Raw genomic sequence first — 144179 nt, 5'->3', positions numbered from 1 at the left:
AAAACCATACTATCCTCGCCTGGGACTGGATCATAGCCACATTCATTAAGGGCTTTTCTTATTTCTGCAACAGACTGATACCTGGGCGTACGCTGTGACGCTTGTGCATGTAATTCGGCTAACGTTAAACGCTTGTGTGGCGGCGGGGTTTGAGGAGGACCTCCCCCTGCGGCCCCTAAACTAGAGTCGTCTACTGATGCTCTTCGTCCTGGCAGAGTGGGAAATGGAAATGTAGGCTGGACTTGTATGGCGGGCTGGACCGGGGGTACCGTAACAGGTACTCCGGTGTCTGGAGGAGCGGGAAGTGCCTGATTTACAGGAGCTGGCGGAGCGGGATTTGCATATTCTGGGACTGTGTCGTCCAAATAGGACGAGATGAAAATATCAGCTGCGGTCGGTTTGTGACGTAGCTTGGTCGGAACTAATGGTGGCGGGAAATTACTGGATGCCTCCGGGGTTGCTTTTGGCAAGCCCTCGGCAAGAAGAGGATACATACCCTTAATAAGAGCATGCCTCTGTCTGTCTGACTGTTCGGTTTTAACTCGTTCACCAATCTCGATTAATTCCCTTTCTTGGGCTCGTTCTAAGGATTCTCTACTTAATTCTGACTTTCTGATTTCTTTTTCGGTTCTTTTATGAGATTCTTTGCGCCATAACTCAATGGCATCTTTCTGTGACTGTCTGGCTTTCTTTTTCCATAATGCTTCTTCTACTCTCATGATGCACTCGGCATCCCATGTACCCGATACGGGCCATCTATACTTTTCCTCTAACTGTTTGGTATACTCTACCCATAAATCTAGATACAATATGGCGCTTATGCCATGCTTCTGATACATAAAATGACCTGGACTGTCCCTAGGCGGGACAGGAACTGCTGCTTCTAGCAGACCTTTTCTGGTTTTTAACTGACGCAGTTTTGAAAAGAGTGGCATGACTGAACTATAGTCTGGACACAACACAATACACAAGGAACACGATAATCACTTCGCACTCATACCACGACATTAAAATACATGAATAACATTCAGAATAACAGTTCGAACAGAATACTACCTGGAATACGGGAAAACAGAATACATGAATTTTCTCGAGAAATCAGAACTGACTAGAACAGAAACTAGATGCACTGCTGAAACAGTACGAAACTTACCGGTCTCATACAGAGACACGTCAGGACCCGCATCCACCGAAGTGGACACTTCGTTTGTGGGTCTGTGTACCACCAACCCACGGACCAGAGTCAATTAGATTGACCCTGTCTAGATACTACCCCAGCAACGGTACTCACCGGGCAGCAAGAACGGAAGGCCTCGGACTGGACTGGACTGCTTCGACGCCGGACGGACGAACTTCGGACTTCTGTTACGGGTGGACCTCCGGATACCTCGGACCTTGGACTCTCGGCTTGGGCTCTGGTCGGGACTCGCCGCGTTCCTCCACCGTCTCGTCTGGATGCTGGACCGCCTCCTCCGTCTCCTCCGTGGGCCTGAGGGATACTTGAAGCAGAAATATCTGCCGGTGCGCAGAAGAGTTCCGTCACGACTGCAGAGGGTCAGGGGGTCGGCGTGGCTTCACCGACGCGTGGGGAAAGGGCAAGTCCCTGTTCGGGGCCATTATGTGGTATATAAATAAATAATACCGGATCTAGGTTTGTCTGGACTTAGCAATAACAGATAGCTCAATAAAATAAGAGTCAAGATTCGAGGTAGTAGGAGTTTGCAGGTTTATTACAGCATAAAGGACAGAAACAGGACAACCTGCACGGGAACAGGATGGCAGCGCTGCCGGGGGCAGAATCGGGACAAGGACCAGGAGTAACTTTTTAATAACAGTACATGAGCATATATACATAACGCAAACACATAGCATTACATTGCAATAGGCGTAGCAGTGGGTGGGGTAATAGGCGTGACGCGTAGCAGTCGCGAAAGATAAGGGTGAAAAGAGGTGTAACAGAGGCGTATACATAGACATGTGATGCAAACGTAACAGAATATGTCATGAACGAGGCGGAAACATGGAGGGGGCTACCTAAGGAGCCGGGACCTCTGACCTAATGGTGCGCGCAAACTGGCAATGACGTGTTACTAGGAGAAGCTGGGGGCTACGAACTCTGTGCTAGGAGCAGAGACTGAAGTCTGGAGAGTCAGGGCGACATGTACCTAAGCAGTATCTAGTATCTGATGTTTAGAGAACATGTTGATATGAACTAAGAGTCAGGAGGGGAGAGGCTAACGGACTCTAAGACTGGAGCATGCATTATTCTACATGTAGTGCGTGATGAAGAATATTAAATGACCATTAAATGCAGTATTTCTCTTACATGGAGACGTAAAGGCTAGACAATGACGGAAACTATTGATACAGTTCAGTAGCTTAGGAATGCAGAGAAGGAGGACTGAACTGATAACTGGAATCATAACATACTCTTGGCAGACTCAGAGGCAGAGCCAGGCTGAGCCGGGCACTGCGAGGCAGGAAGTAAGTGAAGGGTCGAGGATACAGGTGGGGGCTGTATCGCTCCTCAGCGAGGCTTCAGGAGACAGGAGCTGAATCTGGTGTCCGGGCCCTTTTGAGGCCTAGAAACGGGAACTTTACAATGGAATAACGTGCACACTGAGAAACGTGGCAACGTAACTTTACATAGGCCTGATATTCGTAGTATTCACGAGAACTGGAAACTGACATACTAGAGGTGGACACAGCTATAATTGCGTCTTTAATCGAACATGGGGAATACATATGCATATTAATCATGCACAGATAACATATGATGGAGGACTCGTAGGGACACAGAACATGGCAACATTTACTTTTCCACATACTTTCGACTTTCAAAACTCGATTCTTAACTTGTGGACTTGAATTCTCGACTAATTTAGTAACAAAAAGATGAGGGTACGACTCACTACTTGTCTTGAGGCCACTGTTTATAATAAAGCATTTCTCGAACCTAGAATAAAAATCACTAGTATCTTCGTCTTGTTTCTGTTTACAGGCTGAGATTGCATCCCAGTCTTCCTTTTTCGTGGCTAATAATCTGGGCAAAACTTGTATTAACAGTTCAGGTAATTCTTTACATTTCTCTCCAAGACCGGTACCTGGTACTCGTATCTTATCTTCAGCTTCTAAAACTGCCCAATCGATCTTTTTCTCTCCCACCTCCCAATCTTTTTCCTTGAGTTTCTCGTATACCACTGCGGGCAACAGGACCTTTAGCATTTTAATAATATCTGGATACGTGTATTCTCCCATACGGAGCATGTCTTTTAATTCTCGGTGGAACCCTGCTGGATCTTTGTCATGACAGGGAATTAGTTTCTTCATCTCTAAGAGTTCCATCTTTGTAATCGGGGTGTAAACAAATACTCTTTGCATTTCACCATCTGCTGTCCTGACTGGGTGTACTTCTCGTAACGGATTCTGTCTGTCTATGTAAAACGGTTTACTTTCCGGAGGTGAGACATGAACAAAATGCGGTTTCAGGAACGTTCTATATTTGTGGCGCTGTTCTAGAATGACACTAATTAAATCGGTACCTAAACCTTTCCATCTATACTGGAGTAACTCGTTCAGGACATCGTGTAACGGACCTGGATCAGAATGTTGACCCTCATACAGAGTAATGAGGTGCTGGATCATATACATACCCACCAGTCGCTGCTTGGCTGGGGGCAGTTTCAGAAACATTTGTGCCACTATTTCGTCTGGAAAAGTGGTAGAATCAGTAGTCCATCGGATTGCTGATCGGACTATTTCTTGTTCATGCATAGTACTTAACTCACTATAACCGATTTGTGATTTCAGAATATGATCGGTAGCTTGAAATACTTGTTCTAGAGAACCTTGTTCTGGTGCTGGATGATGAAAAACTTTCTTGTGTTCTAGGAGTAAATGGCGGTCTGGAAATCTAGATTTTCCTACATACGCTATTCTGGCGGGATTCTCGTCGTCTACCTCTTCAGTAGAAGAGTCATTCTCTTTCTCACTTACTTGTGCTGCTTTACGTTGTTCGTGTAACTTTATTATTTCCTTACGAATTCTCTTGTACATACTCTCTATACTACTGATAGTTCTGTGTTTACCCTCGGCTATATTATCACTCCACCTTGTCAGGATTCTCATTTCGGCCGGATCTTTGGTCGGGTAATCTTGTTCCCTTATTAAACAATTAATCAGAAACTTTAATAGCATGAGCTGGATCTCAGCTTTCCTTTGGGACATGGCTTCGCCAATACTTTCTGGATCATCCCCTGTACGGATGAAACGATATATTCTGTCTAGATCTTCTTTCATATTCGGTAGGGTGTCCAAATACCCGGTCACCCGTCTTACACGGATGGAATATATAACTGTACTATCATCACCTGCGACTGGATCATAGCGGCATTCAGTGAGAGCTCGTCGGATATCTGCAACGGACTTATATTTGGGCGTACGCTGTAACGCACTTTCATGTAACTCGACTAACGTTATTCGTTGATGTGGTGGCGGGGTACCAGGAGGACCTCCTCCTGCGGCCCCTATACTGGAATCGTCGACTGATACTCTTCGTGCTGGCAGAGTGGGAAATTGTAATGTAGGCTGGACCGGGGGTACTGTAGCAGGTACTCCGGTATCTGGAGGAGCAGGAATGGCATGATTTACAGGGACTGGCGGAACAGGATTTGCATATTCTGGGACTGTGTCGTCCAAATAGGACGAAATAAAAATATCAGCTGCGGTCGGTTTGTGACGTAGCTTGGTCGGAACTAATGGTGGCGGAAAATTACTGGATGCCTCCGGGGTTGCTTTTGGCAAGCCCTCGGCAAGAAGAGGATACATACCCTTAATAAGGGCATGCCTCTGTCTGTCTGACTGTTCGGTTTTAACTCGTTCACCTATCTCGATTAATTCCCTTTCGTGGGCTCTTTCTAAGGATTCTCTACTTAATTCTGACTTTCTGATTTCTTTTTCGGTTCTTTTATGAGATTCTTTGCGCCATAACTCGATGGCATCTTTCTGTGACTGTCTGGCTTTCCTTTTCCATAATGCTTCTTCTACTCGCATGATGCACTCGGCATCCCATGTACCCGATACGGGCCATCTATACTTTTCTTCTAACTGTTTGGTATACTCTACCCATAAATCTAGATACAATATGGCACTTATGCCATGCTTCTGATACATAAAATGACCTGGACTGTCCCTAGGCGGGACAGGAACTGCTGCTTCTAACAGACCTTTTCTGGTTTTTAACTGACGTAGTTTCGAAAATAAAGGCATGACTGAACTGTAATCTAGACACAATACAATACACAATGAACACGATAAGTACACCACTTTCATACCACGAAACTGTAATAAAGCGCAATTCAAAACAAAACAGAAGAACGAGGGTGCCATGAACACCGTCAGGTCCAGAGACTCCCTTCCCCGTTATGAACTCCCAGCGTTGATTCGTCCGCCATCTTAGCTGCTCCGAAGTATAGGGGAGTGACGCAGTTTCATTCCGATAATAGTTCTCATCAAAAGTCTCTGGAGTGGGAACACCAGTTAGTCCTTCCATAGTCGGAAACGATCGTAGGCTTAACAATCCATTGGTGGCATCGAACTGGTTCTCATTTTCCAAAACACTGGTCAAAGGCTCCGACACCTCACTCAGTACGGGGTCTACTTCCTCCATCAGAGTGGCCATCTTGGGTATCTCGGTCATTACCGTTTCTTGTAGTGGAGTAGGGCCCGGTCCAATTCGTACCATCTCAGACAAGCGCGCCATCATCGTCTGAATGCGGCCGTCGACATACACATGAATGGACTCAAGGGCTGCCAACACAGTTCGTAGCGACATCAGAGGGGGACAAGCGAATAGGGAACAGTTGACTGCTGAGGGAGACTTATCAGTTGTTCCGATGATATCCCAGGACCGCCACCGCAGGCGGAGATCCCGACCCAGCGAACACCAGCGGGCCCTTTACCGGGTCACCGGGCAGGACCCCCGTCCACAGCCGCAACCGTTGAGCTGTCACCCCTCCTCCGACTTTCACCAAGGTAGCCGAAACGTCATCCACATCAATCCGAAAAAGCGAATATATTTTTTCCCCCACTCCGGTAGACCGGACCCTATCACACCACCACAGCCGATGTTGTTTAACTGAAACCCGGATGGGCCAGTACTCGAGACCCCGGCTTCCGGGCAGATCTAGGCCGCAAACTTCCACTCAACATATCTTCATCAGCCAAACAGGTGGAGAGCTCGGGATAGAACCATTAATCTCACGACAGGATAACACACACGGTGGCTGGGTGCAAGGACAGGATAAATGACAGGATATTCCGGCGGGAGTCAGAGGTCGGCGGAGCCGGGAGCCTACGCGGCCATCTTGGTTGCTAGCGTGGCTCCTCCCCCCAAGGCAAACTCTTGTTAGCGTTTGGGGGCCCCTTTCATTGAAATGTTTCTGAAAGTAACGGAGGCCAAACGTGACGCCGCTCCGGGGCCATTCACCAAGAAAACAAAAGTTATTGGTTTTTTTTTCAATGATGCACTTTTCCTGTCCTTTTGGTTTTCATTCACAGGTTGAACCTTTCACAGCCTGCGCCGAACCTGAAGCACTGAACCACGTACACTTTTATATTCTGTGCAGCTTCTTCCTCCGAGGCATTTCTGCTTCGCCTCGGAGGAAGATGGTGGCCGGAGCGGTGAGTCTGGGGCTAGGGGTTCTCGGACGCGTTTGCGGTTTTGTTTTGCTCCGTTTTCCCCCGGATTTTGCAGAAATGGGTCATGGGTGTGATGCGGGAGCGTGCGGGGCTGAATGAATGGTGCGAGGGACGATGGCAAACACTCAGAATGGAGGTATTGTTAGGGCAAATTCTTATTAGTGTGTGGGGGCCCCTTTCATTGAAATGTTTCTGAAAGTAAAGGAGGCCAAACGTGATGCCGCTCCGGGGCCATTCACCAAGAAAACAAAAGTTATCGTTCTTTATTTCGATGATGCACTTTTCCTGTCCTGTTTGGCTTTCATTCACAGGTTGAACCTTTCACAGCCTGCGCCGAACCTGAAGCACTGAACCACGTACACTTCTACGTTCTGTGCAGCTTTAAACATGGAGCCAAGTAAAATGTTCCTTTTCTGTGCATTTCAAGCGGAGCCGTGAGGTCTCTCTCTCTGCACCTTTCAAGGTCCCTTCGATGCTCCTCGCGCTGGTTTAGCAAACACTGAGGGTCGAATGTGCCCCTCCCCCTCAGGGGCCCCCACTGACCTGGATGCTCCCGGGCTCTGCCTCTGCTGCTCCTCCGAGGGCCCCTCCCAGTGACCCCCGAGGCTCCTAGGGGTCAGTCGGGCCCTCCTCCCCAGGGCCCGGAGTCAGGAGTCCTTCCTTCATTTCCACCAGGATCCAGGCCGTGGAAATGAAAGAGGGGCAAGGGGGGCACTGAAGGCTTCTGGGTAATGCAGCACCGATGTATGAGCAGGACTGGGCCTACCGCATCTCGGCCCCTGTGGCGTGTGTGTGTGCATAGAGTAAAGCACACGGTGTGTCCGTGCTGCGCAGCGAGCCCCAGGGTGCACTCTGTGAACCGTCTGCAGTTTTACGCACAGGATGTAATGTCTGCAGTGTGTCTGTACAGGGTGAGATGTGCACTGTGTGTACTTTGTACCTGTAGTGTGCGAACTGAGAAGTGTGCAAGGATTGCAGGATGTCTAATCTCTGCTGCCTGTGCCGTGTCCAACGCCTTCAGTGTATACATGGTCTGCAGCCTGGGTGTGCAGTGTGTGTGTCTGCAGCCTGGGTGTGCACTGTGTCTGTACAGCTTTTGTGTGCACTGTTTGTCTCCGCAGCCTGGGTGTGCACTGTGTGTGTGTGTGTGGGGCTCTGTGTGTGTGTGGGGCGGGCTCTGTGTGTGTGTGTGTGGGGGGGGGCTCTGTGTGTGTGTGTGTGGGGCTCTGTGTGTGTGTGTGGGAGGGGCTCTCTTTGTGTGGGGGGCTCTGTGTGTGTGTGGGGGGGGCTCTGTGTGTGTGTGGGGGCCTCTGTGTGTGTGTGTGTGGGTGGGGCTCTGTGTGTGTGGGGGGGGGCTCTGTGTGTGTGTGTGTGGGGGGCTCTGTGTGTATGGGGGGCTCTGTGTGTGTGTGAGTCTCTGTGTGTGTGAGTCTGTGTGTGTGTGTGTGTGTGGGTGCAAATGCAATAGGTCTCGCATTTGCGAGAGATTAAACTATCGACATTGTAAATGACAATGCCATTTATTTATCTGTTTTCAAAACCAACACATAAATAAATATTTTGTCATTTACAATGCCAATAGCTGTAACTTTGGCAAAGGCGAGCCAGTTGCATTGTAAATGCTTGTTTAAAGATTGGGATAACAATTGCATCAGGCCAAGATGGAGTGAATCCGTACCTGTTTGAACAATTGAGAACGTTGGTTAACATAGGTGCCCATAGGTCGATCTCAGATTTGTAAATATCTATTGGGACACAGTCTGGGCTGGGTGCTTTTCCTGAGGGGCTTTCCTTAATTGCCCTTATGACCTCCTCACATTCGAATACAATACCCAGAGGAAACACACTAGGTGGATTGTTATCATCATGTGTACCCATTTCATTAGCAATTGCACTTCCGGGATCAACTGGCTTGACTTTGTCGTAGAGGCCTTTAAAATGTGTCACCCAAGTTTCACCTGTGATGGCAAGGTCTATAACATCTGCCTCCTTACTTTGTAAGAACGGGGCATTAACCGCTTTCCAAAAAACTTTATTGTCTTTTCTTTGGGATGCTTCGCGTAATGCCAACCATGCATCCCTTCTTAGTTGTTTTTTCCTGATCATTATAGCGATGTGGTAAGTCTTTCTGGCTTTCCGAATTAATTCAATGGATCTCGGGGAAGCATGTAGGGCCTTTTTCAAAATAGTGAGTGCCTTTGTGCAGCCTTCGTCAAACCAGCTATGGGCTTTATTTGTGCCATGGCGATATTCCTTTGTCAGTAGTTGTTTTGATTCCACTAGGATTTTAATGAAGGAATCATTGACTGTTTGGGGTTCCTCTTTTTGTGAAAGACAAATTGCCATGTGTTCATAAGTATTTTTAACTAGGTTCTGGAGAAAAGCCACTGGCTCCACTTTATCCCATTTGATGGAATATCCATTTCTACTTGCCAGACTTAATGTGGGGTTATATGGGGGTTTGCCATCAGTTTTTGCTCAGTGCCCTTGAGTTTTATACCAAGGGAGATAGGATAGTGATCACTGAGCATGGTGTCAAGTATTTCCCAGGATGATACTAGCCCTGCATGCCTCGAGGATAGGGGGGCAAAATCGATGGTCGAGTTACACCCTCTCCCATTAAAGGTGGGCTGGAACGGTATGATTGGTGTCCATAGTTCATTAGCATATGACAAATTAAAATGGGAGATCAAGTTGTTAAGCATATCCCCTATTTTGGAGTGGGTGAAATGAGTGGGGGTATCCTCCTTATTGTCGCCTAATCCGCAAATACCAGCCGCACCGCGGGGGCATACGGTACAATTGAAGTCACCCACCCAAATCAAAGCCATGTCTCCTACCGCCTGTTCCTCTAGATTAAGTAGGTTGCTCATAAGTTTATTTATGACGTTGTCCAGTAATGGTATTGGGATATTATTGTCAAAGTTTACAATTGTCATGTTTTTTGCATCTCCCCAGATAATAGGTATGATTTGATAGTAATCCGTTGTCATGAAGTTGACTACTTTAACCCTTCCCGCAGTTGAGATGTACGTGCACAACCCCCCTTTATTTCTACCTTGTGAGCTAGCGATGGCCGGTGTATTAACGGTTTGATACCCAATAATGTGTAGCTCATTTGTAGTCCACGTTTCCTGAAGAAAATCTATAATATACTTAGTTGCTATGTCCAGTCATGGGGGGTGGTTACTTTATCTGACAGCCCCGCGACGTTCCAAGATAGAATGTTATAGTTAGATTTTTTCTCTTTGGGGGAACCCTTTCTTCATTCGCTATACTAACACCATCTTTCATGCCCTTGGCAAATACTGGGCCTGTTTCCACCAAGGGGTCGACTAAGTGCCTTTGTACTTCAAATTTATTTGCTGGTTGTGTCTTGTTTGACATGTTGTTAACATCTAAATCTGGCGTGACTTTATCCTTATTATTCATCTCGAAGAATTCTGCATGTTCCCTCAGCTGAAGCCCATTTTGTTCGATCAGCTGCGAATTGATCGTCACCGGGGATTTCCCCCCCTTTCTGTTCTTCCCCTGTCCGTCTAGATCGTCCATGCCTGATAGAGCCTCATAGTGGTTGTGTAAAGGTATGCTCCACCGTGGTGTATATGTGGCTTGTTGTATTCTGCCCTGGCGATGTGTAAAAGTCCTGTCTGTAAGTGATTGTGGGGGGTAAAAAGCCCCCAGTGAGTTGATACTTATAGAGTTATGGTTTATAGGAATGCATCTAGTACTCAGAAGAATGTCACGAATGAGTCTAGGGTCGCTGAAGGTCAGGACGATACAATCTCCGGGAGAGATCTTCTTTTCCCTTCCCACCCACGCTACTCTTCTTGCCATTTTGAAACATTGGAACAGTTCGTTGTTTAGCCCCGTTTGGTTTCCCAGCCAATGTAGGGATTTATTCCTAAGCTCCCTCCAGGTTTCATGCTTCGCTGGTGGTAGTGGAGGTGCATTGGCCAGTACCACCACATATGGGGTGGCGGCTGGAGGTAGGTCTAAACAATCCTTCATGGCCAGGTTGTTGGTGTTAATTAAGTCCTTGAAAATGGGGACAGGGCTACCCTGTCCCCATGCATAATGCAGGGGGACTTGAACTGAATCTGGTGTTCCACCGGAAGCCAGTGGAGGTCTTTTAGAGCCTGAGTTGCAGACGGATGTTTGGGTATGTTCATCAGAAGTCGGGCAGCAGCATTTTGTACAATCTGCAACCTTGTGACTATGTAACGGGCTGAACCAAGATACAGGGCATTCCTGTGATCAAGGCGTGATAGGCCTGTATGATCACTCTTCTGACTGTACATAGTAGAAGTTTAAGAACCACTTCCTAACCCGCCCTGCTGACTCCGCCCACCCCCCTCGTCATCAGCCTATTTAGGCTCCACTCCCTATTCCCTTCAGTGATCGCGAGCAGCCCGGTGGCAGAGGGCTTGCGCGCGTCTGTCACTGTTACTATATTTTTAAATATCTTTGTCTCTCCCTGCTGACTACGAGCAGTGAAATTCAGCCTCTTGCTTCCTGTCCCGCTGACCACGAGCGGTCGACTTTATTTTTTAAACCACTTCCTAACCCGCCCTGCTGACTCCGCCCACCCCCCTCGTCATCAGCCTATTTAGGCTCCACTCCCTATTCCCTTCAGTGATCGCGAGCAGCCCGGTGGCAGAGGGCTTGCGCGCGTCTGTCACTGTTACTATATTTTTAAATACCTTTGTCTCTCCCTGCTGACTACGAGCAGTGAAATTCAGCCTCTTGCTTCCTGTCCCGCTGACCACGAGCGATCGACTTTATTTTTTAAACCACTTCCTAACCGGCCCTGCTGACTCCGCCCACCCCCCTCGTCATCAGCCTACTGAAACGTCCCTCATGCGTCAGCGCAGCGGACGAGCGCAGCGGGCGCGCCGTAGGCGCGCCGGAGTTGCGCCTGAGTTAAGCCCGTCTGCGCCCGTCCGCGGCCGGACGGGCCCAGGGGCCAGGGACGCTGTAGCTGTGATATCTTACACCTCTTTTGCTTTAAAGAGCCTACAATTTCATCCTTACTCCATCTCGCCCGATGTCAAAGCGCGTATTTCCTTACTAGGAATCACAGGGAACACCTCATCCCACTCAGGATCGATTGTGTCTCATATCCCACGTATCCCTTGCGAACCTCACATCCGACTATTATATCTTAACACTCGTTCCCTTGTAAAACACCAAACTGACATCTTCCTCCTACTCTCGGCTGAGAACCCTGATGTCCTTCTACTATCTGAAACTTGGCTCACCGATGACTCCCTTCCGGATATTCTGGCGGCATTACCCCCTGATTATTATCTGTTGAATGCCAATCGTCCTGGGGGCCGAGCCGGTGGTGGGGTGGCAGCAGTTATACGTAAGAACCTAAAAATTATTGCCACCGCCTCCTTGATCCTCCCCGAAGTGGATAACCTGGTCCTTAGCCTAGGAACTGAGGTGGGTGCATTCACTGTTATAATTCTTTATCGCCCCCCTTCCCCCATGCCCTCCTTCCCCTCCTCCTTCACTGAGCAGCTCGCTAATCTTATCACGTCCACCTCTCGTGTCGCCATCTTTGGCGACTTCAACTATTGGTTCCAACACAAAGATGCCGGGCCGCACGCCACTGAGCTTTTTGAGACCCTCTCGAGCCTTAATTTTACTCAACTTATTAAACTCCCCACACATAGCGGTGGCCATATTCTTGACCACATCTGGACTCTTGGGGTGAAGTCTTCTTGCCCGCAGATCACTCCCTGTGTGTGGTCTGACCACTTTCTGATCGATACCACTATCTTAGTCAGCGATAACATCAGAGCCCCCCCTTTAGAGGGTGGTGTGGCCCGCAAGTGGAGGGCTGTTGACTCCTCTGAATTCCTCTCTCATCTGTCTCACTCCTGTCCCTCCCTTCCTAGCGATGCCTGTATCGACGAGCTAGATGGTAATATCTCTGACTGGCTTACGTCTGCCAGTGACATCTTTGCTCCGCTCACCAAGTTCCCCCGCTCACGGCATAGTAACTCCCACAAACGGTTTGACCTCCAACTGAAAACCCAACACCTGGAGCTACGCCAGCTGGAGCGCAAGTGGAGAAGAACCTACTGCTCCACGAGCAGAGACATCTACGTGACTGCTCGTAACAAATACAAAAAAGCCATCGCCTTGGCCAAAACAGCCTATGTTTCTAACAAGATTCTATCTGCCCCTTGCAAATCTAAGGAGATTTTCAGAGTGCTTGAAGAATTTTCTTCTGACCCCAGGACGCTCCCCACCCAGGCCCCTACACAGGAGTCTTGCAATGCCCTTAGTACGTTTTTTTGGGAGAAAATTGTTATGATCAAGGACACTATTCCGGCCACCTTCCCTGGCGCTGACTCCGCCTGCCCCCCTCCTAATGCCCTCTCCCTCACACACTTCCCTTCGCTAGATCCAAAATCTTTGGCCACATTGGCCGCCCGGGTTAAATCCGGCTCTCCGGACGACTGCGGTCCACCCCCCATATTACGGGACATCTGTCTCCGTCTTCCTGACAATATTCTTCCACTGCTGAACTCTTCTCTCTCCTCTGGCTCGGTACCCAACTCTTTCAAGGCAGCCGTCCTGGTGCCTCTATTGAAGAAACCTGGAGCGGACCCCGCGGTTTTGGCGAACTATCGGCCTATCTCCCTCCTGCCCTATTTCGCCAAAATTCTGGAAGCCCACGTCACCGCCTGTCTCTCTCAGTTCATCAAGAGCTCCAACTTCCTCGAAGCCAACCAGGCCGGTTTTAGACCCGGCCTCTCCACGGAGGTAGTAATCCTGGCCTTACTGGATGCTCTTCGAGCCGGCGCCGACAGGGGCACCCCTCAGGCCCTGGTTCTTTTAGATCTGTCGGCCGCTTTCGACACGGTGGATCATAACATCCTTCTCCACCGTGTCGAGCAGGCCGGCATCCAGGGCCTGGCGCTGACCTGGGTCAAATCCTTCCTGACTGGGAGGTCTCAGACTCTTAGCCTGGGTACTTTCAGGGCACCCAGGGAGCGCTCACTCTGCGGGGTCCCTCAGGGCTCTTCCTTATCTCCTCTTCTTTTCAATCTGTACCTTCAACCTCTTCTCTCTTCTCTGAGGCAGTGGGATGTCACCGTATTCAACTACGCTGACGACCTGCAACTCATCTTTCCTCTTGACTCTTCTTCTGCCATTTCTAACTTCCAGGCGGTTATGATCCACATTCTCCAGTGGATGAGCCAGAACCAGCTTAAATTAAACCCCGGGAAGACGGAGCTCCTTCTCCCCGGTAAGAGCTCCACTCACTGGGGCCCGCACTTTTGGCCAGGAGACCTCGGCCCTCCTCCCACCCCTGTGGCCTCAGTAAAGAGTCTCGGGGTCATTATTGACTCCGAGCTATCTTTTAAACCCCAAATAGGGTCGGTGGTCTCTTCCTGCATGTACCAACTGCGCAGGATCAGAAAGGTGGCTTACCTCCTGACGCCCGAAGCCCTGATTCTAGTCATCATGGCCCTTGTCCTCTCCCGCTTGGATTTTTCGAACTCACTCTACCATGGTCTGCCTAAGGCCCTTCTTTCTAGACTTCAGATCGTCCAGAACCAAGCGGCGAGACTGGCCTGCGGGATTCCGAAATGGCAATCCGCCAAACCTCTCCTTACCAAACTTCATTGGCTTCCTATCTCTTCGAGGGCAGCCTTCAAGATCGGCTGCCTCACTTTTAAATCTCTTACCGGTACCTGTCCCGCCTTCTTGAAATCCCTCATCAGTCCTTATTGCCCCTCACGTAATCTTAGATCCTCTACCCTTCACCTTCTGGTCGTTCCTTCATGTAAACTCTGCAGAATTGGTGGCCGGAGATTTGCTCTCCTTGCCCCCATATTCTGGAATTCTCTTCCTTCCTCACTCAAATTTTCTAACTCGCTCATCCAATTCCGTAAATCTTTAAAAACTTGGCTTTTCCCACAATCTGGTTAACTTTCTCTCCTTTCCTCAGTGTCAGACCAGCGCCAGGAAACCCATGGTGACAGAGCGCTTTATAAGCTCCCCTTAACATAACATAACATAACCTTCGTCAATAATCTCAAGATGCTATAGCAGCTGGCAGCAACCTTTTTAACTTGATGGTCCATTGTGAGCTTGGGGCCAGACACGTCCCAAGGCTCTTTATTGTGCTTTTTTGAGTAGGCAACTTGCTCAGACATTCTGGTAAGGGGCTCAGGGCATTGCTACAGAAGGTATTACCCGCAGTATAACTCGGTCTTCTCCTCATTGGGTTAAATTTACATCCAGCCATCCAACTGGCTACTACCTGGAGACGGGAAACAAAGACAGGTGACTGGAGTTTCGGTCGGGGGAAATTGACATGACTAACAGGGTGTCATTGACATTTGAGACCAGTGACAGCAGCAGGTTGTTGGCAAGGTGGAGCGTAAAACAATTAAAAAGGGTGGGGCTCAGGGAGGAGCCCTGAGGAACCCCACAGCTAAGGGGGAGTCTTGCTGAGTAATAGGACTGATCCAAGACCTGGAAAGTTTGGTTCTTCAGAAGGAGGCAAGCAATTCTAGTGCCCGGCCCTTGACACCGGCCTTTGAAATTCTTTGAGTGAGAGTTAGATGGTCCACAGTGTCAAAGGCAGCACTGACATCTAAGAGAATAAGGACTGCAGATTCTCCTTCATCAAGGAGACGTCTCAGTTCCTGGTCCACCACCAACAGAGCTGTTTCAGTGCATTTGAGTTGGATGAAGCTCTTTCTTGGATTCGAAGAAAGGGGAGAGACTTTTATGAACATGTTTTTCTAAGAGTTTGGAGACTACAGGTAACAAGGAGATGGGCCAATATTTACTGAGACTGAGAGGGTGTAGATTAGTTTTTTTTCAAAGTGCCTGACTATTGCATGCTTTCATTGGTGAGGGGCCTGTCCAGAGGAGAGGGAGATGTTGAGTAACTCTGTCAGCATAGGAGCGATGTATTTTGAACCTTGGCGAAGAATATGGAGAGAGGCTGGGACCAAGGGAGAGCCTGATCCTACTGTGTTCAGAAGATCATTTACAAGATTCACTGTGAGACTCGGAAAGGCTGTAAAATCACCCTCTTGTTGATCCAGTGTAAGATTACTACCTACAATGAGCATCAGCCAAGTTAATAGTGTCAGAGAACAAGGACTATATATTCATGGTTTTCTTCTGAAAGAAACAGGCCAGTTCATCACTGTGCTCGACCAAGGCTTCCGGAGTGAGACTAACTGTTGGCGGCTGAGTAATGTCGTTAGGAATCTTAAAAATCTCTTTAGGAGGGTTAGAGGTGTTAGTAATTTTGGAGGAGGAGAAGGAGGCTTGAGATGATTTAATTTGTGTGTGGTATAGCCTGATGGATTTGCTATATTGAGATTTGCAGGACTCACCGTAAGTTCTTCTCTGTCTTCTCTCGAGACGTTTGCATTCCTTCTTCAGGGATATTAAGTGGGTATTAAACCAAGGAGATTTGTGGGCCCTCTGGATATCTTTTTGCCAATTGACTGGTAAAACCCTGTGATTAAGTAATCCACTCACTAAACTGGTGGGTGGCCAGGGCAACATGTTCCGAGAAGTCGGGTTATGATGTTTACATGACATCTAACCAATTACCCAGATTAAGTTTGGGTCAGGACCGATCTAGCCCAAAACTGCACAATTTTCAGTCAATGCCAAGCTGGATTCAAACCAAGGTCCTCAGATCAATAGCTCAGCAACTAGATCACAACTCCTTCCATAGTTTGCGTAGTAGAACTTTAAAAAAAAGCTTCAAACATTTGATTTCACCACTCCTTGTGAATTCTCATGTTCTGTTGATGTTTTAACATAATTAAACACACATAGAAAAACCTAGGTCTTTTTATGAAAGACAGAGAACAAAGGAAACAATACAAATCCTAGCTGTACAGGAATGTTCCTTCTTTAGGACAAATTCTCATTCCCCAGAGGTGGCATAATTCATCAGTGGGAATCTCCTCACACTGGGACATCAAATCCTGGTGCAAGCTACAGCTACATCTCTAAGAGGGAGGAGCTCTCCAAATGTTTTTAGGATGATGGTAGATACCCTATGGTGAGTTAATGGATGGTGAGGCTTGCCAAGAGTGCAGACAATGAAAGGTGAACCAAAACGGACTCCTGGACAGGCGTCCAACTTTATTTGTGCATGCCTGGGACAGGATTAAAAACTGAGAGAGTGTACAGTGTAGGAAAATTGCCCCTGCTTTTGTGTGTCACTAGGTAGACCAACATGTTTCTGCCAGCTCTACCCTCAAAAGAGGTGTATTGGCATTATGCAGGACCTCTATATTGCTTCTGCTCAAAAACATGCTCACAAAAGAAACAGTGCAAATAGAAAATCTCAAGTGGTCCACACAGAGATTCAACAGTGGATTCACTTTAATACAACCTGCAATCGTTGGGGGTTGTGTCTAAACATAAAGGACCCTGGAAGTGGGGCTCGGGTGCACTCTATCATGCAAGAAGGGCCACAGTTCACTGTCCAGCCACAGCTAGGTATGAGGACCTGTGTGTGAACTGTGTGTAAGTGTGTTAGCTAGTGAGAATGAGAACCAGTGATTAAGAGTATGTTTGTGTATGAGTAACAGTGAGTGGGATGAGAATGAGTAAGTGAGAGAATATGAGTTGGAGTGAGTGAGGGGAAAGAGACTAAGGCCCAGATTATCAATACTTTCACACAATGCAGAACAGCACACAAAGGCGTGAGAGAGTGGGAAAGCGCCGTATATAGAAAGATATGGTACTATCCAGCCATCTTCGTATCGCTGGTGTACAATTATGCTGCCAAGTGCCATACAGACACCTTTGTACAGGTGCACAGACATAATATCGACTCCACAATATCGAATGGACAAAATATCGAGTTAAAAATATCGAATATGATAAAATATCGATAACATAAATATCGTTGTGAAAAATATTGATTACAATAATGATAATAAAATATCGAGTACAAAAATATCGAATCAAAAATATCGACATGACAAAATATCGATTAATATTCAAAGTAAAAATATCGATATTATGTTGAAAAAAGGTAAAAAATATAAATAAATTTTAATAGTAATATAAATTGTAGTTAATGTTTAGGAGCGGGATGTTGGGTTAATAGGGGATACGGGTGGGGAGTAATTTAAAATAAATAATTAATTAATATATGTTTGTAAATATTTTTATATTTTAATTAATTGGGAAATAATTAATAATAATTAGTTAATTAATTTCTATACATTTCTATAAAATTTTAATTAGTAAATAATTGGTAATTAAATAATATTAATTAGTTAATTGGAAAATAAATAATATTAATTAGTTAATTAATTAATATAATTGGAAATAAAATTTTAAGTAGTAATTAATTGGTAATTAATTATTATTAATTAGTTAATTGGAAAATGAATATTATTAATTAGTTAATTAATTAATATAATTGTTAATAAAATTTTAAGTAGTCATTAATTGGTAATTAATTATTATTAATTAGTTAATTGGAAATTGAATAATATTATTTAGTTAATTAATTAATATAATTGGTAATAAAATTTTAGGTAGTAATTAATTGGTAATTAATTAGTATTAATTAGTTAATTGGAAGATACATAATATTAATTAGTGAATTAATTATTATAATTTTGTTTAAATTTTGTATTACTAATTAATTGGTAAATATTTAATATTAATTAGTTAATTACATTATTTAGAGTAATTTTTATATATATAATTTTTTTTATAGTTTATTAAATAATTGGGGAAAAATTCATTATTAATTACATGAATATTAATACAGTTAATGTGCTAAAATATTTTCATCGTTGTTATTGGTATAAATTGTACTTAATGTTTAGGAGCGGGATGTTGGGTTAATAGGGGATAAGGGTGGGGAGTAATTTAAAAGAAATAATTAATTATGATATGTTTCTTATAAATTTAAATTATCAATTAATTGGTAACGAATAAATAATATTTTGTTAATTAATTCATATAATTTGGTACATATTTATCTTTAGTAAATAATTAGTAATTAATTAATATTATTTAGTTCATTCAATTATTAATTATAAAAAATTGTAATTTAATAATTTGTTATTATTAAATATTTGTTTGGGAATAAATATTATAAATAATTGCAATCAATTAATTACAGCTATTTTGCTCATATATTAACTTAATATTTATAGTTAATAATTCATTAATAGTTAATTAAACAATATTAATTACATTTGGGTACAGGAGGAATTTTAGTGTTCAGGGTCAGTTTTCTCTCTTTAGGTAAAGGGGTATATTTAAGGTTCAGGGTCAGTTTTCAGTTTTTGGGTAAAAGGGTATTTTTAGGGTTCAGGGTCACTTTTCAGTTTGTGGGTAAAGGGGTATATGTAAGGTTCAGGGTCAGTTTTCAGTTTTTGGGGAAAGGGGTATAATTAATGTTCAGGGTCAGTTTTCAGTTTTTGGGTAAAGGGGTATATTTAAGGTTCTGGGTCAGTTTTCTGTTTTTGGGTAAAGGGGTATTTTTAGGGTTCAGGGTCAGTTTTCAGTTTGTGGGTAAAGGGGTATATTTAAGGTTCAGGGTTAGTTTTCAGTTTTTGGGTAAAGGGGTTTATTTAAGCTTCAGGGTCAGTTTTAAGTTTGTGGGTAAAGGGGTATATTTTTAGGTTCAGGGTCAGTTTTCAGTTTTTGGGTAAAGGGGTATATTTAATGGGTCAGGGTCAGTTTTCAGTTTTTGGGTAAAGGGGTATATTTTTGGGTTCAGGGTCAGTTTTCAGTTCTTGGGTAAAGGGGTATTTTTTGGGTTCAGGGTCAGTTTTCAGTTTTTGGCTAAAGGGGAATTTTTAGGGTTCAGGGTCAGTTTTGTGTTTTTGGATAAAGGGGTATTTTTTGGGGTTCAGGGTCAGTTTTCAGTTTTTGGGTAAAGGAGAATTTTTTGGGTTCAGGGTCAGTTTTCAGTTTTTGGGTAAAGGTTTTTTTTTAGGGTTCTGGGTCAGTTTTCAGTTTTTGGGGAAAGGAGAATTTTTTGGGTTCAGGGTCAGTTTTCTGTTTTTGGGTAAAGGGGTATTTTTAGGGTTCAGGGTCAGTTTCCAGTTCTTGGGTAAAGGAGTATAATTTTGAGTTCATGGACACTTTTTAGTTTTAGGGTAAAGGGGTATTTTTAGGGTTCAGGGTCTGTTTTGTGTATATAAAGTGTGAGAATTTTTTTTATAAATATAACAAATATTAGAAAATTTAGAGTGACAAATAGTTGCTATTTTTTATGCTAATAATAATTTTTTGAACTACTCAGCAAAAAATATACTCAAAATATATGTTTATAATATTTATAAAATATATATAAATATTTGACAAATTTTACACAATAACATTATACTAAAGTAGCTATTCTCGTTTATACATGGTCAGTCTTCAGCACCTTTCCAGATATTATTTTCACTTGAGTAGGAATAGTAAATAATAATTGGTCAGTGTCCAGCAACTTTTCTGATAATACTTTGACTGGAGTAGGAATAGCAATTATTAATTGGTCAGTGTCCAGCACATTTGCATATAAATTTATTTAGTGTGTTATTATATTACAAGACAATGCAAAATGGATGTTTTCACAAAACTTTATTACAATTTTTTTATTTTTTCATGTGTAATACAATACAATCACTATCAAATATAACATAAACATTTTTAGAAATGTTGTATTTGCAGAATAACACATTATGATTTATGTACATGTTTTAATTTGTCACACAAAAATTTTTCACAACATTTTTTATGTCAAAACAAAATCTTATTATCAATCACTTTCTGTTACAAGTATTTATATTGAAATAAATAAAATACCAGTTATTTTTCTGTTTCTTCCATTTATATTTAATAATGTTAATATTATATATTAATATTATTAAATATTTAATTTTAATATTTACATTTGTATAAAGTAACATGACAATTATTATATTTGCTCAAGATATGGAAATACTAATCAAGACATTTTTTACACATATTTCTGACAATGTTGTTTTTAAATTATACATATAAATATATTATGTTGTTAACTTTATAACTGTAAAGGGGAATAATATGTTTAATAATAATATCTGGTATTGGTAAAAGATTATTTATGCAATTATATACTTTTATAATACTTAGACATTATTATATATATTTTTTTAATTAATTAATAAAAATAATAACAAATATATTTATTATTATTATTATTAATTAATTAACTTAAACATGTATCTTTTCTTTTCAGAAATACATACATTCAGAGAAATAAAAATACATTATTTAAGGCCATTATTTATATAGTAAATGGTTATAATTTTTATATTAATAATAATAAATAAGTTATATTATTTATTATTATTAATGATTAACAAAACAATTAATAATGTTTAGTTATAAACAAACACAAATTTTTTCCTATAAATGTACACAAAAATATTTTTTTACATATATTATTTCAAGTGTTACATACTTATTTAATATTATTAATATATATTAATTACTATGTATTAATTAATATTAAATAAATTTATTTTTTTAAAACAGTTTAAATTATAATGAGTCTACTGTATTAATTTGTTACTATAACAATGTGTATGTATTATATTTTTTGTACTATAACATTGTATTTTCTATGATACCTTCTCAAAATTGGTTTAAGGGGACTACTTTTTTACCGCGTAAGGTTATTGCGCTTCATTCAGGACTGGAGAAGCTCGCGGTTGGGTGTTGCTTCGTGTGGAGAGAGGTAAGGTAAATTTTATATACCATTTATGACTGAGTGGTAATGTTTGAGGGTATATTCGAACTGTGTAGTGTTTTTGAGTGTATGTATGAATTGTTTATGTAGCGTTTAGGTGTAATGTCGTCGTTATAGATGCGTTGTGTATGTTTTAGTTCTAGTGTTATTTGAATTGTTAGGAAATGTCTTCTTACATGGTTAATGTTAATTGTGAGTGTATTTACAGATTTTATGGCCTATTTGTGGGTGGGTTTAGTTATGTATGTTTTTTTACAGGTTCCGGTTCCTCGCATGAAAACTACATGGAAGGAAGCGTGTTTCTTTTGGAGATACTAATGTATGACTTATTATGGTTATATTTTTACGTGTATCTCCTATTTTTCGTGTTTGCCAGGAGCGGATTTTAATAATTTTTACCTTTTTTCGGGTTTTTTGAGGGTTTCGTATTGGATTGATACATTGGTATGCGTCAACGTTTTTTTTAAAGTTGTGTGTATATCACTTTAAATACTAAAGTGTCCACACTACTGTTTTCGGGATTTCCTGGAGCGTTTATTTTATTTTTACATTATTTTCGGGTTTTTGATGGTTTCCCATATTGGATTTCTCTTACTTTGTAATGGATTGTATGGATTGTATTTTGCTTCATTACGTCTCTGTCATCTACAAAAATTGTAAGTAATTTTATATTTCTATTTATTGGGTGGGAAATGTCGATCTTTATGTAATGTGTATGTGTGATGTAATTATAAATATTGCATATTTGTTCAGAAATAATGTCCAAAATTTTGATAAGTTTGTAAAGCAAATATGTATTATTTATAATTGTTTAGAAATGTTTATGATTGTTATATGTACCATTATTGTAAGAAGATATTAGTATATTTTGTAGACATTTTTATAGTAGGGTTTTAGCTATTATTGACAGATATTCTAATCCTCTAGTTGTAGGGTATAGTGTGACTTGACTTTGCAGTAGTCGGAACATTTGTTTAGTTTGTTTACTTAGTTTTGGACCAATTTGGGTCAGAGATTGTTCCATTCTTAGTTCTTGATAACTTTGTTCTTTTATCAAAGCTTGTAGTAGGTTATGGAATGTGGGTCTGGTTCTGCTTGTGGTAGCTTGGAAAGCATTATGCCACCCTTCTACACTGTTGTTGGTTTTTGCCTCTTGGTTTAAAGTACTAAGATAGACATTCCACCAAGGGATTTGGAATTTGGGTTGGCGTCGATGTCCAGATCTGTGCAACCTTCCCACCCAAGTATCTTCGAAATAATCCAGTAATGGGGTTAGTTTATCTTCATTCCTCTTGTAATATGTGCTGTCAATTAATAAATTATAGTGTTCCGTTACATCGGTAACAGGAACGTAGGCCAGTGCTATCAATTTTTTAATTTGATAGGCAAAGGTGCTATCTGTTGAGTACAAAATACTTAAAGTTGATTTTTGGAGATGTCTCCATATGCTCTGATTGAAATGATAGTAACAACCCTGGATTGCTGTGTGGGGAAATATTTTCAAAATGCTATTAATCATAGCTAATTCGAAATCAATAATTATTTTTTCTGGAAAATAATTATTGATTTCATTTTTGAGAACATTTAATATTTCTGTGTAAGTGTTTTGCTGTTTGTTTGGTAGCAAACAGTAAATGAAAGGGATGTTATAGTTATGGTATAACCCGTGGATGGAATATAGTTGATAAAAAGGTTTTGGGCATGGTTTAAATGTTCCATCCATCATCCATTGGGGACACTGTTGCAATGTTCTTAAATTTATTTTATTTTTTTTTTTTTTTTTCGGTGCAAGACGTTTATTTAGTACCGTTAAGTATACACAGCATATTGCCACAACCCGGAGGCCGGCTGCTATAGCACATGTCAGTAATCACGAATAAACTTCAGCAAAAAATCAATATTGTGTTGCATGGCTGTATACATAAAAAGAAGGCAGCAGTAACAGTACATGTAAAGGAAGCATATAAATGCGTCTTACTTTTATCGTTGTTTGGTTAACAAAGAGAACAATGAAAACAAACAAAACAACATCGTCATGAGTGTGCGCACCACAAACGAGCAGATGTCGGAGGGGGGGTGGGGGGGGGGGGAACAGCATCCCGCAGCAACTAGGTGGACCATGGGTGGGTAAGGCACACAGGTGAGTTAAGCAACAAGGTCTGTTCAGAGATACGGCAAGGGGGGTAAAGTGCATAGTGCAGTCACAAGGCATACAAAATTGCAGGTAGGTCCAAAGCAGGTCAACACATCGTCTTCATCGCACCTAGAACAACGTTACAGATCACAATTCATCATCACTCGGTACTTCCGTTATCAGGTAGCATTGCAGCGGGGCCCAGATATCAGTCGGCCTGGATGACAGTGGCAGCAACTCCGCATATGTGTGCAGTTGTTCCTGACAGTACACCAGGTCCCGTATCCATTCCTTAAATTTGGGCGCCCTTCCTCTGCCCCATCTACAGGCCACCCTCCGCTTGGCCAGCAACAAGGCTAACGCGACATACTTGCGGTGTGCCGCCTGCAGGGGCATGACCCAACCCAACAGTGCCATCTCAGGAGTCGGCAGCACCGTAGCATTGATCATTGTAGAGAGGGCCTGAAATACCAGATCCCAATACTGCCGTACAGTGGCACAGTCCCAGGCAAGATGTAGAAAGTCAGCTCCAGGGGCTCCACACCTATCACAGTTATCAGTGTCTCGCAACCCAAACCTGTGTAATCGAGCCGGGGTATAATACAATCGGTGCACAAATTTGTAGTGAATAATCCTATACCTGCTGCTGGAGGAGACACGTTCTGTCTGCAGTAAGCTAAATTCCCATTGTTGATCGGTGAGTGGGGCAGGCAGCTCTTGATCCCATTTCGCTTTGGCAGGAAGTGTGGTGAAGTCAGTGTGTGTTCTAACAGATCTGTACAACGTAGACACAAGCTTGCACGGATTCGCAAGTTGCATCATGTGTTGCAGGGGTATGAGGATCGGTGGCTCGCGCGGAAAGTCAGGTGTAAGGGCCTGCAGCCCATGTCGCAGGCGCATGTAGTAAAACACCTCTAGTGAGGTAGGGAGTATGGTACCAAACAAATGATCCCTCGTGCGGAACTCGCCATTATGATATAGATCCCCCCACGTTCGGACATGGATTTTAGACAGTAAACGCTGGAAACCAGTTTCCTGCAGCAGCTGCAATTGTGGGTGATAAGCCAGGGGCATACATGGAGCGTAGAGGAACTGCAGCCCCAGGGAGGCACAAATGCGTAACCAGGCCGTGATAGTGCTAGATAAAGTGTTCGGGGTCTTATCCCTCCCCTCCACAACGGCATACAGAGCTCCCTCGATAGGCGTGGGGTGCGCCAGCCAGTGCTCCGCAGCCAGTTGTGGCATGTATCTCGGCTGTCTTACCCAGAAGTAAGCATAGTGCGCCTGCGCCGCCCTGAAGTACAACTCAAAATCAGGGACACCGAACCCTCCCCGTACATAGGGCCTTGTCAAAATCTCCCATTGGAGCCTAGCTTGCTTTCCACCCCACACCAATTTGAGCATTTCAGACCTCAGTTTCTTAAAGAAGTATTGACCAGGATGGAAGGGTATGTTGAGAAACAGGTAAAGCAGCTGCGGCAGCACGACCATTTTAAGCAAAGAAGCCCTGCCCGCCATTGACAGGGGAAGTGACACCCACCTCGTGACCTGGTCTTCAATCCTACTGATGGCAGTGCCATAGTTCGCTCTCATAAGCGCTTCCCGGTCCCTCTCAATGTGAACTCCAAGGTACTTAAAATCACCCTCAGTCCAAGTGAGCGGATACTCCAATGGGAAGGCCTGTGTGGCCGCCGTGAGTGGGAATATGCACGACTTGGCCCAATTTATCTGCACTCCCGAGAGAGTCCCGAATCTAATGAATTCCCTAAGTATGGGGTGTAGGTTGTCCCGTGGGTGCCGGACATACAGTGTGATATCGTCCGCGTACATGGAGATGAGTATTTGTCGCTGGAAACAGCGCAGCGCGCTATCCTTATAATGTTGCCGCAGTTTGGCAGCAAGGGGCTCCGTGGCGATTGCAAAGAGCAGGGGGGATAGAGGGCACCCCTGCCTCGTACCCCTAGAGATCTCAAATTCAGGGGAAAGCTGCCCATTAACAAGGACTCTGGCCGTGGGTCGTGTGTAGAGCAGTTTGATCCAGGAAACAAATATAGCCGGGAATCCCATGCGGCTCAGTACCCCAACGACGTAATCCCACTCCAGGGAATCAAACGCCTTGGTGGCATCCAAAAAGATGGCCGCCATGGGCAGGTCCTCATGCACAGAGTCGTACACAGAAAAAAAGGTGCGTAGATTGTGGGATGTAGCCCTCCCCGGAACAAAGCCCGCCTGATCCGGAAGGATCAGGTTAGGCAGCAGTAGGCTAATGCGGGTGGCAATGAGCTTTGCGAGAATCTTCACATCACACGTCAACAAAGAGAGGGGTCTATAGGAGTCGCAGTGCGATGCAGATTTCCCGGGCTTGAGTAAAGAAATGATAAGCGCAGTTCTCATTGATGCGGGGAGGTGCCCCACCTCCAGAGCGTCCTCATAGACCTCCCGCAGTACTGGGGCCATGAATTCAATGTATGTCTTGTAGAATTCAATAGGGATGCCATCTAGGCCTGTAGCCTTGCCTGATTGCATACTCATAATCGCCTCTTTCACCTCGTTCAGCTCAAATGGGGCACTCAAAAACGCCTGTTGAGCGTCACTCAGCCAACCAAGCGCGACATCCGCGAGGTAGTCGTCCAACGGCGGGCCCCCCAGTCCCCTAGAGGTGTACAGCTTACTGTAATGGCCCACGAACTCGTTAAGGATTTGCGTGGAGTCGCGGAGCAGCAGCCCCTCGGCCGTTTCTAGCTCTAGTATAGTAGTAGGCGCCCTCGCAAGCCGGACCGTAGCCGCCAACACCTTCCCAGGCCTATCTCCTTCTCCATATTTCCGCGCCACCCAGTATTTATGTCTAAATCTTGCCTCACGTGCAGCCTCCTCGGAATATTCCGTAATCAAATGCCGAATCTCTGCCAGAGTGTCGCTAGTGGGGCGCGCTCGGAGGGTCTCTTCCGCCCGGCCCAGTTTTATTTCCAGCGCCTTTAAACGGTTCAGGATAGCTTTCAGTACCCCCGAGCCCTTCGCAATGCAGAAACCCCTTAGCGTGACCTTGAAGGCCTCCCAGACTGTCTCCACTGCATCCACAGACCCCTTATTTCTCGCAAAAAAATCTAAGCATTCATCGCGCAGCGTCTCTCTAAATTCCTCATCCAACAGCATTGCTGCCTGCATGCGCCACGCGGTAATAGGAGGGCCCAGCTCAGCACCGCGCATGACGACTAGAACCGGGGCATGGTCCGAATAAGTCCGGGGGAGGTGTCTGGCATACGTGACAGTGGCATACATGCGCGTGGACAGAAAAAAATAATCAAGCCTGGCCCAGGACCTGGCCTGCGCCGTAAAATGCGTTCCCTCCCCCTTCGGCCCGCAGTGCGCTCGCCAAGCATCCACTAGGTGATTCTCCTCCAAAATGGCGCGCAGCACCTCCCGCCCTTTCGTGTAGTGATGTGGGGCCGGGTGTGAGCGGTCCAGGGTCGGGTTCACAGTGACATTGAAGTCCCCCCCCCATATTATGTGTTGTGACCCCGCCTCCAGTATAGCAGCCCAGAGTGACTCAGAGTACTGCGGGTCGTCCACATTAGGGCCATAACAACACGCAAGGGTGACCGTCACACGGCCCAATCTGCCCCAAAGCAGGCAATATCTCCCTTGTATATCTGATTTCATGCCAGCCATGGTGAAGGGCGTTGACTTTTTAATCAGGATTGCAGTACCACGGGCATAGGAGGAATACGAGGAGAACACAGTACTCGAGGCCCATCTGCCACCAAAGGCTGGCAACCTGTGGGGTGCAAAGTGCGTCTCCTGCAGAAACGCTATGTGAACATTATGTCTGTCTAAATACCCCAGAACATGGCGTCTCTTCCGATGATCCCCTAGGCCCCGCACATTCCAAGTAAGAACATTCAGACAAGTGTCCCCCATCCCAACATCTTTTCATATAATAGAACAATCCGACTGCACCAACAGTCCACACAGTTAGAATTACGAGCGGCCAGCAGAAACTCCGGCCACCACAGATGGCAGTCCCTTAATCCCCCCCACATAGCAAAGACAGGAGACCAGCCCACCCCAGGACGAGTGGAAGGTCGAAGAGGTAAACGTGCACACGCTTGACTACATGACGAAAACATAAACCCAGTGCAAACCCAGGCATCGAACATTAGAAAACGTAACCGTTGCCATTCAGCAAACAGGCCCCTGAACAGTGCCACCCATGAGGCTTCCCAGTTGTCCCCTCTCGAGTAGCGACACAGAGAGAGAGGAGCCGGTAACCACAGAGTAATAATTCGGGGCCACAGGCCCAGTTCGAGGAAAGCGAAAAACATGGACCAGATCAGCACTAACTGACCCCTTAAAAAACTTCCCCCCTCCCCCACCCACTGAAGCGCCCCCAACTCGCCAGTACCCTGTGCCCACCCCCCTCCCCGATTAAACCCGCAACAACCCAACAGTAAAAGTGCATTAAGCAAGTCCAGTGGGGCACACCCATTCGGGGTTCTAGAGGTGCACCGTCTTCCACCCCCGCCTTTCCTCACCGCAGTTGCCGCCATTCTTACCGTCTTTGTCCGGGCGAGTGAGTCAGCATGGGGGGGGGTGGGGGGCCCGGCACGCTACAGCACCTGCAGCACCACCCAGCCCTACACTCCTGGGGGCCATATCAGGAGCAGTTATCCAAAGAGAAAAAGAAAACATATATCAACGAGTCAGCAATAACGAGGGCGACTAACCCAGTTCATTCCGCACCAGAATCGTGTCCGCCATCAGCCTGCGCAGCTCTTTTGTCCCTTTTCGGCAGGGTTTTGATGTACTCCTCGACCTGTTGCGGGTTCAAGAAAAAATGTTGCGTGCCCTGGTGCGTCACGCGGAGCTTGGCAGGATAAAGCAAAGCATAGTCAACGCTCAGTCCCCTCAGTTTTCGTTTCACGGCCAGAAACTTCCTGCGCTGTTCCTGAACAAGCGGAGTAAAGTCCGGATAAATGGAGAAGGACACTCCCTCAAAGTTTAGGTTTTGATTCGCCCTCGCTGCTTTCAACGCCGCATCACGATCACGATAGTTCAGCAGGCGTGCTATTATGGGCCTCGGTGGAGTGCCAGGTTGAGGTTGAGGTCCAAGGGAACGATGGGCCCGCTCCACTATAAATTGTTTGGAGAGAGCCTCCTCTCCCACAGTGGCCATGAGCAAACGTTCTACATATAACTCCATACGTCCCGTGTTTGTGGATTCCGGAATTCCCGTAATCCGGACGTTGTTCCGCCTGCCCCTCGCTTCCAATTCTTCGTTCTTGGCGGCGATCACCCGTAAAATGTTATCCATGCGGGATAGTCGCGTGGCCTGCGATGTTGTGGCATCTTCCGTTTCGGAAATGCGGCGTTCGGCCTCCGTCAGCCGCTCGTCGTGTACATCTATTCGTTGGACGATGCCATCCATCCGGGCGGAGAGCTGGTCCACCTTGTCCACGACTGTGGCGAAACCCTGCCGCATCTCCTGAAGCATAGTTGCTATCTCCGGGACCAGGGGGGTAACCTCTGCCGCCGGGCTTCTCGGCGGCGCACCATCCCCCGTCTGCTTCGACCCCTTTCTGTGCGCCGCCGGTTCAAATTGCAGCCTGGGCTGCCGGGCATCTGGTTTCCCCATGCCAGGCAAGCAAACAAGCGCACCGCTGTGTCAAGCCTCTCTACTAGGAAGCACACGCGTGGGCAACCTCGGCAGCAGGTCGGTTCCGACGTCTACAGTCCAATATAGGTCGAAGCCTTGCAGTTGTACAACAGGACGTCTTCAGTGCAGTAAGCAAGCTGCCGGGGTAGGGTCCCACTGCGAGGTTGAAGGGCCAGGCCCGCCAGGCGGAGGTGCGCGAGACGTAGTGCGGCCTATTCGCCTCGTGTCCGTCCTGGGCGTTGCGTGCGGCACCACGCCGCTTACAGCGAGGTCTCAGCTCTCGGTCTCTCCCGCTCCAGACTGATCTCGATCTAGCTCCGTCCTCGAAGGTCGTAGGATCTCCAAACTCAGACAGAGTATGCGTTAGATATATCTCAATCCCCCAGACCGTTTTCGGGCGGGTGGGCGCAGTTTTAAAGGATATAAGGAAGGATAAGAATGCCAGGCAGCCGGAGCCACACTAGAGTGCGGCCATTCAGCTCGTGCGCCCTCTAGCGCCCCCTGCAATGTTCTTAAATTACTTGCAGTTGCAAACATTATGATTCTGTTTGTACTGCTTTCATTGTCAAAAAGGATAAATTTGTCTTTATTGTGTGTGATGGACATTTCTGGTGAAATAATAATTTCCTCAAAAGTAGTAGGGTTGGGTGGGGTTGTGGAAGTGCGTCTTTTAGTGTATGCAATTGTGCGTTTTAGGGAGTCAATAGAGGGTAGTTGACCTGAAGCATGGGCTGGGACTTTTAACAGTTCCTCTTTAAGGATTTGTGTTGTTGGTCTATCACTTTGTGTGCTAGCAGTCTTTATACTTTCTAAAGCATCTCTTATTTCAATTTCTGTGACATTGGGGGGATGATTGTGTTCCTTGGTAAATAGCACATTAGTTTCCTCTGTAGTAGCCCTTCCATAACATTTGTTTGAGTAATATTTTGTACATTTCCAGAAAACTTTTCTACCACTTTGTCTTTCCTGACTATAAACATAACCCATATAACATAACAGTAATTTATTTTTTTGTGACATAACAAATTCTGCACCTTCTGTCATTTTGTTTTACTTGTTCTAGGAAAGAGTAGAAAGATACAAAATCAAATAACATATATTTCACTTAGTGGTGCAAACATAATTAATGTTGTATTTATACTTACGTTTACTAAAAGTAGTAATCACTAATGCAGAACTGTATTTTGAAGGACTTTCTTGTATGTATTTCTTTATTTACTGTTGGTATGAAAATATAGAAATGCTAAGTTAATGTTTATACATAACACACGTTTTTCCTAGGAAAAAGCAGTTTTTTAATTGGCTTAGTACTACATTTGATGTGAACATTACATATACTTACTTGTTTAAATAGTTGAGTTGTAGTATTTGGTGGAGTACATCAAGGTAGTAGAGTTTAGATCTGTAGAGAAGATAGAATAAATACATGTCACATATTATATAAATTATTTTGAACCGTTGGGAAATTGGAAATATTTAAAAGTATACTAACTTCTAAATATGTTCTTTTCTTTGCTGTAGGTAGAATAGATGTATGATGTATTCACAATATCTGTAGAGGAAATATAAAATACATAACATGGTGTTAAGAACATAGTTCTTGTTTTTTCTGAAGTTTTAGTTAAATTGATGTATACTTACATTTTTTACACGGGTAGTCTTGTCTTTTGGTATAGTTGATGTTGGATGTTTATATTGGATCTGTAGGGAAGATGTAATATGCAAGATATGTTGTTTAGAAACTAGCATTTTAAATGTTGGTTGTTTACTAACAAAAACATATATACTTACATGTTTAATTAGTGTAGTTCTATACATTTGTAGTGTTGAAATCGGAAAATCGCTGAATATCTGTGAATAAAATGTTTTAAGTAAAGAATGAATCTTGTGAAATAGTGTTTAAAAACAGGTGTTGTTGTAGAACAGAGCATTAATATATACTTACTATCTTATTTTGCAGGGGAAGAAATAGGAGCAGGTATTAGGATTTTGTTTGTAGTAGTTTCTATCAGAAAAGTAGGAGGAGATAAAAATTACATAAGTGGAAGAGTTAGGAGATATAAGTAAAATAGTAGACTACTAATTTAGATTTTTAAATAATGCAATGTAACTTACTTGAATCATTAGCTAGTGAGCTGGATCTTTAAAGATGTTTGTTCAGGAACAAAATCTTCAGAGTGTTGGCATCTTCTTTCTATAGAGTTAGCAGCAGCAAATGGTAGAATGGATTTATCCCTTTTATAGTATGTGTATTTTGTGTGCTTGGATTTGATTGGTTGTAGGATGAAAGGAAGGATTGTATAGGCTAGTTTGAATTTTTTTTAAGTTAATTGGTGTGTTTGTTGATGTGAGAATGGTGGTATGTGGTGCTTTCCGCATTAAAGCAGGTTAGTTGTTAAATAAAATAGATGTGTAAGTATAAAAATATTATGAAAATTTTAGTTACATGTAAAGATTCTTTTTCAAATGATAGAACGAATTTAATATAATGTATAGCAAATGATGATAAATAGTAATGTTATAAAAGTAACAGGTATTATATGTAAAATGTTTTTTGTATAGAGCAATGACTTTTATAGACGAATAATATGGTATTTTAGACATGAAAGGGTACAAAAAATAACTCGATATTTGTTTAGAAACGATATTTTTGTACTCTTTATTTTAGTAGTCGATATTTTTGTAGTGTTAGGTGTAATTTCATGAACAACGATATATTAGTAGTCGATATTTAATAAGACGCTATTTATGTACTCGATATTCTAAGTACTCGATATTTTGTAGTCGATATTTTTGTATTTTGTGTAATAAGTATACAAAGTCGATATTTTTGTAGTCGATAATTATTCAACGATATTATTGCTAGTCGATAATGTGACCGTCGATAATATTTCAGTGATCCCTTTGTACAATAGTGCACAGATGTCTGCTTGAGTCTTAGCATAGCTTCTGTACTGGAAGGGTGCCCTTCCAGCACAAAATACTATGATTTGTCTAACTTTAACACTTTTCCTACTTCGGATGTGTGCTGTACAGTGTAGTACACCTGTAAATTGGGAACATTTATGCAAAATAAAAGCATTTCTATTGTTGTTAGTAGATAGGGTTTTGTGACAACAACCATAGGTGGGTGCATGGGAACGCCCATGTACCACCCATAAAACACTATCTTGACACAGAATAACGCAAAGCAGCTGTTTGCACTGCTTTGATTTACTTTCAGGCAATTTTCCAGTGTAAGACAGGTTTTGCGCTGGAAAGTAAATTAAAAAACACATTTTGTGCAGGTTTGTGCCGCTTTTGAGACGCAACCACAACACAAAATGTTGATTAATCTGGGCCTAAATGTGAGAGGGAGTATGAGTGCAGGAAAGTTTGGAAAAAATGGGGAGAACTCTTGGGGGCTATTACACCCCACCACTTTCAAAGATCACTAGCAGCCACTGACGCTAATCGAGATGTGGCCTAACAGCCTGAGCTACCGACTTTGGAACTGGGGCGTTTGAAACCCATCATCAGCTCAAAATCCAATGATCCTGGGCAAATCACTTAATAACCCCATGTAAAAAAAAAAATCGGATTTTGTGTTATGTAATCTGGTGCTTGTGTAAAGTGACCTGAAGCCTTTGAGTCCCCCATGAAAGATGCTATTTGCAGATAACTCTGGTTCTTGCATTTAAACAACTAAATTTCTTTCTTAGCCTTTTAGCATTTACATAGTGCTTAATGCTCATCACATGGGTAATAAGCACTATACAAATGCAATTCCAAAGCATGACAATTTGCTATATCTGCCTTGTTTGCTTGAAAGCAGAGGAAGATGGCAGCGATTGCTTTTGAAGTGCAGACGCAGTCTCTTAAACAGAGCGTTAATGGGCATGCATTGTCTCTCTTTAAAACAATGGTGATCAGTAAAGCACACTGTCTTGCACAGTTAGAACCCCCACTGTGAGGTCTTTGTGCTGGATGTTGTGATTCATTTGGGACCCCAATCGCCTCATTTAAGGACAATGAAGATGCAAGATAAGCTGAAGGTGTCTGTTGGAGAAAATGTCTGTTCCGATGCTCTCTTCTTCTTCATGTACTTCGCCCAGGCTTTCCCTGGGACAGACACCCACACAGCTGCAGGCCTGCAGCTTGGCTGTGGAACAAGATTTGGGTGCTAAAGCCTTTTTAGCACAAATGGGCGTTGCTCTCCTGATAAAAACTATATCCAAGTTACTTCACAAACACGCACGTGCACTGTGCCTGGAGTGCAGTCTGCAAACCATGTTGGGTTTGGTTTCTGTCACATGCCCAGCGCCCCCTAAAGGATACTCGGAGTTCCCCACATGACTCATCTGTGCCCACCTACCAATGCACAAAGTAGAAGGGACCTATTTGTGATGTATGTGTCTACAGTGCTTGTGGGATTGTTTGCAGTGTGCAAACAGTTGCACGCACCAACAACAGCTGTTATTCGAAATTAACACTTCCTTTGAACCCAGGATTTCTTCTGTGGCCTCAAGGTGACATCATGCAAAGAGAAGAGATGGCACAAGAATGTCTGTGCAATTAAACAAATAAGGCTGCCCATGGGGCATGCAGTGCACCCTCCTAAAAAGGCTGCCCCATAGTGCCGCATTCCGACACACGTATCATCCTGCCAGTCTACAGAACCCCTAGAAGTGTTCCCCTCTTCAAACACGCATCCTGCGTCATGTCCGGTGCCCGGCGGGCTGAGGCCAGGTACTTATACCTGCCCCACATTGTTGCCGCCCTCTTTGTTTCTCCGCTAGCAGTGCTGTCACCCACCGAACCCGTACCTAGCGGCCGGTGGTGTAAATGGCCTCTGTTCTGGGCATATTCATTGTTTATTTGTGTTGCAGGCGGAGTTACAGGGCGATCTGGAGGTAGGTTGGTACATAAGGGTTCCATCTCAGAGAGCACAGCAGGGGTGCTCGAGGCCAAACCCCTAGGAGTATTTACAGCAGGACCCTGGGATGTAAGCGACAGTGCCCCGTTAGTCCCTCGGGCGGTTGCAAGCCTGAGGAACCGGGGGCTTGCCAGGTGACGCCCGCCCCTAGAAAGGAGTGAGTAATAATCCTGGGCTATTGGTCTATGGTAATTAAGGGGAAACTCCCCTATTAAATGGTAGCTTAGGTTAATCATCGCTGCCTGCCCTTGGATCACCCGTAAGTTAACCCACCACATTGGCATATTTCAGTTATGATATAACCCTGCAGCTAATTGTTTTCCACCAAACCGTATCCTTTGTGATTTATTCTGATACTGTGTGTACTACTTGCCATGACCATTTGGCAGGGGAGGGTTGCCGATATCGGCACTATGGTGAGCACACCAAGTTCCACTGTGCAGGGGAAACAGGTCTTGTGTAGTTCAGTTCACTAGCATAGGAGAACGTCCTTGCACTTTTCAACTGCATCCCTCTTTCTTGCACTTTTCAACTGCATTCACTAAATATTTGTGTAGGCAACCTCAGCAATGGCATCTGTGGGATCTGCTCAGGACCTGCTGGCCTTCAAAAGACTTCTCAAGACCTGGCTCTATGATCAGTAGCGGCCCCCCTCACCCCCGCCACCTCCCCACACCCCAGCGCCTTGAGACCCTCACGGGTATGTAGCGCGCTTTAGAAATGCAATGGTTGATTGATTGATTGATTGCCTATAGAGCAATATTCCTAGAAGACTTCCTTCCCTTGCCAAGTTTCCTTCACCAAACAACTGAATCAGCTCCACAAAACTAAGTGGCAGCTGTCGAACAATCACAAAGGCCTATCACTCAGTGCTGCAGAAAGTCGGGCAACCATCCTGGGCCTGATTGCAAGTCAATTGGAGCAAAATTATTGCATGCTTTTTTGCATATTTTAGCCCCACCTGGTTACTACTGTTTAAGTTTTCCCATGGCTGATTTTACTGGGTGTGGAAGAACCAGACCCAATTTCTCCGGCTGGTAAAACCATCAGGAAAAACTGCCTGAGTCTTTGGCTGCAGCAGGACCAAGTCTCATCCTGCTTTTTTTTTAATGAGTAAGAATACAATGCTTCCACCTGTTAGAAAAAATCTTTCCTTTTACTTCCCTACTCCACCCACTGTACAAGGGCGATTATGCCACAAGTAAATTTGCATGCAATTTTACCATGCAGTAAAAACCTCTTCAGTTGCCTGCAAATCGTAATCAGGGCCCCAGAGGTTATACCTTTGGTGGCTCCCTGCATGATGTGTCGCCATCATTGGCAACTCCTGCGCTTAGGTGGAGCAACATCGCCTTACTGCTTTTAAGCAGTATAAATAAAGGAAAAATAAAATAATAATAACTCTATGTTATTATCATTTTATTTTTTTTCTTGTTGCAGCAGCTTTGCAGTGGGGCTGGCGGGGCTGCTTTGCTGATAGAACAGGGGAGGTGAGGAGTGGTTTGCACTCCCTAAATGCTAATCAATGTTCTGATGGATGACTAGGGCTAAGGCCTCCAGTCCTCATCTGAGCACTGAACCACGGCTCAGACAAATCACATTGCTGCATTGTAGCATTGTGATTGGCTTGGGGGAGCCAGGGTGCTTCCTGGGTGCTCTGTTCCTGTTCCGGAGATGAGAGTGGAGAGAGCGGCAAGATGCGGTGAGACGCAGCGATAAGGTATGGTTTTTTTCTTTACCCCCTCTCCTCCCCCCGCTCTCGGCCCTCTCACACCGATCTGTTCCAAGCCCCACTGGTGCCCATAGGGACTTGGAATATCCAGTGCTTAATTTGAGCCGATGGTTTCCAGTGTTCGGCACCGGCTCTTAATTGTCAGCTCTGGTACCTATGACAGTTTGGTGGCGCTGTTTTTATTTTTCCATTCAGAGTGAGGCAGCTGTAGTAGATGTTAGTTGAGAACCCATCTCCCTTTGGATTCCAGTAGGGCAGTTTATCTTCTCCACTTGTTTTAAAGCAGGATTGTTGCCCACCGTTTTGCTAGTTGTATTGTCCTCATTAGGGCTGTTGCCAGTGATCCAGGAGACCATACTCTTTACTCCTCCCTTTGCTTGGACCCACTTCCATAAGGAGCTATTTTCTGAATTACATTTTTCCTTATGTATTGCTTTGAGATAGGCTCTGCTCAGAGTTGTCCTGCCTCTGGGGTGTCTTCTTGTTCTTGACTTTAGCCTTAGTTCTCTTCCCCGGAGGAGTCTTAGTAGATCTGCCACCGACTGTTGAGACCGGCGGGGCGGCTATGATTACTGATGTCTCATCGCTGTGAGATGCCAACTCATCCCACTCCTCTAAAGCATTATCATGTTTTTCTTTCTCATCCTTATTAATTATATCTCTAGTTGCCGTTCCCAAATTATTACTGTCAAGATTGCCACCTCTTAACTCTATTAGGGACTGATTCATCACATCCCCCATATCTGGTGAACTCATTATTGTAGGGGTAACCTGGCTGCCCTCTATAAATATAGCGGCTTCTGCTTCTGCTTCTATATGTATCCCAGTAGTATTTTTAGACACAGTATCGGCACTAGTCTCCAGAATACTATGTATCCCTAATTGTGATACATTTTTAGTCCCACTTTGATTTGACGGTATAGCCTCAAGCAGAATCTCTGATAATTTGTTGCTACTATCCGCCTGACTCATTGAACCGGTTGCGAGCAGCTCAGAAGCTTTCCCTGTCTGAAATAGTCGTAATATGGTCTTACCAACAGCGGAGCCTCCAGTCTTGCTCCCTGCGGCGGTAGTAGCAACAGCAGAAGTAACAGCTTCACTCGCCTCTCCTGTTTCAATGTTAGCGAGGGCACGGCCAGCTCGCGTTCCCTGTGAAAGATTTTTTGGAGGCGCCATATCCCGCTGCAGGGTTGCTGGCGTTGTCAGCGCTGTCAAGGAACCGTATGCAAGCCCGAACCAGTTGCGCGCTGAGCGACAACCAGATAACCAACGCAGCAGCCTGAACGCCAACAGCCCGTGTCTACCTCCAGCAATGCCGGTCACTAACATAGGCTCCCAAGTCCTGAAACGCTGCAGCTCCCGGGTCCAATGTCCAATGTTTCTGATCAAGGTCAGTAAAAGTAAATTTTTTAGTCGGGTGGGTAAATGAACAAATTTCACTCCATCATGCCGCCGCTACTTTTCTCCCGCTCCGAGTAAAACACACTTCAGTATGCAGCCGGGGTAGGAAAGCACTCTCTCCTATGGTGTGCTCCGTGGCGACGTCAGCCCGCGATCTTGCTCCTCCCCCACTGGTGCTGTTTTTTTAACTCAGCGATGAACTCAACAACTATTGTTTATTAAATCAATTAATATTAAGAATGACTGATACCTGCTGCCAAAGCCATTCTTTTAAATTTGGGGTCCTGAAATTGTCAGAATTGTAACACTTGTAGGAATGTGACTTATTAGTTATTTTGTTACTGTAACAGTGGCAATGGGCAGTGCAAGAGGAATTGGCCTGCTGAATAGAATCCTGGCACTGGGAATATTCCCTTTTTGGAAATGAATTATACATGGACATTGGTATTTCACAATTTGTACAACATTCCCAAGGCATTCCATGCTTTAGTGCTGGGAATGAGGACTTACAACCGGAAGTGGTGTGTGCACCAATTGTGGCATGTGGCATGTGCACAAAAAATGGCAATTTTTTCAGTGCTCATTTTGCCTTGCTTTTCTTAGCAAAATTCAAGCAGCAAAACAACTTAATGCCTGATTATAATGTCGGGGTGGACATCGCTGCGGTCTCGAGATCGACCGACCTCTGGTCGGTGGTACCGACACCGCCATTACAATGCCACTGCACATCGTGCGGTCGCATACAACCATTTCTCTATGGGAGCTTGTGCTGTGGCCGTAACCCGGCCGTAGCACAAGCTCCCATGGAGAAATGGGGGATTCTGTTAATCTCTTCACCGTATGATAGGCACCTCAAGGAGCCTGCCACATGGTGCGGGGATTAACATGAGGGGCACCTTGAACCCCAACTGGAGGCCATGGAGAAATGGGGCACTGCTAGGGGCCCCCAATGTCGCTTTCCGACAGGATTTCCATGTCGGAAAGCCCGAAATGGAAACCGACATCAGAATCCTGACGGCTGAAACACCGTCCCTAAGGGATTACGTGCTGGTTCTGACTGGCCAACGGGCTCCTTGCTTCCACCGGAAGTCAGCCGGAATGACCGGTCAGGTTCACTTTCAACCGTCGGCGTTATAATTAGGTGGTCGAAAGTGAAACCAAAGTTGTCTGTCAGGAAACCTCCGGACACAGATCGGAGGCTTTCAGACCAACATTAAAATAGGGCCATAAGTGGTACGTTGTTCCTGCACAATTTATAATTCAGTTTGTACTATAAACACTTGCTTATGGCCAAGTCAAGAATTCTGTAAATCCTCTAAAGCTTGTTGGTAAAACTGGCTCAGACTTTTTTTGCACTGGCAGATACTGATACTGCGGGAGCTGGTATTCCTATCCCCGAGGAGAAAGTCCAGTAGGATTCTGAGGTCCAGTGAGTGCTTTGAGTGGGGAATTACAGCAGGAAAGGGTGTTTGTTCTCTAATTATCTCATCCAGAAGAGACACACAAGGGCAATGGTGACCTAACTGAGGTGCACACACATATTTGTCTACGACTCAACTTGGATCTTATGTTTATCCTTTTTGGTTTGCGCACCATAACACTCCTTTCCGTCTTGAAGTCCATATAATCCATAAAGTAGCACACTCTAGAATTACAATGTGTACCAGGGCGTCCACATAGCAGTGGCCTCAATCCATACTTATACATTTCAAATTATTAAACAGCTTTCAATGCAAATAATAGCTTTTAAACTTCTGCAAACAGAAAAAGTGATTTTTATTATTTTAATAACACTGTGCTTCATTTCAAAATTTGATATAATGCCCTAATACATTTCGGGAAGCCCTTCTTCAGGGGCCATCATTTTACACAAAATCCGACCAAGACAGGGTAGGGAAGGCCACATTCCCCATTCCAGAGGCTCGCCTCATCGCGTTCCAGATGTGCACCATTGTCCCTTCATTTCGATATGATGAATTTGTATAAAATTACATTACCTGAAGAATATATGCTATGTACCCTAGTAAAGTAGGTAGTATACAAGCCTACTCGAATTACTGAGGAGCCCCCAGAGACCTCCACCCAGGCACCCACGCCGCTACCGTTAATGGGTAAGTAAGCCCTAAATGCTCAGGCATTCCCCCTAAAGAGGTTTTTATGCCTCCACCAATAAGGGCTAGAAAGAATCCACAAGAGAAAAAGGACTGGGGGAACTAATGAGAGTACCTCCCATGCAAGGGTTAGACTCGAATGAACAAAGACTCCCACTGTATTGGGGTTCCTGTGCCTATAATGATTGTCTACTACAGGTTCTGCGATCAGGGTCACACAAGTCAGGAGGAGCAATCAGATTTGCCCCATAATTTGTCATAAGTGTTGAAATACCTATTGAAGATAGTTGCCCTGGGGGCTACTGTCGCTACCACTAGTCCAACCTTGGCTACTGCTGAAAAAAAAATATCATCTGCAAAAACTCATGTTCCATCATTAACAGGGACAACAGCAATTCTTAACATAACCAAACCAGTGACTAAGAACCATGGTCAGTTAGAGTAGAGGCTTGGGCCCCTCGTTCAGGGTCACCCTACCACAGTGGCCACCACTGAGCAAGAACATCTAGGGGACAAGGAACTGAGAAAAAAGTTAGGCTAAGCCCCAGTCTATACCAGTTTCTAACTTAGGGCCTAATTACGATGCCGCTCGTCTGACTGGCACCATGGTGGAAGCAGGGCCACTCGACTAGAATTCGACAGTCCCTTCTGCTCGCATTACGATGTGACCACCTTCAAAGTGGTCACTGTGTATATTTTGCATTGCGGCCTGTGCTGCAGGCTGCAGCACACACGGCAATAAAAATATACACATTCAAAACCCCTGCACTATGTGGCAAGCACCATGCGGTGCCTGCCACATGGTGCAGAGATGTTTAGGGGGCACATAGGTGCTCCCAGACCCCATAGCGGAGGGCCAAAGGGACAAAGGGGCACTGCTAGGGGCCCCCATAGTTACTTTTTGCCTGCCTTTTTATGGTGGACGAACCTCCATGACAGGGCAGGCAAAAAGCGACATCCTAATCTCTAGGGCGGTGCCTGAGCAAGCACCACCCTTTTTGCAGGGAATAGGAGTCCGACTGCTGCCCAGATGGGATCCTTGATCCTGTCGGATACAGCGGTCTTTCCCCGCCAGCTGAGCAGCGACCGCCTGCATCCTAATGCGGCGGTCGGACCAAAGAGCTGGATGGCGTTGGGACCACCACTGACGGCCTGACGGTGGCGGTCCCACCACCATCGTAATCAGACTCTTAGTTCTTCCCCATGGGGACCAATTGACGGAAAAGAAGAAATGACGGGAAAAGACACATAAATGTTGTTTTGTAAGGATATTTGATTTGGTCTCTGGGAAGCTGATAGGGGAGAAGAGTAAAAAGCCAAGAAGTGTTCCCAAGTACAATGTACACCCAAGGTTGAAGAAACATTGACCAATTTTGTCAAGAGCCTCACAGTTCTCCATTCCATTCTCCTAGAAAAGAGACCCTTAATAGAGAACCATGTGTAATATGTTAATAAGATTGACAGCACATCGGAGGAATTTCAGGGGGCATGCTGAAAGGAGTTTGACTGAAATACCTGTTGGAAGAGGGCTGCAAACCCAGATCTTTGCTGGAGCCAGACTGATGTCAATTCATGATTAAAAGTTATGAAGCAGTTTTTATTGAAAATGTCAATAAAAAGATTTGGAAAAAATATTATAATGCAGAAAAAAAGAGGCTGAGGAAGGAACCAGTCCTTTTGAACCTCGCAATCAGCAAGTAATAAAAATGCTGCATGCTGAGCATATCACAAGAAAGATTACACCCTGGCTATGGGCACCTCCAAGTTCAAACATAACTTGTCCCTCTGTGGGCTGCCCTCTCACCTCGTGCCCAAACGCTGTAAGAAACCATAAGAAATGGAAGGACATTAGTGAGGGGAGCCCATTAGAGAGTAGGTCACCCTCCTTGGTTTACATAGATTTTATGACCCCATTAAAATTACCATTTGCTATATGGCAAACAGAGAGGCTGCAGTAAGGAAAATCGACAATGAACGGTGCTCAAGGTGGCTAACCTCTGTGTAAGGGCTTTGTATGGTGTCCCCTTGATGACGTCCAAAGAAGGAGCAAGGAAAGTTCAGACATTATTCTGCCAAAATATGGTTTAAAAAATACAGTAAGGCGCAAATATTGTGTCAAAAATATTGTAATGTTAAGAATAATGTGGCTCATACAATAGAAGGCAAAAATATTCTTTTTTAATACTGTTTTTAAATATCATTGTAAATAATCCCATTTTTAGCATTTATCTTGTTGAAATGCATTCGTTTTTGTGGTATATGAGGATATAATTGTAATGTTAAGTATGTTTAATTAGTTTTTGGGTGTATTTTTATTTGGTAATATAATTTAAGGTTTTTTATTTCATGTCAATTTGTGTTGGTGGGTTGTTAGGTTTGTAGTGGACATGGGTTGAACGTTTTTTAATACTTATTTTTCAAAATTAATTATGTAAGTTATTTTTTAATTATTGAACAGATACTTTGAAAAATATAGTAGTACATGTTTTATTTGTTAATTGGTTAGTTTGATCTGTGAACCCCCACTGAATTATTACTGAAAGCTGCCTAAGGGCCTCATTACGAGTTTGGCGGTGCGGGAGCGGGACCGACCCGCTCTCTCACCGCCAAACCATGGTTGAACCGCCTGCCAGATTAGGAGTTTTCTTCTGTCTGGTAGGCGATTTTTTGGGGTGTTTCCACAGCGGTGCCTATGAAATATGCACCGCAATGGGAACATCAAAATCAGGACCCGCACGGCATGGGATGCTGCAATCCATGCTGTGCAGGTACTGGGGTGCATGCACACAGGGGACTACAACATATGCACCGCCATGAAAAGTGTGGAGGTGAGGAAACTCATAATATGCTTGGAGGGGCCGCAGCGGCGGGACCAAGCATATAGTGGTCTCAAGGACGCAGCATCACCGCCAGAGATCTCCCATCCCTGGACATAATAGGGTGGTCGGAAGAACCACTACCACTGTGCCTCCGCGAGTCTGGCGGTCCGTGGACTGCCAGCATCTTAATGAGGCCCTAAGCAATTTCTACGATATGAACTTCAGTGAAATACAGACAAAAGCCTACATCAAACAAATACACAAGTTATGAAATGTTTTAATTAATCCCCAAACAAAAAAATATATGCAAAAAAATCTAAATTTTAATGGGTAGGCTGCAGCTTTTCAAAATGTTGTTTTACTTCTAAAAGGTGACTTTATAAGTTTATATGCTACACTCCAGCAAATCACTTTGCCTTTTTTGCTTCTAACACATGCTCTCATTTTGCTTGTGCATACCTGTGCTTCCATTGAGGCACGCAATCAGCCATGCTAGATTCTGTTTGCTGTACGTATACTGTTCCCACAAGTCAAGATAAGGATACCTACTACATTTTTATCCCCCAGTTTCAAATTATCTCACAATTGCAATTTCTCTTATCTGATTGTTTTAAATTCTTTTAACATATATATTTGTTTTAATTTTAGACGTTTATTGTAACTAATGTTGTAATTTTTTATTTTTATAGTAGTTTTTTTATGTTATTTATTTGTTATTGTATACATGGTTTCACTTTGAATACCTAATGTTTGGAATTATTATTAATTTCATTAGTACTGGTTATTATTTCTGTTTAAATCATAATTTAATCGTGAAGTATGTATTTTTATTTTATATTTGTAAGTTATGCACTTTTACATATATTTTTATAAATCTAATTATGAATAGATTTTAAAATGCATTTTTTTAAGTTAGCCTATGTTTTAAAGTTAATATAGGGAATAATAGTTAAATTCAATATACTTACCTATTTTTTGATGACGATACTGTGGTTTTCTTTATTTTTGTAGTTCATAGTTTGATTTTACATACAAATTATGTAAAGTCAATATGTATCCTCAATATTTATTAAGTCATATCTATGTCACTGATATTTTCGTTGTCTATTTTAGGTCATACAGCCGTCCAGACTAATCCCCAGACTTTCAGCACCCAAGAGTTGCACAGTGAATTACCATTGATCCGTTGCTGTGCTCACTGAAATGTGCATCCCTTGACCAAGCAATAGTCTCTTGGGGAAAAAGGGATTTGCTGCCTAAGGCCGACATGGAGTTTCCATTCATGTTATTACCACTCCACCCTAAGAATTTTTGGCCTTCAGTTTTCACTTTGAAGGGTCCTTATTTTTTTTACAAGAGCTTCGTATAGGTTGTGTTCCTTAATTGTGCAACTTTTTTAGTGTCTGAAGACAGTATTTTAAGCCAATACATTGTCAAAAACAATGCATTTATCATTGAGAATGGAACAGAAATCTGTTCAATAGAATAGCCAGTAGTTTTTAGGTTGAGGCCTGTTGCTAAGATGTGTGTCTTCTGGTGGAAAGAAGTAGAAGAGAGGGACACTGTCATCACTGATCCTATATAATTTACTTCACATGGTCCTGAAGAGAATAGCAGGTCACCGGAGGGTTCAAATTAAAACCCTTTCCCGTGTCATTCTGTGAGTGAAGGAAGCTTTGTACAATCGCTTTGTAAGCCCATAATGGAGCTAGGGGAAGCTTATTTGCACCGTTTGGAGACAGCCGCTTCAATGTTATGCCCCTTTCCCACTTAAAAAAATAGGAGTCTTATACAGATATCATACCCTACCTCTGGACTGGAACTGTTAGACAAGGAATAAACACATGAACTAAAAATACTTCATGTGTGCATTGATCAGGAAGGCACATTGTGGCGGTATAAACTGCCACCCTTTGCTTCATACAAGTCTCTTGAGTTGCTGTATAAAAAAAAGACATTTGGCAAAAGGCAAAAAGAAAATATTTCCACCATGACATCGTGAAAGTATTTTCTTGGCAAGCGTCAGCACTACGGATCTGCATCTGATCCATGGAAATGAATAAGCAGGTTTAAACTCCAACTGTGCCTCCACAACTCAAGGAACAAATAATTTCCCATTTTTGGAAGAATGCTAAAAAGATCAGGTTTGTGGTTGACTGTCTCCAAAAATTGGTTTAGATAGTGCTGCAGATTTATCATCCCCAAGGCTCACTGGTAACTTAGTCCTCAGTGGGGAGTTTCAATGTGTTGCCCAGTGCCTGGTAAGAACTTTGACCACTTCTTCATAAATAACAAATGCAATTGTTAAATCCAGGCAGACTCAACCAAGTCCTGGCACGGTTCCTTTATAGAATGCTAAAGGCCCTTTGCTGCGGAATACCTGATATGCACAATCCATGATGTTTTAATATATCCTTAGAGCCCGACAATTCGGGCTCTACCGGCCATTAAAGCCCCGCTCCAGCATTAAAGGCCTGAGCCACAGGTGAGGGCCTTTAATGGATGTTAGAGCCTGCTACCGAGGGCTCTAAGGCTATCACAACATTCCGTCCCTATAGGGCAAAATGTTCTAATTTGTAAAACAAAGGCCTCATGGACCCCGTGGGGGTTGAAATCCCCTCGGTCTCTGTGAGGCCTTTCTTCACAGCAACAGCTGTGAACAAACGTTGAAATGTTGATGCTCCAGGCTTCTACCAGCCACTAAAAGCCATGAGCACTCCAATGTCTTCAATGGATCACTCAACATTCCAATGTTCTAGTACATACTTCTGGGGTTTCAGGCCCTGCATCCTGGTTTTAACAACATCTACTGGAGTGTTACCAAAGACGCCAGCGGCCCCAGCTCTGATCTCAAATTCAACTTTAACAAAGGGATTCATATCTCTGTGAGGGTCAACAACTGTATTCCAGAGCTGCAAGGATGACATCAGGAAGAAGCAGATGGCCTGGTTGGATCATTGTTTGAGAACAGCAACTGTTACTCCCTAAGTTCCGCAGAGATCTTGTTCTCTTATGATCTCTCGAACTCCATGGAAGAAACCTTGATATTTTGGCGCAAATGAGCACCGAACGTGAATAAATTTCCCCTGACTGCAAATTTAGGAATTGAACCGTAAAGAAGAGAGCTTAGCCCACGGTACAGACCCATCACACCGCGATCCTGAGCAGTCAGCCTCACACAGTGAACAATGCCCCTGTATCGAGAGGGTTTGATCTTTTATCCAGCTGCAACTGTGTTTTCACGTATTCAGTAGCAGAGGTGATGCAGATTACAATGCCTCTGTCAATGCCACCTTCACTCACGATACTTCTGTGGATAATTGATCTTCCAGCAAATTTTTTATTTTATAAATCTAATTACAGGCTTCAAACTGGTCTTGAAAATCTTTTTCCCACCAATACAACCAAGTAACATCAGGTGGTATCATGAAGCTCCAGCTGCGACTATGCCTTCAGACCAGCCAGAATGGCCTTCCCCAGGTGAGTAAGCTTGGGTCACCCACCCCACGCATGAGACTGAGCCGAGGCCAGAGCTAGAGTCCTGCGCAGAGAGGAGGTTCGGGTGCCACAGGGACCCTCGGAAATGCTGAAGAACAGCACAAAGGATGACATGTCTCCCGGTACAGATGGGCAGCATAATCATGAAACTGGAACTGATATTCCCAATTTTTGGGGTAGAAATCCTTGTCAGGTATTGTATTGACCTGCAGCATTTATATAGTGCTTACTATCTCAAAGTGGGGTACTGAAGCGCTTGCCTATATAGGTAACACTCTACACCATGAAGGGAGTGTGATTGGAAGGGTGTTGTCTTTGTTTTAAGCCTATGTGGGAATTGTTTCCATGTCGTGCGTGATGTGATGACCACGAGTTGTGGTTATCGTGTAATGGGACCCAGTGAGTAGCAGTGTGATGGATGATGTAGTAAGGGACAGATGAACAGATTTATAGTTTTCAGGATGCCGATGGCTTTGAACAGCTCTGCAGATCCCATTATAATTACTGCAGTGGGTTATCCAATCTGAGATTTTGTGTATAGTTGTGGTCCTGAGCTGGCATACATGTGTACTGTTGCGCTACACACACTCCTCACTGCCTTAGACACAGCCTGTTATTTCTGGCCAAGTTTATTCTGTGGGCTCTTTTGTTGGTTTTTGTGAGGAAAATGTGCCACTTCGCTAATCTGCCGCCTGGCTAAATAGAGTCACGTGATAAAAGGACCTCTGCCAACAATCCTTCAGACCAAGTGGTGACAAAGCAGCGGGAAACTACAAAGCATGTCCCTAGCCCTCTTGGCACAACGAAAACTGTACATTTGTATGACAAAAGATGATTAGTGCCTGAGAGCTGCTTGAATGGGGCTGATTGACAAAGTGTGAATTGAGTGGCAAACAAGCACACCTCTGTCTCAAGCTGTGTTCTTATGAACTCTCTGGAGTTCTTCTCTCTACACAGGGACCTCTTACTGTGTGAACAAAATAAAATGATTAAATGTAAATCTTGACAAAGCGAATAAAGATGCTGTTAGTTGCGAATGCATGGAAAACACTGTGTCCTGGGGTAGCTCTTATAAAGGTAAAACATTCTTTCAAAAATGTGATACTAATGTTTGTACCAACACCTTTTAGCTACGGTTGTGACCTACTAAAGGCAGAGCTCGGACTTGTATGCCTGTTTACTGAAACAGCCTCCTTACAGGCCACCCAGGGAAAACTGTGCAAAACGTTGCTGCCTGAGGCTGGGATGACATCACAGCTTCAGGCAGCTTCAGCTTTTAGGTCCCGCCTGCAACAGTGCATACGCTGCTTGGACATGCGCTTGTGCTTGTGGCACTGTTGCGTACATCAAGGGGCTTGCATCCAGCCCACTCCTAACCCTGTGGAGGATTTTTTGTCACTCTTATTTAGGTCTTGCCTGCAACAGCACATATGGTGCTTGCACAAGTGATCTCGCTTGTGAAAATATTGTATACATCAAGGGGCTTGCATCAAGCCCATTGCTTACCATGTGGGGGATTCTTTATCACTCTTATTTAGGTCTCGCCTGCAACAGCACACGGGGTGTTTGCACATGTGATCTCCCTTGCAAGACAATTGTGTACAACAAGGGGCTTGTAGTCTGCCACTGCTTACCATTTATTGTCTTCTTTATCACTTTTATTTGGTGCTTTGTAATAGGGCAGCGTGCGCCACAGCGCCACTGTTAGAAGGGGTGATCTCAGAGGGCCAGGTTATGCTCACCCGACCACCCCGTGACCCACCTCTCGCACAAATAATGCCGAGTCTTAACGGAGGTCCTCACCGGGGAGGACTTCGAGTCTAGGATCGTACACACTGAGCTCACACCACACTTACGAACGGACACCACACCGTAGGTTTTCAGTAACAAGTTCTTTATGAACAGTAAAAAGGAATCAGCACTCTTATTTACAAGCGATCGAGGGATCGTAAAGTCTCAGGAATTCAGGAAGGGGGAAGCGGGACAGTCTTAGTCTTTAGGCCAGTACGAAGCGTACTCTGCGCACAGCTCTCAATCCTCGAGCCGGGGGATACGAAGAGGTGATGGTCGTACTGGTTGCTTCACTCACTTCAGGTAGACTCAGGTCGTGTTGGTAGCGTCGATGGTCCAGCCGGACCAGTGTACTCCTCGAGCCGCGACGAGGTCAGCAGGGCTCGATCCGGAGGTCAGTTCTTGAGGAGCCGCGACCACGTCCGCAGGGCTCAGGATATTCCGTGTAGGTCTCTTCAGAGTTCAAGATTGAGCCGCGACGAGGTCAGCAGGGCTACGATGTTCTAGTTCCGTCTTTACAAGGATGAGCCGCGACAGCGTCAGCAGGGCTCCGATGTTCTAGTTCCGTCTTTACGAGGATGAGCCGCGTCAGCGTCAGCAGGGCTCCGATGTTCCAGTTCCGTCTTTGCGAGGATGAGCCGCGACAGCGTCAGCAGGGCTAGAATAGTCCGAAGGTTCAGTTTTCCCCAAGGTTCAGCCGCGATCAGATCAGCAGGGCTTTCTTGTCCAGGATACAACTGCCCGCTAGTTCTCGGGCGGGCCTTGATATAGTCCAGTGGCCCTTTGATGTCCGGATCCTCGCAGGCGGAGGTCTCATGCCTTGTAGGCTGGTTGTTGGAGAGGTCTGTCGGTTGGCCCTTTGATCCCTTTGAAGATGTGTCTGGGAATTCCCAGACGCCCAGCAGGGTCTGGAGCCAGCACTCGGGGAGGCCAGAGGTGTGATCGAAACCGGCCCACAGGGGAAGGCCAGAGGTGTGATAGAAACCAGTCTCTCAGGGGGAGGCCGGAGGTGCAATCAAAACTCCCAGTCTTATCTCACTCGGGGAACCCTTTACCCCCCAGCCGGGACTGGCGCGTCTGGAGCCTAAGTTTCGCTGGGGCCGGGGTCAGGCTAGGCCCAGGGAGTCAGGGACCTTGGGAAGGGAAAATGGCTGCCGGGGGCCCTGTGGGGTGATGCAGGTTCTGGGCGCTCGGAGCCGGGAAGGAGGACGGGGGCATGCGGGGCTGGTCGTTGGTTGGCGGGGTCATGCAGGGTTTGTGGGCGTACATGGACAGGACGAACAAGGGCTTCTGGGTGCAGGGCTAGGCTAACGGGGTGCTGAGGAACGGGGGGAACCACGCCACGAGGCCAGGTCCAACAGCCACTTATTCTAAGGCTGGAGCATGAACCAAGTACTAATTGCTTCTGCTCGAATACTGTCCTACCGCTGATTGAGGTACTATTGATTTTTTTAAGTTTCTTCTTTTGCTTCTTCCCCTTCATACACCCTCAGGGGAGACCTAAAAAGCGCACTGACGTGGCCCGCACTAACTGTGCCATAGGGCTTGTTTTACCCATCCCATTGACCGTTCCGTTCAACCCACCCTCCTGTTGCTCATGTTGACCGTCCCCTCTAACCCCCTTCATGTTGTCCCTGTTGCTTACCCAATGTGGAAAAAAGTGCTATCTATGATGTGGTGACCACGTCCTAGTGCTTTTATTTAACTTTGCAGTCCTAGCTTCTCTTCACCCGTGCCTGTTTGCCTAATGTTAGGCTCAGCACTGCACTTCTCTACCACGTGCACAGTTACTGTCCTAGTAAGACTGTGCTGTCACCCTGTGCACCAGGGCCTGTGTGGCCATAAAAAGCAGCAGAATCCCACCATCTCTGCAGCACAGATAGTAACCCTGTGGTCTGAGCAGTCTTAAGAGGTGCCATTGTGTACCTGGGCAGTGACAGTCTTGCTTCAGTGAGGAAGCAGTGGCATCAAAGGCAGCCGGAAGAGACTTGAAGATCGGGACCCCCCCAGCGTTCCTCTTCCCCTTGACCCTGCCAGTGCACCTTCTTGCCTCTGCTTCCTGGTGTCAGCCTCTGTTAGAGCAAATGCAAGGCAGGATCTGGGTGGGCGGCGGCTATAAATGGTCAGAATACTGGGAGGGAGGGGGTGTGTCAATCATGAATGATTCTGCTGCCCAGCCTTTGTTGCTAGTGCAAAAAAGGGAATTTTGGAAAAAGGACGAACAAATAACAAAATATTTGACAAATAGGTGACTATTAATTCTCCTATTTCGGTGGCCTTAGTCCACTGTTACTATTGTTTATTTAACAAAGCCATCGCTAGAAGTAAAACACGTGATAACAAGTTTTATTTACTGTAATCACCAACCGGTTATTTTTCCATAAGTACTTTGTTTTTCTTTATCAAACTTTTTTCACTATGCACAATTATACATACCTCTATATACAATTATGTACAGTTATATACAAAACCACACCACAGTTTATACACAGAACAATGTACAAGGATTGTCTTGTTCACCCAACAAAAAATACAGTACAATCTAGAAGATACACTAGAAGGTAGTCAGACACAAGTGGTTCTGAAAGAAAATTATACAGAACCTACAATGGGATCATGTCACATGGATACAAATTCCAAAACAAGATAACATAAAGGACTCCTCCAGAATGAAAGTGTTGACGCGGTCGCGTTTCGGCCTTCCAAACAATCTGGCCTCCTTAGGACTGGGTAATAAGATACTCCTATCGCTACTCCAATGGCAACCTACGCCTATGCCTCACAATCTTGATCAAACCTTAACAAACATGTGTCTTCGTAATTTCAAACAAATTCCGGATTTAGGTGAGGGAGGAAAATTAGAAAATCCTCACAGGGCTCATGCTCCTCAATCGCGGGTGAATAATGGCCCTCACGGATCACATCTTTTCTTACTCCATTATCGATGTGTCTCGCATTCCGACCATAAACTGGCGCCATTCAGGTAAGCAAATTACCGTTTAATCTTGTTGCTAGTGCAGCATGCATTGACACGTATTTATTGTCCAACTCAAGGTATCACCAGTCATTTTTTTTTAGAGCAAAACCACCATCTAATGCCGTGGACTCATCCACCCTGAGTACACCACTTATACCACTTAGGATGGAGAGGATTATCTTTAGAAATTAGCAATGTGCATTATGCAGTTGCAGTAAATCAACTTTTATACCGTCATGAGAGGTGCAGGGTTCTACTATTTTTTGTTTTTGATCCCCAGTTACATTGGAGACAGAAAGACTTCTGTTTAAAATATCCTGTGACCAGATTAAAAACATTCATCTTTCTTATTTTTCGTGTGTGTGTTTTCGTGCATGGCCTGTTTTCCCTGCAGTTTTTTGCTTGGAATTAGGGTACATGTAATTTCAGTTCCCACTCATTTTCTTTTGAGCAGTTCATGAACCATATTTAATTTTTCTCTAATCCCTTTAGAGGACTATAACATTCTCCAATACCCCAGTGTGCAGTTTTTTTGGCTTCAATCATATGTGTCAAAGGCTATGTGATTGTGGGGGTTGTATGATGGAACAGCGCATGCCTTTATCATCCAAGCCTTTAAAAGGTGGTTTCTACGATGCACCTACCTATGCAACGAACAAATACCATGCATACCTTTAGGACACTGTGTTGAAATATACGATAATGTATATTTTTACGTTAAAAATGTTTTATATTTATTAAAATTCAGTAAAGTATGTGAAATGAGGCAGAGCAGTAATATTTTACAAAACACATTTTACATTAAAACATTTAAAGATTAATGCCGCAATACAACTAACACCTAAATCATTAACAATCAATCATTGAGTCCATGAAAAATTGAGATCCAATGCAAGCTTCCTTTATAGTAAGTCCAGTCTTTTATTGTTGTATGATGATAATTATTTTTTCTTTTCCATATCATTCAACATCAAATTCTTCAAGAAGATATTCATAAAACGCAAAAACACAAGGTACACTCCACAGCCTTTCAATAAGCAATAATCGCGCCTCGGTTAGACCTCAATGGCTACGATACTGCCACAGTCTAACTATGTCAAGTACTTACCTCGGGGCAGTCAAAATTACTATTCTATCTCCCCTGGATTCTTAGACGACAACCCCCCCCCCTCACTTTTTCCTCATGGGTTCTTACCTGAGGCAGGTGCTGGACATTGACTAAAGGGAAAAATTACTGTTTGGAATCCACCATGTATTTACCTCACAGTGTGTAGTGGACAGAGACTGGGAGGTAAAATTACTATTCTAACTCCGCCTGGTTCTTACCTTAGGGCAGGGGCTGGACAGAGACTGGGGGAGAAATCACTTATTTTACAGTACAATTTACTTACATGTTTTTCTATTCTACAGAACTTATAATATATCCAATAATTTGGCAAGTGTAAGATGTGTCAAGAAAATTTACCAAACAACACGCCCTCTGGAAAAAGAGACAAAAACCTTGCCATGTAAATATCCTGTAAAAAAGCTCAACATAACCAAACCTAACAATTTTCTTTCAACAGGCAACTTACAATACGGCTAAAACATGTCTCCTTTTTTCAGTGATAATAAAATATATTTTTCGTTATAAATTCATTGTCTGAAATAACCACAGACCATTTCCCCTTAACAGATATAAAGCTCACAATAAATTACACCACAGTTTGAAAACGTTCCATTCACAAAAGTTGTTTTCCTTCTAAATATCAGCAAGTGTCTTGTAAATGTGAGCACAGATTTTCTCAGAATACCTGCTGCAGGTTTACGAGGACCAAAAGTTAGCAAAAATCAACACTCATTGGGGTTAGGTATAGGCGAGGCAACAAAGAAGTTTGAGAAAAAAAGTGAGGGCCTCATTTGCAAAAAAGTAGCATAAGGCAGCACAGCAATTCATTTGCTGCAAAACCCTAGGCCAATTTGAAAGGACAGGAATGCATCATATTTACGAGGTACGGTGCATTCCTGTCCTTTCAGCCGGCGCACAATTTGGTACCTAGCGCCAGAGGCGCAACTAGAGCCACATTTCGGGGGGGGCTAAGAAAAAATTTCGGGGGGGGGGGGGCTGAAACTTTAAGCAGTAGGTAGAGTGGCGCTACAGGGGCTCTTAGAAGGGGTGAAACATCAACAAATCCTCTTCAACATGCACATGGTCTTTTAAAGACCTGTGAAGTGCTCGGGTGCGGCTGCGTGTGTGCCCAGGAGCTTTCTGAGCCCGGGCTGCCACACACGGCGGGGGGGGGGGGGGGCTGAAGCCCTCTGATTCCAATGGGTGTTGGGCGCCTGCCTAGTGCCAACGCAGACACCCATGCACCATGTTGCAAGGGTGTCTGCATTATTGGCACCTTCCTGCACAAAAACAATCCATGGACGTGTTTTCCTCATTCTATGTGTGCTGCATGAAGCCCACATTCAAAGAGGGAAAAAACAGGAGAAATTAAAACATGTCCCCTCATTATGCCTGCTCTGGGGAGGTGTAAGGTTTTGGAGCTGCCCCAGGTTCACGTGATTCTGTAAATCTGGGGCAGAATCAAAATCCAACACCCACCGCAATGCCCATGGAACGCCTCTTTGACGCAGAGTAAGGCAAAGCAGTGCTTTGCGCTTCCTTGACTTACTTCATATCTATGAGGCCTTGCGGAGCCGTGCAGGGTGGCTTTACATTGTCTCATAGATATGATTGAGAGGCCTGCGCCACAGTGATGCTTCAGCAGCAAAGTACATCCCCCCTGAGCTGCTACTTATGTTCAACCATACCGAATCTATGATTAACTCTTAGGTAGCTGTGTATTCTTGTTTTGCTTCATACTGTACTGTACCAATACATATAGTGCTTCCTACACCTAGGAGAGGCACTGAAGCGCATGCCTGCATGGGTGGTATGCAACACCGTGCAAGGTGAGTGATTGGAAGGGTGTTCTTTTTGCTTCTTGTTGTCCATGAAATAACAGATAATAAGCATTTGGTCTCACAAATTATTTTCAATTGTTGACTGCAGCTTTTAAGTAATTTCAAGTTTCTGCTACTTTCCTTTTTGAAACGTTTCCACCTCTTGGAAACATACAACCAGCTGCAGTGCAGCCGTGTGCATAAATGGCGTGAGAAAAATTCGCACACTGCGTCTGCGACGTCAATAGAGAAGTCGCTGCCTTCCACGGGCTGCAGATCTGAGGAGCCGCGCGGCGGCGCGCTGTGGGATGAACACCCCCCCACCCCCATTCCAAGAGCACAGGGAGATGATGAAATCTGTTTGCCTGGCTCGCTAATCCCTCTGAGGTACAGAAACACATGATACCCCCATGTGGGTTTCTATTCTGTGGACAACTTTGAAAAAAGCGCTCTGCAGACTGGCTTGCACAGAGGCCAAACACAGAAGGGATGAGTGGAAATGAAGACGCAATTCACGTTTCTACTGCTCTCATGGAAATAGACTGAAGTTCCTCGCCAGCTGCGAGAGATTGCGCAAGTGCCTTTCGATGCACCAGACATGAATAGGAAACAAGCATTTGCAATGCAATAGGTCTCGTATTAGGAAAGTTTGAGCTATTGGTATTGTAAATGACAATTTTTTATTTAGGTTTTGTTTTTGAAAATAGCGAAATTAATAGCTTTGTCATTTACCATGCCAATAGTTATAACTTTCGCAAATGTGACACCTATAGCATTTGTAATGCAATATGTGTTGTATTTACGTGACTTACATGTATTGATATTACAAATAACAATGGTTTTTAATTTTTTTAAATAATTAATACTTAAATAAAAGTCTGATGCCTGATGTTTGTGGATGTCTGACACTTGTGGATGCCTGACGCTTGTGGATGCCTGATGCTTGTGGATGTCTGACGCCTGATGCTTGCGGATGTCTGACGCTTGCGGATGTCTGACGCTTGCGGATGTCTGACGCCTGCGGATGTCTGACGCCTGTGGATGTCTGACGCTTGCGGATGTCTGACGCCTGTGGATGTCTGACGCTTGCGGATGTCTGATGCTTGCGGATGTCTGATGCTTGCGGATGTCCATGGGCGTCCGCAGGGGAGGGCAAGGGGGGCACTTGCCCCCCCCTGGAACACCGGTCCGTCACTATTGACAGCCCCCACAGTGGTGTTTGTCTGCAGGGCCGTCAATTTTAAAAGCGTGAGAAAGCGCTTGCAATGACGGTCCTGCTGATGGGCAAGAGAGAAGGTCCGGGCCTGGCTGCTCCCACAGCTTGAAGCAGAGGCGCACCTAGAGTCAAATTTCGGGGGGGGGGGGCACATTTTTCAAGCTAAGGAAGAGTGGAGCTGCAGCCAGGGGCCCTAGGTAGGGGTGAAAACCATCAAAGCCTCATTAACGCCAGCACCGAATTACACAATTCGCCCAGAGATGCAATGGGTGTGTCTGCCTGTTTTTTGCGAGATCAATTGGAAAGTCCTTCTGTGCACTCGTGATTTATTCATACTCAAGCTATATTCCTTTCTTTTGTTGGTGCTACTACATCCTGGTACCTACTCTTTAGGTGCCCTTTCTATACCCTATCGTGTGTGGTGCAGACACTTCTGTTCCGATGGATGTGTGCACTTTTCAGCGAACATTAAAGTTTCATCAATTTCTTTTCCATGGTAATAATCAGTTTTAATTCATATTTTGGTTTCCATTGTTAACTGTTGTTATACGTTTTTTAATATATCCATTATTTCTAAAATAAAATAAAATAATGGATATATTAAAAAACAGTTAACAATGGAAACCAAAGTATGAATTAAAATATTTTGTTGACAACTGAAAAAGAGTTAAAACTGAACAGAAGTGTCTGCACCACACACGATATGCCTGTTTTTTGCACCATAAGCACTATTATTACAGAAGGGTCTGCAATGAGATGGATTAAAGAGTTTACGCCTTGAGCTCCAAAGGGGCAGTCCCTCATGTTCATTGCAGTATCGAGTGTAGCCCCTGGACCACGGTCTGTACTCACTGTCGCCTGCCATGATTCACGAAGGGAAACCTGTCCCACAGAGACAACTTTTCTTTTCTGAATCATGTACCAACTGCAGCTCAGTGTTGGTATCAGATCAACGGTTTGCGACTGCCATTGCGTTTGAAAACCATTGATATATGTCATTGTAAATTGCAATTTGAAGATAGCACCCTTTCCACTGCCCCTCCAAATTCCAATATGAAGTAAGATGCAGAACCCCTTTTGTCAATCATGAAGGTTATACACAACTCTAAAAAGGGGTTTTGCAGTAGCAACCACTGTGATGCTGCAAATTGTAAGCTTTATGACCACAACATCCTTTTGTATTTGAGGGCCCTAGTTATTTAGATAAAGCAGGATGTGCAGTGAAAGGAATGACGTTACAAATGAGTAGTGCCTTTAATGCTCTGGAAATGCTAGGATCTCCAATCTACCTCTCTACCTCTCTCTCTTTACCTCTCTCTCTATCTCTCTACCTCTCTCTCTACCTCTCTCTCTCTCTACCTCTCTCTCTACGTCTCTCTCTCTACCTCTATCTCTCTCTCGACACCTCTCTACCTCTCGCTATCTCTCTCTCTCTCTCTCTACCTCTCTCTCTCTACCTCTACCTCTCCCTCTACCTCTCTCTCTTTACCTCTCCCCCTCTCTCTCTCTCTACCTCTCTCTCTCCACCTCTCTCTCTCTCTCTCTACCTCTCTACCACTACCTCTCTACCTCTCTCTCTACCTCTCTCTCTTTACCTCTCTCTCTACCTCTCTACCTCCCTCTACCTCTCTCTCTACGTCCCTCTCTCTGTCTCGCTTTACCTCTACCTCTACCTACCTCTCTACACCTCTCTACCTCTTGCTATCTCTCTCTCTCTCTACCTCTGTCTCTCTCTACCTCTCTCTCTCTACCTCTACCTCTCTCTCTCTCTACCTCTCTCTACCTCTCTCTACCTCTCTCTCTACCTCTCTCTCTACCTCTCTCTCTACCTCTCTCTACCTCTCTCTCTCTCTACCTCTCTCTCTACCTCTCTCTCTACCTCTCTACCACTACCTCTCTAGCTCTACCTCTCTCTCTACCTCTCTCTCTCTCTTCCTCTCCCTCTGTACCTCTCCCTCTCTACCTCTCTCTCGCTACCTCTCTCTCTACCTCTCTCTCTCTCCCTCTCTACCTCTCTCTCTACCACTCTCTACCTCTCTACCTCTACCTCTACCTCTACTTCTCTCCCTCTCCCCCTCTACCTCTCTCTCCCTACCTCTACCTCTCTCTCTCTACCTCGCTCTCTCTACCTCTCTCTCTACCTCTAGTACTCTACCTCTCTCTCTACCTCTAGTACTCTACCTCTCTCTCTCTCTCTCTCTACCACTCTCTCTCTCGCTCTACCTGTACGTCTCTCTCTACCTCTCTCTCTCTCTCTACTGCTCTCTCTCTCTCTCTACCTCTCTCTCTACCCCTCTTTCTCTCTCTACCTCTCTACCTCTACCTCTCTCTCTACCTCTCTCTCTCTCTCCCTACCTCTACCTCTACCTCTCTCTCTCTACCTCTCTCTCTACCTCTCTCTACCTCTCACTCTACCCCGCTCTACCCCTCTCTACCCATCCCTACCTCTCTCTCTACCTCTCTCTCTACCTCTCTCTTCCTCTCTCTCTCTCTACCTCTATCTACCTCTCTCTCTACCTCTTTATCTCTTTACCTCTCTCACCCTCTCTACCTCTCCTACTCTCTCTCTACCTCTACCTCTCTACCTCTACCTCTACCTCTCTACCTCTCTCCCTCTACCTCTCTACCTCTCTACCTCTCTACCTCTCTCTCTCCCTCTATCTCTATACCTCTCTCTCTACCTTTACACCTCTACCTCTCTCTACCTCTCTCTCTCTCCCTACCTCTACCTCTACCTCTCTACCTCTCTCTCTCTACCTCTCTCTCTACTTCTCTCTACCTCTGTCTCTCTACCTCTCTACACCTCTCTCTCTCTACCTCTCTCTACCTCTCTACACCTGTCTACCTCTCAACCAGTTGAATTCCGGGAAGCCCAAACCATCAGTATTTCAAATCTGCACATGAAACATGGGTAGGATGAGCCGTGCAGCTCAGAAAGGGATGTTCTTTTTACATCATTTGTATTTAATAGAATTGGGAAGCAGGAGAGCAGTCTCACAGTTGAGATAGGGATTCACATACACTGGTGACAGCTTTTGAATTGGCTTTAAAACCATTCAAAGATGGCTGCAGCATCTACGTGGGATGTGGTGGACTAAGTGGCAGCCGGAGCCATATAGCACTGCTTGTCATTTAAAAAAAAAAACCAGCATTGACATAGCCAATAGGTCTCCCCTTTGGGACCTTATAAGTGTTTAGTTGTCTAGTACAATATCCTTGGTGCAACAACTTCAAGTGTTGCATGGCTAAACACTTATAAGGTCCCAAAGGCGAGACCTATTGGCTATGCCAATGCTTGTTTGTTTTTTCCTCTGTTTCATTGTGGTTGCCAGGTAATCTGCTGTGAAGCCTCACATGATTTTTCTCCCACCCCATGAATTTCTTTGTTTATTTAAGCTCTTTGTCTTATTAGATTTTTTTATTTGTTTATTTAATACTTGTGCTCAATCATGTCGGAGGATGGTGATGAAGTAAAAATGTTGCCCCCCCCTGGAAAAATTTCTACGGACGCCCATGCGGATGTCTGACGCTTGCGGATGTCTGACGCTTGCGGATGTCTGACGCTTGCGGATGTCGCTTGGTGATGTCTGACGCTTGGTGATGTCTGACGCTTGGTGATGTCTGACGCTTGTGGATGTCTGACGCTTGTGGATGTCTGACGCTTGTGGATGTCTGATGCTTGTGGATGTCTGACGCTTGTGGATGTCTGGTGCTTGTGGATGTCTGACGCTTGTGGATGTCTGACGCTTGTGGATGCCGGACGCTTGTGGATGCCGGACGCTTGTGGATGCCGGACGCTTGTGGATGTCTGTTGCTTGTGGATGTCTGTTGCTTGTGGATGTGTGACACTTGTGGATGTCTGACGCTTGTGGATGTCTGACGTTTGTGCATGCCTGACGCTTGTGCATGCCTGATGCCTTTGGATGTCTGATGCTTGTGGATGCCTGACGTTTGTGGATGTCTGATGCCTGATGTTTGTGGATGTCTGTTGCTTGTAGATGTTTGATGCATGTGGATGCTTGATGCTTTTGGATGCCTGACGCTTGTGGATGTCTGATGCTTGTGGATGTCTGATGCTTGTGGATGTCTGTTGCTTGTGGATGCTTGATGCTTTTGGATGCCTGACGCTTGTGCATGCCTGACGCTTGTGGATGTCTGACGCTTGTGGATGTCTGATGCTTGTGGATGTCTGATGCTTGTGGATGTCTGATGCTTGTGGATGTCTGATGCTTGTGGATGTCTGATGTTTGTGGATGCCTGATGTTTGTGGATGTCTGACGCTTGCAGATGTCTGACGCTTGCGGATGTCTGACGCTTGCGGATGTCTGATGCTTGCGGATGTCTGATGCTTGCGGATGTCTGACTCTTGTGGATGTCTGACGCTTGTAGATGTCTGACGCTTGTGGATGTCTGACGCTTGTGGATGTCTGATGCTTGCGGATGTCCGACGCTTGGTGATGTCTGACGCTTGGTGATGTCTGACGCTTGTGGATGTCTGCTGCTTGCGGATGGGCGGATGGGCAGGACACTTGTTGAAAGAAATACAGTGAAAAGCGTGCAATAGAAACACGCCAGTATAATATGAGCTCTCCCTCCACCAATCAGCATAGTTGTCAATCCGTTGACTTTCCGATGAGGGGGGGGGGAGGAGGGGGGTTAGTCATGAGTATAAGAGAGAGAGATCCCTTAAAGCTGAAAGCAAATGGACAGTTTTAAGAGGGAGATAAACGGTTCGAAAAGAGGGTGACCCATTAATGTCTGTGCCTGTGGATGCATTTTGTCAGGATGGTGAATATGTGATGAAAGAAGATGGCAAAGGCACAAAAAAAACGAGCCTAACAGGGGCAGAAAAAACGCGGCCGCGAAATGAAATCCCTTTGAAGTCAAGCTGCTGAATGATAGGGAATCTGAAAGGCCTCTAGGAACCTGTAAAACAAGCTCTTGGCATTGCTGTGGGGAGGGGGAGGAGAAATGCGAGTCACGGCCGCCAGGCCGTGAAGTGTGAAGCAGTGGGCGGGAAAGAAGATCCCTTTGAAGCTGCTGGGCAGAAATGCGAGCTCACGGCCTGGCGGCCGTGAAGTGTGAAGCAGTGGGCGGGGAGGCAGGAGCAAATGGTATGGGGAGCCTTTGAAGAGCAAGCCAGAAACACCAGGGGGGCGGAGAAGCAGATTGCCTAGGAGGCAGGCAGAAGGTTTGGGCTCGTGCATGTGCACATGCACTCGTGGAAAACCTCTTTTTGGTAGACCTTAGTTTAAGTCTTGGTTTCACTGCTATAGACTCGTCCTATTCCATTCCTGCGGAATGGGAATAGGCCGAGACCTAAAAACCTACCTTTGTCTAAAGGGGAGAGTTTTTTAGGAAGATGTTTTGAAACTCTAACCTTGTGTGTCAGAGGTTCCATAAATAGTGATGGTTAGAAATAATAACAATCATTTGTTTTAATAGCGTTTCAATCCACACTTCAACTGCTTCTAAGGGCTATATATAACAGCTGTTGCTATTGGTATTTAGTTTACTGACCTCAGAAGAATGAAAGGAAAGGGGCTAATTAGCATAGGCAATGTGCAATGTTGTTTGTCACTTTGGCACAGAAAGTAATCTCACAACCATATCACACATTTCACTTTAACAGTAAAGGACAGTGGAGTGTCGTGGAGTGTTATGGAACGGTGCACAGTGTTTATGAGTGCCATGCAGTGTTATGGAACAGCGCACAGTAGAGTTGTGTGGCATGGAGAGAAGTGGAGGGTCATGAAATAGTGTGGAGTGTCAAGGAGGGAGTAGTGTGTCATAGAGCACAGTGTTGAGTAATGGCTCACAGGGTGTAGAGTAGAGAGGAGAAGATTGTCATAGAGTGACACAGAATGGAGTCGAGTGTTGTAAAGTTAAGTGGCGTGGAGTGGCATACTGTCATAAAGCGAAGTGGCACAGAGTGTCAGAGAGGAGTGTCATAGAATAGAATAGAGTAAAGTGGCATGAAGTGGCATAAAAGGAGTTGCCTAGAGCATCGTACAGTGGAGTAGTGTCGTAGAATGGCATGGAGTGGCGTGGTATGGTTGTATGACATCACAACGCATGCTTTTACCACGCGTGCCATTACAACGCAGTTTTTACAACGCAAGTCGTTACAACGACTTGCGTTGGGGGGCGCTGGATAGTGGAATAGTTTAATTTTCTATTCCAACTCCAGTCCCCATGGATAGTAGGGAAGGTGTTGGATAGAAAATTAAGCTATTCCCTATCCTACAGCGCCCTCCAGCGCAAGTCGTTGTAATGACTTGCGTTGTAATGGTCGCGTTGTAATGGTAGTGCAGGGTAAGAGTTGCATTGTAAAGGATGTTGCCCGCGGTGTATAGAGTAGAGGAGACGTTAATGGAGTAGAGCATCATAGAGTGGAGTATTATGGAGAGTAGGGTAACAGAGTGGAGTAGAGTGGCCTAGAGTGAAGTAGCGTAAAGTACAGTGGTGCATAGCAAATTGGCATAGAGTGCATTGATGTTTAGTAGACAGCAGTGGTGTGGAGTGGCTTAGAGTGGACTGTTTCAGAGTAGAGTGCATTGGTGCGGAGTGGAGTGGGGCAAAGGTGGAGAGTAGATTAAAGTGTCGTAGAGTGGAGTGGCAGAGTGCATTGTATGGTGGCATGGAGTGGAGTGCTGTAGAGTGCAGTGGTGCAGAGTAGAGTAGAGTGGGCTAGAGTGCATTGGTATGGAGTGGAGTGGTGCAGAATAGAGATGCATAGAGTGGAGTGGTGCAGAGTAGAGTGGGGTAACATGGAATATGAATGGTATGGTAGCGTACTGCCATTACAGACAACACACCTTCATCTTCACAAGCAGCTTTACTGATATAAAAATGTCATCACCCAATGTATTGATTTGAACGTCAGCACAGTTCATTTACAGACATTTAAACTGTGTTGTGTGCTAGAAAAAAAATAACATTGTACAGCCTTCCTTAAGCAGACCCCCAATAGCCAGCATGATTGTCTTATAAATCCTCTCACTTTGAAGTCAGAGAAAGAAAAATAAACAACATCCTCCCTGGAAGACATAGTCTGACATTGACCTATGTCTTTGAATGCACAGCAAATGTGACAAGATAAGAAAAGCATTTAAAGACCAGTTTACAGCAAGTGAGTTTGTGGAAGAATACAGTAAACAAGGTTTGGGGAACGGGAGGGACAAATTCGAGCTGGATAGTCTGAAGCAAATAAAGTGAGCAACTAGAAAGCCAGTACAGTTACAAACCACAGACCCAATGGTGAGCAACGGGTGGGATGCATTCCTAAGTCAGGTTTCTGAATGTCGCAAAGATGTCTTTAGAAAACCAATAAGCTGCGATGTCTGGTGGGCTACACCCTAAAAAGGGTATTCTTCTCAGTCCCATAATGTGTGTAAAGTCATGAAAAATGCTTGTCATCTTCATTTTCACATGCACTATTTATTATTAATAATATGGTTGTCTCAGGTTTTTTTGTTTTGTTTTGTATTTTTAAATTGGTTGTGGCTTGTCATGGTATTTATTTTTACTATTTTTTTTAAAACGTTTAGTATTTATTGAGTTTGGTTTCATTTCCCACCTCCTTTTCTCTGACACAGTGAATGGACCTTGCTGGGGGCTCCTGCCTCCAAGCCTGAGACCTTTGCACAGATTTTATTTACACTTTCAGGAGAGTAGTGAAAATGTTTTGTATTGGCTTATTTTATATAAAGGTGGACTGACAGGATGGTAAATGCATCTGATTCAGCTCTGCCGGCCTTCACAAAGACACTAGCTTTCATACTAGGGGGCATATTTACAAGAATGGATGCATCAGCATCAATGCTTCAAATTTCTTGCGCCTGCCGCAAATGTTATGTTATGTTATTAGGGACTTATAAAGCACACGGCTACTCGATTGAGTGTCCCGGCCCTACAGATACTTGGGGGGGGGGGGGGGGGGGCTAACCAAGCACTAAACTTGCTAATATCACACTATTGTAGGAATAGGCAGGTTTTCAGTAACTTCCTAAAAGGAAGAAGATCCTGCCTCTGTCCAAGTTCCAGGGGGAGGCTGTTTCAGAGTTTCTCTACTTGTACCTGGAAAGAGCGACCTCCAAGTCGCGTATGGAATGATTTGGGGATGCAGGCTAACTGGAGTGCCGCAGACCTCAGAGCACAACGCGGATAATAGAATTGCACTCTCTTCCTGAGGTACGGGGCCCCCAACCCATGAAGAGATTTAAAGGTCAGGACCATGGATTTGAATATAATCCTTTTGCGAATCGGTAGCAAGTGCATGGCTTTCAGGTGAGTAGACATCCGTGTTCTGGGCCAGAGCATAAGAACTGCCCTGGCCGCTGCCTTCTGGGCCACCTGTGGGTATGTCAGCAGGTGTTCAGGGATTCCCAAGTAAAGGCTGTTGACGTAGTCCATCCCAGAAAGAACTAGTGCCTGGACCACAGTCTTTCTATGTGTTACTGTCAGAAGGGGCAGGGATTGCCTAAGCATTTTAAGCACTTCAAAACGTGAGCCCACTACCGCTTGTACTTGGGAATTCATGGATAAATTTCCATCCATCCTCACTCCTAAATTTTTGACAGTCTTGACCGATGCGCTGTGGGAAGACATTGTATAGAGGGAGACCAAAAAGGATAATTTCCGACTTATCAGGATTACACTTAAATTGGTGGAATTGGAACCAAGAGAACACTCCTGAGAGGCAGGTATTTATCACTTCTCCTCTGAAGTCTGACTTCCTGTAACAAGTGAAGAGCAGTTGCATATCGTCCGCATACAATACGATTTTTGCTCCGTGGGCTTCCGCCAGATGTGCCAATGAGGTCATATAAAGGTTAAAAAGTGTGGGACTGAGGATTGAGCCTCCCACTTTAGGGAGGGGATGAGCGCTGCAAAAGGGGGAGACCAAACCGTTTGCTGGCGATTATCCAGAAACGAGGCAAACCAACCGAGTACTGTGCCCCCGCAGCCACACTTCAGAAGTCTTAGCAGAAGCTGATCACGAGGCATGGTACCGAAGACCGCTGATAGGTCTAAGAGAATCAGCACGGCCTTCCCTCCCTGGTCTAAGGTCTCCTTGATGGCCTCTGAAAGCTCTAGAAGCGTGGTTTATGTGCCTAAATTAGATCTGAAGCCGGATAGACTCTGGTGGAATACTTGATTGGATTCAGCATATGTGGTGATAACACCGTTAACGCATTTTTCCAACACCTTCGAGAAAAAAGGGAGCAGGGATATTGGCCTGTAATTTGAGGCCAATTTAGGATCTGCTCTTATTTTTTTTAGAAGGGGGAGTATTTTGGCATTCTTCCACCTATCCGGGACAAGCCCGGTCTCCAAAGATGAATTCCGAATCTGATTTAGCGCAGGGTTGATTACCTCAGCTAATGACACCAGTTTCTTGACCGGGCAGGGGTCGGACGGTGAGCCAGATTTAAGAGCCTTCATAATTTCCAATGAGTTGTCCAAAGATATCTGGGGGAACTACGTAAGTAGCGAACCCCTTGGCTGCGTAGGAGGGGTGAAAAACACTCAAATTTCACCCTCCGTCCTCGGCAACAGTGAGAAAGTATCTTGGATGGATTTAATTTTCTCATGGAAATAGAGGCTAAATGGCTCGTCCATGCTTCAGTTGGAGTGAATGACCTAGGCACTGCGCTTGAAGATAGTAACTCCTAAACTGTTTTAAAGATTTCCTTGCTGTGGTTAGCAGGCTGAGCTATTTTAGAGGAGAGGAAAAGTTTTTTCTCTTCTATTACTTTCTTATAATTCACCTTCAATGGTAATTTATAAGTAATTTTATCCGTAGGGTTGAAGTTTTTCCACCAGGCCCTCTCCAGGCATTTGCAATCACTCTTGCTATTCCTGAGGGCGACCGTAAACCATGGTGCTGAGGCCCGCAAGGCCTTCACAGGTCGCACGGAGAAGGGAGCGAGCTCCTCCGCCCGCAACTAAAGCCAGTTGTCTAGTCCTTCTGCATCCTCCTCCTCATTGCCGTGGAAGGGGATTTTGTGATTGCTGAGGGCCGTAGCAAGAGCATCAGCTGTAATTTGGCTAAAAGGTCTGAAGCTGCGAGAGGGTGGTCTTCCTTGTGCTTTGCAGGGGTTAAGCACCTTCTCGATCGTAAAATCTATCATCGATTGATCAGACCATACTAGCGGCACCAGGACTGAGGATACTATTTTGTCTGTGGAAAAGATCTGGTCTAGAATATGTCCTTTCCCTTGAGTGCTTGGTGAACACAAGGTGACAAGGTTAAAAAGAGCTAAAGAGTCACATAATCTACTCGGCTCCCATTCAGTGGAATTATCCATATGGATATTAAAATCACCTAAAACTAGGCAGTGTTTAAAATTGATGGCCAGAGAAGAAACAGCGTTGCTAATCGAGTCAATGAACGGACCCGGGGGTCTGTAAATCAAAATGCCGGCCATGGATTGTTGTGCTGGTACCCTGATATAAAATACAGTACTATCAGATGTCTGACATGGGCTACAAAAAAAACAGAACAGTCAGATGCCTGACATTGGCTACCAAAAAACACAGTACTGTAAGATACCTGACATGAGCTACCAAAAAAACACAGTACTGTCAGGTGCCCGACTTTGGTTACCAAAAAACACAGGACCTCACTTATGAAAAGTGACGCATCGCTGCGTGAAAACAGCGATGTGTCACTTTTCATTGTGTCCTCCTTGCAACATGCTGGATGCGTCATATTTACAGTATAGCGCATCATGTCTCAAGGAGTTAGAGATACGTCAGTATTTCTGAAGTATTCGTAGGAGCAAAAAGGACGCATTGCTGGAGTGTGTCACAAAAGTGATGCAACCCCAGCAATGCGTCCTTTCACATGGCCCCATGTGAATGGGCCTGCGTCAGTCTTACTCCTGCCGTGAGGCAGGCGTAAGATATTGACGCAATGGCGTCCTAGAAGTGATGCAGTGAAATCTCACAGATTTCACTGAGTCACTTCTACTAAGGCTTACTTGCGTGGGAACACCCCCCCGCATACAAAGGGGCAGACTTACAAGCCCCTTGCGACACATTAACACTGCTGTTGCATCACTTCTGTGACGCAGTGGCGGCATAAACCATGTGCCACTTTGCGCCTTATTTACAACGTCTTAAGAGATCAGCGAAACCCAATATACCCTTGTAGACTTGGGCAATGAACAATTCAGTGTAAAAGTAGTCTACAAGGGAATTCGTTTATGGATTAATTATGGTTTTGTTGCAAATCAATTAGGCAAGTGAGTCAAGTAAAATCAAACTCAGACGTGTCCATAGGACAACAGCATGAATTATGAATCAAGGATAAAGCACACGGAAAATCCTATTTATACAAAAATACTTTAAATATTGTTTGTATGTCAACAATTAATTCAAGGGGATACAAAAAGACAAATCAATCAACAGCAAAACATGTTATGAAAAGATATGTAAATCAATTAAACAAACAGTTCATAACAACCATCAGCTCCTAGAATAAGAGAAGAGCAACTGTAAACCAGCTGTGAATAAACGTTACTCTTCAGACAATAAATTGCTTTGGAGATGACGGAGGAGTCGACGTTTCGGTCTTTGTAGCAGTAGTCTATAAGACCATCATCAGGACAAATTGATTTTTGCAGCAAAAAGCCCCTTCTATTGGGATAGGAGTAGATGTACCAAAATCTATAAGGCCTTAGTTGCAAGATGGCAGGCAGGACCGCAGGACTGTCACTGTCGAGCTATAGGAATTGATTTTCTTCAAGGAGAGAACGACCCAGCATCAATGTTGGAGAAATAATGGAGTACGTAGTTACTCAAGATTATTTCCATAAAGGAAAACACCTGGTCTGGCAGTACGGGGTGATGCGTCACGTTGTAGAGCCCTGCGCCACATGAAACCTGAGTTAGATTTCATGTTGGCTTTCAATCGCAGGGTGGGCGTTCCGTCGCAGGAACGCCTCGTAAAAGTGATGCAGTGAAATCTACAAGATTTCACTGAGTCACTTTTCTGAGGCCGCTGCGACAAAGGCTTACTCCTGCTTGAAGCAGGCGTAAGGAGTGGCGCACCACGTTAGGTATGGGCGGCCCTTGTGCATTGCTGTAGTTGCGTCGCACTTGCTACACGACTCAAGCAATGCGCCGCCCTTACACCACAAGATGCAACACGCTTCTGCCTATTCTTGCGCCACTATGCGCTGCATTGTAAATGCGACGCATCAGTGGTGGCGCAAGGGGAGACTTGCATGTTGCATCGGTTCTGGTGCACCCCTACTGATTTGCAGAGATGCGACAGACATTTTAAATATGCCCCCCTATACCTGACACAGGTATAATGTAGCGCAGGGGTTTACAAAGTGATGCATCTGCTTAGATGTGTCACTTTGTAAATAGAACGCAAAAGGGGGCATGTTTTACGCTGCTGTTGAGTCACAAAAAGTGACGCAACAGCAGCGCAAAACTGACGCATGGCCTCATAAATAAGGCCCACAGTATTGTCAGATGTCTGACATAGGCCGACTTAAACACAGTACTCTTAGATGCCTGACATGGGCTACCGAAAAAATACAGTACTATCAGATGTCTGACGTGGGCTCCAAAAAAACAGTACTGTCAGATGCCTGACATGAGCTACCAAATGACACAGTACTGTCCGGTGCCCAGAATTGGCTGCTAAAAAACACAGTTCTGTCAAATGCCTGACAGAGGCCGACAAAAACACTGTACTCTCACATGCCTGACATGGCCTACCAAAAACACAATACAATAAAATGCCAAACAAGGGCAACCAAAATACTGGTAGGTGCCTGACATGGGCCACCAAAAAACACAGTACTGTCAAGTGCCCCACATTATCTGCCAAAAACACAGTACCACAGGCTACAAAAAAAACTGCAGTACAGTCAGATGCCTGACATGGGCTACCACAAAAACACAGTACTCTCAGATGCCTGATATGGGCTACCAAAAATACAGTGCTGTCAGGTACCCAGCATAGGCTACCAAAAAAACATTGCTTACAGGTGCCCGACATGGCTACCAAAAAAACCTAGTAAAGTTAGATGCTGACATAGTCCAATAAAACACAGTACTGTGAGGTACCTGTCATGACCTACCTACCAAAAGAACACAGTACCGCCAGATTCCTGACATGGGCTACCAAAAAACACTACCCTCAGGTGCCTAGCATAGACTACAAAAAAAACACAACCAGTGAATTCAGATGCATGACATAGGCCGAAAAAAACTCCTGCCTGATAAGCCCACCAAACAACAGGAAACAGTCAGATGCCTGATATGTCGCAACCAAAAGCTGAGCACTGCCAGATCCTGCCTGACATGGGCCAGCAAAAAAAGCAGAGTACAGTTAAATTGGGCCAAGAAAACCAGAATACTCTCAGACGCACCTCTGCTGTGCTGAGGGGTACAGTCCGCTGTGGCCTCTGCCGGAATCACTTGTGAGTTTACCACTGTCCCAATGGGACAGGAGGTCAGAACCCCGAAGCTCAGTATTATAAGGAACCCTGGCTGGTCATACCGAGGGCGAGTAGTCCATGGCAGGGACTATGATGATTGCTAGGGGCGGGGCTTCTGTGCACCTCCATGAGTGCACAGGTACATGTACAAGGGTGACTAGGGGACGTGTCTCGGATGAAGTCAACCTGTCCGAAAATAGACAAAGCCAGCCGGTAATTAATCTATGGACCCGCCAGACCCGCTAATGCATTTCGGCTTTCTTTTTGCCAGCACAGAGCGGCCCTGGACCATGTGCAACTGTTCCATTACGGTGGGAAGAGCTTCCTCCGCCTGGCCCCCCCTGTGCAAAAAACCTGGCCTGTCCCAATACTCAAGGATTAGGAAAGTGATTGCTCTGACGTGCTACAACCTCCGCGGATCCTGGCAGGTGGGGTAGGCCTGGGCGGTAAATTCCGTTCCGCTCATGGAATTTGGGTAATTTGGGTAATTTCACGATCCGCGTAGAACGCAAAATTGCCCAAAATTTCGCGATCCGTGGCTTCGTGAAATTTTTGGCTTGTCCGCGCTTTCAAAATGTGTGTTCGCGAGATATTTCTCCCCGGGAATGCACACAGTGTTCGCGAACAGGAAAAAAGCATCGCGAACTGACGGAACAAGCATTTTCGCGTGTTCGCTGAATTTTTGCGCGCTCGCAGAGATTTTTTTACCACTTCGCAGAGCTTTGCGAAGCTCGACTACGCAAATTCCGCCCACCCCTAAGGTGGGGGTGTCCATCATCTCCGGCTCCAAGTGCAAGGACCTCGGTGTCGTGAAATGCCCAGACATTGACCGATGCTGGCTGGCCACGGGAACTCTTTGTCAGGAGTCCGAGAGAAACAGAGAGACATTACGCCGCTGAACACAATCCTAGCAAGGGCCGTTGTTCATGAGATGGCATGTTTCACGAGGCCAAGCTTTGAATGGGCACGCTACAACTCTGGCAATGGTATATGTGTTCCAAGGGCACCACATTTAACTAATGGCACACAGATGTGTCTGACCCTTGCGCTCCAACTGTATTCACTGCTGAGAAGCTTGCAAACATGAACACAGAGAAGGTATAGACGCGTGCCTAATTTGTGACAACGGACCTAAAATCCAATCTCGGCATCATTCTTTGACCAAATTGTTTGATCTTAGGCAAATCCTCTTATCCACCTATAAACTCGCATCCTTTAACGCCAACACATGGGGAGCGCCTGCAGACAGGCTGATGGCAGTGAGTCAAGTTCTATATCAAATTAAACAAGCATTTGCAATGCAATAGGTCTCGCATTAGGAAAGTTTGAGCTATTGGTATTGGAAATGACACATTTTTTATTTATGTAATGGTTTTGAAATTAGCTAAATTAATCGGTTTGTCATTTACAATGCAAATAGTTATAACTTTCACAAATGTGACACCTATAGCATTTGTAATGCAATATGTGTTGCATTTACGTGACTTAGATGTATTGATATTACAAATAACATTGGCTTTTCATTTTTTTTAATAATTAATACTTAATTATAGTTAATTAATTTATAATGGCAATAGCTTAAACTTTTGTAAATAACTTTTGTGAAGATTATTTTCACTGTATTTTATTGTGACGAAAATCCAAGAACAGAAGTGAAATACTAACATATTTTTGTGGCATTTGTAATAAAGCTTGAAATATTGATAGAACATATTTGAACCAGTTGTTGTTGAATGGTTGCACAGATTGATGCTGTGGTGGCTCTGAGTGATGTGATGGGGACGAGTGATGCTGTGGCGTTCAGTGATGCTGTGGTAGAGCATAGTGATGTTGTGGTGCCCCGGAGTGATGCTGTGGTGGTGCTGAGTGATCCTAAGGTGATGCGATAGATAGATAGATAGAGTGAGTGCGATAGATAGAGGGAGGGCGATCGATAGATAGATAGAGGGAGGGCAATAGATAGAGGGAGGGCAATAGATAGATAGATAGAGGGAGGGCAATAGATAGAGGGAGGGCAATAGATAGATAGATAGAGTGAGGGTGATAGATAGATAGATAGATAGATAGATAGATAGATAGATAGATAGATAGATAGATAGATAGATAGAGTGAGGGCGATAGATAGACAGATAGAGTGAGGGCGATCGATAGATAGATAGAGTGATGGCGATAGAGTGAGGGCAATAGATAGATAGACAGATAGAGTGAGGGCAATAGATAGAGTGAGGGTGATAGATAGAGTGAGGGCGATAGATAAATAGAGTGAGGGCAATATATAGAGAGAGTGAGGGTGATAGATAGATAGAGTGAGGGCGATAGATAGAGTGAGGGCGATAGATAGAAAAAGTGAGGGCGATAGATAGATAGATAGACAGACAGATAGATAGATAGATAGATAGATATATAGATGGATAGATAGAGTGAGGGCGATAGATAGAGTGAGGGTGATAGATAGATAGAGTGAGGGCAATAGATAGAGTGAGGGTGATAGATAGATAGAGTGAGGGCAATAGATAGAGTGAGGGTGATAAATAGGGTAAGGGCGATAGATAGATAGATAGATAGATAGATAGATAGATAGATAGATAGATAGATAGATAGATAGATAGATAGATAGATAGATAGATAGATAGATTGAGGGTGATAGATAGAGTGAGGGTGATAGAGTGAGGGCGATAGATAGATAGAGTGAGGGCAATAGATAGAGAGAGTGAGGGTGATAGATGGAGTGAGTGCGATAGATAGATCGAGTGAGGGCGATAGATAGATAGAGTTAGGGCAATAGATAGAATGAGGGCGATAGATATATAGATAGATAGATAGATAGATAGATAGAGTGAGGGCGATAGATAGAGTGAGAGTGATAGATAGAGTGAGGGCGATAGATAGGGTAAGGGCGATAGATAGATAGATAGATAGATAGATAGATAGATAGATAGATAGATAGATAGATAGATTGATAGAGTGAGGGCGATAGATAGATAGAGTGAGGGCGATAGATAGAGTGAGGGCGATAGATAGAGTGAGGGCGATAAAAAGAGTGAGGGCGATAAAAAGAGTGAGGGTGATAGATAGAATGAGCGCGATAGATAGAGTGAGGGTGATAGATAGAGTGAGGGCGATAGAGTAAGGGCGATAGACAGATAGATTAATAGAGTGAGGGGCGATAGATAGATTGATAGAGTGAGGGCGATAGATAGATTGATAGAGTGAGGGCGATAGATAGATAGAGTGAGGGCGATAGATAGATAGATTGAGGGCAATAGATAGAGTGAGGGCGATAGATAGATAGAGTGAGGGCAATAGATAGATAGAGTGAGGGCGATAGGTAGATAGAGTGAGGGCGATAGATAGATAGAGTGAGGGCGATAGATAGATAGAGTGAGGCGATAGATAGAGTGAGGGCGATAGAGATGGATATGAGGAATGTGTAAAGAAGTGTGACAAAGAGATAGATCTGAGGAATGGGTAAAGAAGTGTGACAAAGAGAGATGGATCTGAGGAATGGGTAAAGAAGTGCAACAAAGAGATGGATCTGAGGAATGGGTAAAGAAGTGTGACAAAGAGAGATGGGTCTGAGGAATGGGTAAAGAAGTGTGACAAAGATGGATCTGAGGAATGGGTAAAGAAGTGTGAGAATGGATTAGTGGTGAATTAGTATAGTGAAATGTGAAAGTATTTTGAGTGGTGGATATGTTAGATTGGTAAAAACAGCACAATACGTGATTTGTTTTTACTTTTAGCACAAAGGTGCAAAAAAAAAAAGAAAAAAAAGAATGGAAAAGCAGGTTGGGGCAGGGAGTGGACGGTGAGCGAAGCAACGTGGGGTGTGGGCAGGGGACAAGTGCATGGGTGAGAAATCGCAACGTTGAGTGCCGTCCAGAGGGAGAGCACGACACAGGCAAGAAAGAGGACAATGTGGAACACTGGGCGGGGGAAGAGAAGGGTGTGAGAGAGATCAACGTGGGGAGATCAAAGTGGAGCGCTGCATAGGGATGGGGTGAGCACTCTGAGAAAACAATGTGGACTTCATATCTAATGATAGAATGGGAGGGGGGAAGGCACATTCATTCCTCTCCAGACATTTCTCAGACATTGACCCACTCTGTGCCCACTATAGGACACTCTCACCTGCCGGCTGGAGCAGGCCACACCTCTAGCAAATAACGAAGAGACCCTCCTTGCTTGCCTTAGACTGGGGTCGAAAGGGCCCTGAGAAAGGGTTTGGTCTCTTGGGCACACTCCTAAGGAGCCAGTCAATCGAATGCATGCCACTCTACAGTTTGTGTGCCAGCTATTGCCTTTGTCCACAGAGCAAAATTGCTTTACTTTATTTTCCAAGTTTTAGACAACTTAATTAAATTTTAAGACGGGCGAGAGAAAGTCCTTGAATTAAGATTAAACTTATACATATCGTTGCAGAAGTAAAACAATACACTGGCTGTAAAAGAATGTTATTGTTCACCCCCAAAAACATATATCAAAATCTTCATGGCTGTGCTGATGTCTAAAGTGAACTGTGGAATGAGTGTATCTTGTGATAAATATAGAGAGGGTCATTTACAGCCTGGTGGGATATGAGAACGGCCACACTTTAGGGGGAGTGGGGTGTTTTTGCAAAACAAAAAATCTCTAAATACAGTGTGAGTTCTTCTGGAAGGAGATGGGGAGCCAATGCCCCTGTCAACCAGGCATGCTAAACCCCATCCCTCGCCACACTATAAATACACCCCAAACTAAACAAAACCTGCTCTTCATGTTTCTTTCAGAAATAAAAAGTTAAACATTAGGAGGATGGAAATGGTTCCCAAGTGATGTGTGAAGCTTTAGGCACTTGGTCCTGTGAGGGATACCGAGTTACAGTAAAGGTTGAAGTAAAAATGTCACCTTTTTAATTTTTCTTTGAGTTTTAAAGAGATCATCTAGTTTATAAAGTCACAATAGGTCTAAAAACCTGAGGCGGCATCTTCAGACAAGTTTTTCTAGATTGCCTGTGGTTGGTGACTGTTAAAAATGCAGCCCTGGGCAAAGACCATAATTTCTTTCTCTATACTGGACGGTCTCTATAAAACAACTATAAAATCAGTGTCTGATGTTTGCAGAGTCCACTGAAAATAGAAGCTGTCCCCATAATGAAAACCCTTCAATGGCTCCCAGTGAAGACCACAAGCAACTGTGCTTTGCATGACTGAACGATGCTATGCTGCTCTCACCCACCTTCTTGATGTGGCTTCTTAGTATAGTCTTCTGATACATTCCCAATCAAGATGGCTTTTCAGACTGCATTTTCCTCAACTGGCACGGGAATGGCTGTTTCTCAGGAAAGGACCTACATGACATGCCCATCATATCTCAAGAGCACCTCCCCCAATCCCAGCCAACAATCTGAAGGGTGGAAAATGTCCTCGTCACCAACCCATATTGCCAGAAGCCCTAAATAGTCCTTCCACCAATGTGAGACCAACTTTTGTGAGTTGCGAAAGTTGGTTTACACCAATAAAGAATGGTATCTGCTTGCATTAGTCAAATGTTAATGCTTAAAATGCTTTGGGAATAATGTAATCTACCTCTAGACAGAACTGTACTAGCCCTAGAGGGCAGGCAGTCTAAGGTGCTCACAAATGTGACATTCTAGCGAAAGAAAGAAAGAAAGAAAGAAAGAAAGAAAGAAAGAAAGAAAGAAAGAAAGAAAGAAAGAAAGAAAGAAAGAAAGAAAAAGTTAGTTTAATCCCCGTTTTAATCTTTCAGCATTTGATAGTGGCTATTACATGTTAACAATAGATATATAAATAAGGACCCTTAGGTATGAAGTTTCTCAGTTCCCAACTCTCAATTCTTTCATGGTGGCCTCACATGGAGCTATTACGATGTTTTCCCGTGATATTTATCTAACAGAAAACACACATCATATGTTTCGGAGCCTGAGCCTCTCTTTCTTTGGTCAGAAGTAAGGCAAGAACCAGGGCTAAATACCTCGAACTGTTTATTTAAATATAACCTTTCAACAAAACCAACGACTCCTACTAAGTGGAACAGGGAACACAGATTTGTTTAGTTATTGTACACAAGTGGTTCCGAGAATCAACAATCCCAAATTTAGATCCATTCCTGGTGCATGTCCAGGGCTAAAGCCAACCATGCCCTCAGCAGAAACACCACTGTGGCTGACGCATTAATTATATTAAATTAAATAAAGGTGCGATAGAAAAAAATGAATGCCGCCCGATTAATTTATTATTGCTCACGAATATAACAACACCATACAGGGCTAAGGAGCCATGTGGATTCCGCAATTCCGAGGGAGCAAGCCAAGGCTTCCCAAACACCAGTGACATGACCCCTTCATACCTCCTACCTCTTCTGCAAAGCTAAACACAGATAGATCATGAACGCGTCGCCCTCGGGAGAACAGTTAGCCCCCCCCCACACCCCCCCACCCTGCCGTGCGAGCGCGTGGGGTTCTTCTCACATGCAGTTCCAGCATCACTAATAGTGCGCTTTTCATCGCAGTTCCCCAAATGCCTCGCACTGTATGGAAAAGGTTGTACTACCATGCTGATTACGGCTCAGGGCACAAGTTCTAAAACGAGACGCCAGCGGCCAGTCGCGTGCACATCTCCTGTTGTTGTAGTGATCGGAAGAGTGCCGCCACGCTGCCCGCGGCGACCCGGAAGCTCTTGGCCGGCCGGCCAATCCGCTCGCGGCCGCCCGGAAGTCCCGCCTCCTGATGTCCGTGAGGCGGCCTGCCGGCGCATGGAGCGCCCTGCCGGTCCTGGGTAGCCCGGGTCCCCAGGAGGGGGCCGGGGAGAAGGAGGAGTGTGGCGCCTGTTGCGGGGCTCCTCTGACCTGAGGGAGCCCCGATTGAGAAGATGAGACGCGCCGTGAGGAGCCCCGCCGGAAGAGCGCAGTCGGTGAGTGGGGCCCAGGGCTGATGTGAAGTCTGTGCGTGCCTGAAGAGGGGAGAGGGGGGGTGCGCGCGCTTGTATGTGCCTGCGTGTGTTGTGCCTGTCTGCGTGTGTGTGCGCGCGTGTGCCTGTGCGTGCAGGGGATGGGGCCTGCCTGTGTGCGCGCCGTGTTTGCATGCAAGCCCTGCGGTCTGCGCAAGCGCGCTCGCTCCCGCGGTGAAATCCGACACTGGGAAAGCTCGTGACACTTTGGTGTCCACTCTCCCAAATACGGATAGCATTAGTTGTCGAGCTGACAGCATTCATGCTTCGCATGAATGCCGCATCAGCTCGACCTAAAAACGGGACCGGAACAAACTCATCCCAAACATTATAGTGAAAGGTGCCCACGGATACAGTGTTAAATGACGCGTTAGATGCCACAGGCCCCACCAACACGCCTCCTTTATGTTAGGAGAATGCCCAGCACCGCGGAGATTTGCTCTCTGCTCCTCTCAGATATTTGTATTTTGGTACTAATGTGGGTAATTAGATGTATTATCCTGCTAAACTGACAGACGATGCCCAAACTTTAAGGGAAGAGATCACTTTGTGAGTGTCTTTGGAATTAAAGGCAAATATCAGGTGTTCCTTCAGGTGTGCTCCTAATGCTCGTAAAAGCACAAGGAAACAAAGCAGCGCTATGTACAGTAGTTACATAGTGCACCTCACAGCCCTGGTCCCCACTAGATTTGTGCAAGCTCTTTCTGCAGGTTTCTTGAATATTGCAACAAAACATAACCTAATTGTTTGACTAAAAGCAAAACTCGAATCTGAAAGCATTCCCTGGGCAGTGCAGTAACTTTTGAAGCGCTACGTACCCATAGCGCTTTGGGGTCAGAGAACAGTGCTATAGGAGAAAAAAACAAGCACCATATGTATGTGAGTGTCATGCCATGAAAACGCAGGCCTTTCCTGAACTTCCATTGCATGCGCGGGAGTCAACATGTTGTTAGGGTTTCACAGACTTTAGTCCTTCCGAGCGGACAAAATGACCAAAATAAAGGTCAAGTAAGGGATTAGAGCTCCAAGTGAGTCTTATAAAATCAGTGTCGGGACTGCATAGCATCAAAGACGAGCAGGGCATTAAAGTACCCTGTCATTCAATCAAAGCTTCAAGGCTTCTGAGCGCTGTGAAGCACTAATCACGGTGGAAGGTGCCCCTGCTATCCCAGGTGTGAGGAGTCAGGTTGATATGAAAATAAGCAGTAGTTGGAAATAATGTGTTCAGCAGGGGGAAGGTGGGGCGGCGCAAGATTGGAGTAGTGAGTGAACGGGAGCCATTTTGTACCGAGTGAGCCTACCTGTGTGCATTAGTGCTTATGTAGACAAGAAAACGAGTGAAAACACGAGCGCAGCCATGGTGCAACAGGAGCCAGGCAGCAGCATGAGCACAGGATTTGGTCAAACAAACGGCGCTTGGCGCTCGGAGAGGGGGTCCCCGCACAGGAGGAAGCGGTGGCTGCAGCCCCTTGGGGCACAGCCATGGGGCAACAGAAGCCAGGCCTCAGCATGGGCACGGGATTTAAAAAAACACGACGCTCAGAGCAAGCGAAAACACTAGCGTTCCTGAGGAGGGCTTGTAAAAAACGAAGAAAAAAGAAGTTCCTAAATTGGGCATAAAATGAGGGTTAGTGTACTAAGTCCCTGCTCTCAGGGTGGGGTAAACACATGAAGAGGCATGACATTCGCTTTGGAAAAAGGGTTTATCTTGCTGGGAGAATAGAGGCTGCCTCTAACTCCTGTAAGGAAATCTTTTCCATAGTGAGAGAATTTACAGCTCCCCGCTCCAATGCTTCCCGAGACATGCCCCCTAAGTCCTGGGCGGCGGATCTTGCTAACTTTTTCACCAGCAAGATAAAGCTCATCCAGGACTCTTTCCATCTGGTGGCGCCTGTGGGGTCAATTTGCACGGAGGACGGCTCGCGTCTGGCGGTTTCATCAGGCCCGATGCTGGCAATCTTCCCCCGCATTTCAGCCTCTGCTTCCTTAGGGCTTATGGGCACGCTTAAAACTGGATCGCCCTTGGACCCCTGCCCGGCTAAGTTTCTATCAAAAATGGCGGAAGCTTTAAATCCACTGGTCAATCCACTTTTGAACCTCTCGTTGAGCCAGGGTCTGGTTCCGCAAGCATGGAAGCAGGCAATGGTCATCCCCCTGCTGAAGAAGCCTGGTCTCGACCCTGCGGCATTGGTCAATTATAGACCGATCTCTCTCTTGCCAGCCCTTATGAAAATCCTGGAGAAGCACATACAAACGGTGCTCTCCAATTTTCTGGAATCGCACGAGATTCTGCATGCCACTCAATCGGGCTTTCGTCCAAACCTCAGCACAGAGACAGCGCTCCTGGAGGTGTCGGAAGACATTAAAGGGGTACTGGACTCTGGGGGCAAGGCCATGCTGGTCATGTTGGACTTGTCGGCGGCCTTTGACACCGTTCCCCATGAGGGCCTCCTCTCTAGACTCTATGAGATTGGCCTAAGGGGGACGGTGCTCAGCTGGTTTTCATCATTTCTAGCTGACCGCCGACAAACGGTCTGGGCCTCCCCGGACTCTGCTGTGATGCCGCCATTGGGTGTCGGGGTCCCGCAGGGCTCTATTTTGAGCCCGACCCTCTTTAACATCTTTATGACCCCTCTGGCGGCATTGGCGGAGTCTTTCGGGGCCCGGATCGTGTCCTATGCTGACGACACTCAGCTCCTCTTCTCTTGTAAGAGTGGAGGAGATTTTAATGGAGAGAGCATCCGGGATTGCCTTGAGGCTGTCTTTAGATGGTTTCATCTGAGTGGCCTCAAATGCAATTCTGAGAAGTCTGAAGTTCTCTTCTTCGGGTGTGCGTCGGATCCTGACTGGCAAACTTGGTGGCCTACCAACATGTTTCCACCATCCCGTCCATCTTTAGTTGCTAAGAACTTGGGGGTCAAGATGGACAAGGGCCTGACGATGAGAGCCCAGATCTTGGGGGTGACGGGTACCTGCTTTGGCCTCCTCAAGGTGCTGAGGAAGTTTCTACCCCTTTTATCGGAAGAACATCGGAAACTGACCGTGCAGGCTTTGATCGGGTCCAGGCTGGATTATGCTAACGTCCTCTACCTGGGCCTGCCAGAGTATTTGCTGCAGCGGCTCCAGGTCGCGCAGAACGCTGCGGCTAGAGCCATCTATGGCTTAAATAGGCGAGCCAGTGTTGCGGGTCTCTTGCAGGCCTTACATTGGCTGCCTATCCGCAAGCGGATCATCTTTAAAGCGCTGACTCTGGCTTATAAAGCCCTCCATGCCGGGGGCGCGAAGTACCTCCAAAGGAGACTGGCCTTTTATCATCCTGCCCGCGCTATCAGATCGGAGTCACAGTTCTTGGCGGTGGTGCCACGTGTGAAAAGAGCTCGCATTGGAGGTCGCTCCTTTGGACTGCTGGCACCACAGCTGTGGAACTCTTTGCCGCTGACACTTCGGGGCGCCACCAGTCTACTTGCTTTTAGGAAGGGTCTAAAGACCTGGTTGTTTACTTTATAGGCTCTGTTCCCTTTTTTTTCTGAGCTCCCCTTCTTTGTTTTACTGCTGTGTTATGTTATCTCGTCTTAGGTCTCGCTGCTAAAGCGCCGGGATACTCTTTTTGAGTCGCCGCGCGCTATATAAAAATAAATATAACATAACATAACATAACAAATGCATGCCATGGACAAATGGGGAGAAAGAATGGGAGAGCGACGATGAAGCCAGCAAATGGGAAGCCTATGAGCAGGCTGAAGCCCACAAAGTAGATACAGCATGTCTACAGCCGAGACCTAAAAAACAGAAAACTTACCTGCAATCTTTAAGCATCCCCCACCGGCTTCTCTGCCTTTCTCGCACTTCCTGCAGTTGTGCTTTCTGCTTTCAGTCATAAGAGACACGCAGGGCTGCACTGACTGACTCTCAGAGAGCCCTGGCATCTTGGTCTTGAACGCCTTTATTATGTAGCAACAGTAGATAACGAGTTTGTAACTGTTGCTATGTCATAGCAGTGGGTTATGAGAATCAGAAGCTGAAATAAATGATAGAGGTTCTCTATGAGATCCACAATGGAATTGACTCTTCCCAATCACAGAGCGAGGCATAATAGGGACATCCTTCAAAGGCAAGTCCTTCCAATTTGCAGTTTCCTTTTTTAGGTTGAAGGCTACCAGACAGCGCCCTGGGAATGCATTCCACCCATTGCTTACCATTGGCTTTGTTACTCACAGTTTCCTGTTTTCTATTATTTTACTTTATTTGGATAGCCTGTACAGCATGAGTTGGTCCCTCCTGTGAAGCATAGCCTGTTTACTGTATTTTTCCATGACTGCTTGCTTTTTGTAAACAGGCTTTTAATTTTGTTCTTATCTTGTCTCATTTTCCGTGCATTGTAAATCAGGGGTCAAATGTCAGGTTATGTCTTCTGAGAGAGCTTGGTGTTTAATTTTCCTTCTCTGACCTGAGCGAGAGAGTTTATGTGATACTCTTTCTGGCTACTGGGGTTGTAAAAGGAAAGCCTTTTTGTAGCACACAATACAATTTAAATGTCTGTAAATGAAGTGTGCAGATATTTCAGAATATATCATAATTAGAAAAGTGCAAATGAAGCATATTTTTTTGTAATTTTGAAGGGTGGTGGAGACAAATATCTTAATATGATCAAAGCAAATCAAAACACTAGGTTATGCCTTTTCCACATGTTTGTGTGTTGAATAGTTTTATAAATAAAGCTGTAAGTCTGTGCAAATACAATGGTCATTTCAATTAAAAATATGTTGTCTGTAGTGGTGGTGCACTATCGCACCATGCATGCTCCACACTACGCTATTCCACTCTACACCACTCCAGTCTACAAAACTCTACTCTACTCTACGCCCTTTAACTACCCTCTACTTCCTACCACTCCCTCCACTTCCCACCACTATACGCACTCTATGACACTCACTCCACTCTGCGCCATGCCACTCCACTCTATGACACAGTACTCAACGCGATTTCTCTCTATGCCATTCAACTCAACGCCCCTCCACTCTGACATTCTACAAAATGCCACTCTGCGAAATGTCACTCTATGACACACCACTCCACGCTACGCTACTACACTCTATGCCACTCCACTCTACGCCCTTCCACTCTACCACTCTCTGCTCCACTCTATGCCACTCCATTCTACAACACTCTCCTGCACTCTATGCCACTCTACTCCATTCTACATCACTCTATACAACTCCCTCTGCACCACTCCATGCCACCTTACTCCACTCCATGACACACTACTCCACACTACTTCACTCTAGTCCCCTACTCCACTCTACGTCACTTTATGCCATTCCACTCTATGACTCTCTTTGCCACTCCACTCTACAACAGTCAATGCTACTCCAAGCTGCAACACTCTACTACACTCTATGCCATTCCACTATATGACACTACTCCACTGTAGTCCACTATTTGAGACTCCATTCAATAGCACTCCTCTCTTCAACACTCTGATCTACAACACTCCACTCCATTCTATGCCACTCCACTCTACAACACTCTCCTCCACTCTCTGCCACTCCACTCTACAACAATCTACTCTCTCTATGCCACTCCACTGTACAACAATCTACTCCACTCCATGCTACTCCACTCTACGACAATTTAATCCACTCTGACACTTTGAACTACAATTCTACTCTACGCAACCCCCTCTACGTCACCCCACACCACCTTACTCCACTGGTTGCCACTCCACTCAACTCTACAGCTCTCTACTCCACTCGAAACCATTGTACAGCACTCTACTCCAATCTACAACACTCCACACCCCTCCACTCTACTCCCCTCCACGAAACTCTACTCCACTCTAGGCTACTCTATTCTACAACAATCCACTCTATAACACTCCACTCTACAACACCCCATTCCACTCTATGCGACTCCACTCAATGGCGTTCTACTCAACTCTATGTCACTCAACTCTACGACAATCTACTCCCCTCTACAACACTCTACTCCACCCTACGCAACTCCACATCACTTTACTCTATTCTACGCCACTCCACTTTACACCACTGCAAAGCACTCTACTCCACTCTACACCACTCCACTCTACAACACTCTACAACATTCCACTCTACGACACTATACGACACTCCACTCTACTATACTCTACAACACTGTACACCCTCCATGACACTCTTCTCCATTCTATCCCACTCCACGACAATCTTCTCCACTCTATGACACTCTACTCCACTGTACTCAATTTCCTATATGCCACTTTACTCAACTGTACACCACTCCACTCTACAACACTGGACTCTACTCTATGCCCCTCCACTCTACTCCACTCTACTCCCTCCAAGAAACTCCATGACACTCCACTCCACAACATTCCATGACACTTCATTTTATTCCACTCTACGCCACTTACTTTTAGCCATGCCAAACAGCTGCCGGGCTGGTGTACAACATTCCTAAAACACATTGGCAGAGCCGATAGCTCTCACATAGGTGAGATGTAGCAGCTTTGCCAATGCTTGCCAAATAGGCAGGGATTCCATTTCTAACTGTGCTCCAAGGGAGGCCTGCTAGAACTATGGCTATCTCTTGGGCCCAGAACAGGGGGTTCCTATGTCAGAAACGTATCAGGCAGCCACACAGGTCTTCCCATATACTAAGCAGTGGCAACTGCTGCCCATTAAAACCGGTAGGGTGACGGGGGTCAGAGGAGAGTGAAGAACCGGGTTTTAGAACCCAGCGGCGCCAGGGACACGCCCAAAGTCTTCGGGTTCTCCTGTCTTGGCAAACAGAGACACGGAATACTTCTAGGTGGCGTCAGAGATCAAATTTATTAGCTGCAGCTAGTAACAGTAATCTCAGCAATACAACACGGTGTACAACTCAAGAAACTGTTCAATTTTCATAGAGCAAGACATCACCTTTTATACACAATATTCTCATTATAAATGTACACCCACTGCGCAAAATTCTGACCAATAGGACACATTTTCTAACTGAGTATCACATTAACAAAAACCCAATTTACAGTAACCCAACCCAAAAGTTAATTATTAGGACTGTCCCAAATTCAATTTCCACAAGCCGGACAAACCCATAATTGAAAGCACTACCCATGTAATGAAAAGTCGTAAGGAAAGAAACAATTCACATGCTGTTTAGGATAAGATATGTGCAAGGAAACTAAAGGTTAACGAGGTCCTGAACATTGATTGGCAATCTCAGACAACGATCAGCCAGAGAAATTGGCTTCGTAAAAGGGTCAGATTTAGGTGAAGAGGTCAGCGTCCTGCAGTTCACTCACAAGTCAGAAAAGGGCCTGTTTAATGCATACATGAACAATGATGCCCATGCAACTTTGTTCGTTCGGTTACCTCCACGGCCTACGTGAGGGCAACACAAAATGGAGTCCGGTCCCGAAAACCACGGAACCTCAGACCTTCCTTTTGCCATTACGTAGGCAATGACCTAAACTCACGTCAATCTGAATCCAGGTCTATATCTATTCTCATCAGGTAATCAAGGTGTTGTTGTAACATCATCTTATTATCCTTCACTTCTCTCGGGACAGGTCTTCTCACACAGATTGTAGCACAAAGGCCACAAATGGCGGGACCACACTGGATGCATAAGCAACACGAGAAAAGGATAGCTAACGCCATACCAAGGAACATCAGAATCTTCCATCCCCATTTGGACAGCATTTCCCAAAACCATCCTATCAACGACCAGTTCCCTTCGTCTACATGTATAGACTCAGCGGACTTATGTAACCTCAAGATGGCTTGGTACACTGTCGGGGCCTTATCTGGAATAAAAATGCAGCAACTAGACCCGTTCAATTTACATACTCCACCTCTATCTGCAAGTATAATATCTAAAGCAAAGCGGTTCTGTAATGTCATAAGGTGATCCGCTTGAAGCTCGGCTGTAATATTGCTAAGGGAACCTGCAGTCTCATTTATAGTGGCCTCGACAACTCTCATAAGCTGACAAATTGTCCTACCATTAGCCATAGGACCCCAAAAGGGCAGGAAACCCTTAAAGAAGTCTCCAACTTCTTGTGCGGCAGTGTCTTTCGCATCGATAACACCTCTACCATATCTTGTCTTATGGTAGTTGAAAGCAGCTGTGTATGTAGGGGGAAGCAAAAATGCCACATAACATGTGCCTGAAAAGTCAGAAGGCAACCATGTATATGCTCTATCATAACAAACAAAATACGTGCCTTTGGCTGGCACGAACGGTGGAGATTTCTGGGATGTATAGACATAGGTGTGAGCACACACACTCTTACCAAGCTGAGCTCTCGGATTCTGACCATTACCTTGCAGACAAAGATGACCTCGGTGGGGTACAATCCAAATAGGGGGAGACCTTTTCTGTCTCTCTTTCTCTGTCAGACTAATGCTATATCTCGTCTTGTTCCAACAAATATATGCTCGTACCTCATCTTTAGGGATAGCATTATATGCATCAATATCTCTGACCATATCTACTATTCCCTGTATCAAGGCATTATTATTCGCATTATCTTTGACAGAACGTACAGGAGATGCTTCATTCGCATAGATAAACATTGACTGGAGTGCCCATACTGACCCATTAGGCGAAAAAGGCAAAACCAAATATGGCATTCCCTTATCAGTCGTATGTGGCATAAGACCACAAACCCAACAATTCGTGGTATTTACGACTAGCTGATGCTGATGTAACATCTGTATAAACTAATTGTTCACAAATTCTAATCTTCGTGTCTGTTCATGTTCAGGCAACGTATGAAACTCATGTGGGGAAACAGTAGGAAAAGAAAGAGTAGGTTGGGAGGTAGATGCAAGCGTCTGTTGTGATGCATAGAAAATCCAACCCACACAAACCAACGTAATGTTCAAAAGCATAAGAAAACACATTATTAAAAAACATTTGCTATGAACCAATATACACATTTGCACTCTGAAATCAACTCTTTTAACACCCTTGTCGGACTCAAAAGACTCCATCCTCTAACGTGCTGCTCACGGCAATTTTCCTTCTTCACTTAAGTGTGCGTCAAGATCGTACTAACGACCCTACACCACAGACCTTGTATCAATACGCGGCTCACCCCTTAAGAACTTATACCGTGACCCTGCAGCTGAGTCCGGATGGTGACTCGAAAAAGAAAAAGTAAAAAAAGTCTCTTGATCTGACAAGGTGTAATTCACTACATAAAAAAATTCAGATTTATTTGTCCATTTCAAACGTCCTTTTTCGATCTCAGATTGTAGCACTCTTTGCCAGGCACAGTCTGATCCTTAAAGAGGAGTTCCGGATTCGTCGTGTTGAATCTCAGAGACGGAGGCACCGCAGCTTGCAGAACATCATCATCCTCGCGTTCCGACTGAGTCCATGTCAAATGTGCATCACTAAAAGGTACGAATCTAGGAACCCTTTCACACTCGGAGTCAGCTATTCCATCCCTCAGCCACTTATCATACAGTAAGGGCAACGGAACTTTTTTCGTATGGTTGGCATGCACCCAGTTCTTTTTACCAGCTACTCTAACAGCAGTTCTAGTGACCAGCAATACCAAATAGGGACCAGTCCATCTCGGCTCCAAATTCTTGGATCGCTGAAAATTCTTCTTCAAGATAAAATCACCAGGTTGGATCGTGTGCCCTGGATCTGCAGTAGCTGTCGGCAAACTGTCATAGACCTGTTGGTGGAGAACACGTAATTTAGCAGTCAAGTCATGTAAGTAATCCACCAACATAGGGTCACTGTATTTTCTAGGACGAGGCACACCTCAAACATTCGCTGGACGACCAAAAACTATTTCGTATGGGCTAAGTCCCACACGAGAATGCACTGTCGTCCTTGTTGACAAAAGAGCCAATGGCAAGGCATCCGGCCATGTAAGACCAGTGCTCGCTTGAATCTTAGCGAATTTCAGCTTTAATGTGCCGTTATAGCATTCGACAAGACCTGCTGACTGGGGGTGATTCGCAGCGTGGAACTTCTGATTTATCCCTAATCCAATACACACTTTCTTCATGACTCGACCTACAAATTCACTCCCATTGTCCGACCATACAATTCTCGGCAAACCAAATCTAGGGAAATACTCTTTGAGCAAAACCTTAGCTGTAGACAAGGCAGTATTATCCTTTAGGGGGTAGGCCGCTATCCATCTGGAAAAGGCGCAAACAACCACAAGGATATACTTCAGATTGTTGCATCTCTCCATGTGAATGTAATCTAGCTGTATCACTTCAAATGGATACGTCGGAGGAGCAAAATGACCAGCTGGAGTTGGAGTTCCCTTACCAGGATTATACTTCAGACAAATCATGCAATGCTTCACAACATTCTCAGCACATTTCGGAATTCCAGCATTCTGCCATACTGGAGCCAACAACTTGCATATTCCCTTCGAATTAATGTGAGCCATTCCATGCGCCATAGTAACCACTGGGAGCACATACGCATCAGGCAACAACCATCGCTGGTGTTCTGACAACTCAACCCAACAACCCGTCGAATCCAACATACCCGTACTCTCTCTCCACGTACTCACTTCTTTTTCCGTAGCTTCAGCCTGAATCATCTTCACACTTTCTATTGTGTCTTCATACATTCCACTTTCCACAACCCATCTTGCAGGGCCTGCCACATACATACGGCTCATCATGTCTCTCGCCGTTTCCTTCGCAACTTCATCCGCAAGCGCATTCCCTCGACCTACATCATCCACAACTTTCTTATGCGCACTACACTTCACAATTGCAATCTGCTTTGGGAGAGCAAGAGATTCCAAAAGTTCATTCACTAACTGCCCATGCTGAATTTTTGTGCCATGGGAAGTAAGGAATCCTCTTTCTCTCCACAAACGTCCAAAACTATGGGCAACACCAAACGCATACTGGCTATCAGTATAAACATTCACTCGCTTTCCCTCTGACAATACACACGATCGTGTCAATGCAATCAACTCTGCTGCTTGCGCAGAATTCTGTGCTATGCGTGCTGTCTCAACAACTGTATGTAAAGTTATGACGGCATATGCTGCAGTCGTTTCACCATTCGGAAGCTTGAAACACGAACCATCTACCCATAAAGTACCATCAACATTCTCAAAAGGAGTGTCCCTTAAGTCAACTCTAGCCTTCGTTTCTTCCTCTGTTCGAAGAAAACAATCATGCTGTTCTTGAGCATCCGTCTCTACAGAAATCGGCAACAACGTAGCTGGATTCAATACATTACATCTTTTAATGTGAACATGGCTAGCTAAAAGAGTCAGCTCATATCCTGACAGACGTGCACTAGTAAGGTGCTGTGTCTTGGTCCTGTTCAATAAAGTATCCACTGCATGTGGGACCATCACAATCAACGTATTATGCAATACCAAACCAGCAGACTGTCGGATAGAAACAGCCGCTGCCGCTGTAGCTCTCAAACAGCTCGGCAACGCTTTAGCTACCGGATCTAACGTCGCTGAAATATACGCACATGGGCGTTGCTTGTCTCCAAACTGTTGTGTCAACACTGACAATGCACAACCTTCTCTCTCGTGCACGTACAACGTGAAAGGTTTACTGTAGTCAGGAGTACCCAATACCGGAGCCGAACACAATGCATCACGTAATTCAGAAAAACTTTTCTGACACTCATCAGACCAAGGGAGAGGATGCGCAGTATCTTTAAGAGTCAATGCCAACAGAGGTTTCGCTAGAAGGGAAAAATTAGGGATCCATTGTCTACAATACGAGGTGATACCTAAGAAAGCACGCACTTCTCTCTGTGTGGATGGTACACTCATTTGCGCAATCGCTTGAATTCGTTCTGGGGTCAACCTTCTTCCCTCCTTCGACAAGAGGTGACCTAAGTAGGTCACTTCTTGTCGGCAATACTGTAACTTGGAAGGTGACACTTTATGATGAAGGTCAGACAAATGTCGTAACAAAGAAAGAGTAGCCTCTTTACAAATCTCTTCGTCATCAGCGGCAACCAACAGATCATCAACGTACTGGATAAGAGTAGCACCAGTAGGCAACACAAAGCTATCAAGCTGAGTTTTCAACGCCTGACTATAGATGGAGGGACTTTCACAATAACCTTGGGGAGCTCTCTTAAACCGGAATCTTTGTCCTCCTAAAGAGAAGCCAAAAATATCCCTACTCTCCTCAGCAATCGGAATGCTAAAGAAAGCATTCTTCAGGTCAATAACAGAAAAACAGGCTGCCGAAGCAGGAATCAGAGTCAACAAAGCAGTGATATCAGGGACAACAGGAAACTGTGGCACCACAATCTTATTCACTTCTCGAAGATCGATCACAAACCGATACACAGGTGGCTGAGAAGCATCAGTACTCTTAAGGACAGGCAAAACAGGACTGTTACACACATTACCTCTTGTTTCCTCAACTACATACTTCTCAACCAGATCATAGACAATCGCTAATAGAGCTCTCTCGCCATCACTAGATATTTTATACTGTGGGATACGAGGTAGCCTAGCATTCGATTTGAGGGTGACAACATAAGGTGGAATCTGCAAAAGACCAACATCATTAGGACCTGTAGCCCAAAGTGTATCAGGAAGAGAACGCAATTCCAGTGGAAGACAACCTTTAGACAAATACATCGGAGAAATCACTTTCTTACCTAGGGTAAGATGTACTCCCGAAGGAGAACAATGTAATGTCGCATACAATCTTTTCAGCAAGTCCAAACCCAACAGATTCTCATTACAACCAGTCGTTAGAATAAGTGGAGCTTCCAATTCACAAGGACCAATAGAAAGGGGCAAAGGATTAGAAATCGGGTTACAAACTGGGGCGCCTGAAAATCCTACGGAAACATTGGTCAAGCCAGACAAAGGTGCGCCAGGAAGTTTAGAGTGCATTATAGAACTCTTCGTCGCACCAGTATCCAAAAGAAAAGGTTGTACCACACCTGATGTAGTCACTTCAACATAAGGTCCACTCTGATCTACTGATACTGACACTACTCCCTCTCTTTGCCCATGGCTGTCCTAACTATCATTATAACCAGCACTCTCACTATCGACATTATAATCATCAACATAGTACTGTGCAGACTGACCACTCGGAACATTCTGTCTGTCAAAATAATTCGCAGAATTCTGAAGGGAAGAGGAACGCTCATTCTGGGGTAACACACCACGTCCCCTACCCCTAGGAGCTTGCTGGAAACCACCACGACCTCTCTGACCAGATACGCCATTCGCACGCTGTAACAAAGCCGGGCAACTATTCTTGAAATGACCTTCCTCTCTGCAATAAGCACACTGATTAGGACCAGGAAAGAATCGCGGAGCATAAGGCTCAGGTTTCTGTAACAATCTCTGAAACTGTGGAGGTTGCTGAAACTGAGGCTGATTCTGACGAGGCGGATAAGCTTGCTGCAAAAGAACCTTCGTCTTTAAATCTTTAGTTTTCTTCTCTGCTTTATCCTTCTCATCTTCATCCCTATTCTCATAATATTGTGCAGTAGCCAATATCTGGGCCGAAGAAGAAACAGCCCATGAACTCTCAGAGTCCTTTAACTTATTAGAAAGTTCGGGAAGTAAATTAAAGACAAATTTGTCCACGAACAACCTTTGACCACCTTCCGTACTCCTGTCCTGACCACTATGATCGATAAACGTCTCTTCAAACCTAGTGAAGAAATCAGACACACTCTCGTATTTCTTTTGTTTGCATGCTGCTAACTTGTCCCAATTCACTCGTAAAGCAGGCATCATAGTTTTCATTAGATTAATAATCCTACCAGGTAATTCTGCAACTAAAGGCTCAGGTTTGGCACCTCCAACCTGTCAACCATCTGCAGCAACAATATTAGCCCACGTATCTCCTAATTCTGCCGCATGATTCTCATGACGAATCTTCGCCCACAAAGGTTGAGGAACTACATTACCCATTAACATATCTATGTCAGCTAAATTCATAATACACGCTTCAACTGTCTGGGACAACTCCTTGTAATAACCGGCAGGATTCTTACGAGGGTCAGGTAAGGTCTGCTTAAGAGCCAAGACCTCTGCTCTCTTCCAAGGGACATGTATCCACACTCGCTGAAAATGGGCCTCTACAGCCTGAATACCCTGATTAACATTAGCAGCAACTGCCTCTCTCCTTACAGGGGGAACTTCTCTCATAGGATACTGCTTCACTTTCCTCCTAACAGAAGGATCAGGTTCGTACAATGGCTGAGACGGGAGTCTAGTTCTGAAAGCAAGTATCGTTTCTACAGCATCAGTAACATCAGATTCCACTATCGTCCCTTTAGCAAACTCTGACTGAACATCAAGCACTTCCTGCGGAATCGGACCCAACTCATTATCTTCCCATTCCTGCCGCAGAAAAGCACACCTTACATCAAAAACATACCTTTGCTTAGGCGGCTCCCACTGAAAGAAAACATCCATAACTGCTGGCAAAGGATACCTGGAAGCATTTAAAATCCATCTTTGAGCCAACAGATCCAACACTGCTCGCTCTTCGGAACTAGGAAGCTGACTACGACTCTGCTTACGTTCCGAAACAGGGGTCATACTCAGTGGCCCAAACAATGGAGACAACAGATTAACAACAGTTTCTGTCATCCGTTTTCGAGCAGAAGGAGAAGAAGTAGGCGTAAAAACAGGAAAGTTAAAATCTTGAGACAAAATAGGAACAAGAGCAGTAGGAGTCTGAGATGCAGAAGCAGAAGGCAAAGGAGTTTGAGGCAAAGCTGGAAGCAAAGCTTGCGACCCTAGAGTGGGTTGCGCAGTAGGAGGCAAAACCATCTGTGGAGCACCGGGTGGCTGAACAACAGCAGGAGGTTGAACTACAAAGGGTGGAACAACCGGGGGTAATGGACGCGCAGTAGCACCCTGCACATAAGGGGGTGGCAATCTCAGTAAATGAGACATCAAAGGATCTTTTTCAGGGTCTTCAGTCACTTTCGGAGGAGAAGACGGCAAGGCCGGATAACATTTATCTATGGCCATGCAACGCTGTCTATCTAAAACTTCACACACTCGATCTTCCTCATCTATCTTAAACTGCCTAGCAGCTTGTAGTACTGACATATTCTTATCTTTACTATCTCTCTTTGCTTGCTTAATTTCTCGCTGTTTGGCTTCCTTACGCCAAAGGCGGAAAGAGTCAAACATTGCCGACCGGGCTTTCTTCTTAAATAGCGCAACTTCCAGATTATCTAAAACATTTACTTCAAAACTACCATGTTGGGGCCATCGTAAAACACCATCTTTTTTAGTATAGCGGACCCACACTTCATTATAAGTAATAGGACCCACTCCGTATTTTGAATAGAGCTCATAAGTCGGAGTTCCAACCGGAGGTATCGGACACGAATCCTCCAATCGGGAATCCCTGTTGCAACCACAACTAAACCATTTCCTAATTTTGCTAAGACCAGGCATCTTATAGCTCACTAATCTAGCTTCAAACTTCAAGGGGTTATCAACTATCGATACACTGGTAAATATACCAGCCCCTCGGCTTCGATTTTCGCAAAAATCAAATCAAAACCAAGAACCAAAACAAAGTCGTGGGAGCGACCCACTTATACTTAACCAAATATCTGTCACGCCACCAGAAGACCGTCTATCATCTCGCTCTACAAAGGATCAATGAAGGGTCCAAGACAGGGCGACAGTCAGGGAAGCAGTCCTTCGAAGCTGTTGGAAAGCGGGAAGCCTCGCAGAAAAGACCTTCGGTCCACGTCGACATGCAGGGGTCAATGAAGTGGCGGCCTTCCTCCAGAATTTCCTCACGTGGCTCCTCACGATCCTCGGGCTTGGACCGGTACCGCTGAAGTCGCCCCACGTTGGGTGCCAACTGAAGAACCGGGTTTTAGAACCTAGCGGTGCCAGGGACACGCCCAAAGTCTTCGGGTTCTCCTGTCTTGGCAAACAGAGACACGGAATACTTCTAGGTGGCGTCAGAGATCAAATTTATTAGCTGCAGCTAGTAACAGTAATCTCAGCAATACAACACGGTGTACAACTCAAGAAACTGTTCAATTTTCATAGAGCAAGACATCACCTTTTATACACAATATTCTCATTATAAATGTACACCCACTGCGCAAAATTCTGACCAATAGGACACATTTTCTAACTGAGTATCACATTAACAAAAACCCAATTTACAGTAACCCAACCCAAAAGTTAATTATTAGGACTGTCCCAAATTCAATTTCCACAAGCCGGACAAACCCATAATTGAAAGCACTACCCATGTAATGAAAAGTCGTAAGGAAAGAAACAATTCAGATGCTGTTTAGGATAAGATATGTGCAAGGAAACTAAAGGTTAACGAGGTCCTGAACATTGATTGGCAATCTCAGACAACGATCAGCCAGAGAAATTGGCTTCGTGAAAGGTCAGTTTCAGGTGAAGAGGTCAGCGTCCTGCAGTTCACTCACAAGTCAGAAAAGGGCCTGTTTAATGCATACATGAACAATGAGGCCCATGCAACTTTGTTCGTTCGGTTACCTCCACGGCCTACGTGAGGGCAACACAAAATGGCGCTATGAACAACGCAAACAAAATGGAGTCCGGTCCCGAAAACCACGGTGCCTCAAGAGGTTGGCAAATACGGGAAAAAAAACACATACCGGCCGCTCCACTCTGCTCTGCCCCTTCTGCCTGCCGCTTAGTTGCTCCTGCTCCTCGAGTCGCGTCTCAAAGCCGCAAGTAGATGGGCCAAAGGGCACAGGCTCCCCACCCAATCCAGATGCTGCTCTCTAGCAGGAGAGCAGGGCCAGATTGGTCTGAGCGGCCTCTTTTACTGCTCAAACGGTGCCTGGGAGCCTGTGGGGTTTCTCCAACTCGGCTGTACAATCCAGCTGGGTTGGAGCCCTGCCCTCAGCCCTGGCCCGGCCCCACCCCTCCTATTGGATGTAAGTAACTCCAAGAGAGATAAGCAAAACAATAATAACGAGTTATTATCATTTTATTTATCCTGTGCTGGCAGCGGGGTCGACGCTCCTCCGCTATTACGTAGGGGCCGCCTCTGATACTAAATATTATAAGTTGGATGAGGTATCAGCTGCCACTGTATTTGGTTCTGCAGCTATTGTTGTAGCAGTCATTTGAAAGATCTGTTTTGGAATAGGTCATTAAAAGTCCACATAAGTGTGCATCAATGAGAATCCTCTTATTTTATCTTCTCGAGTCCAATGCCACTGGAATTATGCGGCAGGGGAGGACCAAGTTGCGCTCCAGAGTTGAATAAATTATGTGTCAGGAAACGGCAAATGATGCTGCATATAGGCCACCTTTTGTGTTCGTATTACTTCATTAATTTCCCGAGATCCCATACTTTTTTTCATTTTATAAAAACATTTCCTGTGATAGGGATAAAATGAAAGCCATCCTGATCAGTAACCCTGCTAGAAGTATGTGGTGTTCTCCTGGGTGGCGGAGGGACAGCTAAAGAAAACTATGAAAAACCTTTCCTTTATCTCAGGCTCAAATGGAGACAAATGTAAGGCTGAAAGCCATCCCTTTTATGAGTGTTCATAAAAAAAGTATCTCTTTAAAAAAGATAAATACAGAAAAATCGGTTTACTCAGTGATACACCCCGTTGAAATGCACCAATCAAACGTATACCACATTTTCTTTAGAAAGCTGGCATTGTTTAGCTCGCATTTATTTTAGATTTGTATCTACTATTTTATTCTTATTTTTCTTTAGCACTCAGACAGTTGAGGAGACCACGTCGCTGCATGGGTATTAAACATAACCACAAAGTCTGAGAGACCTTTAATGTCTCCAAAAGAAGTGCTTTAGATGCGATACCAACTTAAAAGGCATCGGAGTGCATCACTCCCTAAAGCATTCTTTGCATTCCGTGGTTTGTGTTTTATTACTGACGAGTGTGACTGATTCTTTATAAATGCATGCATTCTGTATTACATGTAGGCTCACGTACCACCTCAGTATTCACAGCTTACAGAGACATAAAAACTAGAAAATTGATTAAAATATGTGGTTTCATATGCGAACACGTTTGTTAGACGGGGACCTGGAGGGTCGGCCGAGCACAAGGGAGAGGCCTCCAGTGAGGACCGTCTCTAGCGATCGCACAGACAGGTAACTTCCCCCCCCACAGATGGACACCACACGAAGATCAGGGTAACACCTTTTATAGGCAATTCTTGGAGTAGGGTGGTACGATACAAGGCGATCAGGACACGATGATCCTCTCAATTCTAGTCTCTAGTAGGGGAAGGGGGTAGCGGGACAGTCTTGGTACCCACAGGTACTGAGGTGTAATGGTGGTAGCTCACAATCCTCGAGCTCGGCGTTCGGACGAGTCAGACCGCGGCAGCGCCAGCAGGTCCCGAAGAGGTCGTAGGTGGCAACGGGCCGCGGCAGCGCCAGCAGGTCCCAACGAGGATGAAGGTTACGACGGGCCGCGGCAGCGCCAGCAGGTCCCACGAGGATGAGGGTTACAACGGGCCGCGGCAGCGCCAGCAGGTCCCACGAGGATGAAGGTTGCAGAGGGCCGCGGCAGCGCCAGCAGGCAGGACAATAGATCACAAGGCAGGGCTGTGGCAGCGCCAGCAGTCCGTCAAGGATGAGTTCGTCGCGGTGTCTCTCGACTCCAGGATACAACTGCCTTCCTGTCCTGGGGCTCCCTCAGTTATAGGTCTGGCGCCCTTTGATGTCCGGACCCTCGCTCTTGGAGGTCGGGAGGTCTGGGATGAGGGAGTCCAGACACCCAGCAGGGGGGTGGAGCCAGCGCCCGAGGAGGCTGGGGGTGATCGGCACCTGGCGGGAGAGAGCCATCGACACTTCTTACTCCCATTGACCTGCCAAGTGGTCCGTTCACCTCCTGGGTGGATGGTGGTGCCGGGATGTCGGGGCCTGGCCAGGCCCAGGGTCGGGGTCGGGGCGAGGCCGCGCGGCCGCGTGGTGCCGTGTCCAAGATGGCGGCTGGGCCGGGCAATGGTGCTGACGGTGGCCCGGGCCCGTGACACAGGGACATCCGGGAGCAGGCGTCCCATGGGGGACGGGTTGCGGGTTTGTTCTGTGGGTAGTACCTGGAAGGCCGGGACCCGGGCCCTGTCCTGCGGGGAGGGAGCGAGCCCTTCATGGGGCCTGTCCAACATGCGTCCCCCCCAGCTGAAGGCGGGGAGAGTCACCCATCTTCCTGGGGACTTTCCTCGTCGAGGCGGAAAAAGCGGGACAGGCCGTCCGCGTTGGCGTGGTCTTGACCAGGGCGATGCTCCACAGTGAAGTCCATCCCCTGCAGGGAGATGGACCATCGCAATAGTTTGGGGTTCTCCCCCCGCATCTGCATGAGCCATTGCAGGGGCCGATGATCTGTCTGTACCCGGAAATGGGTTCCGAAGAGGTACGGCCGGAGCTTCTTGAGGGCCCATACCACTGCGAAGGCCTCTCGCTCAGGCCACTGGTTGGTCGACTCCTTCGGGGTTCAGTTGGGAGAGGACGGCCCCAATACCATGGTCGGAGGCATCGGTCTGAACGATGAAATCGCGGCTGTAGTCGGGGGCCTGGAGCACAGGAGCGGTGCACATGGCGGCCTTCAGCGTCTCGAAGGCCGCTTGACAGTCGGGAGTCCAGTTGACTCTTTTTGGGTGGTTCTTAGACGTGAGTTCCGTGAGGGGCCCCACAATGCTGCCATAGTCCCTTACAAACCGCCGGTAGTATCCGGTGAGCCCCAGGAAGGCTCGGACCTCGGTTTGTGTTTCGGGGGGTTGCCAGGACTGAATGGCAGCTACCTTGAGTTGGAGGGGGGCCACCAGACCGCTCCCCACTTGGTGTCCGAGGTAGGTCACGGACCCCTGGCCGATTTGGCACTTGCTGGCCTTTATGGTGAGGCCGGCCTGTTGGAGGGCCTGCAGGACCTCTCGGAGGTGGTGTAGGTGGTCTGTCCAGTGGCGGCTGTATACCGCGATGTCGTCCAGGTAGGCGGCGCTGAATTCTTCGAGGCCCGCCAATACCTGGTTCACCAGTCTTTGAAAAGTGGCTGGAGCGTTCTTCATGCCGAAGGGCATCACTCTGAAATGGTAGTGCCCATCCGGGGTGGAGAAAGCGGAACGTTCTTGGGCCCTGGGGGTGAGGCCGATCTGCCAGTAGCCCGCTGTCAGGTCGAAGATGCTTAGGTAGCGGGCTGCCCCCATGCGGTCGACTAGTTCATCTGCTCGGGGGATAGGGTGAGCGTCGGTTCGGGTGACCGCGTTCAGACCCCGATAGTCGATGCAGAATCGGAGCTCCGGTGTAGTGCCCGGGGCCGCGGCCTTGGGGACCAGGACGACCGGGCTGGCCCAGGGACTGTCCGAAGGTTCGATGACCCCGAGGGCGAGCATCTTGGAGACTTCTTCTTGGATGCATGTACGTACCCGATCCGGTACTCGGTACGCCCGGTGTCGAACAGGAGGACTGTCCCCCGTGTCTACGTCGTGCAGGCACCAGGAGGTGACTCCGGGTGCGAGGGAGAACAGGTTTACGAACGGCAGCAGGAGGGCCCGGCAATCTTGACGCTGCTCTGGGGTCAGGGCCTCGGAGAGTCGGACCCCGTCCACCGAACCATCTCTTTCCCGGGTCCTCAGTAGGTCAGGGAGGGGCTCGGAGTCTCCTTCTGCGCCATTGTCGGTAGCCATCAGCAGGCTGAGCTCTGAGCGCACGAAGTGGGGTTTGAGTCTGTTGGCGTGGAGGACCCGGAGGGGGTTCCGGGGGGACTCCAGGTCGATGAGATAGGTGACGGGACTCTTGCGCTCGATCACCTTGAAGGGCCCCGTCCATTTGTCCTGCAAGGCACACGGTTTGATGGGGGACATCACCCATACCTGCTGACCCGGTTCAAACTCGATGGAGGAGGCATGTTGGTCGTACCACTTCTTCATGTCCTCTTGACTGGCCTCCAGATTGGCTTTAGCGATCTCCCTGAATTTCCGGGTCTGATTGCGGAGGGTCAGGAGGTATTTGTAGACGTCTGGAGGGGTTTTTAGGGGGGCCATTTCCCATTCTTCCTTCACTAGGCTGAGAGGCCCGCGAACGGGGTGTCCGTACAGGAGTTCGAAGGGGCTGAAGCCGAGGGACTTCTGGGGGACTTCTCGGTAGGCGAAGAGGAGGCACGGTAGTAGCACGTCCCACTGGCGGCGTAGGGGTTCTTCCAGCCCCATGATCATCCCCTTGAGAGTGCGGTTGAACCGCTCGACCAGTCCGTTCCCCTGGGGGTGATAGGGTGTTGTGAATCGGTAAGTGACCCCGCACTGCTGCCAGAGGGATTTCATATACTTTGAAATAAAGTTCGTACCCCTGTCGCTGACGACTTCCCGGGGGAAGCCCACTCGAGAGAAGATCCCCATTAAGGCTCGACCCACTACTGGGGCTGTTATAGTACGAAGAGGGACCGCCTCAGGATAGCGGGTAGCGTGGTCCACCAGGACCAGGATGAAGCGATGCCCCTGTGCTGTTCGGGGGTCCAGGGGCCCCACAATGTCTATTCCCACCCTTTCGAACGGGGTGGTCACCACGGGGAAGGGTTGCAGGGGTGCCTTGAGTTTGCGGCCGCTCTTCCCGCTGGCCTGGCAGGTCGGGCAGGACCGGCAGTGGTTGGAGACGTCATTTCTCATTTTGGGCCAAAAAAAGTGAGTCACCAGGCGGTGGTAGGTTTTGTCTTGCCCCAGGTGCCCAGCCAGGGGGACATCATGGGCCAGGTTCAACAGGAAGTCTCTGAAGTGGAGGGGCACCACCAGCACTCAACCGGCCCCCAGCTCTGCGATTCTCTGCTCGCTGTACAAGAGATCATTGTCCCAATAAACCCAGTGGGCCCCGGTGGTGTCTCCTTGGCCCTGGGCGAGCGCTTGCTGTCGCAATCCCTCGAGGGAGGGGCAGGTCTTTTGCTCCTGCCGGAATTGTTCTTGGGTGGGCCCCCCTTCTTGACACCACTGAGCCAGGTCGGGAAGCTCGGGGAGCTGTGTGGACCCCTCTGTGGTGGGGTCCGGGTGGTCGGTCTGGAGGAAGTCTTCTTCTGGAGCGATCGAGGGCGGAGGGGCTGCCCATTCGGTTTCTTCTGGTCCAGGGCTGGTGCGGGTGGCCATGGACCGGGTGGTCACGCACGCCCAGTCCGGGAGACCCAACATCCCCAGATGCTCTCTTCTTTCAACAGCTGCCCACGGGGAGCTCTCGAGATCGTTCCCCAGGAGGCAGTCCACGGGGGCATCGTCGCGGACAGTTACTTTCAGCATGCCGGACACTCCTCCCCATTCGAAGGGGACGCAGGCCATCCGACACAGGCTCTCCGAGTTATCTGCCGATCGGACGGGGCAAAGCACGTTTGGCAGGATTTGTTCTGGGGTCACCAGGTGACAACGGACGGCCGTCACACTGGCCCCGGTGTCACGCAGGGCCTCGGCCTTGCGCCCATTTATGCTCACCCATTGGCTGTACTTCCGAGTGTTGGCGGGCAGGGGAGTCCGCGGGACCATGTCTCGTCCTCCTAGGCATGCCAGGGTCATGGCGGCGGGTTCCCACTCGAACTGCTCCGACTCGTAGGCCTCAGAGTCTTCGGAGGCTTGTTCTTCTCCTAGGGCGGCGGCCGCCACCTGGCGGGGCCCGGGAACCTGGTTCTTCGGGCAGGTCGGGTCACTGGCATAGTGGCCGACTCGCTGGCATCGATGACACGTCACGTTGGCTCGGAACCCCGGGCGCATCGGGGGGTTTCCCCGGCCTGCTGGGGGCGGGGTGGCGTTAGCGGGAGCGGCGGGGACCGCGTCTCTGCCCCGGCCCTGTCCTCCACCTCCTCCCCGGGGGCGATGATGACCTTGGTTGGTTCTGTTCTGCTCGTTCGGCCCACTCCGGGCCACTCGGGTGCTCTCCCACCGGTCAGCCTCGGTGGCGAGCTGCCGTGGGTCAGTCAATTTACTGTCGAGGAGGTGCTGCCTGAGCTCGACGAAGCAGTTGTTGGAGAGGTGCTCCCACACAATGAGATTGAAGAGTTGTTCGTAAGTGGTTACGTTGTTACCCTTGATCCATCCCTCGAAGGCCCGGCTGAAATAGTTCACGTATTCCAACCACGTTGTACCTGGGATCCGGGTGCAGTTGCGGAACCTCTGGCGGTACATTTCGGGCGTAAGCCCATATCGACTGAGGAGGGCGGCCTTCATGTGGTCATAGGACGTCATTTGATGGTCCGGAAGCTGCAGCAGGGCATCACGGCCCTCATTGACGAATCTCCCCCATAGACCGGCTCCCCAGTCACTTCGAGCAACCCGGTGGGCAGTCATGGCGATCTCATAGGCCTTGAACCACTGCTGTATGTCGTCGTTTCGGTGATATTCTCGGACCACATCCTTGGGGATGTGGACCTTCTGCTCGGTAGTACCCGGGGGGCGCGGTGGCTCGGGCACCCCTAGGTTTTTGTTCAGTTTGCGTATTTCTATCTCCGCTAGTTTGCACTCGTGCTCGTATGCCAGTCTTTTTTCTTCGAGATCCCTCTGTCTCTGTTTTTCCTCTCGCTCTTCTCTGAGCCGTAAGTGTTCTAAGTTTATTTTTTGTTCCGCCAGCTTCAGTTCTCCGTCTAATTTGAGTCGTGCCAAGTCTAACTCGTGTAATCTATTTTTTTCCCGCTCCTGGATCTCTTCTCGGGAGGGGCCTGTCCTCCGTTCTTCCGTCAGGGTGGTGTTGACTTCCGGGGCTACGGGGTCCCGGGGGGTTGCGGTATTCGTCTCTGTCCAGGCCTCTAGGGCGTTTTTGAAGTCTTCTTTTGTGCTTAGCCCGGTGGTAGCAATGCCTAAGTCCATGCAAAATTGTTTGAGCTCTCGGTGGTTGTATTCTTCCAGCCTTTCCATCTGGAACTTCTCTGCCGATCCGCTCTCTTTGGTCGTCATTGTGGTTTTAGTCGTAGGGTGAGTTACTGTCTGTACGGTACGCGTTGGTTCAGATCGCGCCGCTGGCCACCAACGTTAGACGGGGACCTGGAGGGTCGGCCGGGCACAAGGGAGAGGCCTCCAGTGAGGACCGTCTCTAGCGATCGCACAGACAGGTAACTTCCCCCCCCACAGATGGACACCACACGAAGATCAGGGTAACACCTTTTATAGGCAATTCTTGGAGTAGGGTGGTACGATACAAGGCGATCAGGACACGATGATCCTCTCAATTCTAGTCTCTAGTAGGGGAAGGGGGTAGCGGGACAGTCTTGGTACCCACAGGTACTGAGGTGTAATGGTGGTAGCTCACAATCCTCGAGCTCGGCGTTCGGACGAGTCAGACCGCGGCAGCGCCAGCAGGTCCCGAAGAGGTCGTAGGTGGCAACGGGCCGCGGCAGCGCCAGCAGGTCCCAACGAGGATGAAGGTTACGACGGGCCGCGGCAGCGCCAGCAGGTCCCACGAGGATGAGGGTTACAACGGGCCGCGGCAGCGCCAGCAGGTCCCACGAGGATGAAGGTTGCAGAGGGCCGCGGCAGCGCCAGCAGGCAGGACAATAGTTCACAAGGCAGGGCTGTGGCAGCGCCAGCAGTCCGTCAAGGATGAGTTCGTCGCGGTGTCTCTCGACTCCAGGATACAACTGCCTTCCTGTCCTGGGGCTCCCTCAGTTATAGGTCTGGCGCCCTTTGATGTCCGGACCCTCGCTCTTGGAGGTCGGGAGGTCTGGGATGAGGGAGTCCAGACACCCAGCAGGGGGGTGGAGCCAGCGCCCGAGGAGGCTGGGGGTGATCGGCACCTGGCGGGAGAGAGCCATCGACACTTCTTACTCCCATTGGCCTGCCAAGTGGTCCGTTCACCTCCTGGGTGGATGGTGGTGCCGGGATGTCGGGGCCTGGCCAGGCCCAGGGTCGGGGTCGGGCCGAGACCGCGCGGCCGCGTGGTGCCGTGTCCAAGATGGCGGCTGGGCCGGGCAATGGTGCTGACGGTGGCCCGGGCCCGTGACACAGGGACATCCGGGAGCAGGCGTCCCATGGGGGACGGGTTGCGGGTTTGTTCTGTGGGTAGTACCTGGAAGGCCGGGACCCGGGCCCTGTCCTGCGGGGAGGGAGCGAGCCCTTCATGGGGCCTGTCCAACAACGTTTAACTATTGTTATATTACATGGATTCATAACATACATCTCACAGTCAGTGCCTTTACTGGGACATGGTCTTATTTCTATTAAAGTGAAGGGTATGATGTTGTTGTGACATCACTACATCCCCATGCTAATTAGCACTTTCCCTGTTTTATTATGATTTTTTCTCTGTTTTCAAAGCTCTCCAACACTGGTAGGTTAGTGTTAAATTAATACATCAGGGCCTTATGCGTTCTTCTTGAACCAGTCACTTTTCTGCTGTTCACCCTTTTGGAAGAGACGATTTATCCGGCTTCTGACAAAATATTACATAGTCTCTGCTTTTTAGCCAGTGCTGGGCTAAATATCTGAAACTTCACAGTTTATCCTGCCATAGGCGAAATAGTAGAAATCATGTACTATTTGACCGGTGGTTGGATAAATACTAAATAGCATTAAAAGAGATCTTTATTTAGCCAGACATTAATTAAAAAGGAACACCAGCCAATGGTAGGCTGGTGACCATCTTAGGGATGCAGCACATGTGAAGCCTTTGATTGTAAATGCATATACAAATGTACCTGTAGAAACGTAGGTGCATGAATTAGGCTAAATTGTTTAAAGATGAAACAAGCATTGGCAAAGCCAACAGGTCTCGGTAATGCCCGAGGTATTGCACTTGTCAATGTGAATGTCTTTGAGCTATGTTGTCTAGCAGCACATCTGCTGTTCTGCATGGTTCGAAGACATTAAAAATAGCGTTACGATGCGGCCAGCACAGGCCACGTCATAGTGCTTTTTTCCTGAGAGGTGGTTTCATTTAATAAGTAATGACTTGGATGAGCTCGAAGAGATAATAGGTGGTTGAAAAGAAAATGAAATTTGTAAAAAATGTCAATCTCTGTGAACTAGATCGCAATGCGAATGTAAACTAACATGAGTAACCCACTTGGTAATGCTTAGAAAAAAATAAAGGAAAAAAACAAAAGAATACTACATTTTAACAAGTAAACATTAAATAACTATTACTCCTGTCCTAAAAGCTGAACCATGTTAACTACTCTTTTTATTTTTACAAGTGTTATGAAGATTCTCTTTAATTAACATTGCAGGGCTACAACAGTGTGCGAATAGAAATAGCTAGCAGGGTTCTGGAAGTGATTGGCCATGATTGAGACGTTAGGTGTCGAACGTACTTTAGCGTTGTTGTGGCGTAAATCGCGTCCATAGCACAACGAGTGAAAGAAATACATTGCCTTTGCTTAGTCAATTATTAGCAACTGGCTGGCTATATCTGAGCTGTCCTGTTATCATCTTGGGCACATATCTGGTTATTTGTGTCCCGTTAACAAGAATAACGGTCAAGACAAAGGAAAAGCTCCTCAGCCACACACTTTCTTGTTAACATCCCTTGCACACTTTTAGGCTAAACAACAGTTGCACAACGAAACGCACATCTGAAACTTGAAGATTGTAATCCAAGTGACAGCTGCCTCAGACAGGTGAAAAAAAGGCAAGTGTTACCAAAAAACAACTATAGATCCAAGCGTCTTCTGCACTGTGGGTCAAGGTTTTGTTGCACAAAATGTTTGCAGCTGACCTACCCCTGCTACTCAATCATTGGTCGAAGCATACAGGATTAGCCACTCATCTAACTTGCAACCTGCAAGTTTGTCAATCAAATCCACTCACTGCACCATCAAAATACAGCGGCCATTAGAGTTCGGTTGACCTGGTAAGAAAAGTGGAGTGGTTAGGCTGGTGGCTAACAGCCTGGTTGAACAGTTTAAGTCAGTGCCACAAGCCAAGCTGGAAGACACCCGCAAACGTGTTCTGTAGAGGAAGGAGACAAAAGGGAAATGTTAAACACTTGAACTTAAAATCTAGAAGATGATTCTTTCAGATCGATTCTCAGCAATGAAAAAAAATCAGAGGAACGGCACCATCTAAATTATTACAAAACCCCACGTTCCTCCCACTACAAAAGTTTAAACCCGCCCTCTCCCTGAGGCAGGTGAGTTTAGGAGTCTGTTGCAGGGATTCTGCTCTGGAACAGAACTATGCTTGGGACGATGGAACAACAGCATGTAGGAACTGATTCATCTTACTACCTCAGTATCCATGAGCCCGAGTGCGACTAGCTATAGTGCCTCACGTGCCCTCCTAACCATACCAGAGAAACAGACTTACAGAGTAACGGTTCAGCACACAAAAGTTAGTGGTGACGTGTTGAAATGTAACTATTTCATGCATAGGTTTCTCTGTCAAACAAGAGAACAATATTCATGTCCATTGACACTGAGTCAGAACAAATGCATATGAAGAGAGTTTCTTCTTTCAATAAATCTTTATTTGTCTTGTTTTCTCTTCTAAAAACTACACCAGCGAACAGTAGCAAAAGTCCACATGTGGTGTAAGCCCAAGTGCTGGGCCTAGTGGAATGCATTTAGCATTGCAAGCGATGGAGATTCGATATAGATTCCCTGGGCAGTGGAAGTGCATTGACTGCATCCCTTATGCTAGAGGATGGAGACCCATAACTAAAGTGAGAGAGCATGGCAAAATGTCTACCCAAAGAACTTCTGTGAGGTCCTGGTTAGCAAAGGAATACTGACTAATACTTCCCGAGTGATGACAAAGGATAGATGATAGGAGCAATTGGTAGGTCAGAGGTTTTTCTTGTTACAAGCTACAAAGTTTCTAAACATGGCCTGCTCTTTTGCTCTGTGCTGATGTCTGCTCAGGAAGGCTGATGACAGCCAGGTGCCAAAATCTCACCCTTCATAGTGTCCTTGATTTGGATATGCCTTTTTGGAGCCAGCACTATTTCTACTGCTGTGAGAGACATCACCCAGCACAAGGGCTGTGCCTGAGCTACAGCCAGAAAACGACATTTGAAAGAGAATCACTCCAAATCAGTCCTTAAAACCTTAATGGTGGATCAACATCCTCTATCAGAAAAATGAGTATGAAAGTGGAACAGCAAAATGATTGACCTTAAGATCACAAGAATGGAGGTTTAAAAACGTCTATTTTTATTCAGTATCTTATTTCCTACAATATTTGAAATAAAGTCAATGACTAAAAGAGCTCCACCAGTTATGTTTTGGTCTGTGTCTTTGATGCCCATATGTTTTTCTCTGATTTACTAGGAACATTTATTCACATCCCAATGACATTCAGTTCAATTAATTAGAGTCCCATGACTTAGCTTGTTGGTTCCTTTGACAGACTACCTCCTATGATGGTCCGATGGAGTAGGGGGTCATCGGAGGAAGGACTTTACACTGTCTGCCCTATTGAGGGTAAAACCTGGCTGCAAAGACAGAAAATAAAATAATGACCTCCACACACAGCAAGAAAACTTCCAGTGTGTTGGGGTCATTGTTTTTTTGTTTTTTAAAACCAAACTCCCCTTTTGAAAAGTTTGCCGGCCAGTCGTACTGTCCATCAAAGGTTTCCTGCATAGACAGGGACCACCATGACAGCAGTTTTTGTTCATGTAGAGAGTTTTCCACAGGGCAGACAGTCAACTCTAAATCTGGTGAGTGGAGGTTCTTCGGGATTGTATTGTCCTCCGCCATCCAATGGAGTTAACGTCATCCTCCCAATTTTAAATCAGGTGCATAGATTTTCTTCCTTCTGTCATGAGTTTGAAAAGAAGCTTCTCAATTATACTGCATTGGTGACTTCATAGGGGCCCTATACAACAATTTCAATGTTGATACGATCACCCTAAAACTCAGAAGGAATCATGTCACTGAGAAACAACATTTCCAGGTGTGGCCTTTGCTTGTGGAAATCAATGTTTTCAGGTGTTTTCGTTTGGTTTGTTTAATTGAACTGAAAAAGAATTAATTATTCCAGAATGCACTGTAGAAAAAAGGTGTAACTGACAACATAGAGGCTTTTTGTAGTCCTATACCTGGCCTGGTAAATTCCAATGTCTGTCTGAGTAACAGCGAGTGCATAGTTGTAGAAGAGTTGGAACCGGTAGACCTATGAGTTAGTGCTTGCATCTCAGCCAGTTTTAGCACTAAGGGGCCATGTCCCAGAATCACAGGGTTTGTGATCACAGTAGTGCCTATAATTAGGTACAAAAGCCCTTTTATAAGTTTCAACGCATAAGAGGACTTGAGATTGTTTCCAAATTGTATATAGGAAGGGTCGTGAAAGGGGTTTCCACCTCCCATTTCCAATTCGGAAAGGAATTGATGCATAGTTTATGACTGAAATTGTGGTCGCAAACCATTGATGAGCTACCTACCCTCGAGTAGCGGTGTTAACTAATTTGCAAAGGGGAAGTAGTCCCCATTACTTCTTTCTATTTGGGAAATATGTTGGCAGCCTGAGTGGGGAGAGGGCAGTGGACCCTGAAGTTCATCAAAATGGAATAAATGCTTTTTAAAAGCAACACTGGCTCCTTTAAGGATAGCGCAGTGATGGGTGCTGTCCTTAGCAGGCCACCATCCCTTTAATTACAGTGTCTCAAATTGCCACCTGACTAATGAATATTAATGAAGCAGTTCCTTCTGAAACCCTCTCCGATTCAGGATTTTGTGAACTGACCTAAAGGTACATAGGTCAGTTTGCCAAAACGATTCCATTAGCAAATTGTCTGTGTGAAATTTGCAATCACTTTTTGCGAATGAAATAATGAAACATTATGACCCTAACTTGCATAAGGAGATGGATGCCAATTGTGTTTACTCCCTGTTTGCAGTTTTAGCAGGTGGTAAGAGCATGTAGAAATCTGCATAAAGCATAAAAACACAAATTGTAAGCTGCTTAGAAATCAGCCGGGTAAATAGTAAATAGTAAATAGTGAAGTTTCTCTGCTATTTGCACAACTACTGGCCAATTTGTGCACACTGTTTGCCACTTAGCCATCCACCAGGTGATTAATGAAGTTTATTGTTCTATGTACGAGGTCACTGGGCACAAATTAGAGCCTTTCTGCTATTTGGCAGCAGCTGGGTAAATTGTGAAGTTTTTCTTCTATTTGCACAATGCCTGGCCAAACAATGCAGAATATGCACTATTTAGCTATTGGGTAAACAGGGAAGCTTTCTCCGCTATTGTCAAGACTACTCGCCCAGTAATAAATCATTACTATTTAGGCAGCGGCCAAGCAAATAGCAGAGAAAAACACTATTTGCCCAGTTGCCTGCAAAATAGCCACTACCTAAAAATAATGTACATCTACTTGCCGACCGGAGGCTGAATCTCATTAACTGTGATCCTCGTGAATTCGCCTCTCTGAACTCCACACCATTTAAGGGCCCTGTTCCCCCACTCCCTTTACCACTATAAATCCCCCAAATCTGTGGGATCCCAGTGTATTTTTTCTTTTTTCCAGAATAGCACAGAATCATAGTGGGCGCAGGAAAGACATCAGGCAGTGAGTTGGATACGGCCGGTCCTCATTTAATGAGGTGGGCACGTAGTTAAAAATTGCAAGACGTTAATTAAAGGGGAGGTTTTCCCCCATACACCCAGTAGTGGTTGCTATTGACCAGGGGTGGTGGTGTAGGGAGGAAACAAGGGAGGGGGGAATAATAAAACAAATTGCACTTACCTCTTTACCACCGGCCACCGCCTCTTCTTTCTCTGTCCTCCTCTCGGCAGGAAGCACACAGCCTCCCAGAGTCCCCTGAGCAATGACGACGCTGCCTTAGCAGCATTGAGATTGGTCTGAACGCCGTAGTTCAGCGGTCAGACAGGGGCTGGCAAGCTGTGCATGTTCTTCACCCAGGCTGTAATACAGCCTATGTAGAGAACATGCAGAGTGCGCATGATGCTTTGGGCGGCCCGAGACAGATGGCTAAAGTGTCATGCGCACTTTAGGTGCTGCCATCACTCCCCCGTGACAATGGGAGCCCAGCCCCACCCATCTGGCTTCAGATGCAAGCTGAACACAAAAAACAAAATCATAATAACAAACTTTATTATCATTTTATTATTTGTATTCAGCTTGCAGCTGAAGAAGTGGGGCAACACTCCTTCGCATAAGCAGAGGAGCCGCCACTGCATACACCACTTGCCTGACACCTGTTGCCAAGATGACAGCTACATTACACACTGCATTTTTATTAATGCCTGTAAACTGGACACACATGGAACCCTGCAGCAGGTGCCTTTCAATAGTAAATGTCAATGAGGGGACAGGTCCAGCTGATTATACAAAACTAATAAAATAATTAATCTTTACGCATCAATTTAGGAATTTGGAGATTTTATTCCAAGAACCTATATATATAATCAGCAGGAGCTGTCCCCTCATTGACATTCACTTTCTAATTTTGGTGGACCTCAGGTTGTGACCACTGGACAGACTATCCTGCACTCGTATGATTATTTAGGGTCTAGTAGTGTGACCAAACGTCCGTAATTTTCACAGTCTGTCCATAAATGAACTGTAATGTCCGTTGTCTGAAAAGGAAGTTTCAACTGACGGCATTTGTCCGTAATTTTAGTCTTTCTGAAGGACACATGTTCAGCAATTGAGATGGCTCAGCTCAGGCAAAAAGGAAGGGGGTCTCCTGTGCAGTGTTTCTGACGGAGGGGCAGCCAGGGTGCTGGGCAGCTTCAAATAAATGTAAATGCGGGCAACTGGTTAATCTGCCCATAAAAAGGCAGCTGGAATGCGAAATAGGTGTTAATTTCTAGAGTACACATTAAGTTGCCTGAAATGAACCATTTCTTCTTTCTGTTGTAACTGCAAATGAGGAAGCTGATCTGGAAAAGGTTTGCTATGTTGGCTCACTCACTGCCCATGAGCCCCCTACACTCATCTCTCTGACTTGCTTTTTGGGGCTATCTTGGGTTTCTCGGCTTGGATGTCCTTTAAATGAGGCAGTGCAGTGATTTGTTTTGAACATGAACTTAAGACGGCATCTCACAGATGTTTCATACTAAGGCAAGCTGCTTAAAAAAAAGCTCCATTGTTTTGAAAGCAAGTTACAAGCATTACAGATTACCAGACATACGCAATTTTGAAACATCTGATGCTATTGGTTTACAGAAGATCATCAATATAACAGGGGGAACCCAATTAACCAAAAGGCATCTGGGTATAAAACGCACGGTAATCAAAAGTGATGCCTATGGACTATTTACCGATATTTTTTTATGGGGAACAGATACCATTCATTATCTTTCCCTCAAGCAATTATTCTCATAGAAACTAAATCAATCATGAGTTAAATTTTACACTCATTCGACTAGGTTGCAATCCACCAAATTCAACAAATCAAATAAAAAGATCAAAAGTTGGTTTGTATATTTAATTTAGTAATATAAGGGAAGGGTAAAGGATTATACCTTCAGATGCTCCCTTGAATTTGATTTTGGTGACCTGGTTATAAGGAATGTTCTTTTGTAATTATTTGAAAACATCCTTTTTGAAATAGTTGTGGGCAAATGAACCCTAAAAAAGGTTCAAAGGATTTTTTGTATTTGTTTGTACATTGTGAATTTGTATGTATATTGTATATATGTGTGTATAAATATGTTGAAGTTGTATATATATATGTAAAAAATAGAAAAAGAGAAGAGAATCCACCTTCTGAGAACGATATGGTTTACTAAATTAAATATACAAACTAACTTTTGATCTTTTTCTTTGATTTGTTGAATTTGGTGGATTGCAACCTAGTCGAATGAGTGTAAAATTTAACTCATGATTGATTTAGTTTCTATGAGAATAATTGCTTGAGGGAAAGATAATTAATGGTATCTGTTCCCCATAAAAAATATTGGTAAATAGTCCATAGGCATCACTTTTGATTACATTGGTTTACAGAAGGGCTACGTTTTTTTTGTAAACATATTTAGTTTTGCATCTAAAAGGTAATGCAGAAACTGTTTCACCATCAAGTGCCATTTCTCTACCTGATGATCCAGTATATTTTACTGCCCTATGAGCTGCACATCCATTCTATAGTTTGTGTACCATTTCACAATTGCATGTAAATACTCCCTATAGTCGCTTCTTGCATTAATCTTTGCCCAAGTTGTCCTATCACTGAAAGTTTCAGCAAATGACACGGGCCAAAATAACTTCTAAAACTCAAGATCAAGGTTGTATAGCAGCGCGGGTATCTCTGCAATCAGGATGAAAGAGAGCAAACAAAAGGTCTTGATATACTGGAGTACTGTAGGTGGAATTCCTTGGGAAAATGGTGCAAAGTCGGTTGTAAGAAGATGTTTGTAAAAGTTTAATTTAAAAATATTAAGGAAGATGCTTTTATCAATTGTTTTATTTTCTATAATTGCCGTTGCCTAAAAAGTGCTAGCTATGCCATTACCTAGAGCTTCAACATTCTTAAAACATTTCCACTGCATTACCATGACAATCCCATACAGGATGAAATATGTACACCCTTGTTGGAATTCATGAAAGGTGGGTAATTTTGACTGAACAATGTTAATGTTTAAAGTAGAGCTGGCTTCCAGGCTCCAACTTTGTAGTTAGAGCTACTAAAGTAAAAGAAGAGTTCTGGAGAGAAGAAATGTGCATACCATTTGCCCTGCTACTGGACGGCACAATTGAAGACATGCTGGTGTGGGGGGGGGGGGGGGGGGGGTCAGTGGATGATCGAGTAATAATCCCTTTAAAATGGAATGGAATAGATGGATAACAGGTGGAAATCCTAACCAAAAACCATGACTGGAGCACAAAAAATTATGTTACTATATCTGTTTATCTGATACTAATTGGGACAAAGTGAATTATTTGGACAAAAGCAAAACAAGCAGATATCAACCAAGGCAAATTCTGATTTGCCTAACAGACAAAAAATCTAAGTGTACACAAACAGAAGTTGTTAAACTAGTTTTGAATTGGAAGAAATTATTTTTATAGAATCACTTCATAAGAGACACAAACTCATGTGTTTCCATAACAGATCTAATGTAAGTCAGAATCAAATGGATTTAATTCTTTACAGCAGCCGCGGGCCGTGGAGGGAGTTACGGTGGGGCAGGGAGGCGGGAGGGGGAGGGGCAGGGTGGAGGGTGCTAAAAACCGGCATATGGATAATTGCAGGTAAGTAAACAATTTAATTAATAAAACGAATTTGGTAGTGCGCCTTGCACAAGGCGCACTACCAAATTCGTTTTATTAATTAAATTGTTTACTTACCTGCAATTATCCATATGCCGGTTTTTAGCACCCTCCACCCTGCCCCTCCCCCTCCACGCCTCCCTGCCCCACCGTAACTCCCTCCACGGCCCGCGGCTGCTTTACAGATCTGGATGATCTGATCCCAGATCACGCTGGCAGCTGCTAGTTGATCCGCAAATAGTGGGAGATCCAACAATAGAGTGACATTCCAACACTGGTCCCTATATGCCCCTTCCTCGGGTAAGTGTCTTGGGTGTATCGTAGGTGGGTCCCCTGCTGTTAGCAGATTGTAATATGTGCCCCAAAGGGATACTTAATCGTGGAGAAACCTTAAATTACTTAGAGTAGTGTTTCATCTTCATAGCTATACAAGTTAAATGTAGAATTCAGATCTCGAGTGCCTCCTTCTGACATACAATAATGTCTCAACAACGTATACAGTTTCTAGTCTGTAGCACACTTCTGTGCATCAATGAGAATCTGCAGTTTACACCTCACAGAAATGAAACAGCCCAATCAGTATACTATTTCCATATAGAGATAAAATAAGGAGGGCTGATATATGGCTAGCCAGGGCATTTTATAGTATTGTCAATCTAACCACTCTGACCCACCATAATACCATAACACCCAGCAGTGTGCAGCTAATAACAGCTCATGCAGGCTGGTTAATAACTCCCTTTTCTTGCTTAATGCTTTTACCCTCACACATGACTTGTGCACTATGGGTCTTATCCTTCACTGAGTACTGTATCAGCCCCTAACCAGTCATCACCAGCTATACAGATATGGAATACATGGAGGTATCTGACACAAATCTGGCCACTTGGAGCACTGTACTCTAGTCCAGCACTACAGGTCCCAACTAGCTACATTCTATGTGTGAGGCTTTACATCTCACAACGGCACTCAGATATGAGATGCCAGCAACAAAGTCCATCCGAGCAGATCTTCCTGACCACTTCTCTCACAAAACATGCCTGCTCAGTAACCATATAAATAGCTTGTGATCATATGAGATACCACAAAAAGACCTGCACAGTTGCTCAAAGCTGCACGCATACCGAAAAAACGTGAAGGACACGATTGCCTCAACCTAATATGAACTTATTTTAACTTGTCCTTATGTTGGTTGTCTATTTTCTTACTTATATACTATTTCGTAACCTTCTCTGGTGTGTATGTAAAACGTACCCTTTGTCGCAAATTTTTGTCCTGAATTTTGACCTTCTGTCCTGAATTTTTGTCCTGAATTTTGACCTTCTGTCCTGAATTTTTGTCCTGAATTTTGACCTTTTGTCCTGAATTTTTGTCCTGAATTTTGACCTTTTGTCCTGAATTTTTGTCCTGAATTTTGACACTTTGTCCTGAATTTTTACACTCACTGTCCTGAATTTGCACCCATGCCAGTTAGTCACCCTACTATCTAGTGACACGTAAAACCCTAGCAGCTGCACACCTCAATGTTACACTAGCCTTTCAATTGTAAGTTATTGCTCAAAACAGCGCCGCGGCCCGTCGGCTTCCCTCCCCCCCCCCCCCCCCCCCCCCCCCCATCAGTGTTCCCTCCATGTCTGCGCCCAGTACGGCCACAGTAGTCGCACTCCCCTAGAGCCGGCTCTGGTCTTGTAAAACATCTCTGAAGATTAGGCATCCTTACAGGAGCAGGAAAATGTAATAGGGTTTTCCGTGAAAAACAGAATTCACCTATGTTTCCTGCCCCCGCTGATTCCTTCCCCCCACTTTACAACTAAACCTGTCATCCATGATGATGTATTTTTCTTGTCAGATTCTATGGACTTAATTAGGAAACCACTGCCAGAACTGCTGCTGCTAATCACACTTCAAAGATAAGCTCTATCCGGCATAATTGCTGCTCCCCGGGGTCCAGTTCTTCACTGTCGCTTCCTATAGGTCCGATGAGGAAACATAATTGATAGGTCTGTACCTGATGCTCTCTAGCACTGGCGGGTTGTAACACACCGCATCCCCACTCTACACTATCTCAATAATCACAACTGGCATACCAGGAACACATCTACTTATTTAATTAGTGTCAAATGTGCGAACTCCACCCAATCAGGTTTCAAATGCTGTGCATTGCCAATACATATTAAAAATAAGTCACCATACATTGCTGTGACAGCGCGCGATCACATTTGACATTCACTGGCGATGAACGAGTTAATCACTTGGAACCTCAAGGCTTTAAAATCTGTTGTTTTTAATGTTTCCTTTATGGTGGAGTACATTGTGTGTTTATGCCGCTGCTTTGCTGATTCTCAGTACTTTTGATTTCTTTTATTTCTAGCATTCCACCTACTTACAGTTGTAATTTGTGTCATGCTTACTGAAACATTGCCATGACATTTTAACGACCTGCGTAAGTTGTGAGGTCATACATCTCCAATTACCTCTTCAACTCTTCCTCTCCCAACAATTACGTCACTGAGGCGCGCCCAGCTCTTCACAGGCTCCACTTGGCCTAGCTGCAACAAATAAAACAATTCCTCCTCTTCTCTGACCTCTTCAGAACTCTTCCCACTATGGTGGCAGCATAGCCGCAACCCTACCTGTTGTTTTTGTCTTTTTCCCTGATACTAGTCGATGTGGACCCTGGATAGGCCAGGGCAGTGGTTCCCAGCCTGTGGAACCCTGGGGGTCTGCGAAGCCTCCTCAGGGGTCCACGACTACTTCGAAAATTAAATAATATTAGCAGATTATTAAAGTGTATATAAATAAAGATGCTAAATGTGTAATTGAACATGTTAAAACGTATTGTAAAGGTGAAGGAATTTGAAATTAGTAGCTAAAAATCAAATTAGTCTCCTCAGATTAATTATTGGGAGCAGTGCAGGTACATCAAACTGAATATAGTAAGGACTATAAGTGGCCTCGGTTGATTTTAGAAAAGCTCCAACCTTTCTATTAAAATTAAAATGTTGTCCTTTTTATTTATATGTGTTTGTGAAATAAATAAAATGTGTCATTGTTTGTGTATTTGTTTGATGATTTTTTCCCTGTATTTTTGTGTATTGTTTTGTGGTTCAAATCATTGACAATGCTTAGGCCGGGGTCCTTGGCTTCCAGCAATGACTCAGTGGGGTGTTCCCGGATTCCAATAATGATTCAGTGGAGGTCCCTGGGTTCCAGTAATGATTAAGTGGGGGTTCCCAGAAGTCAAAAGGTTGAGAACCACTGGGCTAAATCTGTTCTGGCTATTTCTTTTTAAGGTCTCACTAACCAGACAGCACAAGCTGTCTGATTATGTAACACCTGGATTTACCAAAATGTACAGGGGTTTACAGCCCACCCATTGCTCACTATTGGTTAGCGTTTTTGACACTCTTATTTAACTTCTACTGATTTGATGTCTTTCCTGGTCCAAGCTTAAACATCTTGTGTTGTCTCTCCCGTGGAGCACAGCCTCTTTACTATCTCTTTTACTGGCTGGCTTGCATCCTTCCAGTGGCGGTTCCTCAACTAAGGCGGAGGTTTGTCGCCCCACTGCTTAGCAGCAGTGAAAGAAAGGAAAAATGATAATAACTTGATGTTATTATCATTTTATTTGTTCCTGCTGCGGCATCTTGCGGGCAGGGCGGGTCTGCTCTGCTCTCAGAGCTGGACGGGTAAGGGGTGGTGGGCACACTGTAAGTATGCATGATGCTTTGGCTGGCCGTCTCCGGCCCGCGAAAGTGTCCTGCACACTTAGCATGTTCTCCACCCAGACTGAATTACAGCCTGGGTTGAGAACAGGCCCAGGCCCCATTCCCTGGCTCAGTGCCGAACCACGGCGCTCAGACCAATCATAACACTGCATTGCAGCTCAGGGGAGCCTGGGTGCTACCTGTACGTCAACGGATGTGGAGGAAAGATAATGTGGGAGAGAGGTGGCCATAAGCTAAGTTGTTTTTTTTTCTTTTCTTTTCTTACACCCAGTTGTTTTTTTCTTTTCTTTTCTTACACCCCCCTTACTCCCACCCCCTCTCCCTCGCCCGCCATCTCCAAGCCGTGCCGGTCGCCACTGCATCCTTCCATTGCTTCACTATTAGGGAACTTCTTTTTTCTTTTTGTTCAGCCATTCCATTAAACTGCAAGTGTTTTCCAGCTCTCTTTCTGTTGTGCTCAACCACAAATGCCCCCCTCCGCTTCTCTGTGATGCTCTCCCACACATGTTCTATTTTCTCTTGTGTACTTCTCCCCCACGCTTTGTGTTACTCTCTCCCTCATGGGCTTTCCCCCATTTCTCTCATCCTTGTTTTCTTCTTTTGCTTACCCAGGTAATGCTGTTACACTCGCTTTCGATCTTCTCACCCTCTCCTGTCTTGCTGCCTCTCTCGTGCGCCACTTTTTAAATTTACTGATCCAAGTGGCGTCCGTTATCTTGAATTGGTAAATAAGAAATTAAAGGAAATGCCAGCAACATTATTTCTCTGGCATACATGCATTATATATAGGCCAGAGGAATTATATGACCACTAGTAGCGGTAACGTTATCACACCTTTTTTTCTTATTTTTTTTACATTTTTCCCAATGCTAAACAGCTTCACCAAAAGGTTGCAGAGGTCACCAACCGTTTCTGTACTGAGAGCTTCTTATGTTCAATGAAACACATTGAAAGCTACTAATATTATTAGTGTTGTATAATCTAAAAAATGTTTATATGTATAATAATTCAACCAAGCAAAAGCTTTATAATTTAATAAGCTGGGCTGCACACAGGTGAGCTACTCAGAGGTAGCTGGCGAGCTACAGTAGCTTTTGAGCTACTGGTTGGAGACCCCTGGGCCATAGCCAATATATCCCAAAGGTGAGATCTCTTGCCATTTCCTGCTCCTTCTTTACATGTTTTCTTTGATTTGCTTAAGCTGGCCCTGGGGCCACTGTGACTTTTGGCCGCTCTCTCTCTTTCTCAGGCTTTTCCTTATGGTAGTTCCTGCATGTGCTGGGGGTGTGGCCCATGGTTCTTCAGGGTCACTGATTCCCAGCCTTCCTCTCTACATAGACATTGTTGCTCCTAGGTGCTGGGGACATGCTTGCAGTCTTCTTCTTGGGTTTGGGATCCTCCTGCATCTATGGCCTTCCTACCCTGGGTGCATCCGCCGGTCCTGGGCCTCGGTGCTTGGATTACAGGTGAGCCATTTATATGGTTTGTGGACCAGTGGTACTGCCCACCCTCAACTTCCCTGGTGCTGTGCTGTACCTACTGTAGCAGGGTTTGGTGGAACAGTGCTTTACACTGGGGTTGGCACTTGGCAGTCCTTCTCTCCTGTTGGAAACTGGCTGGCTGAGTTTTTTCTGGTCTCCTGCTGCCTCGGGGTTAGGTTTGCCTGTGACTATTGGGCTGCCAATTTGAGGTATGTGTTTGCTGGTTTCTATTGCTCCCTTCTCTTAGGGGTCCATGGCATAGTTGTTTTTGGGTCGGCTGTGCCAGCGCTAGTTCAGTATTTGGGGGCTCTGCTCCTGCCATCCTGCTCAAGTTTTGAGTGACAAAGTGATCCTTTGTTCTGAGCAATCTAACCTGTGGACGCCATCTCCTTGGCTTGGTGGTTCATGTTAGGAAAGTTGAGGGCATTTGTCTTCTCACTTGGCTTTTCTGTGCTCCTGTGTCATCTGTGAGGTATCTGGTGGCTCATTGCAGGAGTCTGGTGGAGGGAAATTATTATTTCCATGGGTGCAGCTCTGATCCGTGGTTGGCTTCTGGGTTTTGCACCTGGTCCCCAGTTTGTGGACCTTCTACTGTTTTCATTGGGGAAAATGGAAGTCTGTGTCCTGTGTTTGGCCTCCCTTGGGGCCTGGTCCCTCTTGCTTTGTGTGTGGGCTTGGTTTTTGGTTGTATTACTCTGCAGTTTCAGTCCCCCTTGTGCTTACGTTCCTGCTGGGCGTACTAGTTTGTTTTGCTGCTTTTTGTGTTTGGTATCTCCTTCTCTGGCCCCTGCTGGGATTCTCAATCACAGAGGTGCGATCCTGTTTCCCAGTCTAGAGTCCTTTCTTGCACCCCCGTCTGCTTGCTGGGTTTAGGTGGTGGTGGGGTACTAGTTCAGCTGTTTGGAAGCTCCTTCTGTCACTTCGTGCTGGGCTTGGAGCCTGTGTACTAGGTGTGCCCTGTCTCTCTGTTGCAATTGCTCTCTAGCTCTGCTTCCCTATTAGGCCTGAGTGCTTTTGGTTTATTGTCTGGATTCTCCTTCTCTGGCTCTCTACTAGGTTTGTATGCGAGACGAGGGTGTCATATTTAACTATCTTGACTTGGGAAATATTGCTTTCCTTCTGGGATTGAGGTTGTGTGGTACTGGACTGATTCGCTGGACTTCTCCATGGTGTTTACTTTCTGTCCCTCTCCTCACTCCCTGTCACCCTCTCTCCTTGTGTCGTGCTGATTCTCGCCTTTGGCCTCCCCTTTCTCACCTCCCTGTGCTTAGGGTTTCTGTGATTAGTGACTTCTCTCAGGCCATCTGCAGTGTCCCTGCCTCCCTGCTGGACCTGAGGGTTATGTGGTGCTGGGTCAGTTATTTGCCTTTCCTTCTGTGGCTTCTTCTGCCCATGGGGCTCATGTTGGTCATGCCTTCGCCCAGTTCTTCTCCTTTGCCCCTGCCTCCCTAATGAACTTGGGCATTGCGTGGTACAGGTTCTCTTTTATTGGCCTCATGGCCTGCAGATGCCTGTGCCTCCTCTGTGTTGTGTTCTTGGTGAGTGGCATCGGTGTTCTTGGGGCTGTGTTTTTTTTAGACCCTCTTGGTTTTGTATGGCTCACTCATTTGTTGGGGGATTCTTTCTGGGCTGTTGTCCATTCTGAGGGGCAAATTTACTAACATTTAGCTTCTGGTTTACATCACAAAAGTGACACAAACTGGTGCAAAGGATTTATCTGGAATTTCATTTTCTGCACTGGAAAGTTGCTGAAAGCGACACGAAGCAGCATTTTGCAAAACTTTGCATTACTTTGTGTCAGGGAGCATTCCATAGTTGGTACATGGGTGTTTCTATGCAACCAGCCAGGTTTTTTAAACAAAACCCAGCCTACTAAAAACAGTAGACAGGTTTTTGAGCCATAAAATAATTCCCGTTTGACACTGTTGTTAACTTGGATTAATGCTTTTATTTCTCCACTCTTTCTGACTTTGCATGTCTGCTGCGGCACAGGGGCAGACTGATTTGCATATGGCCATGTCTGAACTGGGGTGGCAGAGTGGGCTAAAGAACGGTGATGGATTAAACCCAGATCTGTTGACTGGGTGTGAGTGTTTGATTGGCTCAGATGCTCCGTCCATCACCACTCACTTTTTACCGCTTTGTTCGCCATTAGTTGGCAGGGTATGCTCAGACATGAGTCCCTTGCTCACTTTGCCACTGGATTCAAGCAACCCTGGCTGAAGAAAGCTGTAATGCCAGAAACCGGTCCTAGGAAGCTTATTTCCGGTCCAGGGAAGGCATGGCTTGGCAGTTCGGGCTGGACTGTTCCATGAGGCACAGGGTCAGACTGATTTGCATATGGCCATGTCTGAACTGGGGTGGCAGAGTGGGCTAAAGAACGGTGATGGATTAAACCCAGATCTGTTGACTGGGTGTGAGTGTTTGATTGGTTCAGATGCTCCGTCCATCACCACCCCCTTTTGTACTGCTGCACTGTACAGCACACATCCAAAATGGAAAAAGTTTTAAAGTTCGTCTAGGACTTTTATCCATTCTGAGAGGCAGATTTGCTAACATTTAGTACCTGGTTTGCATCACAAAAGTGACGCAGGGCTGTCCTGCTGTGGCCTGCCCCTCCTGTTGTGGTGCCCTCTAGTAGTTATCTCTGTCTTCTCATTTGAATTTTCTTGTGCATCGTGGTTTGCCGCCTGCCTGTGGTGTCTGCTCTGACACACGCTCTGCAGTGCTCTGCTTGGTGAGTCCATTTCCTCTGTGTACTTATCCATTATGCCTTAGTTTTTCTATCTCTCCAGTGATGATCCTCAGGGCTGTCTCTCTAGGTGGTGGCGTTCAGGCTAAATGTCTTCAGTAGAGGGTGGGGGGGGGATTTTGCGGGTTTCCTCTTTTAATACTGTTGGCCAACCTCTGGTGCTTGGTTTTGATACTGTTCTGGTCTCTGTTGGCTGCATAAGTTCCAAGTCAGTGGGCACCTTTTAAGATTTTGGTGTGGCTCATGCTTTGGGTGCAGTGACTCTGTATTGGAGGGCTGGGCTGCTTCATTTGGGATTTCCCATGTTCTTTGTTATGGTCATCTGAGTGCTTTTGAGCATTCCTGGGTGCTGCTTGCTCTTTATGCTCCTGTTTCCATCTCTTGCTCTTTAGCCTTCCATTTCCATGTGGTTAAGTTCTGAGTGTCAGGGCTTGACTTCTTCCATCGTGTTGTAATGAGTTAACATTCAATTAGCTATGTGGTTCGTGTATTGTTTATGTTTAACTGAGGAACTGTCTTCACGGTTCCCTATTAGAAAGTACAATGTTTAGATTAATTTCCTTTGACTGCCTGGCTGAAAGCAGATGTGGTTCTGCACTAATAAAGAGCTGTCAACTTTATCCTGGATTTTATTACTTTGCAATTGGCGACGAGCTGTAAAGGTGTATCTGTCATCACAGAGGCACAGGAATGATACCATCTCCATGTATGGACTCATCTTCGATTTCAACGTGTGACTATGGTTACTTGTGTGTACTTTCAAGGAACCTTTTGGTGATAACAGTCGAAGTACTACTACTGTCGAAGACTGGCTTGCCTCTCTTTTCCACCTTTGCGATCACTGCAGAGCACAGAGTTACCGACACGAATGCACTATTTTAATTGGCAAGAGGAGAGGTTTTAAACATGTCACCTGGAGCACGCTCGCGAGCACGGAGAGACTGGATCGAGCCTACCATATCCTGATTTGTTCAGGTTTATTGATTCAATCATGGGGTTGGCAACAGATGAAGGGAGGGAAGCTCATTTGTGTTGAGCAGGACATTTCAAGGCAAAGCTGGCCTCCTCCAATCGAAGAGATAGGGCAGTGCCCGATCAAAGGAGCAAGGGACTGGAGACCTTTCTTTTGCCTCTGGACCTATACAACGTGCTGGAGGAGGCAGGCAGAGGTAATGCAGGTGTGCCAACCTTTAGTGACTGAAACTGTTAATGTGTTGTTGATTATATATGCAAAACAACAGTTGATGGACAGAATGCAGAACAATGTCATACATTCACCCCAGTACAGAGATCTGAGCTAAATCCATCGTTTTTTTGCACTCCACACCACCCCAGTTCAGACATGGCCATATGCAAATCAGCCTTGACCCTGTGCCTCATGGGAACAGTCCAGCCCGAACTACCAAGCCATGTCTTTCCTGGACCGGAATCAAGCATCCTTGTTGATTATATATTCATTGCTGGTAATCTACTTAATCGATTGATGTCTGGGTCTATTGTACGTACAGATTTTGGTGATTGCAATCCAGGGCCAGACTGGCCATAGTGGACGGCGGGCATTTCCCCGAGAGGCAGGAAGGGTATGGGCCAGTTATGTTAGGGATCAGTTTTGCTGCGGTGCTGCAATATCCGCCCCCAGTAACAAAAGCAGCAAGCAAGCATTTCCGGCCACCCGGGTCCAGACAGTGCTTCCCCATGGAAGGGTCAAAGTAAATTTCCAGGGCTGCTTTGTGTTCCCAGTCCAGTCCTGTCATAATCCCATAGAGATAGATCTGATGGGGACACTGAGGGCGGAATCTAATATTTGACCCGAACCACATACATAATCGACATCTAGGACAACTTAAAAGTAGACTGCAAACTTTCTAATCATGCCCAATCCCTTGCTGCAATAATCCCAAAAAACTTTGAGCTAATTTTGGGTTATTAGTCTGATAACGATTCTAATGGGACAGGGGTCTTAGCAAGTTCTTTTGTGAGCTGTGCTCATGTATGAAAAAAACCAGTTCTAAACCGGTGAAACCAGTGAATTCAGTCCCGTCAGCTCCAAGATGGTTTGACTATGAATGTTCAGCAGCTAATCGAGCCCGGCGCAGGGCATTGACTGCCCATCCTAAGGAGCCCTCTATGGCCGTTAGCCTGGGCAAACAGTATAAAACAGTAACAAAAAAGAGGTGGGGGAGGTGATTAACCAGCAGTGGTTTAACCTGGCACACTCAGCAACCACTAAGGATAGTATGGGGCAGATTTACAAGGCTCTTGCACCACTTTTGCATCATTTTTAACATTGGAAAAGTGATGCAAAAGTGGCGCAAGGGGTTTGTAAATAAGCCCCTAAGTCTTTCTGGTGTTCAGTCTCACCTTTGAGGACAGTTAACAGAACTGTAGCGCCGATTAGCTGTCATATTAGCAGTGAGGCGTCGGAGGTACATTTCTCACAAATCTATCCCATGGGGGACTTGGTGTTACATGCTAGAGAGATACCTGACTTGCATGCCACTGTAGTTTTAACTTTAGATTATGTTACAACTGCAATACAGCAGAGTGAATGATGAAAGGTATCTAGCCCAGACGGTATGCCCATTGATTTAATAATGTGTACCTGGTTGCCCGTTCTGACTAATGTTTATAACAACTTACAATATACATCCCTACCTGTTTCCTGGGCGTTATTTGTCATCATGCCGATTTTAAAGAAGGGGGACCGATCCTCACACAGCTGCTATCGCCCCATCTCCCTGATAGACATCCCAGACAAAATTTGTGGGAGGGTTTTATATAACAGGATTATTGAGCCAGTGGAGGATAATAAGATTTTAAGCCCATGTCACTATGGCTTTCCAAAACATATAGGGACGTTAGAGCAGTGCCTGAACCTCAATCTGATACTTGGCAAATATACTGTGACATAATGTACCTGACTATATTAAGCTTTCATGGAACACTCCATTACTTTCAACTGTGTAACTGGTCAAAGCTATGGCAACACCTATTGGCCATGGGGATGGACGTGCCTCTTGTTCATCTTCCGGCTCCTACGCACAATAATACAAGGACCTCAGTCAGGTTCAGCCAAAATGATGAACTCTCTAAGGAGATTCAAATTAGGCACAGGGTACAGCAGTGGTGCGTGCTCGCCGCCCTGCTGTTCATTCTGCACATTATTGCCCTTGCTTCATGTACGAAATCCACCACTCTATATGGTGCACCACAATTGGGTACACGGTGCAGAGAGGTCGAGGAGACCCTTATTGGTTTACAGAGGCAAAAGTAGATAATACTAACGCTCTATTTTTGTGGTAGTGTGGGCGAGCAGTTAGGCTTATCAGAAGGTAGTGCTAAACATTTGTTGTACACAATAAGTCGATAAATGAGGCACACAATCAATGAAGTCAAGACCAACTTAGAAAAATAGTACTCTTTTAATATAAATATTTAGATAGAACTTTGGATACAAGGTAAATACTTTCTGCAATATGATAAATCACCAAAAAATGTAATAATCACAGTTGTGCGCAATTACGCACAATACATTTCCTATGGAAGGAAATAGGCAAGTAGAACAAGCAATGCAATACAGTTGTTGTGTGGTTACCCTGTTGGAACTCACAAGGTTCATGGCCAAGGTATGTAGTGCCAAGGCCAAGTTCTTGGGAGCTTCCCGGGTTTCTCTGGAAACAAGGTAAACAGGGACTTTGTAGCTGGTGCTCTACAAAGCCAGGTGGGCCACCTGTAAAGGCAAAGCAAAGGGGGCCTTGCAGGTATGTCTGGGAGCTCTCAAGGGACAGTAGAGGTCAAAAGGCCTCTGGAGCCTCTGGAGCACATCTGGCTTGGAGATGCCCTGGGCAGGTGGGTGGTGTGCAGCAAAGGCGTGCAGGTGGGCATGGAGCGCAAAGTTGAACCTTGCGGTCAGTGTCTGGCAACTTGGAGCGATGATTCTGGAGCTGCGGGGCTACTGCTGAGGTGGGTCTCTGGAGTTCTGAAGTCCCTTGACAGGTGCTGGATTGGTGCAAAGTTGGAGTCCACCTGGGCTTGGCATTGTAGGTTTTTGCATCAATGAGTCCAGTACCTCTGGGAACTGATGCCTTGCAACGCCGATGGGTCCTGGGGCCTCAAGACTTGGTGCGGAGGCCCCAGGATCGTCCTGAGCAGGCATACCTTTAGATGACATTCGGAGATGTCATGAAATCCAATTGGAACGTGGAAGTGTGCACTCCTAGTGTGATAGGGTAATCAAAAGTAATATAGTTTATGGGTGCCTTCTTGGTAAACCCTCTTGAGTGTGAGAGTGAATGAACAAACAGAGCAAGCGTTGTCTCCTGTGAGAGTAACGTCCCCAATAGGCACACCTTCAATCAATTTCAATACATTTCACAAAAGATTTTTTATAGGTTGTTTCATACAGTAATGTTATTTTATTTTCAGTTCCATACTATTACTTCCATAGCATGTAGAGCTTGCATATTAATTCAAACATTTCTGCCCAATGCATTTCGGGCTTGCCCTTCATCAGGGGACTTAATTCTTAATGGTTTACATTGTAACTGCCGGTAGACGGGTCGTGTCACGGCGAAAAATGCGCATGGACCTCTGGTTGAGAAGAGTTCAAAAGCGCCACTTCACAAAGTCTAGCCGAAAACTCGTAGTGTGTTGTTAGGCGATCGCACACTCTAACTCCCCAAAAAGGGGAGAGGGAGTGCTTTGGCAAGGGGTGCCATACCATTCCTCAATTGTGAGTGGCTCCCTCGATGCTGTTGACTCTCTCAGCGGGTTCGCTGAGACTCCAGAGTATAAATATTGGATCTTTCCCCAACAAGGGGAAAAGGAATGCTTAGTCGAAGGGCAAAAAAGGACAAGGGGCTAGGTGGTGTAGCGGGCAAGGGAAAGATTCAAGTGAGAGGGGATAGGAGCAAAGGAAGTAAGACAAAGAAAAAAGGAGTGCTAAATGGGAACATATAGATAGATAGGAGACCAGGAGAAAGCAGAGATACCGATATACAATGAGGGGGGTGGGCGAGACAGGGAGAAAAACTGTGCCCAAAGTCCGGCTTGGTAGGTGATGGTCAGGGGATGAACCAAGGCCAATCTCCTCAATAGCTGAACAGAGCAGCAGTACTCAGAGATTGTCAGATTTGGGGGGGGGGGGGGAGACCATGGTCCGAATGAATTCCTGACGCCATCTTGAGGTCAGGCACAGTCCTACCACTGTGATCATGTGGCGAATGTAGTTATCCCCTGTACTGTCCGCTTAAACGTAGAACAATGGCATGCACTTTAATGCCGTGTTATGTGGCCTCTAAAGTTGGGGTAAACTTTATGCTGATCAGCTGTTTTTTCAGTGGCATCGATCTTCCGCATGTAGCCACCTACTCAGCGTTCGTAATTGCTGTATTTCGCTATCCACACGCTGACAATACGATGCTCCGTAGGTCTCCAAACAATGTCTGGAAATTCCTAGCAGGGTCTGCTAATTTAGTAGTCTGCACACAGGAGCGCTGTTCAAACACACTATTTTCGGGTGTTGTCTGTAGAGAATCGGATCGCTGTCCCCCTCACCGCAGATCACTGATGTTTCGTTAAGAGTCACTATACATAATAGTGCAGTCCTTCAATGAGCCTGCACCGCTTGCATCTGACGCTGCGGCTTTCCGCTCGTACTTAAAGTGGCATCTCGCAATCCAACAAAGCCACCATTATTGCCATAAACACATGTCTTTTCCCAGCTGCGTCTTTCCCCACTTCCCCCAGATGTGCCCTTCAGCGTCATTCTGTCCAAAGGATGAAATAACAGTCCTAAGGATTTGTCAAGAAAGCTACTATGAATAGTGATTTGTGAAACGTTTGTGATTTTCTAATTCTACAGGAGAACCACAAATTGCATAAAGTCATGCACACTATTTAAAGAATTCTGGTCACATATCCTAAAGCTTGAGCTCTGATGAGCCAGTTGTAGAGCACATTTTTATCAATATCATGGGAGCTGAATTGAGGCCGACTGGGAAAAATGTATACTAGTAATGCTGACCTTAAAGGCAATGGTACACAAAGAGAGTGGTCACAGTGGAGTTCAATTGCAAACCAACTAAGAAGAAATGTACGAGTTACTTACCTTCGGTAACGATGTATCTGGTAGAGGCAATTGTAGCCGGACCCACCCAGACTAGGGCCAACTTTCACAACTGTATAGATGTGCTCGTTGCCGGGCGGCAGGGGCTGATTTCCTTCACCTGGCATGGGAGTGTGAGGCCGTTTCTGAGTATTGGGTGCAGGTCCATGACGCCCTTCAGGTCATGACTGAGGATGGGGTATTGTTCGACCCCGTAGTTTTGCTTTTAGGGTACACTAAGGAGGTGCCGGCACTTTATCGTAGATTTGTGGACGTGGCTTTATTGTTGGCAAAACGGCGAGTGGCCTGCTGTTGGGGGCGGGGCAGGGTGCCACGGCTCAAGGACTGGCTGGATGATGTCATCTATTGTCAGGACCAGTACAATGTATATGCGGACATGATGCCTGTGCGCTGCAGACCTAGGGACTTCTGGAGCCCGCTGCAGGTGTACCTACTTACTAGAGCTGCGCCAGATTCTGATTCGGATAGTGAGGATCGGGTTGGGATCGGTTGAAGCGCGACATTTGCTGAGAAGCCAGCTATACCTACCGGACACCATGTACTATAACGGATGGGGCTGTTTCTTTGTTCTGCTGATGTGCTGCTTGTGTGGTTTATACTGTATGGTCACTGGGGGTAAGGTGATGGGCCAATGACAGCTCTTCTATGGAGGAGATAGGGGTCCCTCCGCCGGGCAAGTGTTACACTATGGGTATACGTTACCAATGTTGATGCTGATGTCCTTCATTGCCGAGTGCGTCCTTAAGATCTGTACCCCTGCGGTTCCTGTGTGTTCTATGCTTATGTATTGTACTCTGATTGTCTGCAGATATTCTGCTCCTACAATTGTCTGTACTGCACTATGTTTCGACTTGGCACCTGGATTTTTAATGTCTACTGCTGCATTGCATTATCCCTGCATCTGTGTATGCTTTGTATATGCGTCACTGCTGTCACCTGCTTTTCTTCCAATAAAGGTTTAAAAAAAAAAAAAAAAAAACTTTCACAACTGCATGAGGAACCTAGCAACATGGATGAAAGACAACTGCATCAAGCTGAACACAGACAAGACAGGTGTCCTCATCTTCGGCAGACACAGCGCCCTCTGGAAGGATTCCAGTTGGCCACAGGAGCTCAGACCAACCTCCAAACCAAAACACCATGCTCGCAACCTCGGCATCATACTGGACAGCAAGCTCACCATAAGACGCCAGGTCAACTGCGTTGCATCAGCCTGCTTCAACACCATCCTCAGGCTCCCAAAAATCTCCAAATGGCTCCCTTCCTACCAGCACCAGAAAAAGAGTGAAACAGGCCTTCATCACCAGTTTACTTGACTACGGCGACTCTCTCTATGCTGGCATAAACTACGAACTTGTGCAAAGACTCCACCAAACATTATAGAACGCAGCAGCAAAGCTGATCCTCAACCTACTTAAGAGAGCACACATCACCCAACTCCTCATGGACCTCTACTGGCACCTCATTCACAAGAGATGCCAGTTTCAGCTCCTGACTCACGTATACAAGGCCCTCCACAACATCAGACCACACTACATGAACCATCACCTGACCTTACACCAACCCACCAGGAACCTGCACTCTGCACACTTCACCCTTGCACAGACTACATCGATCCGCCGCAGCCATACCGGAGCTGCTTGTTCTCTCAAAAATTCGTCAATACATGGAACTCCCTCCCTCTCCACCTATGCACCACCTGCGCTCAGCCACTTCAGGAGAGAGCTCAACACCTGGCTCTGCATCTGAAACCTTCAGCACAGCATCTACATACCCCCCGGAGTGATAAGCAGTGCTTTGCAAATACTGCTTGATTGGTGATTGGTTGAAGTCCCACCTTCTTCAAGATGGTGGGCACTGAAAAATGTGTTGCACCTCCCCTCTAAAACCTGAGGGGATGAGTTGGTAGAGGAGGACACACCTCCTATTCTAACTTGACCTTCCCACCTGTCTTCCATCCAAAAGGAGTTTGGTCGCGTTTCAAAGGTGACACGGACTTTGAAGCTTTCCTGACTGTGGTGGGGTTTGAACACCTCCGCAGAGGATAGGCTTTGTTCTCGGCCTCTGAGCGTGTTGGCGCTCATTGCATGAGATCATAACTCTGTCTAGTGCTGGTAGGCTAGCTCCGACCAGTCGATGACAACACTAAGGGTTGGTAGGTTTCAGGGGACCCCTCTAAGAGGTCATCCTCTGCGGGCAATTATTAATAAATCTGACACTGGAATCAGTGCAGGTTTATTAAGACGAGATGTTTGGTACTAAACATCCCATAGCACAGTGAAGCCATCATGGAGCTGGAGAACTTGTAATGATGAGTGTCCAGCCCGTGTACTCCTTATGGCTTCCCTGTTCACTTACAATATCCACAAATCAGGATGGATACTACAGGGCATATCTGTCCTCACAGGAAATATAGTGCACCTTGCCATGGGACTATAAGGCCATATAAAGGTGGTGGCTTACCTATATCCCATGCATTGTCTGTGGGATTGGCACACAGGGATGTGTGCTATGTCACCTCTTCAATTTTGCCTGCACCAGGGCACCCAGTCTGCAGTGGCAGCCTGCATGGCCTTGGTGAGGAGACCATAGGGTAACACCATTTGTACTGCTACCCTTGGGGTCCCTATTTAATGCTAATGCCCTAGGTACCAGGAGCACCATTTACTATTGACTTATAAAGGGTACTGAAGTTATGCTAATTGGAAAACAAAAGGTACAGTTTATGGAAAGAGCTTCTGGCACAGGGGACCTGGTTGGCAGGGACACTGTGCACTACCATTCGAAATTACATTATTTTCCAGGCAAAAAGGGAGGGCTAACCATGTCCAAAAGAGGCACTCTCCTACATGACCCCCCCAAACGAAAGAAGATGAGACTAACCTTCCCCTACAGAGTCTTCATTGTCTAAGTGGAAGAACTTGGAAAGACCATCTGCCTTGGCATGGGCAGTCCCAGGTCTGTGTGCCACTTCAAAGTCTATTACCTGTAGGGATATGGACCACCTTAGTAGTTTGGGAGTTTCAACTTTCATTTGCATTAATCATCTGAGAGGCCTGTGGTCGGTTTGAACAAGGAAGTGAGAGACAAACAGATATAGCCTCAGCTTCTTCAGGGACCAGACCACAGCAAAGACCTCCTTCTAAATTGCACTCCAATGCTGTTCCCTGGGGAATAGCCTTCTACTGATGAAAGTCAGTGGCCGGTCCTGACCATTGCCATTTATGTCGGATAGGATCACTCCTATTCCATGCTCACAGGCATCTGTCTGCACAATGAATTGCTTGGCATGATCTGGAACTTTCAGAACAGGTGCAGAGCACAATGCTTCCTTCAGACTGTCAAAAGCCTTGTGACAGCTCACTGCCCAGCACACAATTTTGGGCATTCTTTTGAAGGTCAGTTCTGTGAGTGGTGTCACAATGGTGCCATAGTTCTTCACAAACCTTCAGTAGTTCCCAGTAAAGCCCAGGAAGGCTCTGATTTGAATCTGGGTCATTGGAGCCACCCAGTCCAGAATGGTCTGCATTGTGGGCTGCACTGATTGAACTTGGCCTCCCCAATGGGAAACAACCTTTACAACGCAACTTTTACATCGCACTACCATTACAACAAAGTTATTACATCGCAGCATCCTTTACGTCGCATGCCACTACAACGCAGGCATTATATCGCATGTCACTACAACACATACCATTACAACCCATGTCACTACAACGCAGGCATTACATCGCAAGACATTACAACGCATACCATTACAACGCATAGTACCCTTACACTATCCAACACTCACCCTACTGTTGCACTCACTGGAGTTAGAATAGTAATTTTACCCCTACACTATCCAACACTTACCCTACTGTTGCACTCACTGGAGATAGAATAGCAATTATTACCCCTAAACTATCCAACACTTACCTAAAATGCGATGTAATGGTTTGCAGTGTTATTGTATGCGTTGTAAATGTATAAGGCGATGTAATGGAATGCGTTGTGAAGGTAGTTTCTAAAAATGCGTTGTAGTGACATGCGATGTAAAATCCTGCGATGTAAAGGATGTTGCCATGTAAAAAATGCGTTGTAAAGGCATGCGTTGTAAAAGTATGCGTTGTAACATCATACAACCCCACCAATAAGGTGGCCCATGTATACAACATTCCCGTGCCCTATCTGGCAGTTGATTGCCTTGACAGTGAGGCATGCATTTCTCAGAGCCTCTAGTACTTTCTCAAGGTGAATCAGGTGATCCTGCCAGGTGGAGCCAAAGACAGAAATATAATCTAGATAAGCTTCACTATAGGATTCCAATCCAGCAAGGACTTTGTTCACTAACATTTGAAAAGTGTCTGTTGCATTTTTCAGTCTAAAAGGCATCACAGTAAATTGATAATGCCAGTCTGAAGTTGAAAATGCAGATCTTTCCTTTGCTCCTGGAGTCAAACCTGTATCCTGATGTGAGATCAAAGGTACTCAGATACTTGGCTGCTCCCAAACTGTCATTCAGCCCTAGGAATTGGGTGTGCATGGATTTTGGTCACAGCATTGAGGCCCCCAAAGTCCACACAGAACCTCATCTCTTTTTTACCACCCTGGGTCTGAGGCTTGGGAACTAACACTACTGGTCTGGCCCAGGGGCTCTCAGATGGCTCTATGACTCCCAATTCCAGCATCTTGCTTACTTCAGCCTTGGTGCTCTCTTTCACATGATCAGACTGCTTGTATATTTTATTTTTGATGCATTGGCTTTCACCGGTGTCCACATCATAAGTACACTATCTAGTCTGACAAGGGGTCAAAGAAGAGCTCAGCAAACTGATTAAGGACTTGCCTACAATCGGTCTGCTGTTGGACAGTTAGGGTGTCTGACAAGACCACTCCTTCCACTGGCCCATCTTTTAGATTCTTGGACAGGAGGTCAGGGAGAGGTTCACTCTCTGTTTCTTGATGGTCATCTGTAACCATGAGCATGGTCACATCTGTGCCTTAATATTCGGGTTTAAGGTGATTCACATTGATGACCCTTTTGGAGTTCCTGCTAGAGCTAAGGTCCACCAGAGAGGTGACCTCCCCTTTTCTTTCTAGGATATGGTAGGGCCCGCTCCCCCTATCTTGGAAATCCCTAGGAGCCACTGGCTCCAAAACCTATACCTTCTGCCCTGGTTGGAACTCAACCATAGCAGCCTTTGGGTTGTACCATTGCTTATGGAGCCCCTGGCTGGCTGGTCTGCAAGGATTTTATTTGCTTTCCCCATGTATTCAGCCATCCTGGAGCGGCAGCCAATCACATAGCACACTATATCTTGTTTGGGTTCAACACGAGATTTCTTCCATACCTCCTTTACAAGGCACAATGGTCCCCAAAAGAATGACCATACAGAAGGTCAAAGCGTTAGAACCCCACTCACTTCTGTGGCACTTCACTGTAGGCGAAGAACAGGCATGTAAGTATTCTGAGTTTTTCAGGGAGCCCACCAATCATACCTTTCATGGTTTTGTTGAATCTTCCAACAAGCCCATTACACTGAGGATGGCACCAGTAGGTCAATCCACACTCTTTTCACATGCGTTTCAGGTAGGCAGACATGAAGATTGTACCTCTGTTTGACACCATTTCTCTGGCAAATCCCAACCTGGTAAAGATACCAATGAGGACCCTAACCACTTCAGGGTCAGTGTTAGTCCTAAGGGGAATAACTTCAGGAAACCTGGTGGCATGATCCACTACCAGCAGGATGTATCTGTTTCCTGGTGCTATAGGAGAGTCAAAGAGACCAACAACGTTAATCCCTCTCTCTCAAAGGGAACCCACTGGAAGTGGTATTAAGGGGGCCTTTGGGTTGACACCTGTCTTGCCACTGGCTTGACAGGTGGCACAAGAGTTGGAAAACTCCTTCACCTTCTGGCACATCCCTGGCCAGTCGAAGCGGCTAACCAGCCTACTCCAAGTTTTGTCTGACCAAGTTGTCCAGATAGGGGGATGTTATGGGGCTAAGTGATAAGGAATTCCCTAAATGCCTGAGGCACAACCACTCTCCAAGTGGCACCATGTTTTGGGTCTCTGGCCTAAGTTCAAGGGATCCTCTCCTCCCAATAGGTCCTGTGGGAACCACTGACATCAGCACCTTCCTGTGCAGCAGCATGCTGTCATAGGCTTTCAAGAGTGGGTCAGATCCACTGCCCCATGGCACAGATCTTCTCTAGAGGGTCCACGTGGGCCAAAAGCTCAGCCTGGTAAGGGTACAACTCCTGAGGCTCAGTTCCCTCTGGTGCTGACTCTTCTTCCTCCTGGGCATTAGGGTCTGGTGTCTGACTTGCAGCTGGTTCCCCAGTCTACCTGCATTTTCTCTTGGAAGGTTGGGCCATTCACCCAGTGTCCAGCGCCTCTTTTTCGCCGTGGGCTCTGCTCTTTGCTCTGGTTTTCACACACACCCAGGGTGGGATTCCAAATATTTCTCCATGGATTGTCAGTTCTGTCTCAGCCCAGGCTGAGGACTCCAAAATATTGCCAAGCTAACAATCAACTGGAATGGACGAAGACACTGCTACCTCTTTTTGGCCAGCAACCCCTCCCCAGACAAAGGACACCATTGCAATGGGATGGATTTTTGTCACATTGTCAGCATTGATGACTGAATAGGTCCTTCCAGGCAGATACTATTTGGAGGACACCAGTTGCTCTGTCACCATAGTGACACTAGCACGAGTGTCTCACAATGCCTCCTTTCTAACCCCTTTAATGACTGGATGTTGTATGTATTTTTGCATGTTAGTGGGCCACACAACTTGGTGGCTAAATCCACATCCACTACTAGAGTTGTCTCAGTGAGCTCCCTGGCATGGCCAGTGCTCTCCTGAGATCCCATCTGGAGATTGGCAACTGCATTTACAGCAGGTGGGCTGGAGGAATTTTTTTATTTCTACAGCCAGAGTCTCCAGTTCAGTGCCTGTGGTTCTACAGTTCCAAGCCTTCTTGGGATCCCAGTTCTTCCCCTGGTATCCACCCTTTGGCTGTGAAGAGTAGGGTTTTGGGGGCCTGAAGAGGACTCTTTGTTTTTACAGTTACCCTCTTTGCCTTGGGTGGGCATTTTTGCCTCTCTCTTTTGGTCTGCACCACCAGTGGTAGTTTTGGTCAACCTTGTTTTGACCCAGGAGTCTACCTTCTTCCCCAACTCTTGAGGAGATAGTGGACCTAGGTCTACCAGGAATTGATGTAACTTCTCTTGGTAACAATTACTTAACAGATGCTCCTTCATTATCAAACTATAAAGCTCTTCAAAGTCATGCACATAATTTCCTGCTAACCAACCTCCTAGTGATTTTACTGAGTAGTCTACAAAATCTGCCCAGGTCTGGCTTTCAGTTTTTCCAGCTTCCCTGAACCGAATTATATATCATCACCCTCAAAGAATTTTGGGAGACTCCCTTTTGGAATTTTAGAGTTAAAAGATTTATCTTTCTCCCTAGTTTTTATTGTGCTGCCACCAAAGATGCCCAACTCTGTTCTCTCTTTCTCTATAGCTAGGATTTAAACTTCTATATGTAACCTCCTGGATAGTCTTTCCAGGGCAAGCTCTTCATCTGGAAGTGCTGCTCTGTCTTGGGGTGCTGTATCATCACTACCACTATCAGTATTCTGATCTTCTGCAAGATCAGAGCCATCCTCTGGATGTTGTTTGTCATACGCCCCTGGAACTGTGCTTTGGTAGGGAATGATTCAGTCTTAAGGCCATATGTTTAACACAGACCTTTAAGCTGTCTCATTGGTAGAGACAGGTAAGGTGTGAGATTGAGCTCCTCCAACTGTACCAGCTCTTCAAAAGTGTTGCCTCTGTGCTCATTGTGTTTTACTAAGTCGGGATCCTTTTTGGAAAGAATAAAATATCCGAACCACACTGGTCTAACTCCAGTAAGATTTGGACTTTTAAAACAGTTGTACTAAAAGGGACCTAACCAGTGCCCTAACAATTGTCTCAAAATTTGGGAAATTAGTCATTTTGCAAAATACAAATTAATTAAAGGCAATTTGTGACTTCACTCGTGTGATCACAGTATTGTCTGAATGGTTCAGCAAATAAAAGTCGCAGAACCCACCGCTAATACACCGATGTAGGAAACCCACATCTCTATGTAGTGCACCACAATGGGGTACACTGTGCAGAGAGGTCAAGGAGACTGCTATTGATTTACAGAGGCAAAAGTAGATAACACTAACGCTCTATTTTTGTGGTTGTGTGGGCGAGAAGTTAGGCTTGTCAGAGGGTAGTGCTAAGTATTGTTGTACACACCAAGGCAATGAATGAGGCACACACTCAATGAATGAAGTCAAGACTGAATTTGAAAAATAGAACTCTTTTTATATACATATTTAGACCAAGAACTTCAGGTACCAGGTAAATATTTTTCACAGTGCAATAAACCACAAAAAAAATTAATAATCATGGTTGTGTGCAATTACGCACAATGCATTTCCTATTGAAGGAAAAAAGGCAAGTAGAATAAGCAATGCAATACAGTTGTTGTGTGGTTACCCTTTTGGAAATCTAAACGTTCGGGCCAAGGTCCAAAGTGCCATGGCCAATTTCTCGGGAACTTCCCGGGTTTCTCGGGGAACAAGATAAACAGGTACTTTGCACCCTACAAAGCCAGTGGGCCACCTGCAAAGGCAAAGCAAAGAGGGACTTGCAGGCAAGTTCGAGGGCTCTCAAGGGAGATTAAGGGTTGCAAGGGTTCTGGGGCCTTAGGAGCGCAGCTGATTTGGAAATGCCTTGACCGGGAATTCTGGGTGCAGTCAAAACATGCAGTTGGGCAAATATACCCAAGGGTGAATCTTGCGGTCAGGGGCTGGCACCTTGGAGCAATAATTCTGGAGCTGCTGGGCCACTGCTGAGGTGGGTCTACTCAGTGCATTAGTGGAGGAGCCACCATTACACCTCACTGATTTTTGTTAAATCTGGATAACGCAGTTTTATTAGCTCATACCACCAGAGCTCAGCGTTCACTGATTCATTCATTTGTGGAATTTATGGGCTCTCTTGATCTGCTAACCAATTATTCTAAATCTTTTGTTATGGCGTGTGGACCGAAGAGCATACCACTTACAGGCATTGTGGTTGGAACAAACCGTCTACTAAGCACAAGCACTTTTTCATATTGGGGGGGATTTTTAGTTCTACTGGCACATGAACACCTAACATAGTAGAGCGCATGGCTATGTTATCCAGGGCTGTTAGTTCCCTCTTCAGTCTTCCTTCTCCACTGGGAAGACGGTCTGTGGTGCCTATGTTACAAATGTATTCCTCACAATGTGTACCGGTGATTGTATGGGGTTGGAGTGAGGGCATCAGGGACACATCCAGTTGTCCAGGAGGAGGAAAATAGGGGCATATTATCAAGACAGGCGTTAAAATTATCGCAGCTTTAGCGGCAGCATACTGCTGCTAAAACGGCGATAATGGGCCTGATAATATGCTCTATGGAATTCCAATTGAAGCCAATGTTAGATGTCCTTCAATCAATCAATCAATCAAGACATTTGTAGAGCGCGCTTCTCACCCGTAGGGGTCTCAAGGCGCTGGGGGAGGGGAGGGGCTGCCGCTACGGCTCGAAGAGCCAGGTCTTGTGGTGTTTCCTGAAAGTGAGGTGGTCCTGAGTCGTAGGTGGGCGGGGAGGGAGTTCCATGTCTTGGCCACCAGGTAGGATAATGATCTTCCTCCGGCGGTGGTTCTGCAGATCCGTGGGATGGTGGCGAGGGCGAGGCTGGTGGAGCGAAGTTTGCGTGTAGAACATGAGGCGGTTGTTGAGGTATTCGGGACCAATGTCGTGGAGCGCTTTGTGTGCATGGGTGAGGAGCCTGAACGGGGAAACAACCTTTACAACGCAACTTTTACAACGCACTACCATTACAACTAAACTTTTACAACGCAAAAACTTTGACAATGCATACCATTACAACGCATGTTTTTACAACGCAAGTACTTTTGCTGATGGGAGTCGGTGGCTGGGGGCGGGGTCTGGGCGCCGAAGCTGTCGTGGATATCGGCGATCTTGCGGTGAAAGAACGCGGCGAGGGAGTCGCAGAGGTCTTGCGATGGTGTGATGTTGTTGCTGCTGGCGCTGGGATTGGAGAGCTCTTTTACGATGCTGAAGAGTTCCTTGCTGTTGTGTGTGTTGTTGTCCAGTCGTTCTTTGAACAATGTCTTTTTGGTGGTGCGTATCAGCTGGTGAAGTTTGCGGGTGGCGTTTTTGAGGGCTGTCATGTTTTCTGTCATCTGTTTGCGGCGCCAGGTTTTCTCGAGGGTTCGGCAGGATTTCTTCGATTCTTTGAAGTCGTCGGTGAACCATGTTGTTTTACGGTTGCCAGGCTTGCCTGGAGGGTTCTTCAGTGGTGCAAGGGCGTCGGCGCTGTTGACGAACCACTGTGTGAGGTTGCGGGCTGCGATGTTGGTGTCCGTAGTGTTGATTGGTGGGTTCTGGCTCAGAGATGAGGTTAGCTGGTCTGCGGTGACTTTGCTCCAGCATCTACGGGGGATCTGTTGCGGGCGGTGGTGGGATGTGGTCTTCTTAAAGGTGAAGAGGATGCAGCTGTGGTTGGTCTAGTGTAGACCGGTGTAGTGGCTGAAGGCAAAGTGGCTGCTGGCAGAGAAGATGCGGTCGAGCGTGTGGCCGGCGTAGTGGGTAGCTTCCGAGGACCGGTTTCTGGCATTCCAGCCGTCTTCAGCCCGGCTTGCTTGAATCCAGTGGCAAAGTGAGCAAGGGACTCACGTCTGAGCATACCCTGCCACACTTATGGCGGCCAAAAGCGGTACGAAAAGGGGTCCTCGGAAGCTTGTTTCCGGTCCAGGGAAGACATGGCTTGGCAGTTCGGGCTGCACTGTTCCCATGAGGCACAGGGTCAGACTGATTTGCATATAGCCATGTCTGAACTGGGGTGGCAGAGTGGGCTAAAGAACGGTGATGGATTAAACCCAGATCTTTTGACTGGGTGTGAGTGTTTGATTGATTCAGATGCTCCGTCCATCACCACTCCCTTTTGTACCGCGGTTGTGTCGAGGAGGTCCCAGAGTTCGAAGGTGTGCTTGTGGACGGAGCGGGTGTTGAGCAGGATGCACTTGAGGTGGTTGTTGTTGTTGCCTGGTCCGGGTGGTGTTGTGCGGGTTCGGACGCAGGTGAATTTGCAGGTTTGGCAGGAGAAGGGTCCGTGGGTGCGCTTCAGAGTGGCTTGGTAGCAGGTGGATGGTCGGCCGGTGTTGAGTGCGTGGAGGGTGGTGGAGTCGTACTTCCGCCGGGTTACTTGGTTTTGGCGGCGGGGGCCAGGGGTTCTGGCGCTGGGCGAGGTCCAGGCACGGACGGGCGCAGACGGGCTTGCCTTTGGCGTGCCTTCAGCACGCCAGCGGCGCGTCCGCTGCGCGGCCTCCACTTGAGGGGCTGAGGGAGGGAGGAGCAGCTGGGAGGCGGGAGCGGGCGGCGAATGGGGCACCAGGGGGGCGGGGCCGCAGGGGAGGCTCTGGCGGGAAGCGCGAGGGAGGGGAGCGGGAGGGGGGTGGTACAGAAAGGAAAAACAGGGGACAGGGGGCGAGAGGGCACAAGGGCATGAGAGGGGGCAAAGAAAATAGCAACAGAACAGTAAAAACAATCGCAAGACAAAACAACAACAGAACAGAAGTCACAAAGGCAAAACAATCGGAAAACCGAGGAGAGCAGCCCAGGACGGACTCAGGCGGCGATCCTGGTCACAGCGGGTGGCGGCAGCGGGACAACGGCACAGGAGGACCGTGTGGCGGCTGAGGGGGGCGACCTACCTGGTGGCAGGGTCAAGGGTCGATCCCTTCATCACCGCGCGGCCTCCATTTGAGGGGCTGAGGGAGGGAGGAGCAGCTGGGAGGTGGGTTGGCGAATGGGGCACCAGGGGGGCGGGTCCGCAGGGGAGGCAGCGGCAGGAAGCACGAGGGAGGGGAGCGGGAGGGGGGGTGGTAGAGAAAGGAAAAACAGGGGGCGGGGGGAGAGGGCACAAGGGCACGAGAGGGGGGCAAAGAAAATAGAAACAGAACAGTAAAAACAATCACAAGACACGGGGAGGAGCTTCGCGGGCATCTAAGATGGTCGTGTGAGCAGAGGGCTCCCGAGACCCGCGCCACCCTCCGCACATATCCTTTCTACATCCTGATTCCGACGACGGGCTTTTGACGACGAACTCTTGCTGATCTTGACGAACTTTTCAGCATTCTGATCGGACATTGGGGTCCACTTTTGTGTCGTCTTGAACTTCCCGAGTCCGGACTGGGGTCTTGGTTAACTTCGCCAGCCGTGGAGTAGTTGAACAACATCGGCCGCAGGAGCCTCCCTCTGGGGGCTCCCCCTCTTAACTTTCGGTTTCGGTTTCCTACTCCCGGCGTGGATCGGCCGTAACATCGTCTGGATTTTCCCTGATCCTGCCCATCAGTCAGCACCGTGTGCATACCCCGGCCTCTCGTTTGTCCTCAAGCACTACTGAGGTTCATGTTGATTTTGGTCAGTTTCACTGTTTTCAACTACGTCTCGGTCGGCCATTTTTACCAGGTCACGCGGACCCCTCCGGGGCCCGTTCTCCAGTATGGCCAATTCGGACCCGGAGCGACGAAAAGGTAAAACTCCCCACCGGGGGGGGCAGACCCAGACCAACATCATGGATCACTACTCCAATGTGAAGGGGTCCCCCGGCGGAGTTGGCCGCAAACCCGATGACTCTAAGGCTACCTCTGGTGCGGTGCCCGGCCTATCGCTGCAGGACGTGATGAGTGCTATCACTAACATGGAGGCCGCCATGGGGAAGCAGTATGAGGCTCTTGCCTCCAAGATTGACACGGTGGCACTGGATGTTACTCTGATAAGGGCTGATCTGGCCAAGACCAACGAAAGGGTCAGGGAATTGGACATTAAGACCTCCAGCCTGATCACTGATGTCACGGACGTTCAGACTGAGATTGGGAACCTGCGCTCTTCTCGAGACGCGTTGGCCCGACGCCTGGAAGACTATGAAAATAGGTCCCGCCGCAACAACGTCCGCATTATTGGGGTCCCTGAAAACCCTGAGGCCTTGGCGACCGACCTCCTGTGGAAGATCTGGTCTCCAACTATCTTGCTCCCTCTGGACTTACGAAATTCTTTGCGGTTGAGCGTGCACATCGAATACCTGGCGGTAAGCTCCAGCCGGGCGCCCCCCCCCGAGACCCATAATTGCTCGCCTGTTCCATTTTAGGGACAGGGATGTTATTCTGCAGGCATCTCGAGACAAGGGCCCGGTGACTTTCGAAAATGCCACCGTGCACTTCTACCCGGATTTTTCTCCTCAAGTCCAGAGGCAAAGAATGGGATTCCAGGGGGTCAAGAGGCGACTCCGAGACCTGGGCCTCAAATATGCAATGCTGTTTCCCACCAGACTCCATATCGAGCATGGTGAACGAACGTTCTTTTTTGATCGTCCGGATTGTGTCAGTGACTGGCTGGACTCATTGCCTTAAAGGGACGATTTCACGGAGCACCCCGGCGGCGCCGAGTTTGACATGCATCAGCAGGAATGACCGGTGGATCCCGATGTCTGAACTTTCCGACCCCTCCAGCTGAGTTCGGACAATGCTTCTTATTATTGTTTTGGGTGGCGGGGCAAAGGGGTCTTTTCCTCCTCTGGGGGTCTTTGTGTAGATTAGTTTCTTCTTGGGGCGACAGGCACACTGCAAGTTGGGGTGGATTTCAAGTCTAACGCAGGGGTGCAGGGTGGGGGGAGTTGTAACGGGTTTCAAGTTCTGGGGGGTGGGGGGTATTGTGTGGGATTGTTTTTATTCACAAGGCTTTCAAATGTTTTTCTTTAATCCTTTCGGTCTACTGGTGTCGTATGTGGGGCGCTCTGCCTCTTCTGGGGGATGGGGGGCAGTGAGTTGAGACTGCTGTCGTGGAATGTTAACGGGTTGGGAGACAGAATAAAGCGAGGGGTGGTGCTGCAGTACCTCAAGCGCCATTCGCCCGATGTAGTTCTCCTGCAGGAGACACATCTTATAGGTAATACTTGTCGAGCTATGAATAGACGGGGATACCACCTTGTTGCTCACTCTGGCTTCTCCTCGGGCTCCAGGGGGGTTGGTATTCTTATTCGGTCTTCTCTTCCTTTGGAGATTGACGAGATCACTCTCGATGATAGAGGACGCTATGCAGTGCTTACGGGACGATGGGAGGGGAGGGCTGTGTCCGTACTTTCTGTCTATATCCCCCCGGGTCTACAGGCTGTTACTTATGCTGACTTGGGTAGGGTCTTGCTGGGTTTGCCTGAGGGTCTTCTTATTCTCGGGGGAGATTTTAACTCCGTTGTCTCTGGCACCGCTGATCGCTTTCCCCCCAGGGACCTCGCTAGATCCCATATGTGGTTGAGCGACTTCCTTGACACCTTTGGGCTAGTGGATAGTTGGCGCTTATTACATCCCGCACTGCTTCAGTATACCTTTCACTCTGGAGCACATGGTAGCCTCTCCAGACTTGACTATTTTTTAATGCCTTCGGCGCACTCCCCCTCAATTGGTGAGATTCGCCATCTTCCCAGGGGCATTTCCGATCACTCCCCCTTGTGGCTTCGTCTTTCGGCGGGAGGAGGTGGTGTGGGCAGAGTAGCTCCCATTAACCCCTGGTATCTTCAGGACCCGAAGATTCGCTCTGACCTTGTTAAAGCTGTGGATTATTATTTTGCTGATAATGTGGGATCTGTGCCTTCCTCTGTGTCTGTGTGGGAAGCATTTAAGACGGTGATTCGTGGGCACTCTCTCACATTGATTGCGGCAGCCAAAAAGACCAAAAGTGCGGAACTGGTGCGCCTGGAAGCTGAGATAACTGCACTGGAGAGTGATCTTGGTACTGGTGCAACACGTTCAAAACTGCATTCTCTCAGCCTAAAACAGGCGGATTACAAGTCGATTGTCACTGATGCTGCGAAGGTGATGCACAGGGAACAATTGGGGAGATTGTATGATGTTGGTGACAAGGCTGGCAGATTGATTGCGTGGTTGGATAGGAAGGAAAGAGTGAATCGTGTTGTTCCTGTGATTGAGAGGTCGGATGGTGTGTGTGTTACTGACCCTGCTGGGATTGTGGAGTGCTTTGTCGATCATTTTGCATCGGTGTATGCCTCTGTTTGCGACAGGGACGAGGTGGATTCCCGGCTTTTGCTTCGTGACATTGCGTTGCCCTGTCTCTCCGATGAGGACAGAGATCTCCTAGACGCGCCCCTTACTGCGGAGGAGATAGCGGACGCTATACGCTCCCTCCGTTCTGGCAAGGCGCTGGGCCCCAACGGCTTGCCCATTGAACTTTACAAATTACGACCCGACAAAATGGCGCCCCACTTGAAGGATATGTTCCTTGAGGCCCTTGACTCGGGTTCTCTTCCCGTTGATCAGCGTCTCGCCGCTATCGTGGTGATTCCTAAGGAGGGTAAGCCTCGGGATCGCTGTGCCTCTTACAGGCCTATCTCCTTGCTTAATGCGGAACCCAAAATTCTGGCTAAATTGTTAGCAAATCGTTTGATCACAGTGATCGGAGACTTGATTCACCCAGATCAGTCCGGGTTCATTCCCCATCGTAACACCGCCCTCAATCTTCGAAGACTCAACGGTGTTCTCGCGAGGGCTGCGACTCTCACTGAGCCGGCCATTTTGGCCTCTCTTGATGCCACGATGGCCTTCGACACCATCGAATGGCCCTACTTGTGGGCGGCCCTCTCGAAGTTTGGATTCGGTCCCGTGTTTATTAACTGGGTTAAACTTCTCTATGAGCAGCCTCTCGCCCAGGTGGTGGTCAATGGGCGGGCATCCGGCGTTTTTGCACTTGGTCGAGGCACTCGGCAGGGCTGCCCGCTGTCCCCGTTGCTTTTCGCTCTCGCGCTGGAACCTTTGGCGGAATGGCTCCGTTGGGAGCCTTCTCTGATAGGGATCCGGTGGGCTCCCGGGTTTGAAGATCGTGTCTCGCTTTACGCAGACGACATTCTCCTATACCTGACTTCCCCTCAGAAATCATTGAACGTACTATTCGATGTTCTTACCTCCTTCGGAAAGAACTCAGGTCTCGTTATTAACTGGACTAAATCCTGTGTCTACGTTCTGGCCGGGGGCCTCCCCCCGTTGCTTCGTAGATTCCCAATTCAAGTAACGGAGACTGGTTTCAAATATTTGGGGATATATGTTTCGCTGGACCCCACCGTTCGTTACGAACGTAATCTGTTGCCCCCTCTCCAGCGACTGCGGCTCGATGTTACACGTTGGCGTCGTCTGCCACTTTCGCCGCTTGGTCGTGCGGCTCTTTTCAAAATGATGTCGCTGCCCAGATTTTTGTATGCGCTTCAAAACTCCTTTGACCCTGTTCCTTCCCGTTATTTTCGGGAGGTGGAGAGCTTACAAAGGCAATTGATATGGGATGGCAGGTCGCGCATTGCTTTGTCCAAACTCACGCTCCCGTGGTATGACGGTGGCGTCGCCCTTCCCGATATCAAGCGCTACTACTGGGCCTCCCAATTGAGTGCGGTCAATCATGCTACTTATGTTACGGGTCCCGCTCCTGCCTTCGCCATGGATAGACATCTTCTTCCGGGGGGAACTTCAACAGGGCGTTGTACTCCAGGGGGCTCTGTAGAGTGCTTACCGGACCGACTAAAGTCGCTGTGCGGGTGTGGCATGATGCGAACGCGGCCTTGGGTTGGAAGGATAGGTTCTCGTGTGCAACTCCTCTGTATGATTCTGCGTGTTTGGGTAATCTTTGGCGTACAAAAGGTTTTGATAAATGGGATATGATTGGAATTGCTAAGGTGGGGGATCTTTGGGCTAAGGGTAACGTTAAGTCCTTTGAGGCGCTTAAGGTGGAGTTCGAACTTAGTGATAGAGAGTTCTTCAGGTACGCTCAGGTCCGACATGCCCTCCTGTCGCTTTTTGCGGTTGGCACGGACATTCCTGAGTCCTCACCCCTAGAGGATCGTATCCTGGACGGACATGTCCCTGATAGTACTATCTCATTAATCTACAAAAAACTGATTTACAATAGGGCGGACCAGTTGGTGCACCTCAGGGCGTTACGGCTCGCGGATGGTCTGGAACTCGACGATGAGGACTGGCAGTCCGCTGTGTCCTCTCCAAAAGAGGTTGCCATACCCGCACGCCTTAGGTTTGTTCAGCTCAAGATCCTCCACCGGGTGTATGTTACTGGCCCGAGTTTGGTGCGCATGGGGTATGCTTCCGATGACTTGTGCAAGCGTGGCTGCGGTATGCCTGGTACCTTTCTTCACATTTTGTGGGAATGCCCGGAGGTGGTCGAGTTTTGGTCCCGTGTACATGTCGTCATGGGGAAGGTCACTGGGGTGGTTCTCTTACCCGAAGCCAGACGCTGCTTACTAAACGTCTGGGAGCCTACCGATTACACCGTGGCCCAGATCACCTGGGCGACCCTCGGAAATATGATCGCCAAAAGAGACATCGCACAGCTCTGGGGTGCCAGTAAGCCTCCGACTGTTACAGCGTGGGCAGAGAATGTTGATTGGTGTATGTTTCGTGAAAAGACTGTCTCGTGGCAGGCCCAAGAAGTGGGGCAGAATTTGGTCGCAATGGAACGCATATCGTGGGGACGTATGCACTCCCCCTCAAGACTTGTCGCTTGACGACGTTGTGTCCCCCTGATTGACATTCCCCATATTTGTCATAATGTTTGCCTTTGGTTTCCTCGCTGCCCCCCCCACTGAGTCGGACTATGTAAATGTATTGTATACAGTATTGCTGAAGCTGCCTCCGCATGGACCCAAGACTGTACCGTTGATTCCTCATTGCCTTGTGTATCTTGTTTTCTTGTTGTTGTTTAATTTCAATAGAAAAAATTCCACAAAAAAAATTGTCGATTAATGACGAGGCCTTCGGGCCGGAAATGAGGAGAAATTAGATTTTAAGAAGAATCAGTTTCAGGTAATTGGAGAACAGCCACATTTGAATGTTAGTGAATAATTGATTAAAACGTAGGATATCTTCTTGGGATACAACTTTTAGGTATAGGTGAGTGACATCCACATACAGATGGTAGGCTTAGTTTGTCGGTTTTAGAATGGTGGTAAGGAGTTCAGATTAAAGAAATTTGGTGAAAAAGTGGAACCTTCAGGTTTTCCTCAGGTAACCAGAGATGGTTCAGCTGGAGACTCATTCATCTTTACTTGCTATTGGCTAAGTAGAGGGAAAAACAGTTGAGGGCTGATTCACTTATGTCCATTCTGAACTTGAAGTGTTAAGTAGGATTCTGGTATTGATTTTGTCGAAAGACGCAGAGAGGAGTAATAGCATGAGCAGGCAGGAATACATCTCATCTAATAGGGAGCATGCATCATCCATGATAATAAGTATCATAGTTTCTCTGCTATATCCTAGTTTGAAGCTAGACAACATTTTCTATCAGGTTTAGCTTCAATATGCATTGAGTAAGCGGAGTTGTGATGCAGTTATCAAGAATTGTGGCTAGGAACGGAAGGCTTGTTTCTGAACAGAAGTTGTTCAGGTCATTTGGATCAGCATCATATTTTTTTAAGGAGGGGAGTGACCTGCTCAATTTTCAGACCTCCAGCATGTCTCCAGTGCCACTGAGGTATTCATCACCCGATTCCAGTAGGGTGCTATATACTCTCTGCATTCTTTAATTACAGCAAAAATAAGATCTGTGTTAAGTGCCATTAATTTAGCGGTTCCTTTAATTGACTAATCGGAATTTGTTCCATACTGCATTGCTTTTTTGGGTTTAGAGGGATGCTTAATGAGGTAGTTGGGATAGTCGGTAAGGACATCTCTATCTTTTTAATCTTCTCACTGAAGAAATCGGATATCTCCTAGCTAGGTTTCTTTGGTTGGGGGTGATTGTGAGTTTCGGCGTGGATTAGTCTGTTGCTTAATCATTTAAAATAGATTCTATGTTTGGTTTCTTGCTTGACTGAGTTAAAGATCTGAAGAATGTGGTGTCTGACTTTAAGAGGTTGGTTTTGTATTTTCATTTTTCAGAGCGGAGTCTTTTGATTTCCAAGTATTTTATTAATTTTTATAAGCAAATAACACTAGCATTTCCGTTACGAGGTTCCAGCCAAACGTGGTTGGTGTTGCAGTAATTACAGGTGCTTCGGTATATGCGTTTAACTGAACCCCTCTACATTGACTTGCTGGGAAATTAGAGACAAGATGATAGAAAGAGAGAAGATAGGAAAGAAAGGGTGGAGATAGGATACAAGAAATGTTCTATAGCAGTTACCCTTGTCTGGGTTTGTAGGCTTGTTTGACAACTGACACCCCACTGGGGAGCCAGAGTGGCCTCACGGGGGTTCGTAGGAGTCCAGGTACGTGTCGAGCGTCTACTACATCCCCCTAGTAGCTGGTCTCCAGGGTGAGTTTTGCAGGGCAATGCTATTTGCGCCTCGGAGGTACGTCACCCAGTGGACCCAGCCATTGTATGATGTCCTATCTGTATCCTTCCAGTTGGACAGGACCGAGTCTTAATACGTTCAAGGTAAAGGTATATTGCCACTTCTGTTCGATCAGGTTTCTTCTCCCTTGTTTACTTTTTCAGTGTACCATTGTGCAGATATTTTAGTCTTTTGTCACTTCAGTTTCAGAGAGGCCATTTCATCTATCATATAGGACATGGCAGTGTAGTAATGAATAGTCAACAGGGTGGGTGGGTGGGTGTCAGTGGCTAGCTAACCTGGGATCAGTCACGTGCTGTTTTTAGATACAAGTGCATTGTGGTTGGTTTTATTCATGTTCTTGCTTCATAATTTCAGTCTCATCACTTGACCTCTGGGAGTGGATTCTTTGGTAGTGATATAGAAAATGATCCCATAGCAGCTACAAGAGTATGATTTGATGGAAACAATGTAAACAGTGATTTGTTCACTTTGTGCCAACCTCTAAATGAGGAACAGGGTCTCAATAAGTGAATGGTCAGAGGTAAAAATCTACCCACAAGCCCATCCCATTAAAGGGATATTAATACAAGAAGAGCATGTGAAGCACGGCGCAAGCCTTGGGTGTGTCACCTTCACTACCTCTAAGTGGTTCACCCAGAAATGTAGGGGGGCACTAGCAAGAATAATTTTCTAGGGTTACTGTGTTCTGTATTTTTTGTTTGTTTTTGTACAGAATGTTGTGTTATATGTCATTTTTGTGTTTAATTCATGATTAGGAGTCACTGTTCATGTGTGTTACAAATATATTTTAATATATTCATCAAGAATAATAATAATTGTAGAGAGGGTAATTAAATGTGCTCCACTCAAAAAAAAAAAAAAAAAAAACAATCACAAGACAAAACAACAACAGACCAGGAGTCACAAGGGCAAAACAATCGAAAAACTGAGGAGAGCAGCCCAGGACGGACTCAGGCAGCGATCCTGGTCACAGCGGGTGGCGGCAGCGGGACAGCGGCACAGGAGGACCGTGTGACGGCTGAGGGGGGCGACCTACCTGGCCGCCTTCACATCTAACATGAGCTTCAACTGGAATTCCATAGAGCATATTATCAAGCCCATTATTGCTGTTTTAGCAGCAGTTTTCTGCCCCTATAGCGGCGATAATTTTATCGCCTGTCTTGATAATATGGCCCATAGTTTTTGTCAGAAGTTTTTATCCATTCCATTTTCTGCTTCAAATTTTATTTGCCATAACAAGCTCGGGTTAAGTTACTTAGGGGATCAAATTTGAACCTGCCCCCTCTGTTATGACTGTGCATCTGGAGAAACAAAGAGGCATCATTAACAAGAAATATAATTGAGGATTGTCTAGCGTGTCACAAAGGCCTTGACATCCCATGGTTAGTATTTGTGAAAAAACATTGGATGTGATTTGTTTTTCTAAGGCATTTACTAATGTTGCACCATGCACCACCATGAGTAGGAAGCAAGTTCAAATTTATTGGTATCCCATGCCCAAG

At 46.1% G+C, this 144179-nt stretch overlaps 2 pseudogenes; both read right to left on the bottom strand.

Annotated features, from left to right (window-relative positions):
• Positions 1-44464: 44464 nt before the first annotated feature.
• On the bottom strand, positions 44465-128195 carry LOC144773746 (tricarboxylate transport protein A, mitochondrial pseudogene; annotated as a pseudogene).
• Positions 51468-51586, bottom strand: LOC144774601 (U4 spliceosomal RNA; annotated as a pseudogene).
• Positions 128196-144179: the final 15984 nt, after the last annotated feature.

The sequence above is a fragment of the Lissotriton helveticus genome, chromosome 8 (assembly GCF_964261635.1).
Source record: "Lissotriton helveticus chromosome 8, aLisHel1.1, whole genome shotgun sequence".
Lineage (NCBI taxonomy): Eukaryota > Metazoa > Chordata > Amphibia > Caudata > Salamandridae > Lissotriton > Lissotriton helveticus.
This window is presented reverse-complemented; position numbering and strand designations above follow the sequence as displayed.